Source organism: Hemiscyllium ocellatum, chromosome 17, assembly GCF_020745735.1.
Source record: "Hemiscyllium ocellatum isolate sHemOce1 chromosome 17, sHemOce1.pat.X.cur, whole genome shotgun sequence".
NCBI classification, from domain to species: domain Eukaryota; kingdom Metazoa; phylum Chordata; class Chondrichthyes; order Orectolobiformes; family Hemiscylliidae; genus Hemiscyllium; species Hemiscyllium ocellatum.
The window spans coordinates 831,936-942,687 of record NC_083417.1 but is presented as its reverse complement, the minus strand read 5'-3'; the positions used below and the strand labels follow the sequence as shown (position 1 = coordinate 942,687).

General features: G+C 43.5%; 1 protein-coding gene across 3 annotated transcripts; it reads left to right on the top strand.

Annotated features, from left to right (window-relative positions):
- The first annotated feature begins 35,254 nt into the window (after positions 1–35,254).
- On the top strand, positions 35,255–103,642 carry fbxo31 (F-box protein 31). 3 transcript variants are annotated; one of them, XM_060837536.1, is made up of 10 exons: positions 35,255–35,586; positions 36,010–36,081; positions 41,457–41,543; positions 54,013–54,089; positions 65,045–65,212; positions 67,899–67,973; positions 74,925–75,034; positions 75,537–75,690; positions 101,335–101,732; positions 102,776–103,642. In XM_060837536.1, the coding sequence occupies exons 1-10, from the start codon at positions 35,340–35,342 to the stop codon at positions 102,996–102,998; spliced, it is 1,611 nt and encodes a 536-aa protein (XP_060693519.1). In that variant the 5' UTR covers positions 35,255–35,339; the 3' UTR covers positions 102,999–103,642. The 3 variants fall into 3 exon arrangements, with proteins under 3 accessions (XP_060693519.1, XP_060693517.1, XP_060693518.1); XM_060837534.1 differs by lacking the exon at positions 41,457–41,543 and having other exon boundaries at positions 35,256–35,586; positions 102,776–103,641; XM_060837535.1 differs by lacking the exons at positions 35,255–35,586; positions 41,457–41,543; positions 54,013–54,089 and having other exon boundaries at positions 36,016–36,081; positions 102,776–103,640.
- The last annotated feature ends 7,110 nt before the right edge of the window (positions 103,643–110,752 follow it).

The window sequence follows — 110,752 nt, the reverse complement described above, 5'->3', positions numbered from 1 at the left end:
CTTAGATAAGGGATAGCATCCTTAAAATAGAGTTGAGGAGAAACTATTTCTTCCAAAGGGTTGTGAATCTGTGGAATTCGCTATCCCAAAATGTGATGGATGCTGAGTAAATTTAAGGAGGAGTTAGACAGATTTTTAATTGGTAATGGGTTGAAGGGTTATGTGGAGAAGACAGGAGAATGTTGGTGAGGAGCATATCAACCATGATCGAATGGTGGACCAGACTCAATGGGCCAAATAGCCTAAGTCTGCTCCAATATTTAATGAACTTATGAAGGTAGGCAAATGCAATGTTAGCATTCATTTCAACAGGACTAGGATACAACAGAAGGGATGTACTGCTGAAACTGCATAACACTCTGGTCAGACCACATTTGGAATATTGTGAGTGGCTTTGGGCCCTGTGTTTAGGAAGGATGTGTGGTGCTGGAGGAGTTCTGAGGAGGTTTGCAAGAATGATTCTAGGGATGGAGAACTTGTCGTATAATGAATGATTGAAGACTCTGGGTTTGTACTAGATGGAGTTTAGGAGGAGGGGGGGTATCTCACTGAAACTTACATAAAACAGAGAGGTCTGGATAGTGTGAACATGGAGAAGATGTTTCTACTATGAGGAGAGACCAGGACAGAGGACACAGTCTCAGAGTGAAGAGCCCTTTAGAACTGAATAAGGAGGAAATACTTCAGCCAGCAGGTGATGACGCTGTAGAACTCACTGCAGCAGAAGGATGTGGAAGCCCAGTCATTCAGATACGTAGGTTCTTGATAAGCAAGGGGGTTAAGGGTTTTGGGGAGAAGGCAGGAGAATAGGGTTGAGAAACATATCAGCTATGATCAAATGGTAGAGCAGACATGAGAAGGTATATGGCCTAACTTGCTCTTATATCCTATGGTCTTAAGTGCTCAATCAAGTACTAATGAAAGATTGTGAGGTTTCCAGCCTCAGCCACCCTCCCAGACTGTGCATTCCAGATTTCCACCACCTTTTGGGTAAAAAATGCCTTCCTCAACTCACCTCTAAACTTCCCGCCTTTCACTCTAAAATTGTGCTCATTATTGATAGTTCAATAAAGGTGAACAGCTGCTCTCTTATTCATCCTGTCCATGCCTTTTAGAATACTATAAACCTTGATCAGGTTACTTCTCAGCCTTTTCTGCTTAAATAAAACAACTGAAACACAGCAAATCTACTCCATTCCAGACAACATCCTGATGAATCTCCTCTGCATCCCTTCAGTGCAATCACATCCTTCTAGAACTGTACACAGTACTCCAGCTGTGGCCTAACCAAAGTTTTGTACAGCTCAGTAAGAACAACAAACTTTACAAAATCACAAACTATTTAATATGGAGAGATTGGATAATAGCTAATGTGGTTCCTTGGTGCTAGAAGAGTAGCAGGGATAGACCAGGTGATTATAGATTAGTTAGTCTGATGTCGGTGATAGGAAAATTACTGGGAAAACAGTTTTGAAGAACAGGATTAATCAATACTTGGAAAGGCAGGATTGATCAGACATAGTCACCAGGCTTCTTTTTCTATTCACTCAAGAGATCTTTGTATTACTGGCGTCACTGGCTGGCTAGAGTTTATTGCCCATCCCTAGCTGCCCTTGAGAAAGGGTGGCCTTCTTGAACTGTTGTCATCCACAATGCCCTGAGAGGGCGAATTCCAAGAATTTGACTCAGTGACAGTGAAAGAATGGTGATATATTTACAAGTTAGGATGGAGAGTAGTTTAGGAGGGAAGTTGCAGGCAGTACTGTTGCCATATATCTGCTGCCCTTGTCCATCTAGATGGAAGTTGTCATGGGTTTGAAACGTGCTGTATAAGGATCTTTGGTGAATTCCTGCAGTGCATCTGGTAGATAGTATGCATTGCTGCAACTCAGCACTGGTGTTGGAAGAAGTTGATACCTGTGGATGTGGTGTCAATCAAGCGGGCTGTTTATCCTGGATGGTGTCAAGCTTCCTGAGTGTTGGACCTAAGGCTATCCAGGCAATTGGGGAGTATTCTATCACACTCCTAACCTGTGCCTTGCAGATGGTGGAAAGGCTTTGGGGACTCAGGCATTGAGTTACTCATTGCAGTATTTCTTGCCTCTGATCTGCTCTTGTAGCCACTATGTTTATGTGAAAAGACCAACTGAGTATCTGGTCAATGGTAGCCACCAGATGATGTTAGCTGAAAATGTGTTGCTGGTTAAAGTGCAGCAGGTCAGGCAGCATCCAAGGAACAGGAAATTCAACGTTTCGGGCACAAGCCCTTCATCAGGAATGAGGAAAGTGTGTCCAGCAGGCTGATGATAGTTGGGGGTGGGGTGGAATTCAATGATGATAGCACCATTGAGTGTCAAGGAGTTGTGGTCAGATAATCTTTTATAGGTTTTCCCAGCAATTTTTAAAATATTCATTCATTTTTATCGAATCTGGGCATTACTTGCTGACCAGCATTTATGGCCCATCCCTAGTTGCCCTTGAGAAGGTGTTGATGAGCTGCTTTCTTGAACCACTGCAGTCCACTTGCTGTGGGTTGATCCACAATGCCATTAGGGAGGGAATTCCAGGACCATGAAGGAATGGCTATATATTTCCAAATCAGGATGGTGAATAGCTTTGAAGGCAACTTAAAGGTGGTGGTGTTCCCATGTATCTGCTGACCTTGTCCTTCTAGACTGTAATGGTCGTGGGTTTGGAAAATGCTATCTGAGGATCTTTGGTGAAATTCTGCAGTGCATCTTATAGATAGTACACACTGCTGCTACAAAGCATTGGTGGTAGAGGGAGTGGATGCTTGTGGATGCAGTACCAATTAATGCTTTGTGCTGGATGGTGTCAAGCTTCTTGAGTATTATTGGGACTGCACTCTTCCAGGCAAATATTCCATCACACTCCTGATCTGTGCCTTATAGATGGTGGATAGGCTTGGGTAGTCAGAGGTGAGTTACTTACCACAGTATTGTTGTGATTCTGTTTGCCAAGCTGGGAATTTGTGTTGCAGACATTTCGTCCCCTGTCTAGGTGACATCCTCAGTGCTTGGGAGCCTCCTGTGAAGAGCTTCTGTGATCTTTCCTCCGGCATTTATAGTGGTTTGTCTGTGCTGCTTCCAGTTGTCAGTTCCAGCTGTCCGCTGCAGTGGCCGGTATATTGGGTCCAGGTCGATGTGTTTACCACAGTATTCCTAGCCTCTGGCCTGCTCTTGCAGCCACTGCATTTATGTGGTGAGTCCAGTTGAGTTTCTGATCAATGATATTGATAGTGGGGGATTCAGCGATGGTAACACCACTGAATGTTGGTGGGTAGATTGTCTCTTATTGGTGATGGTCATAGCCTGGCATTTGTGTGGCGTGAATTTTACTTATCACTGATCAGCCCAAGCCTGGTTATTGTCCATATCTTACTGCATTTGGACAAGGACTTCTTCAGTGTCTAAGGAATTGTGAATGGTGCTGAAGATTATGCAATCATTGGCATCCCCACTGCTGGGGAAGCACTGAGGATGGCAAAGGCACAAAATGTACTCTGGTCGGGGATTTCAATGTCCACCACCAAAAGTGGCTTAGCAGCAGTACTACTGATCAAGCTAGTCAGGTCCTAAAGGACGTCACTGCTAGACTGGTGAGGGAACCAACAAGAGGGAAAAACATACTTCACCTCATCCTTACCAATCTGCCGGCTGCAGATGCATCTCTCTATGACAGTTTCTGTAAGAGTGACCACTGCACAGTCCTTGTGGAGCTGAAATCTTGCCTTCCCATTGAGAATAACCTCCATTGTGCTGTGTGGCAGTACCACTGTGCTAAATGGGACAGACTTTGAACAGTCCTACAGTCCAACAGATTATTTGGAAGCTAAGGTAACAGCTCAGATAATGCATTAAAGGTGTGAGGTTAGAGTCTGTTTGTAGACTCTAACCTCACAATTTTAATGCATTGTCTGAGCTGAGATGTCAAGTTTTTTAAATAAAATCTTAAGTTATCTTGAGAACATGATTTGAAAGAAGTTCTGGGATTTACTTATTAATGAACCAAAACCTGCAACTCATTCTAAAAGATGAAAGATTTAACAACAATCTGGGTTTGTTCAAAATATCATTTCAATTGCATGACACTATAATCTTTTGCTATAAATTCTGTGTTTTACGGTCCTACTTCACAATCACTGATGAAGGAGCGGCGCTCTGAAAGCCAGTGCTTCCAAATAAACCTGTTGGACTACAACCTGGTGTTGTGTGCTATTTGTTCAAGGCAGTCCTATCTGACTAATTTAATTGAGTTTTAAAAGGTGACTAAATATCTTGTTGAGGGTAGTACAGTTGATGTGGTTTACGTGGACTTCGGAAAGGCCTTTGACAAGGTCCCACATGGAAGGCTGGTCCAATCGGTAAAAGCCATGGAATGCAAGGAATGTTGAGTATGGGAGTTAGGATATAATGTTGCAGCTGTACAGGACATTGCTGAGGTCAGTTTTTGAATACTGCATACAATTCTGGTCACCCTTCTATAGGAAGGATGTTGTTAAATTTAAAGCATGCAGAAAAGATTTACAAGAATATTGCCAGGACTGGAGAGTTCGAATTATAGGGAGAGGCTGAATCGGAAGGGGCTATTTTCCCTGGAACATCGAAAACTGAGGGGTGACTTTATAGAGGTTTATAAAATTATGAGGGACATGGATAGGGTGATTAGCCAAGGTCTTTTTTTTCGGGTGAGTGAGTCCAAAACTAGAGGTCATAGATTTAAGGTGAGAAGGGAAAGATTTAAAAAGCACCTGAAGGGCAACTTTTTCACGCAGAGGGTGCTACGTGTATAGAACGAGCTGCCAGAGGATATAGTGGAGGTGGGTACAAATACAACATTTAAAAGGCATCTGGATGGGTACATGAACAAGAACGGTTTAGAGGGATATGGGACAAATGTTTGCAAATGCAACTAGATCAGATTTGGATGTCTGGTCAGCGCAGGGTCTGTTTCTGTGCTGTATGACTATGACTGTAAGTTTGCAAATGTGATCCAAAACTGGCTTACAATTAGGAGGTAAAGGATGGTGGTTGAGGGTTATTTTGTAATTGGAAGCCTGTGGCCAGTCATGTACCACAGTGATCAGAGCTGGGACCCTTAGTAGGGGCTAATTACAAGATTCTGGAATCTGTACTGAAAACAAAAAATGCTGGAAATCACAGAGGGTCAGGGAGCATCCATAGAGAGAAAGCAAACTTGTATTTTGATTCTAGATTACCTTTCATCAATATTATGAAAGGTTAAAGTAAAATAAATTCAGAAAAAACTGTTCCTGTTCGGAAGAGGTTCAGTAACTGAACATAGGTTCCAAATGATTGATGAAAGATTCAGTAGGAAAAATTCAAGGAAAATTTGTTTTCTGAACTAAGTGAATGATTATGATCTGGAATTGCTGGCAGCCAGTTCAAGAGTATCTTTCAAAAATAAGTTAAACAAACATTTGGAAGGAAGGATTTGCAGGGCTATGGGGAAAGAACATTGTTGTGAGGCCAAGTGGAAAGCTGGAACTGCAGCACAAGCTTAATGAGATAAAAGGCTGCCACCCTCTGGGCGGCACGGTGGCACAGTTGGGTGGCACAGTTGGGCAGCACGGTGGCACAGTGGTTAGCACTGCTGCCTCACAGCGCCAGAGACCCGGGTTCAATTCCTGACTCAGGTGACAGACTGTGTGGAGTTTGCACATTCTCCCCATGTCTGCGTGGGTTTCCTCTGGGTGCTCTGGTTTACTCCACAACCCAAAAATGTGCAGGTCAGGTGAATTGGCCATGCTAAATTGCCCGTAGTGTTAGGTGAAGGGGTAAAATGTAGGGGAATGGGTCTGGGTGGGTTGCGCTTCGGCGGGTCGGTGTGGACTTGTTGGGCCGAAGGGCCTGTTTCCACACTGTAAGTAATCTAATCTTGTGTCATTCTATGATTTTTTAAATAAATCAGCAGCCTTTAGTTTTAAAATTTTATCAGATTTCTTTGAAAACTCAAAATGCAGGATGTTATGAAAATATGATGGAGGGTAACATGGTGGGTTAGTGGTTTTGTCGCTAGATGAGGTAATCCAGTGACCCAGGGTAATGTTCTGAGGAAACAATTTTAAAGAATTAAGTTCTGAGTAAGAGTCATTTCAGACTTGAAATAGTAACTGTTTTTCTCTTCACAAATGCTGCCAGACCTGCTGAGTTTCTCCAACTTACTCTGTGCATGTTTCAAATTTCAGCATGTGAAGTATTTTGCCTTTATTCTAACACTGAGGACACAGATTTGAATCTCAACATGACACAATGTGGAATTTGAATAAAATTAATAAGTAAATCTGGGTTGCTTTTTTAAAAAAATGGGTAATGATAACCACAAGACTATTCTTAGAGTCATAGGGTCACAGAGATGTACGGCACGAAAACAGACCCTTTGGTTCAACTTGTCCATACCGATCAGATATCCCAACCCCAATGCCCTTTAGGAAAGGGAATTCTGCTGTCCTCAATGTTTTGTCCGACCTGTAATTCAAGTGCAACAGTAATATGATTGACTGCTTTTTATCATTTAAATAAATGATTTGGATGTCAACATAGGAGATATAGTTAGTAAGTTTGCAGACGACATCAAAATTGGAGGTGTAGTGGACAGTAAAGAAGTTGACCTCAAAGTACAACAAAATCTTGATCAGGTGGGTCAATGAGCTGAGGAGTGGCAGATGGAGTTTAATTTAGATAAATGTGAGAAGCTGCATTTTGGAAAGGCAAATCAGAGCAGGACTTATACACTTAATGGTAAGGTCCTGGGGAGTGTTGCTGAGCAAACAGACCTTGGAGTGCAGGGTCATAGTTCCTTGAAAGTAGAGCTGCAAGTAGATAGGATCATGAAGAAGGTATTTGGTATGCTTTCCTTTATAGGTCAGAGCATTGAGTATAGGAGTTGGGAGGTCATGTTACAGCTGTACAGCATATTGGTTAGGCCAGTTTTGGAATATTGTATACAATTCTGGTCTCCTTCCTATTGGAAGGATGTTGTGAAACTTGAAAGGATCCAGAAAAGATTTGCAAGGATTTTGCCAGGGTTGGAGGATTTGAGTTAAACAGAGAGGCTGGATAGGCTGGGGCTGTTCTCCCTGGAGCATGGGAGTCTGAGGGGGTGATCTTATAGAGGTCTATAAAATCCTGAGGGGCATGCTTAGGATAAATAGACAAAATTGTTTCCCTGGAGTGGGGGAGTCCATAACTAGAGGGTATAGCTTTAAGGTAAGAGGGGAAAGATATAAAAGGGACCTAAGAGGCAACATTTTCACACAAAGGGTGGTGTATGTATGAATGAGTTGACAGAGGAAGTGATGGAGGCTGATACAACTACAGCATTTAAAACACATTTGGATGGGAATATGAATAGAAAGTTTTTAGAGGGATATGGGCCAAGTGCTGCCAAATGGGACTAGACTAGTTTAGGATATCTGGTTGGCATGGATGAGTTGGACTGAAGGGTCTGTTTCCGTGCTGTACATTTCTGTGACTCAATGACTCTTTAATTTCCACTGAAATAGCCTATCAACTCAGTCAGTTGTACCTAACAGCTGCAAAGCCTTTTTTTTAAGAAAAGAAATTGAGAATGATCACTGGCATCGACCTAAGCACTGGGAACAACAATGACACACGCACAGCCTTGTTTGAATAAGACAATGATCAGGGAGAAGGTAGGGCCAATCAGGGATAGTGGAGGGAACTTGTGCGTGGAGTCTGAGCAGATAGGGGTAGTCCTAAATGAGTTTTTTGCTTCCCAAGGAAAGGGAACTTGTTGTAAATGAAAACTTAGAGGAGCTGGGATACAGTCTTGACCAGATCAAGAATGATGAAGTTGATGTGCTAGAAATTTTGGAAAACATTAAGATTGATAAGTCCCCAGGGCCAGACCAGATTTATCCTAGGCTGCTCCGGGAAGTGAGAAAGGAGGTTGCTAAGCCACTGGCGAGGATATTTGCCTCCTCACTCTCCACGGGAGTCGTACTGGAGGATTGGAAGGAGGCGAATGTTGTTCCCCTTTTCAAGAAGGGTAATAGGGAAATCCCTGGCAATTACAGACCAGTCAGTCTTACATCTGTGGTCAGCAAAGTTTTGGAAAGAATTCTGAGGGATAGGATTTATGACTATTTGGCAAAGCATAGTGTGATTAAAGGCAGTCAGCATGGCTTTGTGAGGGGCAGGTCATGCCTCACAAATCTTATTGAGGTGGTGAGGAGGTGTCAAAACAGGTTGACGACAGTCGAGCAGTGAATGCGGTATATATGGACTTCAGCAAGGCATTTGATAGGGTTCCCCATGGTAGACTCATTCATAAAGTCAGGAAGTATGGGATACAAGGAGATTTGGCTGTCTGGATTCAGAATTGGCTGGCTGACAGAAGGCAGAGAGTGGTTGTAGATGGAAAGTATTCCGTCTGGAGGTTGAGTGGGGTCCCGCAGGGCTCTGTTCTTGGGCCTCTGCTCTTTGTAGTTGTTATAAATGACTTGGATGAGGAGGTTGAGGGGTGGGTTAGTAAATTTGCAGATGACACAAAGGTTGGAGGTGTCGTCGATAGTATAGAGGGCTACTGCAGGCTGCAGCATGGCATAGACAGGATGCAGATCTGGGCTGAGAAATGGCAGATGGAGTTCAACCTGGATAAATGCTAAGTGATGCATTTTAGAAGGTCTAACTCAAATGCTGAATATAGGATTAAAGACAGGATTCTTGGCAATGTGGAGGAACAAAGGGATCTGTGTGTGCAAGTACATAGATCCCTCAAAGTTGCCACCCAAGTGGGTAAGGTTGTTAAGAAAGCATATGGTGTTTTGGTTTTCATTAACAGGGGAATAGAGTTTAAGAGCCACGAGGTTTTGCTGCAGCTCTACAAGTCCCTGGTGAGACCACACTTGGAATATTGTGTCCAGTTCTGGTTGCCCTACTATAGGAAAGAAATAGAGGCTTTGGAGAGGGTACAAAGAAGGTTTACCAGGATGCTGCCTGGACTGGAGGGCTTGCCTTATGAAGAGAGGTTGAATAAGCTCAGACTTTTCTCTGGAGAGGAGGAGAAAGAGGAGACCTGATCGAGGTATACAAAATAATGAGTGGAATGAGTGGGGACATTTAAGCAACTGCTGGACATGCACATGGATAGCAGTGAGTTGAGGGGTGTGTAGGTTAAGTTACTATATATAACATTAGGATTAAACCTCGGCACAACATCGTGGGCCGTACTTTTCTATGTTCTATGTTCTATGACCCTGCAAAGTCCTCCTTGCTAATACCTGGGAATTGTATCAAAAGTAGAACTAATCAGATAGCCTGACTTTGAGAGGTAATATTCTGTGAGACTAACCTCCTGTTAATTCTAGCTATGCACCCTCCCAGCTCAACCCACTCAGCTAATGAATCTGTATTCCTGCAATCTTTACACTCTCTGGAAGATGTCCTGAGAGAGGCAAGGGAACAGAATTCACTTTGGTTATGGTACTTCAATAACCGTCACCAAGCGTAGTTTAGTAATACCACTACTGACCCAGGTGACTGAGTCCGAACTCTCAATCTGTAACCCATCGTCTGCAAATTCCTGACTGTACCATCAATATGTAGTCAGGTGATCAATGTGCAGCAAGTCGGCATTACAGCAAAGTAGACTGGGGAAGTGGACCTGCATGAGAAGGGTGAGTAGGCACGTGTAGTGTCAAGGAGCTGATGAGCGCTGATGCGAACTGAAGTGACTATATTTGCAGCAAGTGCTGGTTGTTTAAGGAACTTTGACTCAGTGTTGGTGAGCCGGAGTCCAAACTGCAAATACAACAGCAAGGGGGAAAATTACTGAAGAATTATTCTGATTGAGCTAATGTACCCACCAAGATATCTGTTTCTGATCTGGTGGAGGATGCAGGAAGTAGCCCAATAAATCAAATCAAAGGATTTTTTTTTCTAAACTTCCAAAATTCTTTAAATTCTGGAATGGTCACAGCCAATGTTCCCTCTAAGCTGCACGTGCAGCCACTCCAAGGTTCTATACGTGGAGATCAGTTTGACTTTGTACATGTCTTTGATGCTTTTCTACTGCCCTTCTGGAAACTGCTTGCTTTAATAAACTAATTGGTCAGATCAGTACCTGATAAAATTTGACCCTGATAAACATGAACTAATGCACTTTGGTAGAAGTTACAAGATGTGGAAGTACTCAATAAATGGCAGGGTCCGAAGATGCTCAGAGAAACACAGGGATCTCAGGGTGCTTGTCCAGATCCCTGAAGGTGGCAGGAAAGGTTAAGAGAGTAGCTAAGAGGTATAGATTATAACAGCAAGGAGGGGTTTGTTGGAGTTGTATAGTATTATGTTTATGGTTCACTTGTACCATAAATAGAACTTGAGGTAGACCGAGGGTAAACTTGAATAGGGTACCGTTATTGTGCATTCTCCTAACTGCAAAGTCGGTTTTAGACTGCCTCTCCCACTGCCCATCTCTCGGTCAGCTGACCCACTCTCTTGAATGGGCAACACACATCTAACTACAGTACATGCATACTAACTCTCCCCCTTTATTTCAATATTTTTCTTTATATATATATGTCAAAGATAGTATTACAGCAGTGGAATGGACGATGGAAGAGGACTTGCCGTCTGAGGTAGTTTGGGCTGAGGTTAGAAATAGGAAAGGTGAGGTCACCCTGATAGGTGTTTTCTACAGGCCTCCTAATAGTCCTAGAGAAGTAGAGGATAATATTGCGAGGATGATTCAGGAAAAGAGTGAAGGTAGCAGGGTGGTTGTTATGGGGGACTTTAACTTCCCAGATATTGACTGGGAGAGCTATAGCTCGAGTTCATTAGATGGGTCGGTGTTTGTCCAATGTGTGTAGGAGGGTTTCCTGACACAATATGTAGACAGGCCAACAAGAGGTGAGGCTATACTGGATTTGGTTCTAGGTAATGAACCAGGCCAGGTGTTAGACTTGGAGGTAGGTGAGCACTTCGGGGACAGTGACCACAACTCGGTGACTTTTACTTTAGTGATGGAGAGGGATAAGTGTGCGCAGCAGGGCAAGAGTTATAGCTGGGGGCAGGGAAATTATGATGCAGTGAGGCATGACTTAGGATGTGTGGATTGGAAAAACAGGCTTCAAGAGAAGAACACTAATGAGATGTGGGGATTGTTCAAGGAGCAGCTACTACGTGTCCTCGATAAGTATGTACCAGTCAGGCATGGTGTAAAGGGCCTTGTGAGGCAGCCGTGGTTTAGTAAGGAATTGGAATCCCTTGTGAAAGGGAAGAAGGCGGCATATGTAAAGATGAGGCGTGAAGGTTCAGTTGGGGCGATAGAGAGTTATAAGGTAGCCAGGCAGGATCTAAAGAGAGAGCTAAGAGAAGCGAGAAGGGGGCATGAAAAGTCTTTAGCTGGTAGGATTAGGGATAACCCAAAGGCTTTCTATAGGTATGTCAGGAATAAAAGGATGACTAGGGTAGGTATCGGTCCAGTCAAGGATAGTAGTGGGAAGTTGTGTGTGGAGGCGGAGGAGATTGGAGAGACACTAAATCAATACTTTTCATCAGTATTCACTCAGGAACAGGACACTGTTGCTGATGTGAATATGGAGTCACAAAGTATTACAATGGATGGCCTGGAAATATGCAGGGAAGAGGTTCTGGGAATATTGGAGAGGATGAAAATAGATGTCTCCTGGGCCTGATGGCATTTACCCTAGGATCCTATGGGAAGCTAGGGAGGAGATAGCAGAGCCATTGGCCTGGATTTTTATGTCGTCATTGTCAACGGGAATAGTACCAGAGGACTGGAGGATAGCAAATGTGGTCCCCTTGTTCAAGAAAGGGAGTAGAGATAGCCCTAGTAACTATAGGCCAGTGAGTCTGACTTCAGTGGTGGGCAAAGTCTTAGAGAGAATGGTAAGGGATAAGATTTATGAACATCTGGATAGGAATAACGTGATCAAGGATAGCCAGCATGGTTTTGTGAAGGGCAGGTCGTGCCTCACAAACCTTATTGAGTTCTTTGAGAAGGTGACTAAGGAAGTGGACGAGGGTAAAGCAGTAGATGTTGTGTATATGGATTTTAGTAAGGCGTTCAATAAGGTTCCCCATGGTAGGCTAATGCTAAAACTACGGAGGTATGGCATTGAGGATACATTAGAGGTTTGGATTAGGAATTGGCTGGCTGGAAGGAGACAGAGGGTAGTAGTTGATGGACTATGTTCATCTTGGAGTGCAGTTACTAGCGGTGTACCACAAGGATCTGTTTTGGGACCATTGCTTTTTGTTATCTTTATAAATGATCTAGAGGAAGGGCTTGAAAGCTGGGTAAGCAAGTTTGCGGATGACACAAAAGTCGGTGGAGTTGTGGATAGTGAGGAAGGAAGTGGTAGGTTACAGCGGGATATAGATAAGTTGCAGAGCTGGGCAGAAATGTGGCAAATGGAATTCAATGTAGCTAAGTGTGAAGTCATTCACTTTGGTAGGAGTAACAAGAAGATGGATTACTGGGCTAATGGTAGGCTACTTGGTAGTGTGGATGAGCAGAGGGATCTTGGTGTCCATGTACACAGATCTCTGAAAGTTGCCACCCAGGTAAATAGTGCTGTGAGGAAGGCATATGGTATACTGGGCTTTATTGGTAGAGGAATTGAGTTCCGGAGTCCTGAGGTCATGTTGCAACTGTATAAGACTCTGGTGCGGCCTCATCTGGAGTATTGTGTGCAGTTTTGGTCGCCATACTATAGGAAGGATGTGGAGGCATTGGAACGAGTGCAGAGGAGGTTTACCAGGATGTTGCCTGGAATGGTAGGAAAATCTTATGAGGAAAGGCTGAGGCACTTGGGGCTGTTCTCATTGGAGAAGAGAAGGTTTAGGGGAGATTTGATAGAGGTGTATAAGATGATTAGGGGTTTAGATAGGGTCGACACTGAGAACCTTTTACCGCTAATGGAGTCAGGTGTTACTAGGGGACACAGCTTTAAATTAAGGGGTGGTAGGTATAGGACAGATGTTAGGGGTAGATTCTTTACACAGCGGGTTGTGAGTTCATGGAATGCCCTGCCAGTAGCAGTGGTGAACTCTCCTTCTTTATGGTCATTTAAGCGGGCATTGGATAGGCATTTGGAAGTTATTGGGCTAGTGTAGGTTAGGTAGGATTCGGTCGGCGCAACATCGAGGGCCGAAGGGCCTGTACTGCGCTGTATCTTTCTATGTTCTATGTTCTATATAATAACCGTTCTACAATCATTGTAGCTAAAACATGCACATTTTCAAGAATAATTGCAAAATATTACCCTTCCATAGTGTATATTGACATGATCAGTCTCTCGGGGGGGGTGGTGATTCCTAGAAGACCATCTCCTTCTCTCAGGAACCTTTTCTAGTGTGGTCTCCCAGGCTTCCAAAAGCTCCCGTTCTTCTTCAGGTAGGTCCCTCACTGATTGGCAGTTGTTACCGTGTGACACTGCTGTTGCTTTCTCCTTGGGTATGGCCAACTTGGCTTGGACACCCCATGACTCAGTCAACACCACTGGTCCCATATGGACCAGCTCTGTATTCTGAGGGACATTTTCCCCTCCCCCCACCATTGGTGAAGTGCAGCAACCAGCTGAACCCAGTGTCTCAGCCAGACCAGTTCATCCTTAGTCTACACTGTATTTGATAAAAGTCTTGTTTCAGCCACCACCCCACTGAGATCTCCTTCTCTCCTGATATATAACTCCTGGTCAATATGGTCTCTCCACTTTGGAATACGCTTGACCATGAGGTTTCTGCTCTTCTTACAAACTGTCCTTCTTGATTTTGCTATACCACCTTTCTAATCTCTTCTGGCCATAGTGTGTCAAACAAGGTTCTCAGCTGGTGTTTTAACATTGCGGATGCTGGTGAGCACTAGATGATCACATGTGGCATGTCCCTTCTTGTCACAATCTGGTAATCATCAGTCAAAGTGGTGCTGGCTTATTATTCAATTACTTCCTTTACTTTAACTATAAGATTAGATTCCCTACAGTATGGAAACAGGCCCTTTGGCCCACAAGTCCACACCAACCCTCCGAAGTGTAACCCACCCAGATCCATTCCCCGACCCTATATGTATCCCTGACTAACACACCTAAACACTATGGGCAATTTATAAGGTAAAAACAAGGACTGCAGATGCTGGAAACCAGAGTCTAGATTAGAATGGCGTTGGAAAAGCACAGCAGGTCAGGCAGCATCCGAGGAGCAGGAAAATCAATGTTTCAGGCAAAAGCCCTTCATCAGGAATAGAGACAGGGTGCCTGCAGAGTGGAGAGATAAATGAGAGGGGGATAGGGGTGGGGAGTAAGTAGCATAGAGTACAATAGGTGAATGAGGGTGGGGATGGAGGTGATAGGACAGAGAGGAGGGTGCGGGAAGCAGCAAAGAGTTCAATGGGTGATAGGTCAGAGAGGAGGGTGGAGTGGATAGGTGGAGAGGACAATAGGCAGGTACAACAGGTCATGGGAACGGTGCTGAGCTGGAAGTTTGGAACTGGGGTGAGGTGGGGGAAGGGGAAGTGAGGAAACTGGTGAAGTCCACATTGATGCCCTGGGGTTGAAGTGCTCCGAGGTGAAGATGAGGCATCGGGAGAGGAAGAAATGGATGGCTTGCAGGCCCTGATCATGGCGGATGGAGGAATAGAGGGATTGGATATCCATGGTGAAGATGAGGCATTGGAGGCCGGAAAACAGAAGTCTTGGAGGAGTTGGAGGGTGTGGGTGGTGTCTCGAACGTATGTGGGGAGTTCCTGGACTGGGGGGATAGGACAGTGTCGTGGTAGGTAGAGATGAGTTTGGTGGGGCAGGAGCATGCTGAGACAATGGGTCAACCAGGTGGTCAGGCTTGTGGATCTTGGGAAGGAGGTAGAATCGGGTGATGCGGGGTTCCTGGACTCCCTACCCCCCACCCCCCACCCCCATTTATCTCACCTCTCTGCAGGCACCCTGCCTCTATTCCTGATGAAGGGCTTTTGCCCGAAACATAGACTTTCCTGCTCCTTGGATGTTGCCTGACCTGCTGTGCTTTTCCAGCACCACTCTAATCTAGACTATGGGCAATTTAGCATGGCCAATTCACCTGACCTTTGGACTTTGGGAGGAAACCGGAGTATCAGAGGAAACCCACACAGATACAGGGAGAACTCCATACAGACAGTCGCCCGAGCTAGTACTCGAACCTAGGTCCCTGGTGCTGCGAGGTAGCAGTGCTAACCACTGAGCCACCGTGCCATCCTTACTCCCCTCACTTGGTCCCAGCTTCTGACTCTTTTATTTAAAGCCCCCCTTTACTACCGGTGCCACAAGATAGCGAGGTGAGGAACAGGGAAGGGCGCAGCTTAACACTTGGCTGCGCAACTGGTATAGGAGGGAGGGCTTCAGATATGTAGATAATTGGGATGCCTTCTGGGGAAGGTGGGACCTAATCAAGATGGACAGGTTGCATCTGAACTAGAAGGGGACCAATGTCCTGGGTGGAAGGTTTGCTTGAGTAGTTCGAGAGGGTTTAAACTAGTATGGCAGTGGGGTGGGAACCTGAGCTGTATACTGGGAGATGAGAGTTGATGCAGATGAGGCAATAGCGAGAGGTAGACCAGCTAGTGGGAAGGATTTTCCTGGGAAGGAATCAAGGGATCAGTTAGTGTGTTTGCTTTAACGCAAGGAGTATCAGGAATAAAAGTGACGAGGTTAGAGCATGGATCATTACCTGGTGCTCTGATGTTGTGGCCATAACAGACATGGGTTTCTCAGGGGCAGGAATGGTTGCTGGATGTTCCAGGGATTAGAACATTTAAAAAGAATAGGGAGGGGGGAAAAAGAGGAGGGGGTGTAGCACTACTAATCAGAGAGGGTATCACAGCTACAGAAGCTTCCATTATCGAGGAAGATCTGCCTACCGAATCAGTATGAGTGGAAATTAGGAACAGCAAGGGAGCAGTTACCTCTTTAGGGATTTACTACAGGCCCCCCAATAGCAGCAGGGAGATGGAAGAAAGCATAGGTCGGCAGATTTTGGAAATGTGTGGACGTAGTAGGGTTGTTGTAATGGGTGACTTTAACTTTCCCAATACTGATTGGAACCTCCTTTGAGCAGAAGATTTGAATGGAGCTGTTTTTGTAAGGTGTGTTCAGGAGGGTTTCCTAACTCAGTACATTAACAGGCCGATGAGGGGAGAGGCCATTCTAGACTTGGTGCTCGGAAACGAGCCAGGGCAGCTATCAGATCTTGTGGTGAGTGAGCATTTTGGTGATAGTGACCACAACTGCCTCACATTCTACATAGCTATGGAGAAGGAGATGATTAAGCAAAATGGGAAGATATTTAATTGGGGAAGAGGAAACTATGATGGGATTAGACATGAGTTAGGAAGCATGGACTGGGAACAATTGTTCCATGGTAAAGGCACTATAGACATGTGGAGACAGTTGTTGCGAGTGATGAATAAATATGTCCCTCTGAGACAGGCAAGAAGGGGTAAGATGACGAGAGCGGTGGAGCTTCTCGTCAAGAGGAAGAAGGTAGCTTACATAAGGTGGAGGAAGCTCGGGTCAAGCTCAGCTCTAGAGGATTAAAGGTAGGCGAGGAAGGAGCTCAAAAATGGTCTGAGGAGAGCCAGGAGGGGGCACGAGAAAGGCTTGGCAGAACAGATTAGGGAGAACATTTTACAGTTACGTGAGGAATAAGAGAATGGTCAAAGAAAGAGTAGGGCCGATCAGGGGTAGCATAGGGAACTTGTGTGTGGATTCTGAGGAGGTAGGGGTAGCCCTAAATGAGTTTTTTGCTTCTGTCTTTACGAAAGTAATGAACTTTGTAGTGAATGAAACCTTTGAAGATCAGGTGTGCATGCTGGAATGGACAGAGATAGAGGAAGCTGATGTGCTGTAAATTTTGTCAAACATCAAGATTGACAAGTCACCAGGCCCGGACCAGATTTGTCCTCGGCTGCTTTGGGAAGCGAGAAATGCAATTGCTTCGCCACTTGCGAAGATCCTTACATCCTCGCTCTCCACTGGAGTCGTACCTGAGGACTGGAGAGAGGCAAATGTAATTCCTCTCTTCAAGAAAGGAAATAGGGAAATCCCTGGCAATTGCAGACCAGTAGGTCTCACGTCTGTTGTCTGCAAGGTGTTAGAAAGGTTCTGAGGGATAGGATTTATGACCAGCTGGAAGAGCACGGCTTGATTAAATGCAGTCAGCACGGCTTTGTGAGGGGCAGGTCATGCCTCACAAACCTGATCAAGTTCTTTGAGGATGTGACTAGAAAAGTTGATGAGGGTCAAGCTGTGGATGTGGTGTATATGGACTTCAGAAAGGCATTTGATAAGGTTCCCCATGGTAGGCTCATTCAGAAGGTCAGGAGGAATGGGATACAGGGGAACTTAGCTGTCTGGATACAGAATTGGCTGGCCAACAGAAGACAGCGAGTGGTGGTAGAAGGAAAATATTCTGCCTGGAAGTCAGTGGTGAGTGGTGTTCTACAGGGCTCTGTCCTTGGGCCTCTACTGTTTGTAATTTTTATTAATGACTTGGATAAGGGGATTGAAGGATGGGTCAGCAAGTTTGCAGACAACACAAAGGTTGGAGGTGTCATTGACAGTGTAGAGGGCTGTTGTAGGCTGCAGCGGGATATTGACAGGATGCAGAGATGGGCTGAGAGGTGGCAGATGGAATTCAACCTGGATAAATGCGAGGTGATGTATTTTGGAAGGTTGAATTTGAAAGCTGAGTACAGAATCAAGGATAGGATTCTTGGCAGTGTGGAGGAACAGAGGGATCTTGGTGTGCAGGTACATAGATCCCTTAAAATGGCCACCCAAGTGGACAGGGTTGTTAAGAAAGCATATGGTGCTTTGACTTTCATTAACAGGGGGATTGAGTTTAAGAGCCATGAGATCTTGTTGCAGCTGTATAAAAGTTTGGTTAGACTGCACTTGGAACACTGCGTCCAGTTTTGGTCGCCCTATTATAGGAAAGATGTGGATACTTTGGAGATGGTTCAGAGGAGGTTTACCAGGATGTTGCCTGGACTGGAGGGCTTATCTTATGAAGAGAGGTTGACTGAGCTCGGACTTTTTTCATTGGAGAAAAGGAGGAGGAGAGGGGACCTAATGGAGGTATACAAGATAATGAGCGGCATAGATAGAGTCGATAGCCAGAGACTATTTCCCAGGGCAGAAATGGCTAACACGAGGGGTCATAGTTTTAAGCTGGTTGGAGGAAAGTATAGAGGGGATGTCAGAGGCAGGTTCTTTACACAGAGAGTTGTGAGAGCATGGAATGCGTTGCCAGCAGCAGTTGTGGAAGCAAGGTCATTGGGGACATTTAAGAGACTGCTGGACATGCATATGGTCACAGACATTTGAGGGTGCATACATGAGGATCAATGGTCAGCACAACATCGTGGGCTGAAGGGCCTGTTCTGTGCTGTACTGTTCTATGTACAAACAAATTTTATTTATTGTCTCAAATTTATTAGCCTCTTCTTACAGTTCCTGCCCAATTTGAATTGAGACAATCAGCTAGCAGCGATCAAGTCTACGGAAGCAGGCAAACAGGGTATGTCCACTGAAATTTCATGGTCACTCTGTGCTAAATGGTTATTGCTTGATGTCAGCATGTTGGAATGTGTTATTCCCATAAACATTCCTGACCTCTTCCAGCTGTCGACATTGGATTCAATCCGGTAACTCTAGCCTCTCCGATCTTCCCTGTCCAGATGACTGACATATTTGTCTGAGGATGTGGGAGCTTTGGAATTGGAACACATGCCCTGCTGTGTGATCTCTCCCATCCTAAAATGATTACCCTGCTGTCCACTTAACATCTTCTAGATTTGACCAGGGTAAGTCATCTTGTGTAACTCATCCTTCTTGCCATTTGTATTCAATGACAATGGATGTGAAATCCTGGCCGAACCATGTGTGATGTTACAAGAGACCTTTGGCCAGTTGAGCCTTTGTGTTTTTTTCAAAGAGATGGCAAAGATACAAAAGGTATAGAGATGGAGCAGAGCCTGCTTTGTCTTACAATATGACAATATTTGCCTTAACTCCACCCAGCACATTCCCTATGTAAAAATGATGGGGAATTGCAGCAGGTCTGGCAGCATTCATGGATGGAAAGCTGAGTCAATGTTTTGGATGTAATGACCCTTCTTCAAAACTGACTGCATCTAGGAAAAGGTGGTATATGTGCAGAAGACGGTATGGGTTTGTGAAGGACAGTGAATGAACAAGAGGTGGAGATGGAGCCCATGGAGAGCAAGAGATCAGCAGTTGGGCAAACAAAGGGATGGATAATGGTGAGCCGGGAGAAAGAAAACCTAATAATAGGGACTATTAGAAGTTGAAAATGGATTGACTGAGGGAAGGATATTATTAATGTAGACAGGGTATGCTCGAAACGTCGAATTCTCTACTCCTGAGATGCTGCCTGGCCTGCTGTGCTTTGACCAGCAACACATTTGCAGCTGTGATCTCCAGCATCTGCAGACCTCATTTTTTACTCAGAAAAGGTGTACCAGGATGTTGCCAGTTTTGCAAGGTTTAAGTTATAAAGAAAGGCTGGATGGGCTGGGACTTCTTACACTGGAGTGTAGGAGATTGAGAGGTTACCTTACAGAGGTTTATATAATCATGGGTGGGGGGATGGCTGCAGTGAGAGATCAAGTTAATAGTACAATGTCTTTTCCCTGGGATAGGGGATTTCAAGATGAGGGAGCATATTTTTAATGTGAGAACACAGAGATTTAAAAACGACATGGGGGCACATTTTTTTAAATAGAAGGTGGTTCACACGTGGAATGAACTTCCTGAGGAAGTGGTGGATGTGGGTAAAGTTATATTTAATTTTGTCCACCCCAGTCCAACACCGGCATCTCCGCATAATTAAACAATGTTATCAGGGTGCACAGCCTTTTCAATAGTTGTTGCCTTTAGCCAACGTTTTGATTCACTCCATCTGTAATTAATTGTCAGAATACAGGCACCTGTGATCTTGGGAGCCTCTGGAGGCTGCCCAGATGGATCATCTACTTAGCACTTCTGGCTGAAGACTATTGTAAATGCTTCAGTCTTATCATTGGTACTAATGTGTTAGGCCCTTCCATCAATAAGGATGAGGATATTTAAGACCATAAGACATAGGAGTGGAAGTAAGGCCATTCGGCCCATCGAGTCCACTCTGCCATTCAATCATGGCTGATGGGCATTTCAACTCCACTTACCCACATTCTCCCCGTAGCCCTTAATTCCTCGAGACACGAAGAATCTATCAATCGCTGCTTTGAAGACATTTAACGTCCCGGCCTCCACTGCACGCTGCGGCAATGAATTCCACAGGCCCATCACTCTCTAGCTGAAGAAATGTCTCCACATTTCTGTTCTGAATTTACCCCCTCTAATTCTAAGGCTGTGTCCACGGGTCCTAGTCTCCTCGCTTAACGGAAACAATTTCCTAGCATCCACCCTTTCCAAGCCATGTATTATCTTGTAAGTTTCTATTAGATCTCCCCTTATTCTTCTAAACTCCAATGAATACAATCCCAGGATCCTCAGCCGTTCCTCGTATGTTAGACCTACCATTCCAGGGATCATCCGTGTGAATCTCCGCTGGACACGCTCCAGTGCCAGTATGTTCTTCCTGACGTGTGGGGACAAAAACTGGACACAGTACTCCAAATGGGGCCTAACCAGAGCTTTATAAAGTCTCAGTAGTACAACGGTGCTTTTATATTCCAACCCTCTTGAGATAAATGACAACATTGCATTCGCTTTCTTAAACACGGACTCAACCTGCATGTTTACCTTTAGAGAATCCTCGACTAGCACTCCCAGATCCCTTTGTACTTTGGCTTTATGAATTTTCTCACCATTTAGAAAGTAGTCTATGCTTGTATTCTTTTTTCCAAAGTGCAAGACCTCGCATTTGCTCACATTGAATTCCATCAGCCATTTCCTGGACCACTCTCCCAAACTGTCTAGATCCTTCTGCAGCCTCTCCACTTCCTCAGTATTACCTGCCTGTCCATCTAACTTCGTATCATCGGCAAACTTTGCTAGAATGTCCCCAGTCCCTTCATCCAGATCATTAATATACAACGTGAACAGCTGCGGCCCCAACACTGAACCCTGCGGGACACCGCTTGTCACTGGCTGCCATTCCGAAAAAGAACCTTTTATCCCAACTCTCTGCTTTCTGTCAGACAGCCAATCCTCAATCCATACCAATAGCTCACCTCGAACACCATGGGCCCTCACCTTACTCAGCAGTCTGCCGTGTGGCACCTTAACAAAGGCCTTTTGGAAGTCTACATAGACCACGTCCACTGGGTTTCCCTGGTCTAACCTACTTGTCACCTCTTCAAAGAATTCCAACAGGTTTGTCAGACACGACCTCCCCTTACTAAATCCATGTTGACTTGTTCTAATCAGACTCTGCTCTTCCAAGAATTTAGAAACCTCATCCTTAAGGATGGATTCTAGGATTTTACCAACAACCGAGGTTAGGATACTTTTGGAGCTTCCTCCTCAAGTGAGTTGCTTAATTGTCTACCATCATTTATGTCTGGATGAGGTTAGATCTGATCTATTTGTTGTGGGTTTATTTATCTCTATCACTTGCTGTGTACAATATTTAGGTGCTGGTGCCTGGAATGCCCCCCTGCACTCTTTATTGAAACAGAGTTGATCTCAGTCTGTGTTAGGATCTTAACATTTTAAAATTCACACCAATTATTTAGACAAAAAGAACAAACATATAATCGCTAAATTCATAGATATCAAAATAAGTAGGAACTTATTTTGTGAAATAGACGTAAGGAGTTACAGAGATAAAGATAGCTTGATTGAGTAAGGTGCACAGGGATTTAGATTGTCTGATGCACGAGCCACAAAAAATGAGTTTGTGGTTACAGTACGTAATCAAGAAGGCCATCAAGTCGTGGTAATGTTCCTGTCTTCTATCCCATTAGATTGTCAAATACTTCATGGAGAGCCTCTGTGGAGAGAAATCAGAGTTCATGTTTCAGGTCAACAAATGCTGGTAGACCTGCTGAGTTTTTCCAGCAATTTCTATTTTTATTTCAGAAGAGTGTATTGTTCCCCAGCAAAAGCATTAGCTTTCGGGCAAGCTCATGGAGCTAAGGATAGACAAGTCTTCTGGCCCTGATGGAGGGCATCCGAGGGTACTAAACGAAATGGTGGGAGAAATAGCAAGTGCACTTGTGGTAATTTTCCAAAATTCACTGGACTCTGGGCAGTTCCAGCAGATTGGAAAACAGCGAATGTGATGCCACTATTTAAAAAGGGAGATAGACAAAACATAGGGAATTATAGACTGGTTATCTTAACATCTGTAGTGAGGAAAATACTTGAATCTATTATTAAGAAAGAAATAGCAAGGTATCTGGATAGAAATTGTCCGTTTGGGCAGACGGATCATGGGTTCATGAAGGGCAGGTCATGCTTAACTAACCTTTTTGAATTCTATGAAGACATTACGAGCACGGTGAACAAAGGTGACCCAACAGATGTGGTGTATCTAGATTTCCAAAAGAGCTTCAACAAGGTGCCACACAAGAGGTTGCTGCTTAAGATAAGGATGCATGGCATTACAGGTAAAGTATTAGCATGGATAGAGGATTTGTTGACCAACAGGGAGCAAAGAGTGGGCATAAATGAGTGCTATTCTGGACAGCAAACAGTAACTAGTGGTGTGCCTCAGGGATCAGTGTTGGGACTGCAATTATTCATAATGTATATAGATGATTTGGAGTTGGGGACCACGTGTCCTGTGTCAAAGTTTGCAGATGACACTAAGGTGAGTGGCAGGGCAAAGTGTGCAGAGGACTGTGAAACTTTGCAGAGGTATGTAGGTACTCTAAGTGAGTGGGCAAAGGTCTGACAGATGGAATATAATGTTAATAAACGTGAAGTCATCCATTTTGGTAGGAGTAATAGTAAAAAGGTTTGAATTGAATTGAATTTATTGTCATGTGTACCAAGGCACAGTGAAAAGCTTTATTTATTACTTGAATGGTAAAAAGTTGCAGCATGCTGCTGTGCAAAGGGACCTGGTATCCTTGTGCGTGAATCACAGAGGGTTGGTCTGCAGGTACAACAAGTAATTAGGAAGGCAAATGGAATTTTGTTCTTAAAAGAATTGAGTTTAAAAGCAGGGAGGTTATGTTACAGCTGTACAGGGTGCTGGTGAGGCCATACTGGAGTACTGTGTGCAGTTTTGGTCTTCTTACTTGAGAAAGGATGTACTGGCACTGGATGTACTGGGGTGCAGAGCAGGTTTACTAGTTTGATTCCAGAGTCGAAGGGGTTGGCTTATGAGGAGAGGTTGAGTAGACTGGGCTTATATTTATTGGAATTTTGAAACATACAAAATTTGAAGGGAATAGATAATATAAAAGTAGAGAGGATGCTTCCACTGGCAAGTGAAACTAGGACAAGAGGACATAGCCTCAAAGTTAAGGGGAGCAGATTTAGGACTGAATTGAGAAGGAACTTCTTCACCCAGAGGGTTTTACATCTATGGAATTCCCTGCCCAGTGAAGTAGTTGACGCTACTTCAGTTTGGAAATAAGGGATACGGTGAGAAGGTTTGTAAGTGGAGCTGAGTCCACAAAAAGATCAGCCATGATCTCATTGAATGGCGGAGCAGGCTTGAAGGGCCAGATGACCTACTGCTGCTCCTTGTTCCTATGTAAAAGCTGCCTGTTCTTTGCAGTAAAAACAAATTGCCATTCCTGCAGCATCTGTCGTGTATTGTGCCTTTTGAATTGATAAATCAGAGACATGTACTTCTTACAAACTATTTGAAACTTCCAGAGAAAGATAAATGACCGGGAAAGGTGTGACTAGCTGAAATGGGATCATCTCAACATTGGAATTGAGAAGCTAAGACTGCTGAACTGACTTTCCAGTTTTGAAAACTGCCTCTGCCTGTGTTTTGCCCTATTTTTCCCTATTTGTCTGTGCTTGTAAGAGGGAGTTTATGGGGACTAGAATTTTAGTTAGCTGCATTATATGCCAATGGTTTGTATCTATTTACTTATAGTCGTAGTTTAATTGCTATAATAAATAACTACTATTGTATAGTACAGAATTTGTCCATGTTTTCTATCAAACTTGGCCTGAAAGTCAGTTAAATTGAGCGTATCTTAAAAAGTGAATGTTTGATATGATTGCAGGAATAGTGGAGCTTGACTTTCAGAGTGCTGCTGAAAATGCGTTGCTGGTTAAAGCACAGCAGGTCAGGCAGCATCCAAGGAATAGGAAATTCGACGTTTCGGGCATAAGCCCTTCATCAGGAATTTTTTCCAGAGTGCTGCCCCAGTAAATAACTGACACAAAACATTGTTTTAAATGCAAGGTTTGTGAAGGTTTGTAGCTCAGGTTGAGGTTTAGGGTGTAGGTTTGCTCGCTGAGCTGTAGGTTTGATATCCAGACGTTTCATTACCTGGCTCGGTAACATCATCAGTGGTGACCTCCAAGTGAAGGGAAGCTGTTGTCTCCTGCTTTCTATTTATATGTTTGCTCTGGATGGGGTTCCTGGGGTTTGTGGTGATGTCATTTCCTGTTCGTTTTCTGAGGGGTTGATAGATGGTGTCTAGATCTATGTGTTTGTTTATGGCGTTGTGGTTGGAGTACCAGGCCTCTAGGAATTGTCTGGCATGTCTTTGCTTAGCCTGTCCCAGTCGAAATGATGTGTTTTTTCAATGACAAAAACAGCGTTGTATTACCTGCAGACAAAGGTCGGCTCACAGTCATCCTGAACAGAAGGGACTACATAGAGAAAGCCAATGCACTACTCGCAGACACCAACACCTACCAACGGGTGGAGCTAGACCCGACCCCACAACTAGGAAACAAAATTACATATCTCCGAAGAAAATTACACAATTCCGGACAATTAAACAAGACAGAATTCCAGAAAATGAAACCAGATGAGACCAACACCCCACGATTCTACGGCCTACCAAAAATCCATAAACCAGGAGCCCCCCTCAGACCCATAGTCTCACTACCCGGAACACCAACTTACAGACTGGCCAAAGAAATACATGCAAGACTGAAGTACCTAGTAGAAGAGTCACAGCACGCCATCCACTCCACCCAGGAAATCCTAAAAATCATCAAAAACACCAAAATAGAGGAAGACGAAGCAATGATCTCATTCGACGTAACAGCACTGTTCACCTCCATCAACATTGACCTGGCAAAGGAAACACTTACCACACTTTTAGAAGAGACCATCACACACACACCAACCACCATCAATCACATTACCAATGAAGACATCATGAAGCTAGTGGGCCTGTGCCTCACCACCCACTACACTTTCAACAACACAGTCTACAAACAAACTAACGGCACACCCATGGGATCTCCGCGATCAGGATTCATAGCAGAAGCGGTAATGCAAAGACTAGAACAAACAGCCCTACCAACCATCAAACCAAAAATCTGGATCCGCTACGTAAATGACACCTTTGTCATCACAAAACGAAACAAGATAGAAGAGACATGTAACATCATCAACAACACCCTCGCAGGCATAAAGGTCACCAAGGAGGAAGAAACCGACAACAAACTAACATTCCTGGACGTCACAGTCGAAAGAGAGGACAACGGAGAACTACAAACCCAGGTATACAGAAAACCGACAAACACTGACCAAATACATAACTACACCAGCAACTATCCCAACACAAACAAAGCTGTATCAGAACACTTATTCCAACGAGCCACCACACACTGCAGCACAGACGAACTTTGGAAAACAGAGGAGAACCACCTACACAACGTATTCAAGAAGAACGGATACTCAAAAAATACAGTCCGTAGATTCCTCAAGAACAAACCACGACAAGCAGACCAAACACAGCCAGGAACCCTAACCACCTTACCATACATAAAAGAAGTCTCAGAAATGACAGCCAGACTACTAATACCCCTCGGAATCCTAGTAGCACACAAACCCACCAACACTCTCAAACAAAAACTAACACACTGGGTGGCACGGTGGCACAGCACCAAAGACCCGGGTTCAATTCCCACCTCAAGCGACTGACTGTGTGGAGTTTGCACATTCTTCCTGTGTCTGTGTGGGTTTGCTCCGGTTTCCTGCCACAGTCCAAAAATGTGCGGGCTAGGTGAATTGGCCATGCTCAATTGCCCGTAGTGTTAGGCGAAGGGGTAAATGTAGGGGAATAGGTATGGGTGGGTTGCGCTTCGGTAGGTCGGTGTGGACTTGTTGGGCTGAAGGGCCTGTTTCCACACTGTAAGTAGTCTGATCTAATCTAAACTTAAAAGACCCAATACAACCCATGGACAAAACCAACATCGTCTACAAAATCCTATGCAAGGACTGCCACAAATACTACGTAGGACAAACAGGAAGAAAGTTAGCCACCAGGAACACCAGCTAGCCACAAAAAGACACAACCCTCTCTCCCTCAGAAAACGAACAGGAAATGACATCACCAGGAACCCCAACCAGGACAAACATATAAATAGAAAACAGGAGGTCGCCACTGATGATGTTACCTAGCCAGGTAATGAAACATCTGGATATCAAACCTACAGCTCAGCGAGCAAACCTACAACCTAAATTGTTTTAAATTATGCACCATTTCCCTGTTCTTTGTTATTAATCCCCAGTTGCATCATCCAAGGGTATTTTCCATGGGTATTTTCTTTTTATACACCCTTAGAAACTGTTGCTGTTTTTACATATTTTGTCAATTTATTTTCATAAACAAATGTATCTATCTATTAACTTCTGAGTCATCTGCACTTGGTTCCTAAAGTTCTCAATCCTCTGGCCTACCACTTTGAAAAGGTTCCAAACAGGCTGCTCTGGTAAGTTACATTGCACGGAATCTAGGGTGAGCTGGCAAATTGTAAATCAAAATGGCTTGACAGTAGGAAGCAGAAGGTAATACTGGAAGGATGCTTGGCAGATTGGAGGCCTGCGATTAGTGGAGTGCCTCAGGGGTTGGTGCTGGACCCATTACTGTTTGTCATCTATATCAATAATTTGGATGAGAATGTACAAGGCATAATTAGTAAGTGTGTTGATAACATTAAAATAGGCAGTATTGTGGACAGTGAGGAAGTTATCACAAATTGCAGCAGGACCTTGATCAGCTGGGGAAGTGGGCCAAGAAATGGCAAATGGAGTTCAATATAGATAAGTGTGAGGTCTTGCATTTTGGAAAGTCAAATCAATACTGGAGTAAATAGTCGGGCCTTAAGGAGTGCAGTGGAACAGAGAGACCTTGAAGTTCAGGTTCACAGGTTTCTGAAAGTGAAGCCACAGGTAGACAGGGTTGCGAAGAAAGGTTTTGGCACACTGGCCTTCAACAGTCAGGGCATTCAGTGCAGAAGTTGGGAAGTTATGTTGCAGTTATATAGGATGTTAGTGAATGCGCACTTTGGTCACCTTGTTATACAAAGGATGTTATTAAACTTGAAACAGTACAGAAGAAAATTACATGGATGTTACCTGGACTCAATGGTCTGAGTTACAGGGAGAGGGTGGACAAGCTAGGACTTTTTTCTTTAGAGCATGGGAGACTGAGGGGGAACCTTATAGAGTTATATAAGGATCATGAAAGCCATGGAAAGGGTGAATGCACTCAGTCTTTTTCTTAGGATTGGGGAATCAAGGACTAAAGGGCATCAGTTTAAGGTTAGAGGGGAAGGAATAAAAGAGAACCTAAGGGGCAACTTTTTTTACACAAGAGGCTGGTACACATATGGAAGTGGTTGAGGCAGGTACATCAACAACATTTAAAAAGGATTTGGACAAATATATGGCTTAGAAAAGTTTAGAAGGATATTGGCCAAGTGCAAGGAAACAGGGTTAGCATGGACGGACATTTTGGTCAGCATGGGCCAGTTTGGGCCAAGGGGCCTGTCTCTGTGCTGTAGAATTCTATGACTCTATGGCAATCCACAAACAGAATAGGCAGCAGTGGAAAAAAGGGGAGAAAGGCCATTTGGCCCATCAAGTCCACACCGACCCTCCATAGAGCATTTCCCATTAGCTAATCCATGTAGCCGGCATATCCCTGGACACTATGGGCAATTTAGCACGGCCACACCACCTAACCTGCATATATATCTTTGGAGAGGAACCCAGAGCACCCAGAGGAAACTCCACAGACAGTTGCCCGAGACCAAATAAAACTTGGGTACATGGCACTGTGAGGCAGCAGTGTTAACCACTATGCTACTGTGCTGCTCATGGTAAAGGGCAAATATCTATACCAACAGTAGGTATGTATTTGGTGCTGTTCACGATTATGCTGAACCATGGAATTGTAAGAATTGAGAGCGTGGTGCTGGAAAAGCACAGCAGGTCAGGCAGCATCCGTGGAATAGTAAAGGATCTTTTAGGGATCAAAGTGTTTAAAAATTTCCCTTTCACCAACCCACCAGTGTCAATGTGAAGGAATGGACTTGAGACAAACAAGGCAATCTGTTCCATCACTTCTAATTCTTGAAATGACCTGTTGAATTCCAGAGCGTACTTCCTCAGGTGTGCACGGAAGGTTGGGTGGAACCATTTATCTTGGTTTATGTGTTTTTTTCTAATATACTCATCAGATTCAGGAAGTGTTGCAGTGTTTTAGTTTTTAAGTGCAAGGACCATAGACTCAGTTCCTTAATGTGGTCACCATGGGTTGCTCAGGCTAGTCACCACACACTAAAGTGACGACACATCACTCCCTATCATATGTATTCTATTTAATTCAAGAATTTAGACATAGTTCAACAGGTTTATTTGAAATCACAAGCTTTGGGAGCGCTGCCTCCAGGTCAAGTGAAGCATTGGAGTATAGGAAGTGAGGGGTAACCTTATAGAGGCTTATAAAATCATGAGGGGCATAGATAAAGTGAATAACAGTGGTCTTTTCCCTAAGGCAGGCAAGTTCAAAACTAGAGAGAGTACTTTTAAGGTGAGAGGAGAAAGAATTAAAAGAGATTTGAGAGGCAAGTTTTTCATAGACAGAGATTGTGGAATGAACTACTAGAAGAAGTGCTAGATGCAGATGCAGTTACAACATTTAAAAGAAATTTGGACAAGTACATGAATAGGTAAGGTTTAGAGGGATATGGGCCAATCACAGGCAAGTGGGACTGGTTTAGTTTGGGAAACTTGGTCAGCATGGATGAGTTGGAGCTAAGGGTCTGTTTCCTTGCTTATTGACTCTATGCTTACTGACCTGCTGCTCTGGTTCCCATCCCCCCATTGCCACACTGATTTAAACCCTCCCAAGTGGCATTATCAAACTTCCCTTCCAGGATAATGGTGCCCCTCCAGTTCAGGTGAAACCTGTCCTGCTTGTATAGGTCCCACCTTCCCTAGAAGACATCCCAACAATCCACATATCTGAAGTCCTCCCCAAATCAGCTCTTTAGCCACCTGCTCAATTAGACTCTATCTCTGTTCCTAGCCTCAGTAGTACGTGGCATGGGGAGTAATCTTAAAATTACTACCTGGAACTCCTGATTTTTAGTTTACTACCTAACTCTCTGAATTGTCATTGCAGGATCTTCTCATTCTTCCTACCCAAGTCATTTCTGCCAATATGGACAATGACTTCTGTCTATTTACTCTCTCATTTCAGGATGCCCTGTAACCGCTCAGAGATACTCATGACTCTGGCACTGGAATTAAGAGTCTAATGGTGACTATAAATCCATTGTCAATTGTCAGAAAAACCCACCTGATTCGCTAATGTTCTTTAGAGAAGGAAATTGCCATATTTACCTGGTATGGCCTACATTTGACTTCGTACCCACAGCAATGTGGTTGACTGTTAACTGCCCTCTTGGATGGGCAATAAATGCTGACCTACCCTGCAACACCCTCATTCTATGAATTAATAAAAAGAAACGTTTACTGACTAATATTATTTTTGGTCTATCTATTGAATCAATGGATAGGATTATTTACCAGGTGGTATATTTGGATTTTCAGAAGGCCCCTGAAAAGAGGTTAGTGGACAAAGTTAAAGCATATGGGATAGGGAATAATATATTAGTATGGAAAGAGAATTAGATAACAGACAGAAAATACAGAATGGGAAATTTTGGCAGGCAGTGCCAAAAAACCAGTGCTTGGTCCCCACCTATTCACTATATATGTAAAGGACCTGGATAAGAGAACCAAATGCCACATTTCCAAGTTTGCTAGTGATGTAAAATTGGGCAGAATTGAGAGGTGGGAGGAGGATGCAAAAAGGTGTAAGAGTGCTTTAGACAAGTTCAGTGAGTGGATAAACACATAGCAGATGCTTGGTGGTGCCAAGTTTCTGAAGTTTCCTGTTCTTGGTCTGCATGTAGGTGGTAGTGTTCCATTGTCTTATCTGCATGGCAGTATCTCATAGCTGGTCCGCTGTGTCCTGAGCGTGAGCTGGGAATATGGACTCTATCTTGGTGTCAAGGTCGTGATATCTGTTACAAAGCTGGTGTACAAAATAGTTGAGAAGCGTGTGAGAGATGTGAAGTCAGAGTCTCTCTCAGCATAATCTGTGTTGTAGGTTGGCTTGAGTGGGTTTGCGATCTATAGTCTTTTCATGACTATACATCCAGTACTAGTCTTCAAACATCTGCCTAACCTCAAACAGACCATCATTTGTAGCAAACTTCCAGCCTTCAGGAGAACGGCAACCACGATACCACACATCACTGCCACAGCAACTTCTGCAAGACATGTCAGATCATCGACATGTGGGTACAGCACCCATCAGATACATGATACATACTCATGTGACTCGGCTAATGTTGTCCAGCTCATACGCTGCAGGAAAGGATGCCCCAAGGAATGGTATATCGGTGAGACCATGCAGACGCTACGACAACGTATAAACTGACAATGCACAATAATTACCAGGCATCTCTCCCAGTCAGGGAACACTTCAGCAGTCAAGGACATTAAGTCTCCGATCTTCAGGTAAGCGTCCTACAAGGTGGCCTTCCAGATGCCGAACAATGCAAAATTGCCGAGCAGAAACTGATAGTCAAATTCTGCACAAATGAGGACAGCCTGAATTCTAACTTTGGGTTCATGTCGCACCACATGTAATCCCACCATACCATTCTGTGTTTGTAAAAACTTCCTTATTGTTCTGTTTTTACATCATTATCTTGATTACTTATGATTACCTAACTTATTAGTTTGTAGTTTTTGATTACTTCCTACTTTGGTCAGATCCTCGCCTGCAACTCATATTATTCCAGCCATTTGTTTGGTCTCTAATACCATCTTACGTCTGTTTACTTGGAATTATAACTTTGCTGTAATTATTCAGTTCATATGTCATTCCTTCACTTGTTAGTCAGCTGTTGACACTTTACTCACACCGTTTGTATTAATCTATTGTCACTCTTGATTACTGGCAAAGTTAAAAATCACACAACACCAGGTTATAGTCCAACAAGTTTAATTGGAAGCACTAGCTTTCGGAGTGCTGTTCCTTTATCAGGTGGTTGTGGAGTACATGATTCTAAGACACAGAATTGATAGCAAAAGTTTACAGTGTGATGTAACTGAAATTAAACATTGAAAAATACCTGAATTGTTTGTCAATCTGTGAGAATGATCATATTAGTTTCACTTCTTTCATATGTAAATTGCAAAACCTTTTCTTCAAAGTTACTTTCTCAGGTTAACTGTAACAATTGGTGTCAGCCCAGATAATGTATTGAAAATGGTAGGCCCCTGTGTGCTGCTGTCTGTGCCATAATGTTTAGACTGATTCTAATCTAAAAAATGAATTAACAGAATCTTACATGCAGTCTTTGTGTGAAGTAAAATGGAACTGCAAGTACAAATTCACCCCACAAACGTATATGTGTATGCGTGCATGTGGGTGGGTGTGTGCGTGCGGTGGGGGGTTGTGAGTGTCTGTGAGAGAGAGAGGATATGTGTGTGTGAGTGTAAAGGACTCTAAGTCTGTTAGAGGGTGCATGTGGGAGTGTGTGTCTGTGTGGGAGTGTCTGTGAGTGTGTATAGTGCAATGGGGTCACCTGTAGTGTGACATGAACCCTAGGTCCCAGTTGAGGCCATCCCTATGGGTACTGAACTTAGCTATCAGCCTCTGCTCAGCCACTTTTCGCTGCTGCCTGTCCCGAAGTCTGCCTTTGGAGGATGGTCACCCGAAGGTCTGCGGTCGAATGTCTTGGACTGCTGAAGTGTTCTCCAACTTGGAGGGAACACTCCTGTCTGTTGATTGTTGTGCGATGCTCATTCATCCATTGCCGTAGCCTTTGCTCAATTTCACCAATGTACCATGCCTCAGGGCATCTTTGCCTGTAGTGTATGAGATAGACAACGTTGGCTGAGTACCTGCCATGTACATGGTGGGAGGTGTCCCCACGCGTAATGGAATCCGGGAAATGTCTTGCAGCGTCTACCATGACAGGGTTGCATGGAGTTGTCCTGAAAGCCAGACAGTTTGCTATGAACAATGATCTGTTTGATGTTTGGTGGTTGTTTAAAGGCAAACAGTGGAAGTATGGGGAAGGTCTTGGCGAGGTGCTCATCCTCATTGATAATGTGTTGCAGGCATGAAGAACATGGCGTAGTTTTTCGGCTCCTGAGAAGTACTGGACAACGAAGGGTACCCTGTCGGTTGCAGCATGTGTCTGTCTCCTGAGGAGGTCATTATGGTTCCTTGCTGTGGCACGTTGGAACTGGCAGTCGATGAGTTGAGCATTGTACCCCGTTCTTATGAGTACTTCCAGGTGCCCATCATGTTCCTCATCTGAACAGATCCTGTACGCATAGGGTTTGTCCATAGGGGATGGCTGTTTCAAAATGTTTTGGGTGGAAGCTGGATAAGTGTAGCATTGTGAGGTTATCCGTGGGTTTGCAGTAGAGTGAGGTGCTGAGGTGCCCATTCTTGGTGGAGATGCATGTGTCCAAGAATGAGACAGATGGTAGAGAGTATTCCATGCTGAGTTTGATAGTGGGATCGAACTCCGGGTTTGATCCTGGGACATTCGACTTCGGACCTTCGGGTGACCATCCTCCAAAGCGGACTTCAGGAGAGGCAGCAGAAAAAGTGGCCAAGCAGAGGCTGATAACCAAGTGCGGTACTCATAGGGATGGCCTCAACCGGGACCTTGGGTTCATCACACAGTACAGGTGACCCCATTGCACTATACAAACACACAGACACTCCCATACACACACAGGCATTCCTACACACAGACAGACACACTCACTCCCACATGCACCCTCTCACAGACATACACCCCTTTACACTCACACATATACTCTAACAGACATCACAACTCCCCCCTCCCCCCCCCCCAAACACACACACACACACAAACCCACATACACATATACGTTTGTGGGGTGAATTTGGACTTGCAGAGTTACATTTTACTTCGCTCAAAAACTGCATGGATCCATGTAAGATTCTATTAATTCATTTTTTTAAAGATTAGAATCAGTCTAAGCATTACGGTACAGACAGCAGCACACAGGGGAGAAAGTGAGGTCTGCAGATGCTGGAGATCAGAGCTGAAAATGTGTTGCTGGAAAAGCGCAGCAGGTCAGGCAGCATCCAAGGAGCAGGAGATTGGACGTTTTGGGCATAAGCCCTTCTTCATGAATTCTTGAAGAAGGGCTTATGCTCGAAACATCAAATCTCCTGCTCCTTGGATGCTGCCTGACCTGCTGCGCTTTTCCAGCAACACATTTTCAGCAGCACACAGGGGGCTAACACCTTCAATACATTATCTGGACTGACACTAATTGTTAAACTTCACTTGAGAATGTAATTTTAAAAACAGTTTTGCAATTTACATATGAAAGAAGTGAAACTAACATGGTCATTCTAACAGATGAGAGACTTAAACAATCCAAGTATTTTTCAATGTTTAATTTCAGTTACATCACACTGTAAACTTCTGCTATAAATTCTGTGTCTTAGAATCATGTACTCCACAACCACCTGATGAAGGAGCAGCACTGTGAAAACTAGTGCTTCCAATTAAACCTGCTGGACTATAACCTGGCGTTGTGTGATTTTAACTTTGTACATGCCAGTCCAACACCGGTATCTCCAAATCATGATTACCTGCAAAGACTTGTTATTCAGATTGTCAACATTTGACTCAAACTATCACCCGACAAAGGAGCAGCACTCTGAAAGCTTGTCACTTTAAATTAACCTGTTGGACTATAACTGCTGTAGTGTGATTTCTGACTTTGTCCACCCTAGTTCAACACAGCATCTCCAGGTCATTCCTTTGACAAAGTGGCTTTACTTAATCCACATTTTATCCAAGTAATTGTTAATATTCCATGGAATTATTGTTTCTGACAGATATTCTGTAAGGAGTTTAAATTGACTTATAGTCTGTAGTTTTGGAAAAGGGTCTAACGTGTATGGTAGAGTTTTGTTCAATTCTCTACAGCGTAGTAAAGAAAGAGAACTGAAAATTGAACGTGTGTCTCCACAATGTTATTTTATTGCTTCCCTCAGATACATCTCATTTGGCTCTAAGGACTGTTTGGAATGGCCATTCTTTCACGAAGGGACAGGCATCATCATATTTTTCCAGTTAAACAGTACCGTCATCCTGAACGAGGGTCATTGGGCCTAAATATTAACTCTGTTTTCGCTGTCAAGCCTGCTGAGTAATGTCTAAATTTCAGCATTGGCAGTTCTTTGGTTGCCTTTGTTTCGTACTGCCTCCTTGCCTACATCCCCTTCGATGTTCTTAATCATCTGCACTATCTCTGTAGGTGCAGCATTACATAAAGCATGAAGCAGACACACTTCAGCTGCTCATGAGGACAACACCAGAAAAAGAGCGGGAACCACTCCGAGTTTGCGCAATGACTCACCTCATCGTACGGTTCCAATGATATATGATGTTACGGACATGCGCACTCACGGAGGCGATGACGTAACGGCACCAAGGCCGTGCGCGCTCACGGAGGTTATAACGTAATGGGCATGCGCGGTCCTGGAGGTCATGATGTAATGGCGCTAAGGGCATGCGCGGTCCTGGAAGTGATGATGTAATGGCGCTACGGGCAAGCGCGGTCCTGGAGGTGATGATGTAATGGCGCTACGGGTAGGCGCTGTCCTGGAGGTGATGATGTGATGGGGTTCCGGGCATGCGCGGTCCTGGAGGTGATGATGTAATGGTGCTATGAGCATGCGCAGTCCCGGAGGTGATGATGTAATGGCGCTATGGGTATGCACGCTCACGGTGGCGGTGATGTATTGGCGTTACAGGCGGGCGCGCTCCCCCAGGTCGACCGGTGATGGAGCAGAGGGCAGTAGCAACGGGCCCGGGACCGTCTACCTCCTCAGCCACAGCCTGTGTTGAAGGTCGAGCCTCGGCCTCTGGACCGGGGAGGCCCCGGAATCTCCTGGACCTTCCCCCCGAGCTGCTGGTTGAAATTTTCTGCTTCCTCCCCGGGGTGAGCCTGCCCAGCTTGGCTGCCGCCTGCAAGAAATTTCATCAAATCCTCAACACGGACACCATCTGGAGAAGGCGCTGCCGCCAGGGTGAGGGGGCGGGGGCTGGATGGAGAGAGCTACTGGGGGGGTTGTGAGGGGCCGAACAGTCGGGGCCAGGCAGGGGTGGGTGTGGGTGAGTGTGTGTGTGTGTGTGTGTGTGTGTGGGCAGGTTGGTGACTGCACACTATGGTAGGGGTTGTGAGGGGCCGAACAGTCGGGGCCAGGCAGGGGTGGGTGGGGGTGAGTGTGTGTGTGTGTGTGTGTGTGTGGGGGGGGGGGGTAGGCAGGTTGGTGACTGCACACTATGTGGTAGGGGTTGTGAGGGGGCTGTTGTAGGGGGTTGTGAAGGGCTCGGGTTGGGATGGTGACAGAGGTTGGGGATGGGCTGGGGAAACCTGGGGTGATAAGTGAGAAAACAAGTGGGTACCTTGAGGCAATTTTGACACATCTGAGTAAATGTTTCTATCGTAGAATATGGAGTTTCAGAAAACCAGCGGCGTTTGGAGGTGGTAGGGATCGCCTGTCGTGATTTGTACATCAAACGTAAGTAGCATTATCTTTTCTTAAACATTGATTTCTCGGCAAATTTCTCACAGTTTGGAGCTGCCCCTTTGATTTGTTCTGGGATGTCTTATATGGGATTTCCCAGCTGAGGAGCTGGGTTGAACTGACGAGGAGGCTGGGAGGCTGCTGCTCCTGGATGAGGGCACTGATATGGAGCTATTGGGCATTGAGCTTGTATCCTTTTTATTGGTTGGAATGTGCAATTTCCCAGAGATGAGACAAGGTTCCAGCTATAGTTGCTGTAAACTGAATCCTCCAGGTGGGCTGTAACACAGGATGGCTCAGTGGTTAGCACTGTTGCCTCACAGCACCAGGGACTGGTTCGATTCCAACCTCTGACAACGTTCTGTGTGGAGTTTGCACATTCTACTGTGGGTTTCTGCCAGGTGCTCCAATTTCTTCTCGCAGACCAAAGATGTGCAGGTCAGGTGAATTGGCCATGCTAAATTGCCCATAGTGTTTGTTGCTTTAGTCAGAGGGAAATGGGTCGGGCTGGGTTTCTGTTCAGAGGGTCGGTGTGGGCTTGTTGGGCCAAAGGGCCTGTTTTCACACTGTAGGGAATCTAAAAAAAACTTTTTAAAAAAACAGCCTGATGAAATTACAGTGGGTATAACCAAGACCCTCTTTATAAAAGAGGATGCTGTCCAGGTTACACTGACAGAGGAGGAAACTGTATCACTAGAAGTTTTAAAAATTAATACAGAAGTTTTGGGCAAACTGTTGGTACTTAATAAAAGCAAATTACTGCGGGTGCTGGAATCTGAAACCAAAAGAGAAAATGCTGGAAAATCTCAGCAGGTCTGGCAGCATCTGTAAGGAGAGAAAAGAGCTGACATTTTGAGTATAACTGACACTTTGTCAAAGCTTTCTTTACTTTGACAAAGGGTCAGTTAGACCCGCAACATCAGCTCTTTTCTCTCCTTCCAGATGCTGCCAGACCTGCTGAGATTTTCCAGCATTTTCTCTGTTGGTACTTAAAACTGGCAAGATTGGGGCCAGATGAAATTCATGGGTAATTATGGGGAAATTATATTTCACTACGTTTCTGGAGTTTTTTGAAGAGGTAACGGACTGAAGGGTAATGCTGACAATACTTGCACACCTGAATTTCTAAAAGGCATTTGATACAGTGCTGCATTGAGGAAAGTTTTCACTCATGGTATAAAAGGCAGTAGTGATATTGATATACAAATTGGCTGAGTGATGCAATGATGTTTCATGGATAGTTTTCACCTGGGGATAGATATTTAGTGGCGTTCCTCAGAGGTCGGTATTGGGACTTTGCTTTTCTTGATAGGTTAGTGATTTGGATCTTGCTGTGCAGGGAGCAATTTCAAAGTTTGCAGATGACGACATTGGAAGAATTGTAAATGTGAAGAGGACAATTTAGAACTCCAAAAGGTCATTGACAAGTTGTGAAGTGGGTGAAAGTGAGGACTGCAGATGCTAGAGATCAGAGTCTAGATTAGAGTGGTGCTGGAAAAACACAGCAGGTCAGGCAGCATCAAAGGAGCAGGAAAATCGATGTTTTGGGCAAAAGCCCTTCATTGGGAATGAGGCAGAGAGCCTCTGGGGTGGAGAGATAAATGGAAGGGGGCTGGGGCGAAGGGAGTCAACAGTACAATAGGTGGATGGAGGTGGGGATGAAGGTGATGGGTCAGAGAGGAGGGTGGAGCAGATAGGTGGGAAGGAAGATTGGCAGATAGGACAGGTCATGTGGATGGTGCTGAGCTGGCAGGTTGCTACTGGGGTAAGGTGGGAGGGGAAGGGAAATGAGGAAACTGGGTGAAGTCCACATTGATGCTCTGGGGTAGAAGTCTTCCAAGGTGGAAAATGAAGCATTCTTCCTCCAGGCGTCAGGTGGTGAGGGAGCGGCGGTGAAGGAGGCCCAGGACCTGCATGTCCTCGGCAGAGTGGGAGGGGGAGTTGAAATGTTGGCCATGGGGTGGTGAAGTTGATTGGTGCGGGTGTCCTGGAGATGTTCCCTGAAGCACTCTGCAAGAAGACTTCCAGTCTCCCCAATGTAAAGGAGACCTCATCGGGAGCAACGGATACAATAAATGACATTGGTGGGTGTGCAGGTGAAACTTTGATGGATTTGGAAGGCTCCTTTTGGGCCTTGGATGGAGGTGAGGGGGGAGGTGTGGGCACAGATTTTGCAATTCCTCTGGTGGCAGAGGAAGGTGCCAGGAGGGGAGGGTGGGTTGTTGGGGGACGTGGACCTGACCAGGTAGTCATGGGGGAAACTGCCTTTGCGGTAAGGGGTGGGGAGGGAAATATATCCCTGCTGATGGATCCATTTGTAGGTGGCGGAAATGTCGGTGGATGATGTGGTTTATGCAGTGGTTGGTAGGGTGGAAGGTGAGGACCGGGGGATTTCTGTCCTTGTTGCAGGCGGAGGTGTGGGAAGTGGATGAGATATGTTGGAGGGCATCTTCAACCACGTGGGAAGGGAAATTATGGTCTTTACTCACCAGATGGCCGCCTCCTTTCATGTCGTGAATTGGTCCTCCTGGGAGCAGATATGGCAGAGGCGGAGGAATTGGGAATTTTTGCAGGAGGTAAGATGGGAAGAGGTGTGTAATCCAGGTAGGTAGTTGTGGGAGTTGGTGGGTTTGTAAAAAAAAAACAATGTTAGTGTTCAGTTCATCGTCATTGATGGAGATGGAGAGGTCCAGGAAGGGGAGGGAGGTGTCAAAGATGGTCCTGGTGAATTTAAGGTCAGGGTGGAATGTGTTGGTGATGAACTACTTAACCTTCTCGTGGGAGCACAAGGTGGCGCCGATGCAGTCATCAATGTAGCGGAGGAAGAGGTGGGGAGTGGTGTAACTGGCTTTTGCCCAAAATGTCAATTTTCCTCCTGCCTGACTAGTGTTAAAGTGGGTCAATAGGTAGCAGATGAGGTTCAGTGCAGAGAAGTGTGAGATGTTGTACTTTATCTTCATAAAATGAACATCAAAAGATAAAATCATGGATACAATTCCAAAGGGGATGCAGGGATCTGGATGTATATGTGCACAGATCATTGAATTTGGCAGGACAGGTGGAGATGTTAACCTTCAGTCGAAGCAAAACGCTCAGAGACACAGTATAGTTTTACCTTCATCTTTATTCCGGGCCCTGGAGGGAGAGAGAATGATCGCCCATGTGCACAGAGACAGGAGTTCACGGTCTTCTCTGGAAGAACAGTTTCTTAACGAATTATATAGGCATTTTAGAGGGAGGAGTATTCAGATAAGTCAACATACATATTAATTGGGTGACCATTACAATCAGCGAGTGTCAATAGTAAAGATTAAGCCATCTGCTGTTACACAATGAATGTTCTTAACCTTAACTGGTCTCACATACCTTGTTAAACTGACCTTACACATTAAATGCTTCCAATATTGTTAAATGGCTCTACATAATAAATGCTTTTCCACCTTGTTAACCCAGTACCCTTGCCTCCAGCACCTCATTGTTAAATGCAAGTTCTTATCTGATCTGAGTTGTGTAAAACTCTGAGCTTAACTCTCTCCCTACTTGCTTATACCTTGTACACATTCTCAGAGAAGCAGCTTAAAAATAAGTGTACGCTGTCCTTGGCTTTATTAACAGAAACATAGAGTACAAGAGCAAAGAGTGCTGTTGAGCTTGTATAAGATACTTAGACCTCAGCTGGAATATTTGCCACATTTTAGGAAAGATTTGAATGCATTGGAAAGAGTATAGAAATGATTTACAAGAGTGGTTTCAGGAGTGAGAAACTTGAATTATGAGGAAGGGTTGAAGACATTGAGACTGTTCTCCTTTGAGGAAAGGTAATTGTGAAGAAATTTGTTAAAGTTTTCAGAATCATGAGCTGGGTGGATAGAGAGAAGCTGTTCCTGCTCATAAAGAAACAACAACTAGAGCATGTGGATTTAAAGTAAAGTACAAAAGAAGCAAGGGTGATGTCAGGAAAAATCTTTTTTACTCAATGAGTTATTGGGTGTGGAATGCATTGCCTGTAAATGTGCTGGAGGCAGGTTCAAGAAGCATTAGCTGGTTATTTGGATAGAAATGTTGAGCAATTGTATGGGAAAAACACAGGAGTTCGGCGGTAGGTAATGCTCGTTTGAAGAACTGGGACAGGCATGACAGGCCAAATAGCTGCTTTCTGCACGGTAACAATTGTGATTCAGTCAATGGGTATATTGTTGTCAAGTATCGGTGAAAAACAGGCAGGTTGAACACCATCAGACTGGACAAAACCAAAGAAGTCAGAAGGACGGTTGCTGGAAAAAAACGAGTAAAATCTCTTGCAATTGGTGATTTGTTTTCAGAAATTATGGCTAAGGCAAATTGTTATGACAATATGTGGAGCCTGACTCAGTTTCTGACCTCTTGCTGTATGTGTCCTAAGAATCTTTGATGGGGACAGTGCAGAGGAAGCTTTACTTTCAGTTTAAGAGTTAAGGAGGCTTTCTCTCAGTTTAAAAAAGTAGAAAAAGGTTTAACTTGTATCGAAAGGTGTACTGTCCCTGTCCTTGAAGTGTTTGATGGCACAGTGTAGAGGAGTTCTGCTCTGTATTTAAGTATGTGCTGGACCTGGAACTTTGTAAATCATAGCATCCTCTCCTGTCATGGTGAAAATTTCATAATATACACGTTAGTCAACAACTAATGAGGCCAAGATTTTCTGCAGGCCAAATGTCTTGTCTGATTGAACAAATCCTCCTGTACTGATCCATTCTGCTGTACACACAGGTTGGACTGAACTAAATAGATCGAACAGAGTAGCCAAAGCCAGAGTCATGTCCTATCTGTTTAGGTCAATCTTGAGATTTGTTTTCCTGAGATTCATGGGATGTTAAATTGGCATTAATTGCTCATCCTTAATTGTCCTAGGGTAGTGGTAAACTGCTGCCTTAAACTGCTGTAAGTCCTTCAAGTGCAGGGACACCCACAATGCTGTTGGGTAAGACATTCTAGGGTTTTGATCTAGCCACACTCAAGGAACAACAATATATTTCCAAATTAGGATTTGGAGGGGAACTTGCAGGTGTGCTGGTGTTTCCATGTATCTACTGCTCTTGAGCTTCAGGTGATAGAATTTGTGGGTTTGTAAGGTACTGTCAAAACAGTTTTGGGAATTGTTGCAGTAATCTTGTACTGTTGGCATTATCATGCTGTAGAATGCCAAAGATGTGAATGGTGTAATTGAATAATCCTAAGTGATCGGGGCACGTTTCATCTTGGCATGTCCAACTGAATTTGTCAGGTTGTTTGTTTTAAAATTGTCCTGAATACAAGGACTGTCAGTAAGCTAAATGGGGATCTGGGAGCACTGTTGGAACACTTTCCAAGCCTGGTCTCACCTGTTTATTTAGGTATTAAGCCTCGCTTCAAATCAGGAAGATTTGTGAAGTTGCTTCCTGACAACGAAAACGTGGAGCACCGTGATGTGTACACTCGCTGTACGTATGCTGTTGATTTGATGTAATGACTGGAACACTGCATGATGAGAGTGAAGTGTCTGTCTCCTGTGCCTGCTTTCTTCACTGCCGTGCTAGTAGGAGGCTTGAACTGGAAGACTAAAGTGGAGGAGAGAAATGTCAAGATTCTCCTGCCCCGCGGGAATTTCTGGTGTGGTAACAAGATGACAAAGTCCCCCATATCAAGAGTGTGCTGCATCTGTAGTCCTCACTTTCTCCGAGTGCCCCCATGTGTCGTCTAGTTGGCCATTTTCACATCATTTGAAACTATTGGACTGTATTGGAGCATCTCCAGCAGGTACACAGTTTCCCCAACAAGATCACTGGCTTTTAGTTGGGAGTGGGGTGGGGTAACATGATGAATTTCCATCCCCACACCCTCCCAGATCAAGGAAAAACTGCTGAAACCACTTGCAAAGACCTGACAATCTGCACTACTGAGAGCTGCTGATTGTCTGCATGTGTTTTTGGTGCGTTCATTTTACCTGTTAATATGCAGCATTATTTCCCTCTGAGTGCTGTCAGTCTAAATTCAAATGCTGGGGTAAAAGGCCAAAGAGTTCTGAACTGACTCAATGAGATGGATATCAGCAGGGAGCTAACTCAGAATAAGGTGGGGAGTGGATTGAACATTGAAGAGGTGCAAGTTGGATATTGTGTTGTCCCAGATATTCACAGTTTCCTTGATTCATTTATGGGACTTTGGTGCTATTGGCTAGGCCTGTATTCGTTGCCCACCTTTTGATGCCCTTGATTTCTCTTGGGACTGGTCCCAAAGGCTGTTTGTATCTGGTTTGAAGGAAAATTCAAAGTTGTAGGCTATACTCTTGTAGCTGATTACTTGAGGTAAAAGATTTAGACTAAGGATCAAAACTGTTGGCTGGGTGAAAATCAAATAATTATTGGAGAATCAAAGGTCGGGTGCAACATTTTCTCAGTTTTCTTTCTGTCCATCCTTTTTATTTCAATGCGTGACATTTAATATTTTAGTGTGCCTGAGAACATTGATCTCTTGCCTGTATTGCAGTGCAATTTGTGAAATATTACCGTACAATCTGATGGTTTAAGCTTCAACATTATTCCATAGTATCTGTTGATGTAAAGACAAATGACTCCAGAATGCTCGCACTCATGGAGCAGAAACTACTCACTGTCAGGCACGTTGGCAGAATGGAATTTGGATGCATTACCATAGATTTTCTGTATGGTGGGGTAGCCCGACCTAGATGGTTAGTGGGATACTCAAAGCTCTGCTTCAAAAAAGGGTGGCATGGTGGCTCAGTGGTTAGCACTGCTGCCTCGCAGCGCCAGGGATCCAGGTTCGATTCCAGCCTCGGGTGGCTTCTGCGTGGAGTTTGCACATTCACCCCATGTCTGTGTGGGTTTCCTCTGGGTGCTCCGGTTTCCTCCCACAGTCCAAAGAGGTGCAGGTCACGTGAATTGGCCATTCTAAATTGCCCATCACGACAGGTGCTAGAACATAGAACAATACAGCGCAGAACAGGCCCTTCGGTTTTCGATGTTGCGCCGACCTGTGAACTATTCCCCTGCACTGTCCCAAAATCATCCATGTGCTTATCCAAGGGTTGTTTAAATCTCCCTAATGTGGCTGAGTTGACTACTTCAGCAGGTAGTGCATTCCACGCCCTTATCACTCTCTGACTAAAGAACCTGCCTCTGACATCTGTCTTAAATCTATCACCCCTCAATTTGTAGTTATGCCCCCTCGTACAAGCTGATGTCATCATCCGAGGAAAAAGTCTTTCACTGTCTACCTTATCTAATCCTCTGATCACTTTGTATGTCTCTATCAAATCCCCTCCTAGCTGCCTTCTTTCCAATGAGAACAAACCCAAGTCTCTCGGCCTTTCCTCATAAGACCTTCCCTCCAGACCAGGCAACATCCTGATAAATCTCCTCTGCACCTTTTCCAATGCTCCCACATCCTTCCTGAAATATGGCGACCAGAACTATGCACAATATTCTAAGTGTGGCTGCAGTAGCGTTTTGTACAGTTGCAGCATAATATTGCAGCTCCAGAACTCAATCCCTCTACAAATGAAACCTAACACACTATATGCCACCTTAACAGCACGATCAACCTGGGTGGCAACTTTCAGGGATCTACGTACATGGACTCCAGGATCCCTCTGCACATCCACACTACAAAGAATCTTTCCATTGACTCAGTACTCTGCTTTCCTGTTATTCTTCCCAAAGTGCATCACCTCCCATTTAGCTGCATTGAACTCCATTTGCCAGCTCTCAGCTCAATTCTGCAGTTTGTCCTAATCCCCCTGCAACCTGTAACATTTTTCCAAACTGTCCACTACTCCACCGACTGTAGTGTCATCTACAAATTTACTAATCCATCCACCTATATCTGCGTCTAAGTCATTTATAAAAATGACAAACAGCAGTGGTCCCAAAACAGATCCTTGTGTCACACCACTAGTAACCGGACTCCAGGCTGAATACTTTCCATCAACCACCTCTTGCTGCCTTCTTCCAGAAAGCCAGTTTCTAATCCAAACTGCTAAATCACCCTCAATTCCAGGCCTTTGCATTTTCTCCAACAGCCAACCATGTGTAACCTTATCAAAGGCTTTACTGAAGTCCATGTTTACCACGTCAACTGTCCTACCCTCATCTACATGCTTGGTCACCTTCTCAAAAAAACTCAGAGGTTTGTGAGACACGCCCTGCCCTTGACAAAACCATGTTGACTTTCTGAAATCAAATTATTGCTTGCTAGATGATTATAAATCTCATCTTTTATAATCCTTTCCTACAACAGAAGTAAGGCTCACTGGTCTAGAATTACCTGGATCAACTCTACCTCCCTTCTTGAACAAGGGCACAACATTTGCAATCCTCCGGTCCTCTGGTACTAAACCTGTAGACAATGCCGACTCGTATATCAAAGCCAAAGGCTCTGCTATCTCCTTCCTAGCTTCCCAGAGAATCCTCGGATAAATCTCATCTGGCCCGGGGCCTTGTCTACTTTCACTCCATCTAGAATTGATAACATCTGTTCGGAACAAACCTCGATCCTTTCTAGTCTAATATTTCTGACCTCGTTCTTCTCCTCTACATTACACTCCTTTTCCCTGAAAACCGATGAGAAATGTTCGTTTAGCACGTCTCAGATCTCTACAGGGTCCACACTCAACTTCCCATATCTGTCTTTGACTGGCCCTATTCCTACCCTAGTTATTTTGTCTTTTATTCCTCAAATACCTATAGAAAACTTTAGGGTTCTTTATTCTATTTGCTAAAGACTGCTCGTGTCCTCTCTTTGTTCTTAACTCTCTCTTTAAATCATTTCTAGCTGATCTGGAATTCTCCATCGACTCATCTGAACTATCTTACCTCATCATCAAAGAAAATTTACAGCCCAGGAACAGGCCCTTCGGCCCTCCAAGCCTGAGCCGATCCAAATGTACTGTCTAAACTTGTTGCTCAATTCCTAAGTATCTGTATCCCTCTGCTCCGCATCTACTCATGCATCTGTCCTGACGCATCTTAAATGAATCTACCGTGCCTGCCTCTACCACCTCTGCTGGCAACACGTTCCAGGCACCTGTCACCCTCTGTGTGAAGTACTTGTTGCGTGTATTCCCCTTAAACTTTCCACCTCTCACCTTCAAAGCGTGACCTGTCGTTAATGAATCCTTCACCCTGTGAAAAAGCTTCTCTCTATCCACCCTGTCTATACCCTTCATGATTTTGTAAACCTCAATCAGGTCTCCCCCTCAAACTCCTTCTTTTAATGAAAATAAATCTAACCTACTCAGCCTTTCTTCATAGCTAGCACCTTCCACACAAGGCAACATCCTCGTAAACCTTCTCTGCACCCTCTCCAAAGTGTCCACGTCCTTTTGGTAATGTGGCGACTAGGACTGTACACAGCATTCTAAATGCGGCCAAACCAGAGTCTTGTACAATGTTAACATGACTTGCCAGCTCTTATACTCAATACCCCGTCCAATGAAGGCAAGCATACTACATGCCTTCTTGACCACTCTATTCACCTGTGCAGCAACCTTCAGGGTACAATGAACTTGCACTCCCAGATCTCTCTGCCTGTCAACTTTTCCCAAGGCTCTTCCATTCATTGTATAATTTGTTCTAGAATTAGTCTTGCCTAAATGCATCACCTCACATTTGTCTGGATTGAAATCCATCTGTCACTTTTCCACCCAACTCTCCAGTCTCTCTATATCCTCCTGTATTTTCTGATGGTCCCTTATGCTTCCTGCTACTCCACCAATCTTTGTCATCTGCAAACTTGCTGATCATACCATCAGTGCCCTGTTCCAGATCATTTGTGTATATTACAAACAACAGTGACTTCAACACTGACCCCTGTGGAACACCACTGGTCACCTTTCTCCATTTCGAGAAACTCCCTTCAACTACTACTCTCTGTCTCCTGTTGCTCAACTAGTTCTTTATCCACCTAGCTAGAACACCCTGCACACCATGTGACTTCACTTTCTCCATTAGTCTACCATGGGGAACCTTATCAAATGCCTCACTAAAGTCCATGTATATGACATCAACAGTCCTTCCTTCATCTATCAACTTGGTCACTTTCTCGAAGAACTCTATTAAGTTGGTAAGTCACGACATCCCCCACACAAAACCATGTTGCCTATCACTGATAAGCTCATCCTTTTCCAAATATAAATAGTCCAACAGGTTTATTTGAAATCACCTGACTAAGGAGCAGCACTCCAAAAGCTTGTGATTTCATATAAACCAGTTGAACTATAACCTGGTGCCATGTAAATTCTGGCTCTCTTTTTGGTCAATTTAGTCACCTTGGATCTAACACTGTCACTAATTTCCATTGCCAGCCATGTTTGGGCCATCTTTCTGGTTTTAATTTTGTGCTTTACAAGAATGAACAAATATTGTAGTTTCTCCGTGCACTCTTTAAATGTTTACCATCGCCTATCCACCACCATCCTTTAAAGTAGTGTTCCTCAACTATCACTGATAAGCCCATTCTTTTTGAAATATAAATAGATCCTATCCCTCAGTACGTTCTCCAGCAACTGTCCCACCACTGACATCCGGCTGACTGCTCTGTAGTTGCCCGGAATATCCCTAGTACCCTTCTTGTACAGGGGGACAACATGAGCAACCCTCCAGTCCTCCGGCACCTCACCTGTATTTAAGGATGCCACAAAGATGTCTGTCAGGTCCCCAGCTGTTTCCCCTCTCACCTCCCTGGGGATTTGTCCAGCTTAATAAGCTCTAGCCTACCCAGCACATAGAACATTGAACATTACAGCACAGTACAGGCTCTTCGGCCCTCGATGTCACCCTGTCATACTAATCTGAACCCATCTAACCTACACTATTCCATGTACGTCCATGTACCTGTCCAATGATGACTTAAATGCACTTAAACTTGGCAAATCTACTACCGTTGCAGGCAAAGCATTCCATATCCTTATTACTCTCTGAGTAAAGAAACTTCCTCTGACAACTGTCTTCTACCTATCTCCCCTCACTTTAAAGTTGTGTCCCCTCATGTTTGCCATCCTCGTACTTGGAAAAAGGCTCTCCCTGTCCACCCTATCTAACCCTCTGATTATCTTGTATGTCTCTATTAAGTCACCTCTCAACCTTCTTCTCTCTAACAAGAACAGCCTCAAAGCCCTCAGCCTTTCCTCGTAAGACATTCCTTCCATACCAGGCAACATCCTAGTAAATCTCTGCACCCTTTCCAAAGCCTCCATATCCTCCTCATAATGCGGTGATCAGAACCATACACAATACTCTGTGTTAAACCCTTCTAAGCCCTCATCTAGGTCATTTTATAACTATAACGAACAGCAGTGGACCGAACACTGACCCTTATGGTACGCTGCTAATAACTGGAATTATGTCAACATGATCCAGACTAATCAAACTTCTATCTCTAATCTCAACATTCATCATGTTCCTCTCCTCAGTGAACACTGACGCAAAGTAATCATTCAGAATCTCGCCCATTCTCTCAGGTTTGACACACAGCCTTCCTTCATTATCCTTTAGTGGACCAATCCTTTCTCTAGTTACCTATTTGCTTCTTATATAAGAATAAAGTGCTTTGGAATTCTCCTTAATTCTGCTCACTTAAACTTTTTCATGACTCCTTTTAGCCCGCTTGATTCCTTGTTTAAGACACGTCCTATCTTCCAATATTCCTCCAGGACCCGTTCTGTTCTTAGCTGCCTAGATCTTATGTACGCTTCCCTTTTCCTCTTGGCTAGTTGTAAGATTTCTCCTGTCATCCACAATTCACCAACCTTGCCCTTCCTATCCTTTGCCTTCAATGGGACATGCCTATCCTGCACTATCTTTAACCTATCTTTGAAAGCCTCCTGCATCTCAAATGTGGACCTCCCTTCAAATAGCTGTGTTCAATCCACATTGCCGAGCTCCTGCCTAATTTTGATATAATTGACCTTAGCCCAGTTTAGTACTCTTCCCTTAGAACCACTCCCTTCTTTAACTAAGAGTATTCTAAGACTTACAGAATTGTGGTCACTGTTCCCAAAGAAATCCCTCACCACAACTTCTACCACCTGTCCTATCTTGTTCCCCAGTACCAGGTCCAATATGGCCCTTCCCTCATTGGGCTATTGACATACTGCTCTAGAAAACTCTCCTGGACGCTTCTTACAAATTCTACCCCATCCAGATCTCTGACGTTAAGTGTATCCCAGTCAATGTTGGGAAAATTAAAATCTCCCATCACCACTACCTTATTGCCTCTACATCTTTCTGTAATCTGTTTACCTACTTATTCTTCTACCTCACGCTCACTGTTGGGCGGCCAGTACTACAGCCCCAACAATGTAGCTGCACCCTTCTTATTTCTCAGCTCCACCCATAATGCCTCACTGCCCAAGACTTCCATAGTGTGCTCCTTTAGCACAGCCGTGATATCGTCCTTGACCAGCAATGCTACTCCACCACCACCACCACCACCCCCCTTTACTTCCCTCCCTGTCCTGTCTGAAGCATCTATATCCTGGAACATCCAGTTGCCAATCATGATGCCCTTCCTTCAACCAAGTCTCTGTGATTGCAATAATGTCATACTCCCAGGCACCAATCCAAGCCCTAAGTTCATCTGCCTTACACACTATGCTCCTTGTATTAAAGTAGATGCATTTCAGGCCTCCAGTTTTTTTTTGCATTCATCTGCTCCCTGCCTACTCTTCCCTTTAATTATGAAGCACCAGATCCAGTGTGGCCTCCCCTCTTGTCAGCCCTTCTACATACTGTGTCAGGAAATCCTCCTGTACACATTGGACAAAAACTGATCCATCTGATGACTGGAAATGCTATAAATCTAGTACAGTGTTGGGGAAGTTAAAGTCCCCCATTGAGATCACCCTGTTACTTTCACTTCTACCCAGAATAGTTTTGCCAATCCCCTCTTCTACATCCCTGGAACTCTGCGGAGGCCTATTTTTAAAAAAACTCCAAGCAGTGTGACCTCTCATTCCTGTTTCTAACCTCAGCCCACACCACCTCAGTAGACGAGTCCTCGTCAAAAGTTCTCTCAGCCACCGTTATACTATCCTTGACTAACCAGGCTACTCCTCCCCCTCTTTTACCACCTTGCCTGTTCTTAATGAAAGATCTAAACCCTGGAACCTGCAACATCCATTCCTCACCCTGCTCTATCTATGTCTCCGAAATGGTCACAACATCAAAGTCCTAGGTACCTATCCATGCTGCAAGGTCACCTACCTTATTTTGGATACTTCTGGAGTTGAAGTAGACATCTTCAAACCAGTTGCAAATGTGTTGCTGGTCAAAGCACAGCAGGTTAGGCAGCATCTCAGGAATAGAGAATTCGACGTTTCGAGCATAAGCCCTTCATCAGGAATAAGAGAGAGAGAGCCAAGCCGGCTGAGATAAAAGGTAGGGAGGAGGGACTAGGGGGAGGGGCGATGGAGGTGGGATAGGTGGAAGGAGGTCAAGGTGAGGGTGAAACGTCGAATTCTCTATTCCTGAGATGCTGCCTAACCTGCTGTGCTTTGACCAGCAACACATTTGCAGCTGTGATCTCCAGCATCTGCAGACCTCATTTTTTACATCTTCAAACCAGTTTGCTGTTTGCCAGCACATTCCTTTGACCCTGAAATCCTGTCCCTGTCCTCCCTACTCTCAATCCTCCTGTGCACTGCAACTACACCTCACGTTCCCATCCCCTTGCTGAGCTAGTTTAAACCCACCCAAATAGCACCAGCAAATTTCCCTCCCAGGATATCAGTACCCCTCTGGTTCAAATGAAGACCGTCCTGTTTGTACAGATCCCACCTTCCCCAGAATGAGCTCCAATTATCCAAGTACCAGAAACCCTCCCTCCTGCACCATCCCTGCAGCCACGTGTTCAGCTGATATTTCTCCCTATTCCTTGCCTCGCTATCATGTGGCATGGGTAACAAACCAGAGATAACAACTGTTTGTTCTAGCTCTCCGCTTCCACCCTAGCTCCCTGAAATCCTGCCTTACATCCCTATGAGGCTTGAGGCTGGTCACCCTCTTCCTTCAGGACCCCAAAGATACAATCTGAGACATCACCGACCCTGGCACCTGGCAGGCAACACACCAACCGTGAGTCTCGTTCGTTCCCAATAAACCTTCTATCTGAGCCTCCAACTATTGAGTCACCAATGACTAACACTCTCCTCCTTTCCCTCAAAATAAGGTAGGTGACCTTGCAACAGGGACAGGCTCTGTGCCAGAGACCTGGGCTCCACTAGATGCCCCTGGTAAGTCGTCCCCCTCAACAGTATCCAAAATGGTATACATGTTTTTCAGGGGAGCGACCACAGGGGATCTGTCCACTGACTGTCACCCAGCATTCTTCATGCCTCGGAGTAACCACTTTTCTGTAACTCTTACCTATCACAGCCTCTGCCTCCCAAATGATCTGAAGTTCATCCAGCTCCTGCCTCAGTTCCCTAACACTGTCTTGGAGGAGTGAGAATTGGGTATACTTCCTGCAGATGTACTTGGATGGGGCACTAATGGCATCCCTCACCTCAAACATCATGCAGGAGGAACATTGCTCTCCTTGCACTGCCATCCCTGCTAGTCACCTTATAAAGTAAAAAAGAAGAGACGCTTAGCTGATTTGTCTCTAGTCTTTAAGGTTAGAGGATGCGGTTGGGTGGGAGGCCCTCCAAAGGTAGTGTATCGGGTTGAGAAAACACTGACTTATATAGCTGGATGGAAATAAAAAAAAACAGAAGTCCTTCCTTTCCCAGAAACCTCTGCTTTCTGACTTCAGATGTTAAAGCACAAATCAGTGACTCACTGCTCCCGGCAGGCCCCTGGCCCGTGCTCCCACCCTTCGAGTTGCTGCTGCTGCTGATAAACACAAAATGAGTAGGGGAATGTCTGGGTGGGTTACTGTTTGGAGGGTCGGTATGGACTTGTTGGGCCAAAGGGCCTGCTTCCGCACCTGGGAATCTAATCTAATCAAAAACTCTTTCAAACAAACATGAAGGTCCTAAACCTTCATTTTCAAACCTGGGGACACAAACCAAAAATGGACAGAAGTGGCAATGCTACCTTTGGACAGCTGAGGGCCATGATAATCATTGACAGTGGAAACAGGCACCAACAACAAGCCACAGTCAATGGCTGATAACCACTTGACAGAACCTGTACCTCATGAATTGGACTGTTCACCCATCAGCAGAAATATACTTTATAAAACTACCCCATTGCCAATGGATTTAGTGCATGTTTGTCATTTTACGTAAATAGATTCGGATAAGATTGTAGAACAAAGAATGTGCCTGTGCTGCCACATTTTGTCCTTCCATACTAAAACTGTCTTCTCTTCCTTTATCCCTCTATTCTCTTCCTGTTCATATTTTTGTCCGGGTGTTTCTTGAATGCTGCTTTTGTGTCTGCTTCGACCACTTTTGGCAGCATGTTTGAGGTATTCACCACCTTTTGTGTGAAAAACTTGCATCGCACATTTCTTTGAAGCCCCTCCTTCCCCTGCACTTTGAACCTGTGTCCCTGAGTATTTGACCCCTCCCCTTCCACCCTGGGAGTGGGATCTTTATACTTTCCACTCTACCCATGCCATCCACAATCTTTTAAACTCCTATTATATCGCCCATCAACTTACAGCATTCCAATAAAAATAAACCCAGTCTATCCAACGTTTCTTCAGAGCTAAAATCCCCCCATACCAGGCAACATCCTGGTAAACCTTTCTGTGCCCTCTGCAAAGCATTCGTATTCTTCTGGTAGTTTAGTGACCAGAACTGTAAGCAGTATTCCAATTGTGGTCTAACTAAAGTTCCACAAAGTTGCAGCATAACTTGCAACTCATTGCCCCTTTGAATGAAGTCAGGCATGCCATAGACTTTCTTTACTCCCTTCTCTATCTGCAGTGTCACCTTCAGTGATGTGTGGACCTGCAAAACCCAGATGTCTCAGGGTTCTGCCATTCACTGTATAATTTCCACCTGTACTTATAGAACATAGAACAGTACAGCACAGAACAGGCCCTTCAGCCCACGATGTTGTGCCGACCATTGATCCTAATGTATGCACTCTCAAATTTCTGTGACCATATGCATGTCCAGCAGTCTCTTTAAATGTCCCCAATGACCTTGCTTCCACAACTGCTGCTGGCAATGCATTCCATGCTCTCTCAACTCTGTGTAAAGAACCCGCCTCTGACATCCCCATTATACTTTCCTCCAACCAGCTTAAAACAATACCCCTCATGTTAGCCATTTCTGCCTTGGGAAATAGTCCATGGCTATCGACTCTATCTATGCCTCTCATTATCTTGTATACCTCAATTAGGTCCCCTCTCCTCCTCCTTTTCTCCAATGAAAAAAGTCCGAGCTCAGTCAACATCTCTTCATGAGGTAAGCCCTCCAGTCCAGGCAGCATCCTGGTAAACCTCCTCTGAACCATCTCCAAAGTATCCACATCTTTCCTATAATAGGGCGACCAGAACTGGACACAGTATTCCAAGTGCAGTCTAACCAAAGTTTTATAGAGCTGCAACAAGATCTCGCAACTCTCAAACTCAATCTCCCTGTTAATGAAAGCCTAAACACCATATGCTTTCTTAACCCTGTCCACTTAGGCGGCCATTTTAAGGGATCTATGTACCTCTGTTCCTCCACACTGCCAAGAATCCTATCCTTAATCCTGTACTTAGCTTTCATATTCGACCTTTCAAAATGCATCACCTCGCATTTATCCAGGTTGAACTCCATCTGCCACCTCTCAGCCCATCTCTGCATCCTGTCAATGTCCTGCTGCAGCCTCCAACTTGACCTTTCAAAATGTATCACCTCGCATTAGTCTAAATTAAACTCCATCTGTCATTTTTCTGCCCAAGCCTCCAACTGATCTATATCCTGTTGTATCTTCTGATAATCCTTCTCACTCTTCGCAACACTGCCAATCTTTGTATCATCTTCAAACTTACTAATTAGAGCAGCTGTGTTTTTCTCCAAATCATTTATGTAGACCACGAACAGCAGAGGTTCCAGTACTGATGTCTGTGCAACACCACTAGTCACAACCTGCCATTCCGAAAAATATCCTTCCACTGCTTCCACTCTTCCCTATGACTAAACCAGTTCTGTGCCCATCTTGCCAGTTCACCCTGATACTATGTGACTTCATCTTTTGTGCCAGTCTGCCATGAGGGGATCTTGTCAATAACTGCTTTTCCCTCATCAATCATCTTCATCACCTCTTCAAAATAACTTGATCACGTTAGTGAGGCATGACCTTCCCTGCACAAGACAATGCTGTCTGTTGCTAATAAGTCCATTTCCTTCTAAATGCACTTAAATCTTGTCCCTAAGAATCTTTTCCAATAAATTCCCCACCACTGACATGACGCTCACAGGCCTATAGTTTCTTGGATTATCCCTTAAGCAATGGGTCAGCATTGGCTATTCTCCATTCCTCTGGGACCTCACCTTTGACCAAAGAGGATCCAAAGATGTCCGTCATATTGTTGTAAGCAGTAAAATGACAGTGTCATATATTTAAACACTGGCACTCTGAACATCAGAATGATGGTAATTTTGCTCCATATTAACCATGTCACAGGTTATTAGTACTGAGATGCATGTCAAAACTAAGATGTTGAGTTTCACTTTTGCTGTTTGGATGGGACTAATTGCATTTTGTTAATTGTGATTAATTATGCATTGTGTTGCTAGGAGGATTATTTGGGCGATTACCAGACCTGTAACCCAACAGATCAGTTGACTGCGCTCATTCCTTCCCTCCTATCTGCTTTCAATTCCCATTTGATCAGCTTCACAATATCCAATTTAGTTGGGTTTGACGTGTGACTTTGTTGGGGCTGGAGGTTTGGTCTGACATTTGTATCAATGTGAGAAACTGAAAGTAGTTCTGATGTTTGCCGCAGTGCTGCACCCTTACCGGAACATTTTGGGCTTGTGGCAACCGGACATTGGACCCTATGGTGGACTGCTTAATGTGGTTGTAAGTAACAGATTTTATGGCTCTGTGTTACATTTTGGTTTTTTGAACTGACATTCTGGTTTTGCTTCAAGTTTTGTGTCGACTGTTCTCTATCCCATTCTGATATTTGGAGTTAAATTTCTGAAATGTTAAAAAAAAATTGCTTTAAAATCCTATATGATTATGCTATTCTGAGAGAAGAAACTGCTTTCCAACCTATGGGGAAGGATCAGTCCCTGTGCTTGCTGACTTGCATTGACTCCCAGTTTGATATTACCTCAACTTTAAAATTTAATTCCTTGTTTTCCTACCTCTTCCTATCTTTGTAACCTCTTCCACCCATTTTCTTTCTGAGAAATGTTAAGACACAGGGTAAACCCCGCTGTTAATTTATACCAGCCACACAGAAAAGATTCACCCCGTACTGTAATCTGTTAGAATTCGTGAGGCAAAAAAAATCCCCTAAAGTCATATTTAAAGTAAAAATTTAAGAACTGTATTCGTTAAGTCTAACAGAGAATATTAACTGGCAACTATTTACAGTCGTTTCTCTTAAACCTTTTTTTATCTCCCCCCTATAGTACTGGTCAGATTAAAAATCCCAATTATGGTTTACAAAAAAAACTCATTTCAAAACCAGTCAGCTTTACCGAGTGCCTTCTGTAGGTTTTTCTCTTTAGATTCTCTCTCCAGGTCAGTTTCGATGTTTTTTTCTATACATGCTCCTTCTCCAGACAAGTACCTCTCAGAGCTCTAACCAGCAGCCTACATCTATTGGTCTTTGCTGCTCTGGCTAAATGTTCAAAATATCTGATATTTATGCCCCAAAACATTGGGTCATTTCATTTGGTTTTAATATTGTCAAAATACTAAATTCAAGTTTGATATGAATTTGGTATCTTGGGGCATAATTTAACCTGATTGGCCGAATTTCAATTTATTTTTGTGTCCGGGCGACACAGCTCTTAGCTAGTTGTTTCAACCAAATATTACATTGTTACCTTGTTCCGTACTCTGTGCTTCTCTAAGTCCTTGCTAACTTTTTAACTCTCTTAAAGGTACAGTACCCCTATATCTTCATAGCATCTTCATAACCCGTTAAGAAAAAATGAACCATAATAATGAAAAGATGGCTTAATTTTTTCTCTAATCTTTAACTACAGTATCATGATATGTATATGACTTTAAGTTCGTATTAACTTCCTCCTTCATATATATAACATGGAATAGATATATCTTATCTATACTTTATCTGTTAAATCCACGACAACGCATCTGTGATTGCATTCTTACGACCTGCACATGTATGATATGTAAATTAAAAGTTTGTAGCATATGACTCTACCGCAATTGTCTCAATCTTGTCTTTAAAGTGTTCTAAGACTGTAAGAGGATTCTGATTTGTGTACACAACCGTCTCCAACACATTGTTCATGACATACACTTTAATATCTTGTATAGCCACTACCGAACTCAATAGTTCTTTTTCGATCGTGGAGTATTTCCTCTGGTGGATGTTGTTTCTTCTAAAAGTAACCAACCGGCAGTTCAATCACATCCTCATCCTCCTGTAGCAGTACAGCTCCAACCCCAATGTCACTAGCATCAATGGTAGCTTTAAAAGGTCTTGAAAAAGTTTGATATAGCTAAAACTGGTGCAGTGGCTAATATTGCTTACAAATGGTTGAATGCCTCCTGGCGTTGTTCTCTCCACTGAAACATTATGTTCTTCAACAAATCGGTTAACGGTGCCACGACGCTGCTGAAGTTTGGCACAAACTTACGAGAGAATCTGCTTAGTCCTACGAATCAAACCTCTTGCTTCGAAGTTGGTTGTGGAAATTCTCGGTGGGCCTTCGTCTTTGCGTTCCTTGGGGTCAACTTTCCATTACTGATGTTATGTCCCAAGAATGTCAACTCTGCTTTGGTGAATTCAGTTTTACGTTTATTACCAGTTTTGCTTCCCGTAGTCATTCAGGGCTTTGCCAGCTTTACCAGCTAACTAAAGAACTCTGCCAACTAAAGATCACTACATCGTTCAAATAGACTGCACAGTTTGTTAATCCAGTCACAGCTCTGTTCGTGAGTCTTTGGAATGTGGTGGGTACATTCCTCATTCCATAGGGCATCACTTTAAATTGATATAGTTCATTTGGGGTTACAAATGCAGAAATTTCTTTCACTATCTCTGATAAAGGTACCTGGCAGTAACCACGCAGTAAGTCCAACTTGGTGATGTAACTGGCTTCTCTGATTTTCTTGATACAGTCCTTCACTCTCCGAATTGAATATGAGTCTGATTTTTGTAAAGGCGTTGACCTTCTCATAATCGACACAAAATCGTTGAGTCCCATCCAGTTTCGGAATTAAGGCGATCGGCGAGCTCCACTCGCTCTGGCTCAGTTCAATGCCACTCTAATCTCCAGCATCTACAGTCCTCACTTTCACCTCAGTGATATCCTCATTGAACATGGCCTCCACCACCTCCTGGGCCTGTCTCCTTTTTGAAAGGATTAAACCAATAGGGGTAGTGTTTTAGCGGAGCAGTATTCTCTACATCTACTTTGTGTACAACAGCATTAGTCCTCCCCAGCTGATTCTTACATATGATCTTATACTGCAGTAACAAATCTTTCAACTGTGTTCAATGCTCCTGAGACAGATAGCTTACTAACCTATCCCACTCCTCAAGGACTATTTCACTTTTAATCTACTTTGAGGCACATCAAAATTCACATCATCTGGATTTGATTGCTCACTCTGCGGGGCAGTAACTTAACACCTGGTTCTCCAGTTCTTTCTGTCTAATATAATACGGTTTCCACGTGTTCACATAGTATACCCAATACTGTTTTTTTTCTATCTGGCATCTTTACCAGATACTTTACCTGACTCAACGTTTTCTCAATTTGATAGGGACCATTAAACCTTGCTTTGAAGGGATCTCCAACCACAGGTAACAGTACTAACATGTCATCCCCTCAGGAAAATGTCTGAATCTCAGAGCTTTTTTCTGCCACTTGCTTCATTCTATGCTGTGTCCTGTTTAGGTGCTGTTCACCTAACTCACCTACTCGATTTAATCTCTCTCCCACCTCCAATACATAATCTAAGTATGAGATCTCCTACTTTGGTCCTGTCAATTTTTATTTAACTTCAAAGGGTCTCTCACTTCATGCCTGAATATTAACTCGAAGGGAGTGTACTGAGTAGATTCACTGGGGGCATCTCTAATGGCAAACAATATGAATGGCATACCTTTATTCCTATCAATTGGGCAATCCTGACTGTACGCTCTCAACATGGTCTTCAAGGTCTGATACCACCTTTCTAAAGCTCCCTGAGAGTCAGGATGATAAATACTGGATTTAAAGTGCTGTATACCTAAGCTATCCATAACCATCTCAAACAGCCTAGCAGTAAAATTTGACCCTTGGTCTGACTGAATCTCTCTGGTCGCCCATATCATGTGAAGAAAGCTACTAACTCTTCTACCATCCTTTTTGCCTTCATACTCTGTAATGGAATTGCCTCTAGAAATCTGGTGGACACATTCATTAAGGGTAATCAGTACTGGTTCACACGTTTAGTTGTCTGGGGGGGACCTACACAATCAATTATAACTCACATGAAAGGTTCTTCAGATGCGGGAATCGGCAACAATGTTGCTGGTTTTGTTACCACCTGTGGCTTACCTACCATTTGGCATGTATGACACACACAGCAAAATTTAACCACATCCTTGTGCATTCCAGGCCAATAAAAATGTTTCTGTACCTTTAGCCTGAGCCTTTCGTACCCTTAGGTGACCTCCTACAGATATTCATGTACTACTCGTAACACTTCCTGTCTGTATGCTACTGGCAACAGAATCTGGTGCCCTTCGGCCCGTTTCTCCTCTGCACTAACCTGCCGTGGTCACCGTTTCCGTCTTAGGATTCTATCTTTCAGATAATAACCCTCTGGAGTATTCTCTGCCTCGTTTTTCGAATACGCATCCACATATCTATCTTGTATTATCTTGTCTTGCTGTTGAAAGTCCCTTAGCCTTTCAGGCCTAACACTTCTCCCTGACCCTCTGCCTGTTCAGGTTTTTCCTGTAACATTACGTCAAACACTGTCTGCTAACTGAACCTCAACTCCTTCATCTTTCTCTTTACTTTTTGCTTCGTGCTGTGACGTACAATAATGGGATCAGATTACTACACAGTCTGGTAAAATACCAGGATATTTCTGTTTTAACTCCTCAGTTTCTTGGTTTACCTTGGGTTTCTCCACCACAAGGGGTGTCACACCCACCTTGGACCCTGCTAAATCATTCACAAGAACAAACTGGATTCCTGGAACTGACAGCTGCAAATGTGTTGCTGGTCAAAGCACAGCAGGCCAGGCAGCATCTCAGGAATAGAGAATTCGACGTTTCGAGCATAAGCCCTTCATCAGGTTCCTGATGAAGGGCTTATGCTCGAAACGTCGAATTCTCTATTCCTGAGATGCTGCCTGGCCTGCTGTGCTTTGACCAGCAACACATTTGCAGCTGTGATCTCCAGCATCTGCAGACCTCATTTTTTACTCCTGGAACTGACACACTGTCAATTACTCTCACTGTAACTCCCACAGTCTTGAGTTGGCACTCCAACACTATCCCACAAGTTACTACACTCTCTGGTAACAGATTAAAAGGAATGCATATTTGCTCATCTCTGACTATCAGCAACTGGTTAGATCCTGTATCTCTCAAAATTATAATTTCGGGTCCTTCTCTCCCTGTTCTTTCTGAGTAAACTTTACCCACAGAGGCAAATTCTTTGTAGAGATCAGGCACTAACTCCATACCCAGCCCCTGCCTAGGCTTTGCACGCTCCTGCATCTCCTCGGCTCTTCTTGGGGTTTCCTTTCCTACCTTCACTAATGCCACTGGCTTAGCTACCTTTGCTGCATTTTTTCCCACAATGCTTTTAACGACCAGAACTGTAACTCCACAGTAAAAACACCTGAGACCTTTCACCTCCTTTTCACCCTCTTGGGTTTCTTTTTTAACTTGTGGTGAACTCTTACTAGTGTTCTCTACTCTTTGTTTTGTAGTATAGGATCTCCCCTTCTCCCAACTTCTATCCCTCACAGGATGAAATTCTGGCCGGAAGCTTGTCTTATGCACCAACATGTACTCATCTGCTAATTCTGTTGCCCTTCTCACTTCCTGAACTCTCTGTTCCTCCACGTGAATTCTTATCATCTCTGGAAGTGAGTTTTTAAACTCTTCCAGCAGAATAATCTCTCTTAGAGCCTCAAAGGTCCTATCTATCTTTAAAGCACGCACCCATCAATGAAAATTACCATGCTTAATTATTTTGCATTCAACATAAATCTGACCTGGTTCCTCCTTTGTTTCTGAACCACTGTCTATACACTTCTGGTAACAATTCATAAGCATTTAAATAGCCTGTTTGACCTCTTCATAATCTCTTGACCCCTCATCTGACAGTGTGGCAAATACCTGATTAGTTCTGCCTACCAGTTTAGTCTGAACTAGCATTACCCATAAATCCTCCGGCCACTCCATCTGCCTAGCCAATTTTTCAAATGAAGTAAAGAAGGCTTCAACATCTTTCTCATCAAAATGTGGCAGAGTTTTGACATTTCTACATATCATTATCATCCCATTTTCATATCAGTTGAAGCAAACACTCGGACACAGTATAGCTCTACCTTTTTTATTCTGACCCCTGGAGAGAGCGCGAGCCCATGGATGCAAAGACATGATTTCTTGCTCTTCTTCCAAACAGTATATTCTTAAGAAATTATATAGTCACTTACAGGGAGTAGCATCCAAATAAGGCAACATCTAATATTGATTAGGTAACCTTACAATCATGCTGGCTGAGCCTTTGTCAAGCAACCCTAAACTTAATTCTCATACCTTATACACACTCTCATCACTATCTTTTCTTTGTCTCCATCCTGTTAATTTGACTTTGCTGATTAAGTCGCAACTTCTCAAGATCCCCCGATTTCCCCCCCCCCCTCCACCTCACTCCCCCGCACTACCTCTACTGCACTTGTCTGTTTCTCTGACACGCCTAAATGTTTGAGTAACTCCCTTACAATGTCAGCTTTACTTTTGTCCTTGGTTAAACCCAAATCTAATTTCTTTGCTGATTCTCTAAAACTATGGCCTTTTTCTTTCCTTCTAAACTGTCTTGGCAAATTTGAGAATCATCTTCAAATTCCAGAACTCCTTTAGGAATTTTAAGAGCCATTTCTCTCTCTTTCACTTTAATCAACCACCAGTCACCGAAATTAAACAAATTGTCTCACTTATGTTTTATTTAAAGGTCCAGGACACTAACCTGCATGTGTTTAAATCTACTGGGCATTTTTCATACTCCAAATCTATCCAAATCTCAGACTAGATCTGTCTAAGCCTGTTCAAACCATGAATCAGAGACCCAAATTCTTCAAATCCTGGCGACGAGCCCCCAAACGATTAAGACACAGCTAAACTCCGCTGCTAATTTATACCAGCCACACAGAGAAGATTCACCCCGTGCTGTAATCTGTTAGAATTCGAGAGGTAAAGAACCATCCCCCAAAGTCACTATTTAATGTAAGAATTTAAGAACTTTATTCTTTAAGTCTAGCAGAGAATATTAACTGACAACTATTTACAACTCCTTTCTCTTAAACCTATCTTTTATCTCCCCCATGACAATACTGGTCCGACTAAAAACCCTGTTTACAATTTACAAAAAAAAATCACATATCAAAACCAGACAGCTTTGACACGTATCCTCTGTAGATTCCTCTTTAGATTCTCTCTCCAGGTCGGTTTGGATGTTTTTTCTGTGCAAGTGATGTTTCTCAATGTTTTATTCTATGCACACTCCTTCTCTAGACAGGTACCTCTCAGAGAGCTTTTACTGGCAACCTACATCTGTTAGTCTTTTGGCAGTTCTCTTTGCCGCTCTGGCTAACTGTTCAAAATGTCTAATATTTATATCCCAAAACATTGGATCATTTCATTAGTTTTAATATTGTCAAATACTAAATTCAAATTTGATTGGAGTTTGGTATCTTGGGGCACAATTTAAACTGATGAAGGGCTTATGCTCGAAACGTCGAATTCCCTATTCCTGAGATGCTGCCTAACCTGCTGTGCTTTAACCAGCAACACATTTTCAGTACAATTTAAACTGGTCAAATTTGAATTTTTTTTCCAGGCAACACAGCTCTTAGTTGGTTGTTTCAACCAAATGTTATGTTGTTTCCTTGTTCTGTACCCTCTGCTTCTCTAAGTCTTTGTTAGCATTTCAACTCACTTAAAGGTACAGTACCCCTACATCATCATAACAGTAAGCTGCGGTTCTCCAATTCTGGCCTTTTGTAATCCTTTGACTTTCCTCATCATTGCTAGTTTGCTTTCACCTCTGGAGTTGTTCATTACTGTACAGATACCTGAGATTCCATATAGGAACAACAGTACTCCAGTTGTGGCCTGACCAGTGCTCTGTACAACTCCAACATTACTTTCCTGCTCCTATACTCATGATCGAAAACAAGTGTCCCATATTCCACCTTAATTATCCTATTCATGTGCTCTGCTGACTACAGAGATCTGTGAATAATTAACCCAAGGTCTCTAAGCAATCTAGTATCCTGCCATTCACTAAATATTCTCCGCCAGGATTAAATGCCATCTGCCCATCTGATTGACCCTTTTATATCGTCCTTTAACTTACCAGTATCTTCGCTATTAACTGCACTACCAATCTTGGTGTCATCTGCAAATTTGGTTCACGTTCCTCCCAAGTTTTCATCTATACATTTATGTATGTAACAAACAATAAAGGATCCCAGTACTGATGCTTCTAGTACACTACTAGAAACCAGCCTCCAGTCATTCGAATAGCCTTCTACTACTATCCTTAGTGTCCTATGACTCAGCCCGTTTCTGATCCACAAGTTCCACGTGCTTTAATCTTCTCAATAAGTCTCCCATGTGGGATCTCGTCAAAAGCTTTGCTAAAATTATGTAAACAACGTCAACTGAACTTCCCTCATCTGCACACTTGATCACGTTTTCAAAAAATTCTAACAAATTTGTTAGGCAGGACCTCCCTCTGACAAAGCCATGACGATATCCCTAATTATCCTATGCCCTTACAGGTGGGTATTAATTTGTTCAGTTAGAAGTTTCTCCAATAGTTTTCCTACTGCTGACATGAGACTTACCGGCCTGTAATTTTCTGGTTCGTCTCTACTGCCCATCTTAAAAAGTGGAATTGCATTAGCAATACTCTGGACTTCTGGCTCTTTCTCTGTGAACAGAGGCATTAAAATATTGTGCTGAAACCATTGCCTTTTCTTGCCTCGTCTCCCTCAGCAACTTGAAATTACAATTCATCCGGGCCAGGAAATTTGTTGTTTTTTAATCACAACAGTACCTCCCTATTTCCTATATTAAACTGTGCAAGTTCCTCACAATCCCTTTCCTGAATTCCGTACCTACGTTCTCCTTTTCCAGAGTAAAGACCGCAAAGAATTATTCATTCAACACCTTTCCAGTATCTGTGGCTTCAAACAAAAGTTGTCTCCTTGGTCCCTAATGGGCCTAACTCTTTCCCCTGGTTATTAATGTATTTATAAAATATCTCTGGATTCTCCCTAATCCTGTTCTCAAATCTTTTTTCATGCCCCATTTTTGCACTTTTGTTTGATCTCTTAAGTTTCTTCCTTCACTCCATGAATTTGTCTGGGGCCACAGCTGAAGTGTTCCCTTTGGACTTGCTAAATGTCCTTGTCTTTTTTCTTATCCAGTCCTGAATTGACCTAGATGTCGAGTTCTATGACCCTATTGCTCCTAAAGTACACTTTCGAGGGAACGTGTTGGACCTATACTCTTCCCAGCTCCTTTCGAATGTCCCCTTTACTCTGCTGTAGACTTAACTGCAAGGAGCTGTTGCTAGTTGTTCTGGTTCTGTTCGCCGAGCTGGGAATTTGTGTTGCAGACGTTTCGTCCCCTGTCTAGGTGACATCCTCAGTGCTTGGGAGCCTCCTGTGAAGCGCTTCTGTGATATTTCCTCCAGCATTTATAGTGGTTTGTATCTGCTGCTTCCGGTTGTCAGTTCCAGCTGTCCGCTGCAGTGGCCGGTATATTGGGTCCAGGTCGATGTGCTTATTGATTGAATCTGTGGATGAGTGCCATGCCTCTAGGAATTCTCTGGCTGTTCTGTTTGGCTTGTCCTATAATAGTGGTGTTGTCCCAGTCGAACTCATGTTGCTTGTCATCTGAGTGTGTGGCTACTAAGGATAGCTGGTCGTGTCGTTTCATGGCTAGTTGGTGTTCATGGATGCGGATCGTTAGCTGTCTTCCTGTTTGTCCTATGTAATGTTTTCTGCAGTCCTTGCATGGGATTTTGTACACTGCACTACACTAGTGTACAAAATCCCATGCAATGCCTCAATAACAAAAATTCTCAGCCTGGTTTTCAAGTGCCCCCTGGGCTTCAGCCCTCCCAATCTCTCTCTCATGACCTCTTTTATCACAACCATTTGATCTCTATAGTTCTTGACTCCTGGTGTTGAGCCTCCATGATTTTAACCATATCACTGATGGCGACTGTTTTCAGTTGCTTTAAGGCTTTAATATCTGGAATTCCTGAACTTCTTCACTTTGCTTTCCTTTCTTCCTTAGAGACTCTTAAAACCTACCCTTTTGACCAAATATTTGGTTATCTGCTGTAACCTCCTGTTATGTGGCTGCATGTCAAGATTTGTTAATGGTTTAGTGAAGCTTAGGCATTGTTTGCCATGTATAAATAGGAGTTATTGTTGTGATGTGTTCTGTTGCTTTAGCTGTCTTTGGTTTGTGAGAGTTGCAGTGCAATTGAGCATCTTCAGTGAGTGTCTTGAGTTGCTTCCCATGAAGGTGATATACAAAGAAAATTTACAGTCCAGGCACAGGACCTTCGGCTATCCAAGCCTGAGCCATCCAAATATACTGTCTAAAAACCGGTCAGTCAATTCCTAAGCATCTGCATTCCTCTACATCCCATCTACTCATGCATTTATCCAGACACATCTTAAATGAATCTACCGTGCCTGTCTCTACCACCTCTGCTGGCAACACGTTCCAGACACCCCCCACCCTCTGTGTGATATACTTACCGCGTGTATCCCTCTTAAACTTTCCAGCTCTCGCCTTGAAAGCATGACCTGTCAATATTGAATCCTTCACCCTGGGAAAAAGCTTGTCTCTATCCACCCTGTCTATACCCTTCATGATTTTGTAAACCTCAATCTGGTCCCCCGTCAATCTCCTTTTTTCTAATGAAAATTAACCTAACCTACTCAACCGCGCTTCCTAGCTAGCACCTTCCATATCAGGCAACATCCTCGTAAACCTTCTCTGCACCCTGTCCAAAGCGTCCACATCCTTTTGGTAATGTGGCTGAACCAATGTCTTATACAATGTTAACATGACTTGCCAGCTCTTCTACTCAATACCCCGTCCAATGAAGGCAAGCAGTCTCTCTATATCCTCCTGTATTCTCTGACAGTCCCTTATGCTTTCTGCTACTCCACCAATCTTCGTGTCATCTGCAAACTTGCTGATCATACCAACAGTGACCTCTTCTAGATCATTTGTGTATATTACAAACAACAATGGCCCCAGCACTGACCCCTGTGGAACACCACTGTCACCTTTCTCCATTTTGAGAAACTCGCTTCAACTCCTACTCTGTCTCCTGTTGCTCAACTAGTTCTTTATCCACCTAGCTAGAACACCCTGCACACCATATGACTTCACTTTCTCCATTAGTCTACCATGGGGAACCTTATCAAACGCCTTACTGAAGTCCATGTATATGACATCAACAGCCCTTCCTTCATCTATCAACTTGGTCACTTTCTCGAAGAACTCTACTAAGCTGGTAATGATGCAACATTCACCGGTGTGTGTTATTAACTTATAGGTAGACGGGTTGTTTATTATTGGCTGGATGTACCTACCTCCTCATGATCCTAGAGTCAATGATGCAATGCGCTGCAAACCTTTGTTCCGAATTCACCTGTGTGATAAGAATAAGGCTGAAGTGGAATGCATGTATGGTCACAAGGGATCTCACAAAGGTGATATTCAGGTATGAGGAAATATTTTTTATTTTGATTGTTCGTCCTTGATAGAAATGATAAGTTTGCCCCAAAAAATAAAACACAAAAATTATCCCTTTCAAAGATGTATTTCAAACACATGTGAACCAGCTTCTCTGCCGGATGCATATCCCCATCTCCCAGATTTGACTCTTCAAGCCTGTTTTGGCATTTAATAAGATTGTGGCTGATCTGATTATTTTATTTCTCTGAATACTCTTGATTCTCTTTTCGGTCAAGAACCTGTCTGACATAAAAGGTATTTAATTCCTTGCCTTCAAGAGAATTCCACACATTGATGACCCTCTGAGGAAAAAGCATTCTCAACCCCTCCATCATGAATGGCGAAACCCCTTATCTTAAAACCGTCACCTAGTTCTAATTCCTTTCAAGTGTACTGGGAATCTTCAAGGCAATCACCTTGTATGACTCTAAACTTCAATGGACATCAGTCCAATCTGTCCAAGCCTTTCTTATAAGATAACTCCTTCATCGAGGGGAGCAAATGAGCTTTCTCTGCTTTGCTTCTGATGCATTTATCTGTTTTTGTGTAAGGAAATTGAAGCTGCACTATTCTCAATATGGTCTTACTAATCCCTTATACACTGTTAAATTTCCCAACTTCAATATTCTGTTTACCTTGCAATAAATCATAGTTGATTTGCCTTCCTAATTACTTGCTGTAATTCATAATCTTTTGTGATTCATGTACCAGGACATCCAGGTCCCCTGTATCTCAGTGCTGCAACCTTTCTCCATTTAAATTAGAAATTGCTTTTTCATTCTTTCTCCCAAGATGGAAAAGTTCGTATTTTCCCACGTTTATACTCCACCTACCAAGATTTGCTCACTCACCTAACCTGACAATATATCTTTTGCACTCTCTCTTTTTCTCTCCATTTGCCTCATAGCCATTTTTCTATCATCTATAGATTTGGCAACCATACAATTAGTCCTTCATGTAAGTCGTCTAAATAAATTGTTGCAACCCCGGGATTCTTGGCCCCGACTTGCCTGCTGCACTCATTCCTTTTCTGCAAGTCCCCAAATCCCTGTTTCTGACTTAAAACATGCTCCCACCCCATGTTCTGGATATACAAATGACTGTGTGCAGCATGCAGTACCATGTTTGGTGTTTGCAGGAAGGGTGGTGGTGTTTTTAGATGCAAGATACAGAGTGTCTGTTGAAGTGAGGAGCTTTCTTTGGGATAATCCTGAGGAGACTACAATTCAACCAATGGGCCCCCCACCCTAAAGGGGAACGTGAGGGAGTAAGACCACATAGAGAATCTTGAAATTGATTCCTTTTCAGTTCTATTTTGTGCAGCTGCTTGCAAATTTGCAAACCTACGAGTGATATTGTCTGCTACTATAGATTCAACATAGGAGATAGAAAGATAGGTGGAAGGACAGATAGTGTTGAAGAAATGGGGAGGCTTTAGAAGGACTTGCACAGGCTAGTTGACTGGGCACAGAAGTGGCAGATGGGAATACAATGTGGGAAAGTGAGAGGTTATGCAGTTTGATAGGACGAATAGAGGCATAGACTATTTCCTAAATGGTGAAAGGCTTGGAAATCTGAAGTGCAAAGGGACTTGAGGGTCCTAGATCAGGATTCTCTTCAGGTTAACATACAGGTTCAGTTAGCTGTTAGGAAGGCAAATGCAGTGTTAGCATTCATTTCAAGAGGGTTAGAATACAAATATCATTGAAACTGCACAAGGCTTTGATCAAGCTCCATTTGAAATATCATAAGCAGTTTTGGCTCCTGTATCTTAGAAAGGATATGCTGGTGTTGGATGGAGTCTAGAGATTTACATGAATGATCCCTGGCTGAAGGACTTGTCATATGAGGAAAGGTTGAGAATCCTGGTCTGTACTCTGGAGTTTTAGAAGGATGAGGTGGGATATGATTGGAATATTATAGAATAGTAAGAGGCCTGGTGGCATGATGGCTCAGTAATTAGCACAGCTGCCTTCACAGCATCAGGGACAAAGGTTCAATACCAGCCTTGAGCGACTCTGAGGAGTTGGCAAATTCTCCGTGTTTGTGTCGGTTTCCTCTGGGTGCTTCAGTTTCCTCCCACTGTCCAAAGATGTGCAGATTAGGTGGATTGGCTATATGAAATTGCCCAGTGTCCAGGGATGTGTAGGTTAGGTGCGTAAGCCAGGGGAAATGCAGGGTTACAGGGATGAGGTGAGAGGGTGGAGTCTGGGTGGGATGCTCTTCAGAGAGTGGGTGTGGATTTGCTAAATGTTCTGTTTCCAAGCTAAGAATTTTATAGAAAAAGACCTCGATACAGTGGGCGTGGAGAAGATGCTTACACTAATAGAAGAGACTAGAACGTGAAGGCACAGCCCCAGAGTTCAGAGAGAATCGTTTAGAACTGAGATGAGGTATTTCTTCAGCCACATGGTGGTGAATCTGTGAAGCAGTGGGCTGTAGAGGCCAAGTTGTTGAGTAAATTTAAAATAGTTACAGGGAGAAGGGAGGACAATGGAATTAACAAACGCATTAGCCACAACTGAATGACAGTGCAGATCCGATGGGCCGAATGACTTAATTCTACTCTTATATCTTATGGTCTTAAACTTTGAACTGGATCATTGTAAAAGCTTATATGTTCTTTGAAAGATACAGGGTTCTGCAGTTAAGAGCTCTTTTTTATGTTGTAGATTGTAAAGAAGGATGAGTTTTCAACCAAGTGTAATCAGACTGATTTCCACCGGATGGCTGGAGGGAGACAGGAGGTAAGTGAAGCTGAGGGTCTGACAGCCTGTGGATCTAGATCCTCGTGCGGGCGGCACGGTGGCACAGTGGTTAGCACTGCTGCCTCACAGCGCCAGGGACCTGGGTTCAATTCCCACCTCAGGCGACTGACTGTGTGGAGTTTGCACGTTCTCCCCGTGTCTGCGTGGGTTTCCTCCGGGTGCTCCGGTTTCCTCCCACAGTCCAAAGATGTGCGGGTCAGGTGAATTGGCCATGCTAAATTGCCCATAGTGTTAGGTAAGGGGTATATGTAGGGGTAGGAGTATGGGTGGGTTGCGCTTCGGCGGGTCGGTGTGGACTTGTTGGGCCGAAGGGCCTGTTTCCACACTGTAAGTAATCTAATCTAAAAAAAAAATTTCTCAAGGAGTAGGCTGGCATTCTGTTGATAAACTTGCTTTGAAATTATCCTCAGTTGCTTTCTGTGTGTTCTGGGGAGTTGTCAGTTAGCATTGATGTCCAGCCTTAGAATGGATCATTCTTGTTGCGACTAACAGTAAAGTTAAACCAGTTATGTCTTTGAGTGTTTGTTTCACGTTGCATGAATACAAATGTCTTGACCCTGCACTCTTGTATTCTGTTTTTCTAAAGCCAGCTTGCTGCTCCTGATATTTGTAACTATGAGCTTAGAATCATAGAATCCTTGCAGAGTGGAAGCAGATCATTCGGCCCATTCATTCCACACTGATTCCCCCAAAGAGCATCTCACCAGATTCATCCCTCTACCCTATCCCTGTAATCCTGCATTTCCCACGGCTAATCCACCTAACCTGCACATTTTTGAATTGTGGGAGAAAACTGGAGAACCCGGAGGAAGCCCAGATAGGCACCGTGAGAATGTGCAAATTCTACGCAGTCATCTGAGGCTGGAATTGAAACCAGGTCCCTGGCGCTGTGAGGCAGCAGTGCTTACCACTGAGCAAAGTGCTGCCCATAAATTCATGAGGTTTCTGTCAATAGGTGATTTGAAGGCCTTGAGGAATGAAAACAGTGTCAAGACATCCTAAAGTGCTTTACAGCCAGTAAAGTATTTTCACAATATTATAGATAGACATTGTGATAATATGTAAATGTAGAGTCAATGGGAATTGTGGGGAAAGGGGAGGAACTCCCCACTGATTGGACTACATCTCAACCAAATACTTTATTATGTTGCGGATTAATTATCTTAGCTCCAGGACACCCCTGTAGAGTTCCTCAGAGTAGTGTTCTTAGCCCATTCATCTTCAGACTTCTTCAGTGACCTACCCTCCAATAGCAGTAAGAAATTGAGATGCACCATTTGCAACTCCATAGATACTAAAGTAGTCCATGTCCAAATATAGCAATACCTGGCTTGGGCTGACAAGTGGCGAGTAACATTCACGACTCGCAAGTGCCAGGCAATAACCATCTTCAATAAGAGAATCTAACCATATCCCCTTTACATTCAATGGCATTGTCATTGCTAAATTGATTAAGAACATAACACAAGTACTGGGAGCAGAAGAAACAACTTAATCCTTGAACCTGCTCCACCATTTGATATGATCATGAATGACCTTACCTCAACTCCACTTTCCTGCCTGCTCTCTGTAAACCTTCAACCCATTGTTAATTAAAAATCTGTCTATCTCTTCCTTAAGTTTAGTCAATGTCCTGGCATCCAGTACACTATTTTATTTAATTCCACAGACTCTGGTGCTTTAAGAGGAGTTATTTCTCCTCATCTGCTGCCCCTTATCCTAAAACTATCCAAAAACTTCTTGTTCCCCTTATGAGGAAACAAGCTTTCTCCATCTACTTTCAGTCCCCTTTTAGCATCTTGTATACCTCCATTAGATCTTCTCTCAAGTCTTCTAAATTCCAGAGTATAGGCCTAAACTGCTCCATCTCCCTTAATACAAACTCTTCATCACTAGAGTCAATCCAGTGGAACTCCCATGAACTGTTCCAATATAACTACGTCCCTCCTCCAGTAAGGGGACCAAAACTGTATGCATTACTCCAGATGCCGTCTCACTAATGCCTTTTACAGCTGCAGCAACACTTCCCTTCTTTTGTACTCTAATCTTTTAGTAATAAATACCAACTGTCATTCTAACATCTTGGGTTTTACCATCAACCAGAAACTGAACTGGACTTGCCATATAAATGCTGTTGCTACGAGAGCTGGTCAAGTGGTAAGAATGCTTGGTGAATAACTCCCATTCTGACTCCCTCAAGTCTGTCCATTGCCTACAAGGCAAACGTCAGGAGTATGATGGAATACTGTCAACTTTGCTGTATGGGTCCAGCTTCAAAAATACTCCAGAAGCTCAACACCGTACATTATAAGGCAGCCTGCTTAATTGGCAGCGCATCCACCGATTTAAATATTCCCTTCCTCCACCGCCAACATAGTGACAGCTGTATGTAGCATCTATCAGATGCAGTGCTACTGCATCTCACCAAATCTCTCTCAGTAGCACCTTTTAAAACCAATGACCTGTACCACCTAGAAGCTTAAGGCCAACAGATGAATGTATCACAATAACTCTCCCATCAGAACATAACAGCATTGTGAGTGTACTGTACCTCAAGTCTTGCAATGATAGTTTTGCCCTTACTTTCCTTGATGTTATGAAAAGAAGATAGACAGCCAAGTTCAATCAGCCTCCTCCTCCTTATACTTGGAACACAGTCAAATTAAAACATTCAATGACTGTCAAAATTGACCCAAATAGTTCCTAACCAGACTTTTTAAATAACTAATGCCAGACATCAGCTTATAACTTAAACAAAAGATTTAGCAATTTACGATAGTTTTAACAGAGCAAAGTTAAGCACAAGGTAATGTAATTAATGTCTATGATTGAAACCCAATTTTCTTTGATTCTAGCCCCTCACTCTCTCAAAGACAGCTCCTCAGCCTCCACTCTCTAGAGAAAACAACCTGAGTTTTTTCAGGCTTTCTTTATAGTTCATACTCTCTAATTCAGGCAGCATCCTGGTAAACCTCTTCTGCACCTTGTCCAAAGCTTCCACATCTATCCTGTAATGTGATGACCAGGATTGAAAGTAGTACTCTGTGTGGCATAACCAAAGGCTTATAAAGCTGCAAATGACATCCTGACTCTTGTACTCAGTTCCCTGACCAATGGAGGCAAGCATACCATATATCTCCTTTACCACCCTATGGACTTGGACCCCACGATCCTGTCTACGTTAATGCTGTTCAGAGTTCTGCAATTAACAGTACACTTTTCCTTAACAGTTTATCTCCCAAAGTGCAGCACGTCATCCTTACATGGATTACACTCTGCCATTTCTCCACCCATACCTACAACTGGTCTATATCCCGCAGTATCCTTTCACAACCTTCTACACTAGCCACAACTTCACCGATCTTTGTATCATTTGCAGACTTAGTAAACCACCCAGCTACATTTTCATCCAAGTCGTTTACATAGATCACAGCAAGCAGAAGTCTCAGTACAGCTTCCTGTGGAATACCACTAGTCACAGACCTCCAGCCTGAAACACAACCTTCTATCACCACCCTCTGTGTTCTATGGGCAGGCCAATTCCAAATCCATGTGACCAAGTCACCATTGATCCCATGTACCTTAATCTTCTGGCTGAGTCTACCATGAGGGGTCTTGTCAAAAGGCTTTATTGAATCCAGGTGGACAACATCTACTGTTTTACCTCATTGATTACCTTCGTTGTCACCTCGAAAAATTCAATCAAGTTAGGAAAACATAATCTGCCCTGCCAACGTCATGCTGACTTTTGCTAATTAGGCCATGCTTTTCCATATGCACGTAAATCCTATCCCAAAGAATTCTCTCCAATAGCTTCCCAATCACAAATGTAAGACCACCGGTCTCTCATTTCCTGAATTATGCCTCTTTCCCTTCTTGAATGGAGGAACAATATAAGCTACTTTGTAGTTCTCCGGGAGCTCTCCTGTGGCTAATGCGGATACAAAGATGTTGGTCAAGACTCCAAATCTCCCCTCTTGCCCCCCTCAACACCAAGGGATAGCTACCATCGTGCCCTGGGAATCTATCCACCTTAATGCTCTTCAAGAGACTCTCCTCAGGGAAGTGATGGCCCAGTGGTATTATTAATGGTCTGTTAGTCCAGAGATTCAGATGTTCTGGGCACTCCGGTTCGAATCGTACCATGGAAGATGGTGGAATCTTGTTCACTAATGTCTTTTAGGAAGGAAACTGCTGTCCTTTCCTGGTCTGACCTACGTGTGACTCCAGATCCACAGCAATGCAGTTGACTCTTAAATGTCCTCTGGGAAATTAGGGATGGGTAACAAATGCTGTTTAGCTAGTGATGCTGTCCATGAATGAGTAAAGAAAAAAAAACCACTTCTTTCTTGATCTCAAAATGCCCTAGTATATTAGCATGCTGCACATACATCTCACTACTCTCCATATCCTTCTCCTGGGTGAATGCTAAGACAAAGTCCTCATTTTGGATCTCACCCACATCCTCTGCCTTCAAGCACAAGTTTCCTCCTCTATCTTTGGTCCTACTTTCTTCCTAATTAACCTCTTGTATACCATACAAACATTAAAAACCTTGGGATTCTGTTTAACCTTACTTGCCAAGGTCATTTCGAGGCTCCTTCTTGCTCTCCTAATTGCCTGCTTGAATTCCTTCTTGCTTTCTTTATATTCCTCATAGGCCATGTCCCTAAACCTTACAAATGCTCTTTTTTTTTCGTTTTTACCAAATTCCCAAACCTCCCCTGTTATCCGAGTGTCCCTTACTTGCCATCCTTGTCCTTCCTGCTTACTGGAACATGCTGGTTCTGAACGGTCATCAGCCGGTCTTTAAACAATTCTCATGTCAAAAGTGGACTTGCCTGATAACCGCTCCTCCCAATTAACACTCCCTAGCTCCTGCCTAATACTGATGTAATTTGCCCTCACCCAGTTTAGTACCTTGCCACAAGGTCCTCACATTCATAGCTTTCTTAAAACTTAAGGAGTTCATTAGCTAGTACAAGTAAGAGTATGGCCCCTCCTCTAGTTGGACATATCATTTCAGGTAATCTCCTTGGATGCACTAACAAATTCTGCCCCTTCTAAGCTGCTTACTGTAAGGGATTCCCAGTCTAATGGGGAAATTAAAGACACCTACTATGACAACTGTTTTTATTGCATCCTTTCAATATCTGTCTATATATTTGTTCCTTGATGTCTTGACGGCTGTTGGGAGGCTTATAATATAATCCTACAAGAGTTATTATGCCATCTAATTTTTGAGCTCTACCCATGTTGCCTCAGTGGATGAGCCCTCCAGAATGTCCTCTGAGTGCAATTGTGACATTCTCTGTGATTAGTAATGCAGTTATTATGTGGAGTGAGTGAAAACAGTTGAAGACTGGCATCTGTGATGTTGAGGACCTCAGGAAGAGACATGTGGGGAGTTACTTGCATACCTTTGTTCTGCTGCTATGAAGTTGATTCTGGACAGAATGAAAAGTTAAGGACGTTCCCTCCCAAAGGTATACCAAAGTACTACCTCCTCTGGTGGGTCTGTCCTGCCAGTGGGCATATGATGGAGGAATTTGGGACATTGACTCCAAGCAGTGATTTTCATGATGTGAGCTCATAGTTTGATTTTGAATCTCTGACTGATTTGGCACAAGTTCCCATAGTGATAAAGATTGGCAGGATTGACTAGGTTTGTTGTAATGATTGCTGGTGGATACCAATTGGTCTTTCCTGTTTTATTTATTTTTGACTTTGCTGCAGTATTTTGATGCTGCTGTATGGCAGGGATAGTTAAGTGACAACCTGACTGCTTGGGGTCTGAATTTGATTCCTTATTAGTGAACAAGTTGGATTGTTGTCACAAAGATCATTACATGATCACCACTGATGACACTATATTTATTTGATTAATCCAATTTAAATTATTCTGGCTGAAGTGATCTCTTTGAACATGTGCCTCGCTCTGCACCCAAGGATAATCTATAGTAATGTAACCAATGTGCTACTATAGCCCTGAATCAGAATCAATTAGGTCACATCTGTTATATTACTGCAGGATGATGTCTGGTTTGGTTGAATGGCAGGAAAAGACAAATGAAATTCATTTAAGAGAAATTAAGGTTATTCATTTGGTGGGGGGGGGCAAGTAAAATTACAGAATACCCAATTAAGGAAGTGTATTAAGAGGAGTCGAGGAATTAAGACGCCTTGGAGCACATGTCCATAAGTCCCTGAAGTTGGAAGGACAGTTAGATAAGATGTTAAAGAAGGCATGTGGGATGTTTTCATTTATTGGTTGAGATATTCGATACATAAGCAAGGATGAAATGCTGGAACACTGGTTGGGTCACAGCTGGGAGTTTTTGTACAGTTCTGGTCAGCACATTAGAGACAGTGCAGAGATTCGTGAGAATGTTCCAAGGGCTTGAAAATTGCAGCTGAGGAAAGGATTGGATAGGCTAGGGAGTGTTTTTCTTAAAACAGAAGAGGCTGAGGATTGACTTAATCAAGGCATACATAATAATGAGGGAGTTAGATAGAGTGCTTCCCCCAGCAGAGGAGTCCATTACTAGGGTTACTGATTTAAGGTAACTTCTAAAAGGGCTTTGATAAAATATTGCATGTAAGGCTACTTAGTAAGTTGAGGTATGGAGAGTAGAATATTGGTTTGGATAGAGGATTGGTTAACTTAAAGAAGATGAGAGTTGAGAAAATAGGCATATATTCAGGTTGGCTACCTGTAACTTGTGGACTGTCACAGAGATCACTGTTTGGGTCACGATTATTTACAATGTATGCAATGAATCAGTGGTCAGCAGCAACTCCCGAGTTCAGATCCAAATCCACAGAAACACTCAGTGGGAACAACCACCTTGTGCCTCCAGAACAAGGTTTGACTAATGGGCTTTTTGAAGACAATTAATTTCTTTTGATATAATTATGTTTGGCTAACAGGAATTCCGGACTTGGTTAGCAGAGGAGTGGGGTCGTACACTGGAGGATATTTTCCATGAGCACATGCAGGAGCTGATCCTTATGAAGTTTATCTACACCAGCCAATATGAGTGAGTGACTGTTGACCATCTTCTGGAACTTTTAATAATCAGCCTGAGCCCAGGGTGTGGTTGGCAGGGGTTGGGGCCTGGCCAGCAAGAGACAGAAGAAGAGCCGAAGGTGCCCATCCCCAAAAGGTTTTGCTCCATTGTGTTCTTGAGGGGTGAAGGAGCTTCCATGTAACCACTCTTTAATTCTTACTTAACTTGGCAACAAATCATGTCTTTTTGAAATTTGCTCGTCATCCTCTTGAGTGTCGGAAGAAAAACTAAAATGTGGCCCCTTACAGCAAAAGGTGCACAGTACTGCTGTTAACTGAATGACTTTTGACAGATCTTTGCCATGTGGTCAGTGCAGCTTCACCAGGTGAGATGTAGATGTGTAACGGGCAGATCAGGAAGTGGTATCGATATTGTTGGGGTTAATGATCATGCATTGGGGAAGGTGATTTCAGCCTCTCTCAACAGCAGTAGGAGGCGTTCTAATGTCTCATGTCTCATGTTTATGTTTCAGTAACTGCCTGACATATCGTAGGATCTACTTACCGCCATCTGCTCCAGAAGACCTTCTACCACCTGGTCTTTTTAAAGGAACATATGGAAGCCATGGGCTGGAGATAGTAATGTTGAGTTTCCATGGAACCCATATCAAAGTAACAAAAATCACTGTAAGTGACTAGGTTCTGTTCATTCTAGAAATAGTGTACATCCCTCAGATCTGTGGCAGTAGTTCCTCAGAGTGTTCTACTCCCAGTGGGGTGTCTCCACAATACTGCCTGGCTTCCCTGTGACATGCCCAGTTTTGGCCTTGGGATGTTTGAAGGTGGTGAAAATTCTTTAAATAGTGATGGAGACCAGAACCCAGAGCAGAAACTCCTTTGGGCAAACTTCTGCTAGGAGACTGTTCCTCATGTGGAGAGCTTCCTTTTTTCTGGGCAATCAAGTGAAGTGACTAACATAATTTCCTAGATTTTTAAGTTGTCTTGGCAATTTAGTCCTGTTACTGATCATTATCAAAATATTAGTAAATTGTTTGAGTGCCGGGGCGAGTGAGATCCTGCTTGGTTCAACTGATGGCAGTGTACCTCTCAGCCCAGTTCCTAAGTATTGGGTCCCCACGGAAGTTAACTAAGAGAAAATGAGGACTGCAGATGCTGGAGTATCGGAGTCAAGAGGGTGGTGCTGGAAAAGCACAAGTCAGACATCATCCGAGGAGAAGGAGAATCAACGTTTCGTTCATAAGCCCTTTGTTCTTGATAAAGGGCCTTTGCCTGAAACGTCAGTTCTTCTGCTTGAATGCTGCCTGATCTCCTGTGCTTTTCCAGCACCATACGCTCAACTCCCTGTCGTAGTTGTTGAACTGAGTTTAGATTAGATTCCCTACAGTGTGGAAACAGGCTCTTTGGCCCAACAAGTCCACACCGACCTTCTGAAGAGTAACCCACCCAGACCCATTTCCCTCTGACTGATGCACCTGACACTATGGACAATTTAGCATGGCCTATTCACCTGACCTGCACATCTTTGTACAAGGCATTGGCGAGGCCTCTTCTGGAATACTGCATCCAGTTCTGGTCTCCCTGTTCCAGGAAAGATATGATTAAGCTGGAGAAGTTTCAAAAGAAATTTAGCAGGATGTTGCCGGGAATGGAGGGTTTGAGTTATAAGGAGAGGCTGGGTAGGCTAGGAGATTGAGGAGTGACCTTATAGACGTTTAGAAAACAATGTTGGGTATAGATAAAATGAATGGCAATTGTCTTTCCCCTCGGATGGGAGATTGCAAGACTAGAGGTCATATTTTTAAGGTGAGAGGAGAAAGATTTAAAGACACAAGGGGTAATGTTTTTGCACAGAGGGTGGTTCCTGTACTGTGATCGCGAGTGCAGTTACAACGTATAAAAGACATTTAGATAGTTACGTGAATAAGAAATATTTAGAGGAAAATGGGCCAAGCGCAGGCAGGTGGGACTAGTTTAGCCGGGGATTATGGTCGGTTAGGTATGACTGAACTATAAAGGATTTGTTTCCCTGCTGTTTGACTCTATGACTGAGTTCTGAATTGTTGACCGATCAATCTTTTAGAGGAGACATTAACCTATTAACATTCCTATTGAAAGGCCATCAAATGATCCCATGGTAGTGACTCAAAGCTAACTTGGGACTTTCCTGATTAAGTTTCTGCGTCATTAGATATTTTCTTATCTATGTTCCCTTAATGATCTGACTCAACGACCATGTCTCAACTAGCATCGTAACAAATCGTTCATCCAGTTATTCATTTTCTATTTATGGCATCTTGCTTTGCACTAACAAGATTTTTTCAAATGGCGTGAGTGTTGTTGGCTGGGCTAGCACTTATTGCCCATCTCTGGTTGCCCCTTGAAGGTGATGATGGGTTGCTGACAAATGGACAATCATATGGATGTACATGGAATAGTGTAGGTTAGATGGGCTTCAGATTGGTATGACAGGTCGGTGCAACATCAAGGGCCAAAGGGCCTGTACTGCACTGTAATGTTCTATGCTGCATTAAATTGCTGAAGTCCATTTGGTGCAGGTAAACCCACAATATCATTTGGTAGGGAGTTCCAGGATTTTAACCCAGTGACACCAAAGGAACAGTGATATTTTTTTCGGTATGTGACTCAGAGGAACTTGCAGGTAATGGTGTTGCCATGTATTTGCTGCCCTTGACCATCTACATGATTGTGGTCATGGCTTTGGAAGTTGTTGTCTGAGGAACCTTGATGGATTTCTGCGGACATTTTGTAAGTAATACACACTCATGCTACCAAGGATCGGTAGTAGAGAGAGTGAATGTTTGTGGATGTGTTACCAACTAAGCGTGCTACTTTATTCTGGATGTTGTCAGGCTGTTTGTGTGGCTGGAGCTGCACTGATTGAGGCAAGTAGGGAGTATTCCATCACAGCCATGATTTCACCTTTAGATGGTGGAGGGTTTTGGGAGTCAAGAGGTGAGTTACTTAGAGTCATGGAGTGCATGCCCACCAGATTTAATCTAGTCCCATTTTTCATCACTTGGTCCATATCCCTCCAAATCCTTTCTATTCAGATACACATTCCATATACCCATTAAATGTTGTAATTGTGTCAGCCTCTACCATTTCCTTTAGCAGCTCAATCCATGCTTACACCACTCTCTGAGAAAATTTGCCCATTAGGTCCCTTTTAAATATTTCCTGTCTCACCTTAGCCGTATGCCCTCAAAGTTTGGACTCCGCTACTCTGGGGAAAAGGCTTTGGCTATTCACCCTATCCGAGTCCCTCAATTTTAGAAATATTTAATAGGTCACCCCTCAGCCACTGCTCTCGAAAATATCTCCAGCCCATTCAGCCTCTCCCTAAAGCTCAAACCCTCCAACCCCAGCAACACCCTTGTGAATTTTTTCTGAAACCTGTCAAGTTTAACAACATCCTTCCTATAGCAGAATATTGAATGCAGTATTCTAAAAGTAGTCTACTTGCAGCAGAATTCCTAGCCTCTGAGCTGCTCTTGTAGCCACTGTATTTATATGGCTAGTCCAGTTCAGTTGTTGGTCAATGGTAACTCCTTGTTGATGGTTGTGGTTCAGTGATGGTAATTGAATATCATGGGTGATGGTTAGATAGTCATTGTCTGACACTTGTGTGGTATGAATGTTATTTGCTACTTGTCACCTGAAGCCTGGATGTTGTCCAGATCTTGCTGCATTTGAACACAGATACTTCAGCATCTGAAAAGTCACAAGTGGTTATGAACATTGTGAAATTACGAGCGAATGTCCCATCTTCTGATCATGACGGAAGGAAAGTCATTGATGAAGCAATTGAGAATACGAGGCCGAGGATGCTATTTTGAGGAGTTTCTTGAGATGTCCTTGAGCTGAGATGACTGACTTCCAACGACTGCAACCATCTTCCTTTGCACCAGGTATGACTCCAAACGGCAGTTTTCTCCTTGATTCCACACTGTCAAATATGGCCATGACATCAAGGGTTGTCACTCTTACTTCACCTCTGGAATTTAGTTCTTTTGTTCATGTTTAAATCAAGGCAGTACTGAGGTCAGGAGCTGAGTGGCCCTGGCAGTAACCAAACTGAGCAGGTTATTGCTGAGCACATGCTGCTTGATAGCACCGTTGGTGACACCTTCCATCACTTTACTGATGGTTGAGAGTAGATTGTTGTGGCGGTAGTTGGTTGGGTTGAATGTCTCTGTTTTGTTCCTGTATAGGGCATGCTGGGCAATTTCCCACGTCGGGCAAATGCCAGTGTTGGAGCTATACGAGCACAGGTTGTCTAGAGGTGCAGCAAGTTATGGAGCTAATGTCTTAAATACTATTGCCAGAATAGTGTTTGGACCCATAGCCTTTGCAGTGTCCAAGCCTCCAGCCATTTGTTTATGTCATGTGGAGTGAATTGAAGTGACTGAAGACTGAAATCTGACATGGTTAACCAAATTTATTCCTTGGATGATAGAACTGATGTTTGAAGAGAGATTGAGTCAGCTGGATTATATTTGCTGGAATTAAGAAAAATAAAGGTAGCGGGGGTGGGGTTTGGGGGTGGTGGAGGGGTTGCATTCTTAGAGATTCATAAAATCCCAACAAGAGTTGATGGAGTTGATAATGATCCTCATAGTGGGAGATTGCAAAACTTGGGGCCATATCTTGAGGATGAGGGATGAACCTTTTAGGACTGAGATGTGGAGAAATCTCTTCACCTAGAGGATGGTGACCCTGTGACATTTACTGCCACAAAGTAGTTCAGGTCAAAACAGTGTTTTCAAAAAGAAGATAGCTATAACTCTTGTGGCTAAAGCAACCAAGGAAATTGCAATATGAGCAGGATTAGAGTAGTGAACTTGATCAGCGATTTGAGTGATGGAGCAGGTTTGAAGGGTTGAATGGTCCACTCTTCTTCCTGTCTTATATGTTTCTATGTTGGGAACCACTAAGATGGACCATCCACTCAATACTTCTGGTTGATGATTGTTGAAAATAATTCAGCCTTATCTTTTGCACTGATGTGCTGGGCTCTTATGCCATTGGGTATGGGGATATTTATGAAGACTTCTCCAGTGAATTGCTTAACTGTCTATCACCATTCACAACTGGATGTTGCAGGATTGCAGAGCTTAGATTGATACAAAAACAGAAGTTGCTGGAAAAGCTCAGCAGGTCTGGTGGCATCTGTGAAGAGAAATCTGGGTGAACGTTTCAGATCCAGTGTTTCCTCCTGAGGAAGGGCCATTAGACCTGAAACATTAATCCTGATTTCTCTTCACAGATGGCTAGACTTCCTGAGCCTTTCCAGCAACTTGTGTTTTCGCTTCTGATTTACAGCAGCTGCAGTTCTTTCGGTTTTTATTTAGATCTGATACATTGGTATCAGATTGCTCAGCTCTGTCTATCATTTTCTGTTTGTGCAGTTTGGCATATAAGTAGTCCAGTTTGGTAGCTTCACCAGGTTGACGCCTCATCTTCAAGTTTGCCTGGTGCGGCTCCTGGCTTGCCCTTCTGTGCTCTCAATTGAACCAAGGTTGATCCCCTGGCTTGATGGTAATGATTGAGTGGGGTATACGTCAGGCCATGAGGTTGCAGATTGTCCCTGTCCTCATCCCCAACCAAGGCCCCAAGTTTTGCAATCTCCCACTATGAGGATTATTATCTATCCCATCAACTCTTGTTAGGATTTTATGAATTTCTGTAAAAGTGCAACCCCTCCACCACCCCCAATAACTCTTCTGCTATTGATGGCCACAGTGCCTTGTGAATGCCTTGTCGAGTTGCTAGATCTGTTTGAAATCTGTCTTGTTTAGAATGTTGATATTGCCACACAACACAGTGAAAAGGTTTTCTCAATGTGAAGACAGGACTTTGTCTCCATAAGGACTATGCAGTGGTCACTCTTACTGATACTATACTGAACTCAGATTTCTCCAGTTTCCTCATTTCCTCTCCCCCCACCTTGTCTCAGTCGGTTCCCTCAACTCAGCACCACCCTCCTAACCTTCAATCTTCTTCCTGACCTCTCCGCCCCCACCCCACTCTGGCCTATCACCCTCACCTTGACCTCCTTCCACCTATCACATCTCCATCGCCCCTCCTCCCTACCTTTTATCTTTAGCCTGCCTGGCACACTCTCCTCATTCCTGATGAAGGGCTCTGGCCCGAAACGTCGAATTTCCTGTTCCTTGGATGCTGCCTAACCTGCTGTGCTTTAACCAGCAACACATTTTCAGCTTACTGATACTATTACAGACAGGTGCATCTGCAGCCAGCAGATTGATGAGGATGGTTCACTTACCACCACCTGCACACCATGTCTATCCACCATCTCCTTTTGCACTCAGAATATCTTGATCAGTAGTAATGTAGCTGGGCCACTCTTGATAGATATTGAAGTCACCCATCTCGAGTACATTCTGTACCCTTGCCAACCTCCATGCTCTCTTCGACTGGTGGTCGTCATGGAGGAATACTGATTTAGTAGCCAGGGTGGAGGTGGGACCTGGAGATCAGGAGGTTATGGCATCGGTAGACAGTGTTATAGCCTCTCAGGGCAATTCCCTCCGAACAGTTTACCACTGTGCCGTTGTGTCAGTGGGTTATAATGACATTAAGAGAAGGTTTCATAAGTATGACTAGTCTGTGAGACAGCTGTCTCAATTCTGGCACTAACCTCCTGGTGTTAGTAAGGAGGACTTTGATTTGATTTATTATTGTCACATATATGTAAGTACAGTGAAATGCTTTATTTTATATGCAGTACAGGCAGATCGTAACATACAACAATCATAGGGTGATTGAACAAAGTATGAAGTACAATGTTGCAGCTGGGGAGAAGGAAGACCAACAATTAAATTTGAAATTTGAGAGTTCCATTCTAAAGTTTAATAACAGCGGGGAAGAAGCTGTTCTTGAATCTGTTGCTACATGTGTTTAAGCTTTAGTATCTTATGCCTGACGGAAGAGGTTAGAAGAGATTATAACCGAGGTGGGATGTGTCTTTGATGTTGGCTGCCTTTCCAAGGCATCAAGAAGTGTAGGTGGAGTTGATGCAAGGTTACTTGTGTGATCGACTGGGCTGTGTGTGCAACTCTTCGTAGTTTCTTACGGTCCTGGGCAGACCAGATGCCGTACCATGCCGTGATGCATCCAGATAGAATGCTTTCTATGGTGCATGTGTAAAAGTTGGTGAGAGTCCTTATGGACATGCCACATTTCCTTAATCTCCTGAGGAAGAAGTGTTGTTGTGCCCGTCTTGACCGTCACATCAACGTGGGAAGTCCAGGACAGATTGTTGTTGATCACTCCTAGGAACTTGACACTCTTGACCATCTCTACATCAGCACCATTGATGGAGACAGGAGCGTGCCCCCCTCCATGCTTCCTGAAGTCGACGATCAGCTCTTTAGTTTTGCTGATGTTGAGGGACAAGTTGTGTTAAGGTAACCCCCAATGTTGCCAAATACTTTGTCTTTCCTGTATTCTGTCTCGGGGCTTATGCTCGAAACGTCGAATTCTCTATTCCTGAGATGCTGCCTAACCTGCTGTGCTTTGACCAGCAACACATTTGCAGCTGTGATCTCCAGCATCTGCAGACCTCATTTTTTACTCATTGTTTGATATCCAGCCTACAACTGTGTGTCATCTGTGAACGTGTAGCTGTAGGTCTGATGAAATTTAGCCACATAGTCATGAGTATGCGGGGACTAGAGTCAGGAACTAAGTATACATTCTTGAGGATTGTCGCAGAGCAGAGACCTAGGTCTTCGAGTTTGGAGATTAGTTTCGTTGGTATTATAGAGTAATAGAGATGTACAGCAGGGAAACAGACCCTTCGGCCCAACCCGTTCATGCCGACCAGATATCCCAACCCAATCTAGTCCCACCTACCAGCACCCGGCCCATATTCCTCCAAACCCTTCCTATTCATATACCCATCCAAATGCCTCTTAAATGTTGCAGTTGTACCAGCCTCCACCACTTCCTCTGGCAACTCGTTCCATACACGTACCACCCTCTGCGTGAAAAAGTTGCCCCTTAGGTCTCTTTTGCATCTTTCCCCTCACACCCTAAACCTATGCCCTCTAGTTCTGGACTCTGACCCCAGTGAAACGACTTTGCCTATCCATGCCCCTCATAATTTTATAAACCTGTATAAGGTCACCCCTCAGCCTCCGACGCTCCAGGGAAGACAGCCCCAGCCTGTTCAGCCTCTCCCTGTAGCTCAAAACCTCCAACCCTGGCAACATCCTTGTAAATCTTTTCTGAACCCTTTCAAGTTTCACAACATCTTTCTGATAGGAAAGAGACCAGAATTGCAAACAATATTCCAACAGTGGCCTAACCAATGTCATGTACAGCCGCAACATGACTTCCCAACTCCTGTACTGAATACTCTGACCAATAAAGGAAAGCATACCAAATGCCGCCTTCACTATCCTATCCACCTGCAACTCCACTTTCAAGGAGCTATGAATCTGCACTCCAAGGTCTCTTTGTTCAGCAACACTCTCTAGGACCTTACCATTAAGTGTATAAGTCCTGCTAAGGTTTGCTTTCCCAAAATGCAGTACCGCGCATTTATCTGAATTAAAGTCCATCTGCCCCTTCTCAGCCCATTGGCCCATCTGGTCAAGATCCTGTTGTAATCTGAGGTGACTCCTCTTTGCTGTCCAGTACACCTCCAATTTTGGTGTCATCTGCAAACTTACTAACTATACCTTGTATGCTCACATCCACATCATTTATATAAATGACAAAGTAGAGGACCCAGCACCGATCCTTGTGGCACTCCACTGGTCACAGGCCTCCAGTCTGAAAAATAACCCTCCACCACCACCCTGTGTCTTCTACCTTTCAGCCAGTTCTGTATCCAAATGAGATCCAACCTTGCTAATTAGTCTCCCGTTGGGAACCTTGTTGAATGCCTTCCTGAAGTCCATATAGATCACATGTACTGCTCTGCCCTCATCAATCCTCTTTGTTACTGAAAGCAGCTGTAGTCAAGAAGTAGATTATTGTCCAAATGCTCCAGGAATGAGTGTCGGGCTAAGGGAAATGGCATCTGCCATGGACCTATTGCGCAGATAGGTAAATTACAAGAGATCGAGGTAGACTGGCAGGCTAGAAGTGATATAGGCCATGACTAAACTCTTGAAGCACTTCCTCATTATGGAGGTCAGAGGCACAAGGCAGTAGTCATTGAGGTATGGTGCATGAATTTTCTTTGGTTGATAGTGGTCCCCTTGAAGCAGGTGGGGACTCCATATCTTTGTAAGGAGAGGTTAAAGATGTCAGCGACTCCTCCCGCCAGCTGGTCCACACAGGACCTGAGTGTACGGCCAGGGATTCTATCTGGGCCAGTTGGTTTCCATGGGTTCACTCAAGAAGGCCAATCTGACATCCACAGCTGTGACTGAGAGAAGCATCCAAGGCTGTTGGGGTGGCTGTCACCGTTTTTGCTGACCTTCTGTTCAAACCGAGTGTAAAAACCATTGAGCGCATCAAGGAGAGATGTATGTTTGATTGCTATTCTGATCTAGTGTGGTGTCATTTCTAGTGCCTAGGATGATGTGAGGTGATCCATCTGTTCTCATTGCCTTATTTTAGATGTTCTAGCAATTGTTACAAGTCCAGGCTATTCCGCCCATCTAACTTACTCCGCCAATCAGTAGGATCATCGCTGATCCGACATTCTTCCTGTCGACTTGTCTCCCTTTTCACCGTCACTCTTGGATATCCTACTGATCAAGAATCTATCTCAGTCTTAAATATACGCAAGGACTCTGCACCAAAGCTGTCAGTGACAAGAGGTTCCATAAACTGCAAACTTTTGGGGGGAAGAAAAATCCTCCTTATCTCAGTCTAAAATTGGTGTCCTTTTATTCTAAGCCTGTGCCCTCTGGTCATAGACTCTCCCACGATAGGAAACATCCCCACAGTATTTAACTTGCCAAGCCCCTTAAGAATCCTATATGTTTCAATGAGATCACCTTTCATTCTTTTAAACTAAAGTGAGTAGAGTCCCAACCTGTTGGCCTTTGCTCATAAGACAATCCCTTCATACCAAAGGATCATCCTAGTGAACCTTCTCTGAACTGCCTTCAATGAAATACTAGATTTCCTTTAATAAGAGGACCAAAACTGCTTTCTGTACTCCCGATGTGGTCTCCCCAGCACCTTGGACAGTTGCAGTAAGCCTTCCCTTTTCTTATACTCCAATCCCCTTGAAATAGGGCCAACATTCCATTCGCCTTCCTGATTATGTGCTGCATCCTGTGCTCTAGCTCTGTTTTGTGTACAAGGACTCCAAGTCCCTTTGAATGCAGATTTCTGGAGTTTTTCTCCATTGAATACTGTTCTTTTGATCTCCCTTCCAAAATGAACAGTTTAAAATTTTCCATGTTATGTGCTATTTGCCAACTCACTTACCTATCTATGCTTCTTTTGTAAACTATTTGTACCCTTCTTGCAACTTGCTTTTCCCCTATTTTTGTGTTGTCTGCAAATTTAGCTACAATACATTTTGTGGACCAACTGGTAACAGGTTGCCAACCTGAAAAACATCCCATTAATTCACTTGCTGTTTCCTCCCCATTATCCAGTTCTCTATCCAAAACAGTATGCTACCTTCAAAGCCATGACTTTACCTTTTGTGAGACCTTGAATGCCTTAAGGAAGTCTAAATATAACACATCTAGTTCCCCTGTATTCGCTCTGGTTGAGAGTTCCTAGGAAAACTCTTAATAAATTAGTGACCATTTCCCATTCCATGAAGCCATGCTGATTGCTTGATTAGATTATGATTTTTCAAATGCGCTGTCATTACTTAATTGATTCCAATACTTTTCCAACAATAGATGTTGGGATAATCAGCCTCAGCTTACCTGCTTTTTGTCTGCCTCCATTCTTGAATAGGGGTGTTACGTTAGAAGTTTTCCAATCCTCCAGTAGTTCTCCAGAATCAAGGAATTTTTAAAAATTACAACCATTGCAATCCACGATCTCTGCAGCTATTGAGCTGATTGAGTTCTAAAGGACGTAGCTGCTAGATTTGGTCTGCGGTCGGTGGTAAGGGAACGAACAAGGGGGCAAAACAAACTTTACCTCATCCTTACCAATCTGTCAGTTGCAGATGCATCTGTTTGTGTCTGTATTGGTAAGAGTGATTGCCACAGGAGACAGGTCTAGCATCTCAAGACTGGGTATCCATGAGGTTCTGTGGGCCATCAACAGCGGCAGACTTGTACTCCAAGATGATCTTTAACCTCATGGCTTGGCATATCCCCCACTCAACTGTTAGCATCAAGCCAGGGCATCAGCTCTGGCTCAATGGAGAGTGCAGGAGCAATGCCGGGAAAATCTGTCAACCTGGTGAAGCCACCAAAACAGGACTACTTGCATGCCAGACGACATGAACAGTGAGTGATAAAATGTATAAAATAGGTACAGGAGCCAGCGCCACCATTCAATACAATCATGGCTGATCATGCAATCTCAGTATCCCCTTCCTGCCCTCTTCCCTCTCCCCTTGATCCCTTTAACCACAAGGACCATGTCCAGCTCCCTCTTGAGGCCAGTTCATTAGATATATTCAACAGTTTCCTGTGGGAGAGAATTTCACAGGTTCACAACTGAGTGATGAAAGTTTTCCTCATCTCAGTCCTGAATGGCTTACCCCTCATTCTTATACCGTGACCCCTAGTTCTGGATTTACCCAACAAAGGAAAAAGAAAATTTACAGCCCAGGAACAGGCCCTTTGGCCCTCCAAGCCTGAGCCGATCCAAATCCACTGTCTAAACCTGTCACCCAATTCCTAAACATTTGTATCCCTCTGCTCCCCACCTACTCATGCATCTATCCATATGCATCTTAAATGAATCTATTGCGCCTGTCACCAACTCTGCTGGCAACACTTTCCAGGCATCTACCACCCTCTGTGTAAAGTGTTTGCTACGTGTAACCCCTTAAATGTTTCACCTCTCACCTTGAAAGCATGACCTCTCGTTATTGAATCCTTCACCCTGGGAAAAAGCTTCTCTATCTGCCCAGTCTATACCCTTTATGATTTTGCAGACCTCTATCTCCTTTTTTTAATGAAAACAATCCTAACCTACTCAACGTCTCTTCATAGCTAGCACATTCTTGGTGCATCTAGCTTGTCCTGTCCCATCAGGATTTTATATGGTTCTATGAGATTCACCCCCCCCCCCCCACCTCATTCTTCTAAATTCCAGCAAGTACAAGACCAGTTGATCTAGGCTTTCCTCAAATATCAGGCCTGCCATCCTGGGAATCAGTCTGGTAAATTTTTGCTGGACACACTCAGTAGCAAAAACGTCCTTCCTCAGACTAGGAGACCAAAACTACACTCAATACTCAAGTTGTGGCCTCACCAAGGCCCTATATAACTGCAGTGAGACATCCTTATTCCAACACTCGATTCCTTCGTCCAAATCACTCGTATATTAATGTATATTGTGAACAGCTGGTGTCCCAGCACTGAACCCTACAGCACCTCACTTATCACTCTGAAGAGGACCCATTTATTCCAACTATCTACAGCCCTTTCTGCATCTATGGAACCTTGTCAAAAGACTTTTGAAAGTCCAGGTACACAATATCTGATTCACTGTTGTTAATTCTAATAGTTTTTTTTAAAGAGTGGAGTTACATTAGCTACCTTCCAATCCATTGGAATTTTTAGAGGGTCTACAGAATGCTGGAAAATGATCACTAATGTGTCCATGATTTCTAGGGCCACTTCTGAGGATTTAGTGGATTTCAAACCCATGATATTCCCTAATACTATTTCCTAACATTGACCAGTTTGGGCTAAAGAGCCTGTATCCTTGCCGTATTATTCTGACTCTAAGTGCTAAATGGATAATCCATCTTGGCCTCATCTAGTGGTCACATACTAGGCTGGAGCCAATTCGATTCATTCCATGTAATATCATGGAAAGATTGGAGACTTTGGATACTACAAAGGCTGTGGGCCCTGACGATATTCGGTAATAGTACTGAAGATTTCTGTCTAGAACTTGCCACTCCCCTCACCAAGCTTTTCCAGTACAGCTACAACACAGGTATTTACCTGACAATGTGGAAAAATGCCCAGGTATGCCCTGTACATAAATTGAACACAGCCGATTACTGCCACATCAGTCTACTCTCAATCATTAATAAAGTGACAGAACATGTCATCAACAGTGCTATCAAGCAGCACCTGATCAGCAATAATGTGCTCAGTTTTTGCCTACTTTGGGTGCCGCCAGGGCCACTCAGCTCCTGCCCTCATTGCAGCCTTAAAATCACGGACAAAAGAGCTGAATTCAGAGGCAAGGTGAGAGTGATAGCTCTTGACATCAAACCTTCATTCAACTGAGAGTGGCATCAAAAAGCCCTAGCAAAACTGGAATCGGTGATATCAGGGGGCAAACACTCTGGCTGTTAGAGTCCTAGCTGGCACATAAATGGTTGTGGTTGTTGGAGGTCAGTCATCTTAGCTGCAGAACATCTCTGCAGGAGTTCGTCAGAGTAGTGTCCTAGGCCCAGCTATTATCAGCTGCTTCATCGATGACCTTCCCTCCATCATAAGGTCAGAAGTGAGGATGTTTGCTGCTGATTGCACAAAGTTCAGCACCATTCGCAATTGCTCCAGTACTGAAGCAGCGCACATTCAAATTCAACAAGATCTGGACAATATCCAAGCTTGGGTTGACAAGTGACATTCATGCCACACAAATGCAAGGTTATTATCATCACCAATAAAAGGCAATCTAACCACTTCCCCATGACATTCAGTGATGTTGCCATTACCGAATCTCCCATTACCAGCATCCTGAGGGTTACCACTGACCAGGAATTCAACTGGACTGACCACATAAACAGTGGCTACAAGAGCAGGTCAGAGGTTAGGAATACTGGGTGAGTAACTCCCCTCCTGACTACCCAAGGCCTGTCCACCATCTACAAGGCATAAGTAAAGAGTGTGATGGAATACCCTGCACTTGCCTGGATGAGTGCAGCTGCAACAACACTCTAGGAGCTTGATACCATCCAGGACAAAGCAGCCTGCTTGATTGACACTCCCTCCGCCACAGATGCTCAGTCGTAGCAGTATATACTGTCTACAAGATGCAATGCAGGAATTCACCAGATTCTCAGCAACTTTCAAACTCTCAACCAATTCCATCTAGAAGGACAAGATCAGCAGATACATGGGAAACTTGAAGATGGTGGTGTTCTCTTGAAGTTATTCACCATCCTGACTTGGAAATTTTTTGCTATTCCTTCAGCAGTTGCTGGGTCAAAATCCTGGAATTCCAGCCCTAATGGCATTATGGGTCAGCTCACAGCATTGTAGACTGCAGCAGTTCAAAGATGCAGCTCAGCACCTTCTCAAGGGCAACTATGGAGGTGCAATAAATGATGAAGGGCTTTTGTCCGAAGTGTCGATTTTCCTGCTCCTGGAATGCTGCCTGACCTACTTTGCTTTTCCAGCACCAGTCTGATCAAAACTCTAGTTTCTAGCATCTGTAGTCCTCACTTTTACTTAGGTGCAATAAATGCTGGCCAGCCAGCGACACGCACATCCCACAAATGAAATGAAAAAACTAATTTAGGATCCTAAGATATAAGCTATCAAGGTCAGGGTCTTATCTGCCTTTAGCCCCATTAATTGTCTAATACAACAACCTAGAAGTGTGGCATTCCAACCGGAACTCTATCAACAAACACATTGAGTTCGACCCCATCTACCACCTCCTGAGAAAAAGAACAGGAAATGATATCACCAACCCACAGAAACCCAAACATATAAATGGAAAGCAGAAATCATCAGCAGTGCTTCGCGCGGAGGCCCACTGAAGATGTTATCTAATAGGGTGACGAAACGTCTGGAAATGAACCCTCCAGCTCAGCAAGCAAACCTACAATCAGAACCTCAATCTGAGCTCAAATCTTCTCAAAACTCGCTACAATAATTTCCGTGTCACTTAATTCCTCCCTTGTATCCTTTGGTATTAATACAATCCCCTTCTAAAGTGTCTTTCACCGTAAAGACGAATGCAAAATATCTATGACTCCTGCCATTTCTTTAAGCCCTATTACCATCTCCTTAGATTCATGTTTTAAGAGACCTATGTTCACTTTGACCTCTTTCCTTTTTATCTAATTAAAGAAGCTCTCATTGTCTACGTCAGTTTTTAATATCCCTTCATAATTGAGTGGCAAGGCCATTTCAGAGAGCAGTTAAAAGTAAACTACAGCTGTGGGCCTGCGGTCACATGTAGGTCATATTTTCCGAATGAGCAGGTAAGTTTGTCCAAAAATGGTTTATGGCCTAGTGGTATTATCGCTGAATTGTTAATCCAGAGACCCAGGTAATTTTCTGGGGATCCACATTCAAATCTAGTCGCAGCAGATGGTGGCATTTGAATTCAACAAAAGAATCTGTAATTAGGAGTCTAATGATGACTCTCAATCCATTATTGATTGTTGGAAAAACCCACCTGGTTCACTAATGCCCTTTAGGGGTAATTTCCTTATCTGGTCTGGCTGGTTTGAGTCCAGACCTACGTTAACGGGTTGGCTCTTAAACACCTTTATGGGTGATTAGGGATGCGCAATAATTGTTGGCTGAGCCAGTGATGTTCTTATCCCATGATTGAATGGTGTGTGTGGTTGGAAATGATCCAAGTTCTAAGCTGTTGGCATCTCTGGAGGCAGTAATTCCAGCAATCTTTAGTCTTTATTGCTTCACAGCACGAGGAGTTTCACATTTGTGGTTTGTATTTACTCTCTAACTACCCTATGCCTATTTCTAGTCAATTTATTGGAGATGCTCGATTTCAACAGTTGATGTGATCGACTGTGCCATTGAGTGGCTGAGATAGTAGAGATCACAGCTCTTTCAATCGTAAGAGATGTCCCTGAAGGCTTTGAGACTGCTTCAATGCTGTGGCAGGCAGAAGCCTAATTGGGGATATTTAGATGTGAAAGTGGGGTGTGAATTTTGATAGGGGATGGGAGCAGTGAATGGATGATCTCAGTTTACATAAAAAGGCCCAATAACTCCCCTCATTTGTTTCCTCCACATTCGCCTTAAATAAGGAGCTACCGGGTTTTGAAACTATGCAGTTACTTTCCCAGGATGATTGCTGTGCAGGGAAGGGTTTTGGAAAAGGAGAGAGAAATGTAGTTGCTCTTTGTGTTACAGTCATGGACCAGGTATTATCATGGAATGACAAAGCAAGGGAATTGCCGGATTGGAGGGAGATTTGAGAGTCGTCTTAAAGGACAGTTATTAAAAGTGGGGGTAAGGGAGAGCTGGTTGATACTTAAAGTTGGACGTTGGTAACTAAGTGGCTTGGACAGAATGGATATAAAAAGAAATAGTGATAGAAAGAGGAATCTAGTCACAACTCATAGATGCATATTCAAAATATTAGGTTATAACACAGATGATAAGACCATAAGGCCATAAGACATAGGAGTGGAAGTAAGGCCATTCGGCCCATCGAGTCCACTCCGCCATTCAATCATGGCTAATGGGCATTTCAACTCCACTTACCTGCATTCTCCCTGTAGCCCTTAATTCCTCGAGACATCAAGAATCGATCAATCTCTGCCTTGAAGACATTTAGCGTCCCGGCCTCCACTGCACTCTGCGGCAATGAATTCCACAGGCCTACCACTCTCTGGCTGAAGAAATGTCTCCACATTTCTGTTCTGAATTGACCCCCTCTAATTTTAAGGCTGTGTCCACGGGTCCTAGTCTCCTCGCCTAACAGAAACAATTTCCTAGCGTCCACCCTTTCCAAGCCATGTATTATCTTGTAAGTTTCTATTAAGTCTCCCCTTAATCTTCTAAACTCCAATGAATACAATCCCAGGATCCTCAGCCATTCCTCGTATGTTAGATCAACCATTCCAGGGATCATTCGTGTGAATCCCTGCTGGACATGTTCCATTGCTAGTATGTCCTTCCTGAGGTGTGGGGACCAAAACTGGACACAGTACTCCAAATGGGGCCTAACCAGAGCTTTATAAAGTCTCAGTAGCATAACAGTGCTTTTATATTCCAACCTTCTTGAGATAAATGACAACATTGCATTCGCTTTCTTAATCACGGATTCAACCTGCATGTTTACCTTTAGAGAATCCTCGACTAGCACTCCCAGATCCCTTTGTACTTCGGCTTTATGAATTTTCTCACCGTTTAGAAAGTAGTCCGTGCTTGTATTCTTTTTTCCAAAGTGCAAAACCTCGTATTTGCTCACGTTGAATTCCATCAGCCATTTCCTGGACCACTCTCCCAAGCTGTCAAGATCCTTCTGCAGCCTCCCCACTTCCTCAGTACTACCTGCCTGTTCACCTAACTTCGTATCATCAGCAAACTTCGCTAGAATACCCCCAGTCCCTTCATCCAGATCATTAATATATAATGTGTACAGCTGTGGCCCCAACACTGAACCCTGCGGGACACTGCTTGTCACCGGCTGCCGTTCTGAAAAAGAACCTTTTATCCAAACTCTCTGCCTCCTGTCAGACAGCCAATCCTCAATCCATCCCAGTAGCTCACCTTGAACACCATGGGCCCTCACCTTGCTCAGCAGCCTCCCGTGTGGCACCTTATCAAAGGCCTTTTGGAAGTTTAAATAGACCACATCCACTGGGTTTCCCTGGTCTAACCTACTTATCACCTCTTCAAAGAATTCCAACAGGTTTGTCAGACACGACCTCCCCTTACTAAATCCATGTTGACTTGTTCTAATCAGACTCTGCTCTTCCAAGAATTTAGAAACCTCATCTTTAATGATGGATTCTAGAATTTTACCAACAACTGAGGTTAGGCTAATTGGCCTATAATTTTCCATCTTTTGTTTTGATCCTTTCTTGAGCAAGGGGGATACTACAGCGATCTTCCAATCATCATCTTCCAATGATGTGACAGATAAAGTGCAGAATAAGATAAGATCAAGGATCCATAGAAACTGATCCAGCGACTTATTATTTTAAGGACACTGTTGGAAGGACAGATAGAAAATCATTGAGCAAACGCAGTTAGGAGGAGAGGGGGAATATATAATGTGGTGGTTGTAGAGTCATACAAGAAACGTTGCCTTTCAGGCCTATCTTGTGCTGGCTTGAAAGGGTATTGGAGAGAGTTAGAGAAGAAGGATTTCATCATTGTGTTCCAATAGGTTGATACCAGCACATAAGTATTGTTTCTGAGGGGAGAGTGCAAGTGAAAAAATAATATAAATAATCCAAATGGACAAAAGGGAAGAATAGAGCAACAGTCAGAGCTTTAGGCATACGGCTAAATGGAAAACAAAAAGATGTAAATTTGATAATTAGGGAAGAGAAATGGGAAATGTGTGAGTAAAGCAATCAGACAGACCAGAGATTAAAATATATGGCTCAACTGAGCACGTGGCATAATTACTTGGGTAAGGTTAACTGGAATGGGAGGATACAAACTATCCAAGGTAAATTGGGCAGATCTATTAATGTAGGATTACAGATCAGTGGAAGATGCTAATTATGTAATTTGACGTGATATAATCCCAATTTATATTCCCTGTTGAACTGGAAATGGGGTGGAGCCTACTAGAGAACAGGAAATTCTGGGTTTGATGTTGTGCAATGAGTTTTTGTTGCAAATGTTTCGTCCCCTTTCTAGGTGACATCTTCAGTGCTTGGGAGCCTCCTGTGAAGCGCTTCTGTGCTGATTCCTCCGGCATTTATACTGGTTTGAATCTGCCGCTTCTGGTTGTCAGTTGCTGTCCGCTGCAGTGGCCGGTATATAGGGTCTAGGTCGATGTGTCTGTTGATAGAATTTGTGGATGAGTGCCATGCCTCTAGGAATTCCCTGGCTGTTCTCTGTTTGGCCTGCCCTATAATAGTGGTGTTGTCCCAATCGAATTCGTGTTGTTTGTCATCTGAGTGTATGGCTACTAGGGATAGCTGGTCATGTCGTTTCGTGGCTAGTTGGTGTTCGTGGATGCGGGTTGTTAGCTGTCTTCCTGTTTGTCCTATGTAGTGTTTTGTGCAATCCTTGCATGGGTTTTTTTTTAATCTGAGATGCCGCACAGGAGGTCGCTGAGTAAGATAAGACCATGAGACATAGGAGTAGAGATTGGGCATTTGGCCTATCGAGTCTGCTCCGCCATTCGATCATGGCTGGTGGGTTTCTCGGCCCCATTCTCCTGCTTTCACCCCATAGCCTTAGGTTCCTGAGTATCAAGGGGACCAATCTATTTTGTTCTTAAATCTATTCAATGACCTGGCCTCCAGGACCTTCTGTGGAAATGAATTCCAGCAATTAACCATCTTTGGCTGAAGAGGTTTTTCCTTATGTGCTTTCTAAAATCGGGCATGGGGTTAGAGGCAAGGTACTAGCATGGATGGAAGATCGGCTGTCTGGCAGAAAGCAGAGAGTGGAAACTTCTCAGAGTGGTAGCCGGTGACTGGTGATCTTCCTCAAGGGTCAGTGTTGGGGCCTCAACTTATCACTTTGTACATTAATGATGGAGATGAAGGAACTGAGGACATTCTGGCTAGGTTTGCAGATGATACAAAGATAGCTAGAGAGGCAGATAGCATTGAGGGGGCAGGGAAGCTACAGAAAGATTTAGTCAGCTTCGGAGAGTGGGCAAAGAAGTGGCAGATGAAATACAATGTGAGAAAGTGTGAGGTCATGCACTTTAGTAACAAGACTGAAGGCATAGACTGTTTTCTAACCAGGGAGAACATTCAGAAGTGCACAGGGATTTGGGAGTTATAGTCCCGGATTTTCCTAAGGCAAATTTGCAGGTTGTTTCAGTAGTTAGGACGCAAATACAATGTTGGCATTTATTTTAAGACGACTAGAATATAAACGCAGGGATGTACAGTTATGAGTCGGCTGTGAACCTTTTTGTTAATTAAACCAGCCACCCAAAAAAGATCACCTCGCCTCTCTAGTATGAGTGACAGAGAACTTCCAAATTCTACAATTTGAAGAAAAATAACATCAATTTATATTTTTTACTCTAAAAGAGAACATTAAACAACAACTTATTCACAACACTAAACCCCCATTCTCTTAACTGATTATTATCTGCCTCCAACTTTATAAAAATGACACACTTATTAAAATTACATCAACTTAATTTCAAAACCATAAAGTGGCTGTCATCTTTGGTTCTTATTTTCTTCCTGCTGCAGATCTCCTTGGGTCGTCTTCTTTCTTTTTATTGCAAATAGATTTCATATGAAAAGGTACTTCTTGATAAAGAATGTTTCCTAATTTTTTGGATCTGTGTTGATGGCAATTGCTCTGCCCGATTTTTCGTGCCTCCCTCTTTTTATATCCCCAACATTGCATAGTTTCATTGGTTAGATGTTGACTAAACAATAAATTCAAACCCGATTGGGTTTTAGTATCCTGGGACATATTTTAAACTGGTTAAATTTGAATTGTGGTCAAAACAGCAACCAACTTGCTAGTCGAGGATTCTCTAAAGGTAAGTATGCAGGTTGAGTCCGTGATTAAGAAAGCGAATGCAATGTTGTAATTTATCTCAAGAGGGTTGGAATATAAAAGTACCGTTGTGTTACTGAGACTTTATAAAGCTCTGGTTAGGCCCCATTTGGAGTACTGTGTCCAGTTTTGGTCCCCACACCTCAGGAAGGACATACTGGCACTGGAGTGTGTCCAGCAGAGATTCACACGGATGGTCCCTGAAATGGTAGGTCTAACATACAAGGACTTGGCTGAGGATCCTGAGATTGTATTCATTGGAGTTTAGAAGATTAAGGGGAGATTTAATAGAAACTTACAAGATAATACATGGCTTGGAAAGACTTTCCTCATTCCTGATGAAGGGCTTATGCCTGAAACGTCGAATTTCCTGTTCCTTGGATGCTGCCTGACCTGCTGCGCTTTAACCAGCAACACATTTTCAGCTCTGATCTCCAGCATCTGCAGACCTCACTTTTTAACTTGAAATGCCTATCAGCCATGATTTAACGGCATAGTGGACTTGATGGGCTGAATGGCCTTACTTCCACTCCTATGTCTTATAGTCTATGGTCTTAACTTGGGTATCCATTTCACAGCCAAATGTTACATATTTTCAATTTTCCAGTACATTTTTAAGACTGCTATCTCGTCATCTAACGCAGGTGCAGAATACCATTCTCTCTCTCAAAGGTGCAGTACCCGCCTCCAACTTCATAACTGTACATCTGAGGCTTTACAAAGCTCTGGTCAGACCACATTTAGAGTATTGTGAGCAGTTTTGGGCCTCATACTTCAGGTAGGCTATACTGGCCCTGGAGAGGATCCAGAGGAGGTTCACAAGAATGGTCCTATGAATTAAAGGTTTAACATATGAGGAACATTTGAGGAGTTTGGAGATTTACTCAATGGAGTTTACAAGGATGAGGGAGGATCTAATTGAAACTTCCACAATACTGAACAACTTGGACAAAGGGAAGAAATTTCCACTGATGGGAGAGACCAGGGCCCAAGGGCACTGCCTTAGACTAAACAGAAAACCCTTTAGGACAAAGATAGGGAGAAACGTCTTCAGCCAGAGAATCATGGGTCTGTGGAGTTTATTGCCACGGAGGGCTGTGGAGGACGGATCACTGAGTATATTTGGGGCTGGGATAGATGGGTTCTTGTTTGTCAGGGGGATCGGGTGGTGTGGGAGGGGGTTGGGAGGCCTATCGGCCGTGGTTGCATGGCAGAGTAGTTTCTGCTTCTCTGTTTTATGGTCTAGAAATCCACTTGACGGGGAAAGAAAACTGATGTGGATGAATGAAGAGTCAAGAGATCACACAAAACTAAAAGATAAAGCACGCGTGAAAGAAAAAGACAGATTTTAGAGTTTGGAATGATGCAGAAAACTCCCAAATTGAGATGATTTGCAATTAACAAGATTTGAGTTTTGAGTGAACCTACATCCATGATTTGCAATGGCAAGAGTTGTAAAAAAGGCAGTATGGAAAAACACTTAAAAAGGAATGTCCCAACGTTCTTCAACATTACATAAAATGAGGGTGATCAATAGCAATGCAGGTTGCTCAAAAACATTCAGCAATCCTCTAGCAGTTGCCTCACTGTATAAATCAGGAAATGATGGAGGTGAAGAGCGCACTCCAGTTGTCCTGGATTATTTTTATCTGCATGTTGACAAATCTGGATGAATCAGATGGGCAAGGGTACAATGGAAGACAAATTAGTACGATCATTAGGGATTGTTTCTTAGAGCAGTGCATTGCACAGCTTTACCCACTAACAGGTAATTTTAAGCCTGTGACTATCTAATGAGGAACAATTAAAAAGAGTGAAAGATCCTCCGGGGTAGCGATCACAACAGGATAGAATTACTTATTCAATTTGAAGGAGGGCAACATGAATCTCAAATCGGTATCCTCAACTTAAATAAAGGCAAATACAGAGGTATGAATGAGCTGTCTAAAGCTTTCTGGGAAGATAGACTAACGGATGACAAGCCCCAGATACATCAGTGTAAGCCAGTATTTCCTAATGCTCAGCAAACATGTATTCTGATCAAAAAGCAGGACTCAATGAGAAGGATGGACCAGTTGTGGTCAAGAAAGGTACTTGAAGAGTATCCAATTAAAAGAAAGACTTAGAGAGGCAACAACTAGTGTCTGGCAGAGACTTGGAAATCTTTTGGGAGCCAGTAGCAGATAACTAAAGAGGGAGAAGTTGCTTTGAAAATAAGTTGGCAAGAGAAACCAACTGCTGGAGTCATTTTATGGGCATATGAGGAGAGAATTCTGACATCAGTGTTGATACCAAGATCCTTGTGTATAAGTTAGTCATCCTTCAGACTCTTTTATATGGCTCCGAAATTTGAACTACATGTAGACACCACTTCAAGGCTCTGGAGAAGTACCTTCAAAACTATTTAAAATGCATTCTCCCCCTCAGCATCATTGAAGAAGCAAATAACACAAACTATGATCATCAGAAGCCAACTTTGCAGGACCGGCCATGTACATTGAGTGCCTGAGTTCTGACTGCCAAAGCAAATCATTTTCACTCCACTTAACAAAGCCACTTGAATGAGAAGAGGACAAGAGAAGCATTTCAAAGACTCACAGAAGGATTCCCTCAAGAAAGTCAACATAAACATAAATGCTTGGGAGATTCTCATTCAGAAGAAACCGACTTAGGGGGGATCTCCTGTATGAAGGAACACAATTCTTCGAGTGCTCATGTTAGTAAGAGAAAATATGGAAAGGAACTGGAGAAAGTCATGCCAGTGATCTCAAGGGAATGGACTACTTCCACCTCCTGGGAGCATCTGCCAAATGAGTGGTCAAAGACGTAACTCTAAGATCAGGCTCATCAAGGTGGTAAAAACAATGACTGCAGATGCTGGAAACCAGATTCTGGATCAGTGGTGCTGGAGTGCACAGCAGTTCAGGCAGCATCCAAAGTGCAGCGAAATCGACGTTTCGGGCAAAAGCCCTTGATCAGGAATAAAGGCAGTGAGCCTGTAGCATGGAGAGATCTCTGCACTTTGGATGCTGCCTGAACTGCTGTGCACTTCCAGCACCACTGATCCAGGATCAGGCTCATCAGTCATACAAGAATTCACAGAACCCATGACCAGTGCCTATGTAGGAAGTTCTGTTTCAATCATGTTTGTTAACGAGACTGTGGAAAAGCTTGTGACCAAGACACGTATAGCTAAGAGGAAGAGCAGTCAGGGAGAGGTTGCAGAGCTCAACTGAACTGGAGGCTTGGACTGTATTTGCTTGAATGCAAGAAGTAAATCAGTAAGACAGATGAATTTAGATCCTGGATTAATGCATGCAATTATAGTACTACTATAACAGAGACATGGTTGAAAGAGGGACAAAGTTAGCAGTTTAATGCTTTGGGATATTGAAGTTTCAAACAAAACTGAAGCGGCTGCAAAAGAGATCTGGAGTTTCATTACTGATTAGGGACCATATCATACCTGTGTTGAGGGAGGACACCCTGGAGGGATCTTGTATCAAGGCATTATCAGTAGAGTTCAGGAATAGAAAGGGTGCAGTCACAATGCTGGGATTGTACTACAGACCGACCAGCTGCCAATGGGAGATAGAAGAAGAGGTATGTAGTCAGATTGAGGAAAGATGTGAAAATAACAGGGTTGTTGTGGTGAGTGATTTTAATTTCCCTCCTATTGACTGGGACTCTTAGTGCTGAGGGACCAATTTGTTTGGTGTGCCCAGAAGCATTTTTTGAAACAGTACATGGATTGTCCAACGAGGGATGGGACTATGCTGGACCTGGTTTTGGGAAATGGACCTGGCCAGGTGATCAGAGTTTCAGTGGGGAAGGAGTTTGGGATTAGTGACCATAACTTCATAACTTTTTGGATACTTATGGATCAGGATAGGAATGGACTTTGGATGAAAGTGTTAAATTGGGTGAAGGCCAACTACAATCGAATGAGACAAGGATTGGTTAACGTGGATTGGTTAACGTGGATTGGGCATGGCTATTTGAAGGTAAATCCACATCTGACATGTGGAAGTCTTCTAAGAATCAGTGGATTGGCATTCAGAACAGGCATGTTCCTCTGAAAATGAAGGACAGGAATGGTGAAATTTGAGAACCTTGTCTGACAGGAAACTATCACCTTTTTCAAAAAAAAAGGAAGAATACCTCAGGTCTAGGCAACTAAAAACAGACAAAGAATATAGAGAAAGTAGGAATGAGCTCAAATTTGGAGTTATGAGGGCTAAAAGGGGCTATGAAATGCCCTTGGCCAGCAGGCTTAAGGAGAATCCAAAAGCATTTTTATACTCCTGTTAGGAGCAAGAGGGTAGCTATGGAAAGAGTAGGTCCACTCAAGAATAAAGAAGTGAGATTATATGTGGAGCCAGATGAAATGGGTAAGATCCTTTAATGAGTATTTTATATCAGTAGGATCTTGAGGTTAGGGAAAGGTGTGTGAATACTCTTGGGCAGGCCAACAAAATGAAGGAGAAAGTGTTGGGTGTCTTGAAATGTATTAAGGTAGACAAGTCCCCAGTGCCTGAGGTAATCTACCCCAGGAAACTGTGGGAGGCAAGTGGCTGGGGCCGTGTTAGTCATAGGCAGCATGGGTTTATGAGGGGAAGGTCATGTCTCACCAATTTGATTGAGTTTTTTTTGAGGTGACAAGAATGATTGATGGAAAGGCAGTGGATTTTGTCAACATGGGTTTTAATAAGGCATTTGAGAAGGGAGGCAGGGCAGGCAGCATCCGAGGAGCAGGAAAATCGACGTTTCTGGCAAAAGCAGCGATCTTGGTGTCCATGTACGTACATCCCTGAAAGTTGACACCCAGGTTGTTAGGATTGTTTAGAAGGCATAGGGTTGGTAAGTTTTATTGGTAGTGGGATTGAGTTTTGGAGCCATCTTGCAGCTGTACAAAACTCTGGTGCGGCCATACTTGGAGTGTTGTGTGCAGTTCTGGTTACCGCATTATAGGAAGGATGTGGAAGCATTGGAAAGGGTGCAGAGGAGAAGGAGGTTGGGAGGTGACATAATTGAGACATATAAGACATATAAGATAATTAGGATTAGATAGGGTGGACAGTGAGAGCCTGCTTCCTCAGATGGTGATGGCTTGCATGAGGGGAAATAGCTTTAAATTGAAGGGTGATAGATATAGGACAGAGGTCAGATGTAGGTTCTTTACTCAGAGTAGGAACAGTAGTAAACTCGCCAACTTTAAGGGTATTAAATGGTCATTGGATAAACATATGGATGAAAATGGAATAGTGTGGGTTAGATGGGCTTCAGATTGGTTTCTCAGGTCAGCGCAACATTGAGGGCCGAAGGGCCTGTATTGCGCTGGAATGGACTATGTAATATTAAAAAGCCATTTTTTTTCCTGTTTTTTTTATTGAATTCAAATTCTATCATCTGCTCGGGTGGGATTTGAAACCTAGGTCCCAGAAAGCTGGTATGAACCTATAGAGTGTCTGGGACTTAGTACCAGCAAGTCTTTCAAGAGGTCATAGCTATCTTGAGATTGGGGCAAGTGTGTACTGGGGGTATACTAGAATAAAGGAGAATTTGGACAAACTGGTTTCTGGATTAATAGCCCAGTGTTAATACCTTTAGGCCATCGCCTCATCAGTAAATTTGCAGTGAAATTGAAATGAAAATGTTTCAAGACACAATTTTAGTACCCCAGAATGGTACTGAATAAAGCAGTGACCTATGGGTGTGACAGAATGATGAAAACTAACCTTTTGTTTATTTTGAACATTGAGTACAGGGAGACCCGAATGTACCTGCTGGTCAGCTGACTTTGCACATTGATGTCACTCGGCCTGTCCTATTTCCTGACGTCGAACATCTTCGAAGTTTCGACAAGTTGTCACAAATTGTGCTGGAAGTTCACCAACAAGTGCAATGTGACCAACAGAATCAGGAGCACTGGCATGACAGCACTCCACAAAATCCAAGCAGCTTGCAGCCTACATGCAATGGTGTCCAAGAACCAGAAGATCAAGAAACGAAAGCTGCTGGGATGAGCACAATGCTTGAGACAGGGGAATCAGAGGGAGCAACTGCAGGAGGGTCACCAGCACCATCAGTGTCTGGGCAACCCTTTGTGCTGCCTGTGGGAGTGATGGCTCGAAATGAAGTGTATCCAAGAACATGTAGGGCCTGGTAAGGAACTGTAGAGTCTATGGGCTAAATACCAACAAACCTTTCAAGAGGTCAAAGGTGACATTTTGATATTGGGGAAAATTATGCACTGGGATAACGTAGGATAAAGGGGAATTTGGACAATCTGGCCAAATAGGCAGGCAGACAATAGATTGTGAATGGGCAAAACTGTGACACATGCATTTCAGTGTAAGGTTATCCGCTTTACACTTTGAAATATGATGTTTGATCAATTTGAACAAAGAACAGTACACCACAAGAGGACCTTCAGCCCCCCAACCTAAACTCATGCATGACTCCTTTCTAAACTTAAAAGCCTTTTGCCTCCTCATGTTTCCTATCCTACTACTCCCTGTCTATTCACTTATCTGTCAAGATGTCTCTTAAACATTGCCGTAGTATCCACCTCCATCTACACCTCTAAGGTGGTACATTCCAGGGCACATAGCGCACACAATGTAAAACAAAACCTTCTAGCATCTCCTTTAAACTTGTCCCTCTTGCCTTTAACTTAGATAGTTGAGATTTCCACCTGGGAAAAGACTCCAACTGTTCATTCTATCCATGTATCTCATAAATCTGTAAATTTTTATCAGGTCATTCCTTAGCTTCTGATGTTAGAGTGAAAAACAAACCAAGTTTGATTAATCTCTACTCATAGCTAATATCCTCCGAACCAGACTTCATTCTAATAAACCTTTCCTGTGGCCCTTTTAAAGACTCCATATCCTTCTGGTAGTGTGGTGACTAGAACTCTCTGCAATATTTTAAATGTGGACTAATTAAACACCTGTACACTTAATATTCGTTCATGGGACGAGGGTGTCACTGGTTAGACTAGCATTTATTGCTCATTCCTAATTAGCCAGAGGGCAGCTAAAAGTCAACTGCGTAGTCGTGGTCTGAAGTCACATGTAAGCTAGACCAGGTAAGGATGGCAGATTTCCCGATATGACATTAGTAAACCAGCTGGGTTTGTCTGGCAGATTATTTTCACAATTTTGTTTTGTGATTCTGAATATTGTCTCTCTGCTTCATATTAGTTTTTATGGCACTGGCCTGATCGCAGGTCATGGATTCACCAGCCCCGAAAGGACACCTGGGCTTTTTGTCCTATTTGATGAGCAATGTTTTGGCTTCATCTGGCTGGACCTGAAATCCTTCAGCTTGTACAGCAGGATTGAAGACTCGCTGAGAAGCGCACAAGCTCCTTTCAGAGAAGCTTTCGAATTGATGCTCAAAAGTATGCAATCATGGACGTCCTGACTAATGTCCGTTCTCGGGGAACAATGTGTTGCAGCTTTGAGAAATCACAGCTGTGTGAAGCAGTCCCTCCCCATGTCCACTGAAGCATGCACTTTGGAAAGAAAGCCTGGTGTTTGAAGCTGCCAGAACCACATATCGCCTGCTCCTCACCTTAACCCCCACCCTTTCTCACCTGAGCTACTACCCGAAGGTAAAATTGCTGCAATGGTTTCGTAAAAGTTTTTCAGAGCTGCCTTCGTGGACTGAGCAGAGAAAGCAATGCAGATGGGAGTGTGGAGAACACCAGTGCTCACTTGTGCATTAGCATGAACGATGGGATGAATGTTGATTGAATGAAGCTTTGCTGTACTCTGAGTAAACGTTGAGGGGTTCTGAGGGATTTGTCTTTTAATTTTGTTACAAATAGTTAAACACATTTACTTTTGACTGTTTGAAGAGAGAGAGAATGTCAAGGAAGGAATGATTTTTATTTTTAATGACACAAACAAGATTATACATGAACTGAGTGTTTCATACACCTCATCACATTCTTGAAACCTGAAAATTAAGACATAGTGATGCTAAATCAGGAATTAAAGTGTTATTTAAATTTTGGTTTATACAGTTATGCTTAAAAGACTTTAATTTATGTTAAAATTTATAAAGAACTCCGTTTAATGCTTTAATGTTTGGAAATTATTCAGTTTTATCTAAGACCTAATTAAAAGAAACTTTTGGAAGTTGTGCTGTGTGTTGTTTCCTGCCTACATTGAAGACAAACTGGAATCGCAGAAATATAATCCCATATTTACTGAAGTTTCCAGGAATCTGCAAGCCTATGGATCAGAGGCTGGGTACTTTTGCAGTGAGTAATTTATCTGACTCCCCAGAGCCTATCCACAATCTGCAAGTGTTTCATCAACTCTACTTTAGAACATAGGACAGTACAGACCCTTCAGCCCTTGATGTTGTGCCGGCCTTTTATCCTACTCTAAGGTCAGACTAACCTACATACCTTTCATTGTCCAACTCCCATGTGCCTGTCCAAGAGTTGCTTAAATGTCCTTAATGTTTCCGACTCTACTACCGCTGCTGGCAGTGCATTCCACAGACCCACCACTGAGGAAAGAACCTACTGCTGATATCCCCTCGAAACTTTCCTCAGTTACCTTAAAATGTATGCCCCCTCAAAGAACGAGAACAAAGAAAATTTACAGCCCAGGAACAGGCCCTTTGGCCCTCCAAGCCTGAGCCAATCCAAATGTATTGTCTAAACCTGTCGTTCAATTCCTAAACATCCGTATCCCTCTGCTCCCCACCTACTCATACATCTGTCCCGATGCATCTTACATGAATCTACCATGCCTGCCTCTACCACCTCTGCTGGCAACGCATTCCAAATGCCCACCACCCTCTGTGTGAAGTACTTGCCGCGTGTATCCTCCTTCAACTTTCCACTCACCTTGAAAGCATGACCTCTCATTATTGAATCCTTCACCCTGTGAAAAAGCTTGTCTCTATCCACCCTGTCTATACCCTTCATGATTTTGTAAACCTCAATCTCCTTTTTTCTAATGAAAATAAACCTAACCTACTCAACCTCTCTTCATAGCTAGCACCTTCCATACCAGGCAACATCCTCATAAACCTTCTCTGCACCCTCTCCAAAGTGTCCACATCCTTTTGGTAATGTGGCGACCAGAGCTGTACACAGTATTCTAAATGCGGCCGAACCAATGTCTTGTACAATGTTAACATGACCTGCCAGCTTTTATACTCAATACCCCTTCCAATGAAAGCAAGCCTTCTTGACCACTCTATCCACCTGTGCAGCAACCTTCAGGATACAATGGACCTGCACTCCCAGATCTCTCTGCCCACCAACTTTCCCAAGGTTCTTCCATTCATTGTATAATTCGTTCTATAATTAGACTTGCCTCAATGCATCATCTCACATTTGTCTGGGTTGAAGCTCTCTCTCTTATTCCTGATGAAGGGCTTATGCTCGAAACGTCGAATTCTCTATTCCTGAGATGCTGCCTAACCTGCTGTGCTTTGACCAGCAACACATTTGCAGCTGTGATCTCCAGCATCTGCAGACCTCATTTTTTACTCTGGGTTGAAAGCCAGATGTTACTTTTCCACCCAACTCTTCAGTCTATCTATATCCTCCTGTGTTCTCTGACAGTCCCTTATGCTTTCTACTACTCCACCAATCTTTGTGTCATCTGCAAACTTGCTGTTCATACCTTGTTATAGATGTTTCCACCCTGGGAAAAAGTCTCTGGCTATCCACTCTTTCTATGCCTCTCAACATCTTGTACACCTCTCTCAAGTCACCTCTCATCCTCCTTTGTTCTAATGAGAATATCCCTAGCTCCCTCAACCTTTCTTCAGTTTCCAGTCCAAGCAGCATCCTGGTAAATCTCCTCTGCACCCTCTAAATTTGCCAAATCTTTTCGATAATGAGGTGTTCAGTTCTGATCGCAATGTATTCCATGTACTCATATACTCTCCATATTCTCTAATTTACTGAGAGCCAATCTGTCTAGGTTGTGGATGCTCCATCACTGAATACAGTTCACACTGAGATAAAGAGAATTCCAAAAGTCCAGAACGCTTTGAGTTGATTACTTTTTCCTCCTCTGCTGGATTTTTGGTGCTATATTCTGAGACTGCGTCCTGATATTAGATTACCTGACCAATGAAAACACAATCCATGTCTACCTTGTTGAGCTGCTTCAGAATCTTGTATGTTTTCATGAGATCTTTCATTCTTCTGAACTCCAAAGAATAGATTCCATTTACTCAGTATCCCATTGTAGGAAAACCACCCTCTCCCAGAGTAAATTTAGTAAGCCGTTGCTATATTACTTTCAATGCAAGCATAACCCTACTTCATCTTAAAAAACAAAGCTACAAAGTATTTGTTATGTGGTCTCACCAAAGTCCTGTATAGTCAGAGCAAGACTTCATTCCTATACTGTGACCCCATTGCAATAAAGTCAAAGACCACCCAGAAGGACTATGGCGAACTTAAGAAAACAAAAAGGACCAGTGAACAGGATTAAGGAGAATTCCACGATAAGTACATAATGTAAGAAATAGGAGCAGGTATAGATCAGCTGGCCTGTCAAGCCCCTATTCTACCATTCAGTAAAATTATAGCTGACCTTTTTATGGATGTAGGTCTCCTTACCTATCTGTTCACCATAACCCTTAATTCATAACCTCTGTGTTCACCGTAACCCTTAATTCCTTTACTGTTCAAAAATCTATCATTGTTTTAAAAGTGTTCAACGAGATAGCCTCAACTGCTTCGATGGGCAGGGACTTCCACAGATTCACAAACCATTGGGTGAAGAAGTTCTTCCTCAAGAAAGGCAAGGATGGTAGGTGTAGGGAATACTGGATGGTAGGTGTAGGGAATACTGGATGGTAGGTGTAGGGAATACTGGATGACGAGAAGTTGAGGTTTTAGTCAAGAAAAAGAAAGCATATGTCGGGTATAGACAGCAGAGTTCGAGTGAATCCTTAGGGTACAAAGGCAGTAGGAGTATCAATGTCAATTTCACCAGTTTCCTCATCTCCCCTCCTCCCATGCTATCCCAGATCCAACATTCCAACTCAGCACCGCCCTCTTGAACTGTCCTATCTGTCAATCTTCCTTCCCACCTATCTGTCCTCTGATCTATCATCAACTTCATCTACCTTTTGCATTCCTAGCCACCTTCCCACAGCCCACCCTCTCCCATTTATCTCTGAGCCCCACATTCCTGATGAATAGCTTATGCTTGAAACATCGACTCATGCTCCCCAGATGCTGCCTGACCAGCTGGGCTTTTCCAGTGCCACACTTTTTGACTGATCTCCAGCATCTACGTCCTCACTTTCTCCTACCAACTTGAAGTCTGAGTTAACAAGGATAATCAACATGACTTTGTCAGATGGAGGTCATGCCTAACAAATTTGCTAGAATTTTTTGAAGATGAGATAATATAGCTTATATGGATTTTAGCAATGCCTTTGACAAGGTCTCACATAGGATACTGATTGAGAAGGCTAAAGCACATGGAATTTAGAGAAACTTGGTGAGATGCATCAGAAATTGGCTTAGCAATAGGACACAAAGAATAGTGGTAGTAGACTGTTTAAGTGACAGGAGGACAATGTCTAGTGGTGTACCACAAAGATCAGTACTGGGACCATTATTGTTTGTTATATACTTAAATGATATGGATGAAAACGTTGGGGGGTGGGGTTAGCGTTATTTGAAGATGACATAAAGGTTGGTAGCGTGAATCAATAGGGAAAAAGATGGTTGTGGATTACAAGAAGATAAAAATGGGTTGGACAGATCAGTGGCAGATGGTATTTAACACTGATAAATGTGAGGTGATGCACTTTGGAATAAGAAACAAGACGAGGGAGTATTTAATGAATGGCAGGACACAATCATTCAGAGGAACAGAGAGATCTTGGGGTAATTATTCACAGATTCCTGAAGTTGGTAGAGCATGTGAATAGGATAGTTAAGAAGTCATATGGGATATTGCTTTTATCAGTTATGATGGAAAGTATAAGAGTGAGAAAGTATAAGAATGTTGGAGTTGTACAGGGTGTTAGTTAGACCACAGCTGCAGTACTGTGTACAGTTCTGGTCACGTCACTACAGGAAGGATGTGATAGCACTGGAGGGGGTACAGAGAAGGTTCGCCATGAGGTTGCCTGGGATGGAGCATTGTGTGTGTGTACTCCACAGCAAATAGTTATTTCTGGTACATTGATTTTTAAAAAAATATAATTATAGATTGCAATCCTTTGCAGAATATCTGAATTTTCAGGTGTTTAGATTGCAATGGGCTACCTGGTATTCAGAATAGGACTAGGACGATAGGACATATGAATGTGCGGCTAAGGAGTTATAGGGTCATACTACATGGAAACAGACCCTTCAGCTTAACTCCATGCTGACCAGATTTCTTAAATTGATCTAGTCCCATTTGCCTGAATTTGGCCCATATTTCTCTAAACCTTTTCCATTGTACCTGCCTGTACCACTTCCTCTGACAGTTTGTTCTATATACACACCACCCTCCGTGTGAAAAGTTGCTGTTTAGGTGACTTTAAATCTTTCCCCTCTCACTTTAAATCTATGCCCTCTAGTTTTGAACTCCCCTCCCCTGTGGAAAAGACTTTGGGATTCAGGTTTTTGGATCATTGGGATCTCTTCTGAGGAAGAGGTGACTTGTACAAAGGGACGGGTTGCACCTGAACTGGAAGGGGATGAATATCCTGGTGGGGAGATTTGTCAGAGCCACTCAGGATGGTTTAAACTTGTCTGGCAGAAGGGTGGGACCCTAATCAGTAGTGAGACAAGAGAGAAGGTTGAGACTGGTATAGAGATTAAAGGGAGCAAGTTAAATATATAAGGCAGGCAACAGCATGGTAGAGAACAAGATAAGACTGATAAATTAACTATTTATTTCAATGCAAGAGGCCTGACAGGTAAGACTATATAGCTACTACAGAAATATGGTTGAGGGAGTGACAGGACTAAGCAGCTCAACATTCCAGGATACAGATGCTATAGAAAGAGAGGAAGGGAAAGTTGTGTTTTTGATTAGGCAGTACTTAGAATATTTGTGGGATTTGTCCAGTGAAGCTATATGGTGGAAATGAGAAATAAGAAGGGGACAACCACCCTGAAAGGGTTGTACTATAGACTTCCCAATAGTCAGTGGGAAACTGAGGAGCAAATATGAAGGGAGATCGCAGATAGATGCAAGAATAATAGAGTTCTAGTAGCAGGGGTTTTAATTTTCTAAACAGACTGGGGCTGCCTAGATGTTAAGGGCTTGGATAAGGAAGAATTTGTTAAATGTGTTCAAGAAATTTTTCTCAATCAATATGTAGACGACCCTACTAGAGAAGGAGCAAAACCCAACCTCTTGAGAAATAAGGCAGGGCAAGTGACCGAGGTGTCAGTGGGGGAACAATTTGGGACTAGTGGCCATAATTCTAATTGTTTTCAAATAATTATGGAAAAGGATAGGTCTGGTCAACAAATTAAAGATCTCTCTAGGGAAAGGCCAATCTTGATATTATTAGGAACTTTCAGAAGTTGATCAGGGAAGATGTTCACAGGTTAAGGAACATCTAGTAAGTGAGAGGGTTTCAAAAGCGAGATAACATGAGTTCAGGGACAGCATGTTCCAGCTAGCATAAAGGGCAAAGCTTGCAGGAGTAGGAAACACTGGATGATGAGAGATATTGACGCCCTGGCCAAGGTAAAGGAGGCATATGAAGGTTATAGACAGCTGGGGTCAAATAGATTTCTTGAGGAGTGTAGGAAGTTTAGGAGTACACTTAAGAGTGAAATCAGTAGAGCAAAAACGGGACATGAGTTAGTTTTGGCAGATAAGGTTAAGAAGAATCCAGAGAGATTCTACAAATATATTGAGGGCAAAAGACTAATCAGGGAAATGATAGGGGCACCTTAAAGATCAACAAGGCCACCTATGTGTGGAACCACAGGAGTTGGATGAGATACTAAATTATTATTTTGTATCAATGTTTACTGTGGAGAAAGATGTGGAAGCTAGGAGAATAAATAGTGATGTATTGAAAAATGTTCAAATTATAGAAGAGGAGGTGCTGGAGGTTTTAAAATGCATAAAGGTTGATAAATCCTATAATCTGTATGTCCTTGTTTGCTGTGATCTACCCGTTCACAAAACAAAACTTTTCACTGTACTTAGATATACGTGACTTCAATAAATCAAATCAAATCAAATCAAATCCAATCGATACCCATGGGTGAGGTGCTGGAAGACAGAAGATGAGCTAATGCTGTGCTATTATCTAAGCAAGGCTGCAAGGAAAAACCAGGGAATTACATACCGGTGAGTTTGATGTCAGTGGTGGGTATGATGTCAGTGGTGGGTATGATGTCAGTGGTGGGTATGTTGTCAGTGGTGGGTATGTTGTCAGTGGTGGGTACGATGTCAGTGGTGGGTATGTTGTCAGTGGTGGGTATGATGTCAGTGGTGGGTATGTTGTCAGTGGTGGGTATGATGTCAGTGGTGGGTATGATGTCAGTGGTGGGTATGTTGTCAGTGGTGGGTATGATGTCAGTGGTGGGTATGATATCAGTGGTGGGTATGTTGTCAGTGGTGGGTATGATATCAGTGGTGGGTATGTTGTCAGTGGTGGGTATGATGTCAGTGGTGGGTATGATGTCAGTGGTGGGTATGTTGTCAGTGGTGGGTATGATGTCAGTGGTGGGTATGTTGTCAGTGGTGGGTATGATGTCAGTGGTGGGTATGTTGTCAGTGGTGGATATGTTGTCAGTGGTGGGTATGATGTCAGTGGTGGGTATGTTGTCAGTGGTGGGTATGTTGTCAGTGGTGGATATGTTGTCAGTGGTGGGTATGATGTCAGTGGTGGGTATGTTGTCAGTGGTGGGTATGATGTCAGTGGTGGGTATGTTGTCAGTGGTGGGTATGATGTCAGTGGTGGGTATGATGTCAGTGGTGGGTATGATATCAGTGGTGGGTATGTTGTCAGTGGTGGGTATGTTGTCAGTGGTGGGTATGATGTCAGTGGTGGGTATGATGTCAGTGGTGGGTATGTTGTCAGTGGTGGGTATGATATCAGTGGTGGGTATGTTGTCAGTGGTGGGTATGATGTCAGTGGTGGGTATGTTGTCAGTGGTGGGTATGATATCAGTGGTGGGTATGTTGTCAGTGGTGGGTATGTTGTCAGTGGTGGGT

What these genes read in the sequence shown, in the direction of transcription:
- fbxo31 (XM_060837536.1), top strand. Translation starts at nt 35,340, where the DNA reads ATGGAGCAGAGGGCAGTAGCAACGGGCCCGGGACCGTCTACCTCCTCA. An exon ending in TGGCTGGAGGGAGACAGGAG is followed by an intron (nt 67,974 to 74,924) that starts GTAAGTGAAGCT and finishes TTTGGCTAACAG; the next exon opens with GAATTCCGGACTTGGTTAGC. An exon ending in TCAAAGTAACAAAAATCACT is followed by an intron (nt 75,691 to 101,334) that starts GTAAGTGACTAG and finishes CATTGAGTACAG; the next exon opens with GGAGACCCGAATGTACCTGC.